Below are 142260 nucleotides of genomic sequence, written 5' to 3' on the forward strand. Positions count from 1 at the left end.
TGCCCACTGCCAAGCCAGTCCTGGCTAGTGCACAGCGAAACCCAGACACGCAATACTAACTCAGCTCAGTAGTCTGTTCTTTCGCCAGCCTTCAATGCTTTAAAAACCATCACTTTTCATCACTGTGTATGTACACACGTGTGAAATATGTGTCAACCCCACATCTTCCTACACACTTCACTTATAGCAAATGACCCAGCAGTGTGATTATGCTTATCATTAAACTCTCATAATGTTAAAAAAAAAACCTATGTGGTCTTTAAACTAGACTCAGTTCTTAACTTTTTAATTGCAAGCAAACAAACGACAGAGCCAAACACACACGCATAGACAGAAGAATGCAACACACTAGAATAAACTAAAAAAGATTCCCCCCACAACTGATGATTGGTCTTCTAAGTTTCAATAGGTGAAGGACAGTGTAATATAATAATACAGTTAGAAAACCAAGATGGGACATATCTGTGATATTAAAATATTGCCAAGCAATTCTTATTCTTACAACCATTAATTGCCTTAAACTACCCATAAATAGGCATGCCTGCATGCAGGTATCTCAGCGAAGCTGATCCAAGAGTTGTCCTGGGCTAGAGGGCACTCGCACTCCCTCCAAAACACTTGCTCCCCGTGCGCAGGCGCCACCCCCGCCCAGGCCCCGCCCCTCAAACCCCGCCCTCGGGCCTCCCGTCACGTGCCGCGGTAGTGGCGGCAGCGCCTGGGCCGGAGGTATGGAGGGCGAGAGCACACTGGGGGTGCTGTCTGGTTTCGTGTTTGGCGCGCTCACCTTCCAGCATCTCAACACCAACTCGGACACGGTGAGCTGGGCGCGAGGCTGTCGTCCCCGCCGTCCCTGCCCGCAGCTCCCGCTGGCCGTGGGGGCTTGCGGACCGGGGCGCCCTCCCTGGCTCTCATCCGGGCCCTTCCGACCTGGTCAAGTTTGGGGGTGCAGTTCCCGGCGGCCTCCTGCTGGGCGCGGGAGATCTTGCCGCTTTCCGCCCTCACTACCCACTACTTCGCGAGGGATCCCCGCGCCGTGCCCTGCCGGCGGTCTGCGGCTAGGACCGGGAGGTCGGCCACGGCTGCCAGCCGCAGGGGGTTGGCCGGTCCGGGTTCTGGGGCTCAGGGTGGCTGCCCAAACCCGTCCTGAGAGGGGACGGCCCTACTACTTTCCGTGCCGCTTTCCGTTACAAATGCAGATTGGTCCTGGGTCACGTGTGTAAATGCATCGTTAAACTTTTGCTTACTTTCGAAGCCACCGAGTCAAAGTGGAAAAAAAAAAATTAGAAGCCTATTTTTAAAATTTAGAAGATCTAAAAATCTCACTGTAAACTGGGCGGTGGTGGCGTGTGCCTTTATTTCCAGCACTCGGGAAGCAGAAGCAGGTGGATCTCTGTTCAAGGCCAGCCTGGTCTACAGAGCAAGTTCCAGGACAGCCAGGGCTACAGAGAAACCCTGACTCAAATACAAAACAAAAACACTCACTTTAAAACTTTGAGGTAGGGAAGTAGCATCTTGTAATAAATTCTTAGTAACATAGTGAAAGAAAGTAAAAAAAATATCTAAAGGAGCTTTGGGGACTGCACTAAAACAGGCCAGAGAGTGTACTGAACAGTGTCGAGTAAAGTGTATCAAGTGTTGTGTCTTCGTTCCAAAGTGTCAGGGCTCCAGTGTCTAAAGCCGCTTTCCGCACAGTGCTAGTAGTAAGGGTTGTACAGTGAAGGCGACAAACCGCTCTGCTGGGCCCTTAGACAGACTCTCCGTTCTTCTGCTTTGGGCTGCTAAGTGTTTCTAGCTCTGCCTTCCCAAATTATGACCCATCTGTTTAAAGTTAGGGCTTTCTTCTCCGCATAGCCTTTCCCAGTTACCCACACGTGTATACACTAAAATACTGAGAAAAGATGACTCGGAAACAGCAGTAATCCTCTCCAGTCTGTTTCTTATACTGCTTCTTATTTTTATTCTTATAGGAAGGTTTTCTTCTCGGTGAAGTGAAAGGTGAAGCCCAGAATAGCATTACTGATTCACAAATGGATAACGTTAAAGTTGTTTATACAATTGGTGAGTCACTTAGTTCTGTATGGTTTGGGTAGTTCATATGCTGAATGTAAATAGCATAAATGGCACTGCTCTTTTTTGTAACATTTTAATTGTTATGGGGGATACATGTGTCATGTGTAACTGCAGGGATGGGGGTGGGGAGGTGTCGTTTCTCTCCTTCCATCATGTGGGTTCCAGGAATTGAACTGAGTTGGTCAAGCTTTTCAGCAAGTGCCTTTCCCTGCTGAGCCATCTTGCCTGTGTGCTGTGTGTGTTGTTGTTTTTTTTTTTAAGATTTATTTATTTATTATGTGTACGTATTCTCAGTATTCTATCTGCATGTATGCCTGCAGGCCAGAAGAGGGCACCAGATCTCATTACAGATGGTTGTGAGCCACCATGTGGTTGCTGGGAATTAAATTCAGGATCGTTGGAGGAGCAGGCAATGCTCTTAACCACTGAGCCATCTCTCCAGCTCGTATGTGTGTGTGTGTTTAAACTGTTAAAATATATACCCTAAATATTTTTTTAAAGCACTGCAAAAAAAAATATGAGTGGGTTATAGTGGTACACACTTGTAACCCCACACTTAGAAGGTGGAGGCAGAAGGATCAACACTTGGGTTCTACATGTTTGTCTTTGACTAGTGAATATAGCATGTAGTTCCAGGTAGGATTTTTAGCCCTGTGTCTCTGGGGAGTCCCATGATTCCTCTTGGCCCCATGGCCATCGACAGAGTAAGAGTCTTAGGGTATGTCTGAAGAGCAAATGAAGTACTGTGTGCTTAATGAAGCTCGCGGCGTAAGGTGAACACGCCTCAGCGGGGCGGGCAAACGATTACTGCACTCATAACCTAAATCCTTTCTTTCTAGACATTCAGAAATACATTCCATGCTACCGGCTTTTTAGGTGAGTAACAGCATCAGTCAAAACAAGCGAGTCACCCGTTATGGAAATTATTCTTTGCACATTAAATAATTTGAACAACAGTGTCTCAGTCACACATGGAAGGAGGTTTGTCGTCTGTTTAAGGTGCAGTAGTGTACCCGTCTATAATTCAGTAATTGTATTACCTTCAGCTGCTTTCCCTGCCGCTGAAAAGCCAGTTTAGTTTGAGGATTCTATTTTCTTCTCACACCCTTTGGGGATTCAATGACCTTTTCACAGGGGTCACCTAAAACCTTTGGAAAACACAGGTATTTCATTACGATTCATAATAGTAATAAAATTCAGTTATGAAATAGCAACAAAATAATTTTTTGGTTGGGGGTCACCATAACATGAGAACTGTATTAAAGGGTTGCATTAGGAAAATTGGGAACCACTGACTTAACAGGACAAAACTAGAAGACATGGCATTTCCTTTTAATGGTTTGTGTGTGTGGTGTTGGGGGTGCGACTTGGCCTTACGCATGCTGAGCAAGTTTCTGCTAAGCCCCAGCCGTAGGCTCTAGGCTTTCTAACAACTGTCATGTTGGTGCTTTCCCCTTATAAGTCATATTGGTGAATATATTTAGAACAAAGTCTTCTGATGACATCTTTTGAAGACCAAGTTAGATAAGCATTAATAGTCAGCTTTATAATTTACTACAAAGGTTATCAAAATATAACGCTGTGAGTTGTTTTTATACAGCCCCTCTTTTTAAATGTTTATTTCTAGGGGTTGTAGGGACACTGAGGAAGAGTGTGTAACAGAAATAGACATGGGGGAAAGACTTGGGATGTCTTGACTGCCGTGTACGGATGAACTGTACTAGCCTGCACTAACTGTATCGCCTGACTTTTCAGCTGAATACACTGATTATGTGCTCCTCTGAGAAGTCTAGAAGGTCCTTAAATAGGTCAATAATACCTAAAATTTAGTAACTTAAAAATTTGGCACTTAAGTATGAATTCTTTACTGTTTATCGTTTTGGGGAGTTGGGATGCAACACAGGGTCTTAGCCCACGCTAGCCTAAAACCCCAGATTGTCTGTCTCCGCCTTTCAAGTGTTGATTATAGGCACGTGCCGCCACACCTGACTTATTATGTTTCCATATAATACTCTTTCTAAGAACTTGACATAAAATCAGTGTTCTCACGTGTCCACACTGTTAGCCTATCCTTATTTACCCTGAGGTCTTACGGCCTTAGGCTCCAGGCGTTCTCACATGTCCACACTGTTAGCCTATCCTTATTTACCCTGAGGTCTTACGGCCTTAGGCACCAGGTTCAGATGCTTAGAAGTGGACCATGTTAGACAGCATTAAAAATCTTTTTCTTCCTTTTTTTTTCTCCTCTCTCCTCCTCTTCCCTGTCCACCTCTCTGGGGATTGAACCCAGAAACTGGGCACCGGTTTCTGGACCTGCCATGATTTCAGTCTTTATCCAAGTCACTCATGTCATAGCAGATGTCCTTCAGTGAACCCAGCCACCCCTCAGCCTATTAAAACATTTTTAATGGAGGTTAGTTTTTGTTGTTGTTTCTTTGTGGTACTGGAGATAGGACCAAGGGCTTTACTCCTGCTGAGTTAACTTGTAATCACAGTTGTGTGTTTATTTCTTTCTTTGAGACATTGTCTTACTAAGTTGCTGGCCTTAGCGCTCTTGTTGCTTAGGCAGAAGTGGTGATCCTCTTGCCCTAACCTACTTAGTGGTTGGATTTATAGGCCTGTACCACCAACCTAAGCTTAAAAATGTTGCCAAGTAGAATACAGTTGGTCAGTTTTATGTAAATAAATATTTCCAATGTATACTTGAGGATTTCCAGGGTTTTTTTTTTTAAAGAAACCTATAAAATCGTATAGGATTTTGTTTAGTATTTTAGCATTATAAAAAGAAATATTGTTCATCTTAATGATAAAAGGAAGGGCTAGGATTGAGGAGATGGCTCCATTGCTAAACTAGCTGCCACGCAATAATGAAGACCTGGCTTTGGATCCCCAGCAACTGTGTAAACGCTCCAGGCATATAACCCTAGTGTCAGGGAGTGGGGCAGGGAGCACTGACAGGAAGATCCCTAGAGGTCACTGGCCACCAACTAGCCGAATCTATGAGCTCCAGGTTCAGTGAGAGAGACCTTGTCAAGTAATCAGGGGAAGAGTGACCAAGGACAACAGCATCAACCTCTGGCTTTTATGTGCTCATGCACCTGCTTACCTGTGTGCACACACATAAACTGCACCTACAGGGAAGGCACTATGACTTGGAGTCTCCCTTACATGAGAGAAAGCAAAGATAGAAGTAAATGTTTAGATTGTTTAGAATTATTTTTTCTTTATCTTGGAAGTCCAACTACAAAAACCACTGGACAACCCATAACCCAGATTTATCCTCCCCTCCTCAGTCTCCCAGACACCCTAAACACACAGCTTTTGGAATTAGCGATGAATAAGTTGTCCTTTTCTTACTATCCTTTGTTACTCATTATATAGTCTATTAGGGCTTACTAGTTATTAATAAGTGAACTGTAAATTGGCAATATGAACTTTTTGACACTTGTATTTAATGAATAGTTTACTGTTCTGTTTAGTTAAAAGTATGATAGACAAACTCATACCTAGAAGTTTTTCTATTTTATGTTGTTTTTGCTTTTGGATCTAATGTTTCTACAATTTAATTTTTAATTTTCTCTACTATTTCTTTTAGGGACGTAGATGTGCATTTTGGTTATATAGTGTGGGTTGGGGTGACTAAAATTTAAAGTGTTAGTAAAGCTGATCAGAGTTCTAGCTTATTGAAATCTCTTTTTGATTTTTATAGCTTTTATAATTCTTCAGGTGAAGTAAACGAACACGCACTGAAGAAAATTCTTTCAAATGTCAAAAAGGTATCACCTTTTCTTTATCGGCACTGTTTGCACTGTTTTACACTCCTAAAAACATAGACTTTTACAGAAGCCGTAGTGGTGTTCAGTAGAGCATGTAGGAGACTTACTCTTCCCAGGAAGTTCGGCAGAGGACTTGGGTTCAGTTCCCAGCACCCACATGGAGTCTTAACCAGATGTAAATCTAGTCCCAGGAGATCTGATCTCTTCTGATGCCCTGTGTGAACACATGCATGCACATGGTACACAGACATACAAGCTGGCAGAACACTCATGCATATCTGAAATGGAAAAAAGTACCCATCTTACTATGTCCTTGACTATTTGGATTTACACCGACTTCTGTGGAACATTGTTTAACTACAGCTTTTTCCAGTCTGATTATAATATCTATATCTATATCTATCTATCTACCTATATTATATTCTAAAACATAATAGAAATATGTTTTTTTATTTTCACATAGCTGCACTCTTTGTTTTGTCTTCTGGTCTCAAAGTGCTGTAGTAAGGGACTGGGACTTCAGGTATATGTCATAGAGCCTGGCTTTGCAGTTATTATTTTATATAAATGCAAATATGTCATACAGCCTGGCTTTGCAGTTTTTTTTTTTTAAATATTTATTTATTTATTATGTATACAATATTCTGTCTGTGTGTATGCCTGCAGGCCAGAAGAGGGCACCAGACCCCATTACAGATGGTTGTGAGCCACCATGTGATTGCTGGGAATTGAACTCAGGACCTTTGGAAGAGCAGGCAATGCTCTTAACCTCTGAGCCATCTCTCCAGCCCCTGCAGTTACTATTTTATATAAATGCAGAGACAGTTACCTATACTGAATTACATTTAAAACCTCTGGGTACTTGATATTCAGATAAAAGTTATTGAACAGTCAGAATGTCCAACTTTTTCCAAGATATGCATTTTGTCTTTAAAATTTTATGTTTGTGAGTATAAAATTAGATTTCTTGAAAAGTTTTGGTTACTGGGGATGTTGGCACACGTCTCTGATTTTAGAATGAAAGTAGATTTAATAATAGAAGTTTCTTTTAGATACTGGGTGTGTACATGTTATGCTAAGTGTATGAAAGCCAAGATGGGAGGATTTCAAGTTTGAGACCCACCTAGGAACCAGTGAGATCCTGACACAGGCTGTGGATGTAGCTCTGGTGATTGCCTGCCTCAATCTTGGATTCAATCCCCTGGCTCTAAAGCACAAGGCCTGGCAATCTGAGATCAGTCTGTGGAAACCATAGATGGTGGGGGGAAGGAGAGAACAATGTGCTGTCCTCTGGTCTCCCCATGGGTAGAACACTTACGTACATACATGTGCGCATGCACACACAAATACATAGTGTAAAAATGTTTTAAAAGGAAATGGTTGGACTTTAAAAAATTATATTTGTTGCTAGCAATAAAAGGCACCTGCTTTTAATCTGGTTGAGTGAGTTCAATCCCTTTGACTCATATGATAGAAAGAGGGAGAGAACTGAGCCTCACAAGCTGTCCTCTGACCACCACACACCATGTCTACTTGTGCGCACACACAGCACAGTCTATACATTTCTTAATTGGATTATTTAGGGAGCATACCTATAGGAACATTTTCCTTTAAAAAGAATGTGTTTTATTTTTGAGACATAGTCTCACTGTGTAGCCCACTATGTCTTTGAACTTGCTATCCTCCTCAGACTCTCAAATGCTGAATTACAGGAGCCATTTCTAATGTCTTAATCTTAATGTACAAATGAATATATACTGGTTATTTTTTTATTATAATTACTATAAGGTAATGAGAATTATTTTCTAGTTTAAAACAGTTATTACTGTTAATCATGAATTTTTGTGCATGCTGCAGATTACAAGATCCTTTCAAATGATCTTAAAATAATTTTATTTATTTATTTATTTATTTTTATTTTCTGAACATAGTTTTTCGTTTGCCTGTATGTTTGTGCGAGGGTGTCGGGTCTCATGGAACTGGAGTTGCAGACAATTGTGGCTGCCATGTGGGTGCTGGGAATTGAAACTGGGTCCATTTTGAAGAACACTCAGCACTCTTAACCTCAGAGCCATCTCTCCAGCCGCTATTTATTTATTTTTAAAACTTATTTTATGTTTAATGTTGTAAAGGTGTCAGATCGCCTAGGGACTGGATTTACATACATTTCTGAGCTGCCATGTGGGTACTGGGAATTGAACCCAGGTTCTCTGGAAGAGCAGTCAGTGTTCTGAACCACTCAGTCATCTCTCCAGCCCTGTTAAGATAATTTGAAACAGCTTAACCTTTATAAACCAAGTGTGTGCATAGGACATGAGTGTGACTACAGGCCTCGATTCCTGTTATGTGAGACAATGACATGGGTGTTTCCTTCACATAAATTCTTTTTCTAAGAATGATTTATTTTTATTCTATGTACATTGGTGTTTTGCCTGCATTATGTCTGTGTGAGGGTATAGGATCTCCTTGAGGTAGAATTATAGGCAGTTGTAAGATGCCATGTGGGTGCTGGGAATTGGACGCCAGTCCTCTGGAAGAAGAGCCAGTGCTCTTAACCACTGAGCCATCATTCTAACAGAAGATAGTGTGTAACACCCGATTCTGCGTTACCCCCTTGGTACAGTTCGCGTCTCTGTACCTTACACGAGTCCGGGCAAAGGCCTGGAGATTGAAAGAAACACACAAGAGACCTGGGCCATTCGAAAGGAGATCAGCCGAATGCCACTTTATTCAATTTAGGGAAAAACCTATATACCTGGTTGCTGCATAAGGATATCCTCCCAGGCAGGTGGGATTTGGCTGCTGCATAAGGATTTCCTCCCAGGCAGGTGGGAAATTACCATACCAAAGATGAAACAATGCCCTTCAGCTAATCACCGGCTAGGGCAGAGGAAGCACAGGAGCAAGCAGGATGTTAGCTAGCTGACCAGGAATTGTCCTCAAGATGCACCCCAAGGAGCAAGGGTAGACCGGGCCCTACAATAGTGAATATAAGATAGCAAATGTTTTACTTTGTTGTTTATGCAGAGTATGAACTGGGGATGTAGCTCCATTAGTACAGTACTTATGTAAACTTACTTAAAAGTACTTATGTAAACTTATTTTAAAAATGTTGAGCACATAGCACATACATATAATCCCAGTACTAGAGAAGGAAGCAGGAGAACCAGAGTTCAGGGTCATCCCTGTCTACATATGGAGCTTGGGGCCAGCCTGGGGTACATAAGACCCAGTCTACAAAAAAACCAGTCGAGTCAAGAAGTTTTTTGGGGGGCGGGGTGGTCTTGGTGGGGTTTTTTTGTTTTGTTTTTCGTTGTTGTTGTTCTTTTGGTTTTCAAGACAGGGTTTCTTCTCTGTGTAGCCGTGGCTGTACTGGGATCAAAGGTGTGTGCCACCACTCCCTGGCAAGGAGGTTCTTGTTTTGTCTTTCCTGCATTAAATGTGTTGGGTCTTTTTTTTTTCCTTTATGCTAAATATAAAGTAACTATGTCAGTTTGTTTACTTTACAAAATTAAAGTTTATAACTAAGTATATTCTTGACTTATTTTATGTATAACCCAAACTTTACCAACAGTTGGAAAAGCCATTTTAAGTCCTGTAGGTTTTGCCAGGCTTAGTGGTGATATCTTTAATCCCAGTTTAGGCAGGCCTGGTTTACAGAGCGAGTTCTAGGACAGCCAGGGCTACACAGAGAAACACTGCTTCCATAAAACAAAAAGGCTGTGGCAGGGTTTTTGTTTAGTTTTGTTTGTTGTGTGCCCAGGCTAACCGCAGTCCCGTGTGTGCTGGAGCCACTGGGTACAACTGCAGCTACTGCTTAAGACCATGGTTTCATTGCTAAGCTGCAGGAAGACATGTAGTTATTGTAACCAACATACATTAATTTCCTGTATTCTCCCCAGACAGTGGTTGGCTGGTACAAATTCCGTCGTCACTCGGATCAGACAATGACGTTTAGAGAGCAGTTGTTGCACAGAAACTTACAGATGCATCTTTCAAGCCCAGAGCTTGTTTTTCTGCTGTTGACACCAAGTATAACAACAGAAAGCTGCTCCACTCACTGCCTGGAACACGCCTTATATAAACCTCAAAAGGGGTAAGCATTGGTTGGTCCTGACTATTTTAAGCTAAATTTTTAAATTTTTTTGTAGTGTTTTGTGGCTCTAAGTGTTTTCATATAGTGTTGCATAAGGTGTCACAGTAACAACAAAGTAAGTCTTACTATTAGTAATATGTGAGAAAACAAAGGCTAGGCAAGGAAGTGGAAGCCAGGGTGCAGTGATGGTTTGGACGTCTGTGCTGGGACTGGAGCTGTCGCTGTCGTATGGACGTAGTGTGGACTGGTACAGCTTCTTGAGAGACAGCACTTCTTGCTGGCTTGCCACAGTGAGCTCAAACAGTCTGCTTGGGTATTATAAACTACATTCTCTGGGAATATAAGAATTAAGTTAAGCTGGGCGGTGGTGGCACACACCTTTAATCCCAACACTCAGGAGGCAGAGGCAGGTGGATCTCTGTGAATTTGAGGCCAGTCTGGTCTATAAAGAGAGCCCCAGGACAGGCTCCAAAGCCACAGAGAAACCCTGTCTTGAAAAACCAAAAAAAAAAAAAAAAAAAAAAAAAAAGAAAAAGAAAAGAAATGGGTAGATGAGCCCGTCTAGCTTTGAACCTACAGTCTTAGCATTTCCAGACAATTTCTGTGTGACAGTGTTTAGAAGCATTCACATTTTACTGTCTGTGGTGATGCAACCTTATAGTCCAAGTAAGTGAAGCAGGAGGACTGAGAGTTTGAGTCAGTTTAGGTTACATAATAAGATCCTATCTCACATTTCAAACTTTGGACTAGGGATGTTAACCTGCTCTGCCTTTTTGGTGAGCTGAGGAGACACAGAGGCACAGTGCGAGATTGACACCAGGCAGGCAGGCAGGCAGGCATGATGGTGAATCTCCATAATCCCTGTGCTCCAGTGAGATTAAGATTATGAGTTCAAGGTTATGTTCAGCTACATAGAGCTTGAAAGGAAGTTGAACTACTTAAAACAGTGAATAAAAAAAAGAAAAAAGACCAGCAAAATGACCCAGCTGGTCCCACAAGCCTGAAGACCTGGGTTCTATCCCAGAACCTTCATTAGAGGAAAAGAACCAACTTCTGACACTGTTCTCTGAACACACGGACATTATAAACATACATACAATCATACATCGTCACCTGTGTTGCCTCCCATGGCCTTTCAGCTCACCGTTCTCCTCAGCTTCAATTCCTTATTTTCATGCTCACGAACAGGTGAGATGGCCATTAAACTAAGTCCATGCAGCTTTTTTTTTTTTTTTAAAGATTTATTATGTGTACAGCATTCTTTCCATGTGTGCCCACATGCCAGAAGGGGGCGCCAGGTGGCTGTGAGCCACCATGTGCTGGAAATTGAACTCAGGACGTCTAGAAGAACAGTCAGTGCTCTTAACCACTGAGCCATCTCTCCAGCCCCCATGCAGCTTATGTATGTATGTACGTATGTATGTTGTATGTATGTATGTATGTATGTTATATGTATGCTGTGTACATCTTGACTTTTTGTTTTGTTTTTTGAGAAAGGGTTTCTCTGTGCAGCCCTGATTGTCCTGGAGCTCCCTCTGTAGACCTCATCAGCCTTTAACGCTACTTCTGAGTGACCGTTTTTAGAAGCTAGGTGCTTCAGGAGCTGGAGAGGGCTCAGCAGTTAAGAACACTGCTCTCCAGAGGACTCCAGTTCCCACATGGCCGCTCATAACCAACCACCTGTAGCTCCAGTTCAGGCAGATGGACACTTTTCTGGCCTCCGAGGACACTAGTGGCACGTGGATATACATGTGGGCAAAACATCCATACACCTAATATTAAAAAACAAAAATCTAGTTGCTTCAACTTAGCTCATCTGGGAAAATTCTATCTTGCTAACTAATGATGGGGCTGTTTTTACTGACACTGTTGGGACAACAGCCTGCTCTGATGGCAGGTGTTGTCTTTCTGTTTTAAATCCTGTTTTAAACTTTCCCCTCAGGCTTTTTCATAGGGTGCCTTTGGTGGTTGCCAATCTGGGAATGTCCGATCAACTGGGTTATAAAACAGAATCTGCTTCCTGTACATCCCCTGGCTTTAGCAGAGCCGTGAGAACACACAGGTGAGTTTCATCCAGGCAGTAGATACTAAGGGAACCCTGTGGAACTGGAGGATTCCCCTTTCCTTCCATAGTTCTATACTCTTACTCAAGGAAATCATCTTTGCTTTCACAGTTCTCAGTTTTTTAATGAAGATGGATCGCTAAAGGAGGTGCATAAGATAAATGAAATGTACGCTGCGATACAAGAGGAATTAAAGGTAACTACTTCTGGACCACTCCAGAGTTCGTTCACGTCAGTAGACTGCATGAATTGTTTCCTAGAAAAGCTAACATTTTTTGAGTATATGTTGTATTCCTTTGACTTCCATAATAGAGACTCTGGGGATGGGATGCAAGCTTAAGTTTGCTCTCATTATACATGGTTATAGCTATTTCTTTTCTTCTTTTTCTTTCAAAAATGATCTCACTATAGAGCCCTGGCTGTTCTGGGACTTACTATGTAGTAGGCCAAGCAGTCCTTGAATTTACAGAGATTCTCCTGTCTCTGTCCTCCAAATGCTGGGATTAAAGGCATGTGCCATGAGGCCCAGCCCCCGTAGTCTTCTTGAAGATGAAGAAGGATGCAGATTTAGAAGCACAACCATCACTACAGCATTATAGTCTTACGGCATCAGTGTAGGTCACTGTAGAGTCATAAGATGGATCCCAAGTGCAAGAGAGTCATTGGAGCAGTGTAAAATCAGAGGGGATTGAGGACTGTAGCAGAATCTGACCCCAGAGAGATGAAGAGAATGGCTGGTCAGAAGGAGCCTCAGGTTGTACCGTTCTATGAGAGTTTACCTGAGCATAGCCCTGACCCGGGATCCTGCTCTACCTTAGCATGATGATTACAGGAAGGCATCACTGTGCCTGCCTTTCTTAAAGGAAGAAAAAAGTTAAATCCTTAATTGAACAAAGTGACCCAGAATTATTACCTATTGTTCCAAAGGCATGCACTAACGTCCTCACCATGCTCCGTCACTGCTGGGACAGTCCTTAGTGAGTACTGCTTAAAGCAAGCACTGCAGGGCGAAGGATGTAGCTCAGCTGGCAGAACACTTGCCTAGAAGTCAGAGCTCCGAGTTTGATCCCCAGCACTACAATGGTGTACATCTGTAATTGCAGAACTGGGGAGGTAAAGGCAGGAAGATCTTCAGGGTCATCCTTGGCTGCATACTAAGTCTGAGGCCAGCCTGGAACACACACGAGGCTTTCTCTAATAAATCACAAAATCACGAGTCCAAAATTGGAACATCGGTCAGTTGTTTTTCTCAATTGGATATCTAAAATCTATTTTTATGGTAGCCATACTTGTTAGTAGAACATAGTAAGGGGAAAAAAGGTTAACACACTTCGTACACTACTGACATATATATGTTTTTTGAGACAAGGTTTCTCTGTGTAACAGCCCTGGCTGTTCTGGAACTAGCTCTGTAGACCAGGCTGCCTCAAACTCAGAGATCCCCGTCTCTGTTTCCCGACCGCTGGGATTAAAAGCGTGCGCCACCACTACCTGGCTATACTAATTTTTAAAGATTTACTTATTTTGATGTGATTCATTTTTTTTCCTTCATGTCTTTGTGTACAGTGTGTGTCCAGTGCCCTTGGAGACCTGCAGAGAGCATTTGTTCCCCTATATCTAGAGTTACAAAGAGTTATGAGCTGCCATGTGGGTGTTAGAAACCTAACTCAGGCACTCTTAATTGCTGAGTTATCTCTCTGATCCCCTACATACTAGTTTATTTAGTGAATAAATAACACAGAAACTTTGAAAATAGCTCTGAGAATGTCACCATTTCCCCTTTATTAAAAATAAAAATTTCTCTCATATCCTGATTATAGTTTCCCCTCATCTTACTCATCCCAGTACCTCCTTATCTCCCCTTCCATCCAAATCTACTCCCTTTTTGTCTCATTAGAAAACAAACAGGCAAGCCTTGGTGTCACGCATCCTCAATGTCAGCATTTGGGAGGCAGATGCAGGCAGTTATCAGAATTCAAGGCCATCCTTGAAGTTCTAGGTCAATTGGCAGGCTTCTAAAGGATAATAAAATATAATAAAACAATAACACATCAGAGTTGGACAAAAAAAACAGAAGGAAATGGGCCCAAGAGAAGAAACAAGAAAGAGAAACCCCACTCATTCTCACACTGAGGAATCCCATAAACACACCAAAGTGGAAGCAGTAATATTTATGCAGAGGAGCTAGCACACCCGGGCGGGCCCAGGCCCTCTGTATGCTGCCTCTGAGTTCACACGAGCTTTGATCCCGCTGATTCAGAGGACTTGTGTTCTTGGTGTCCTCCATCCCTCTGACTCTGACATTCTTTACTGCCTCCTCCACAGGCTCCCTGGGGAGGGATTTGATAGACTTCTCATTAGCGGCTGGGTGCTCCAAGGTTTCTCACTATGCATAATGTCTGACTGAGTCTCCTATTCCCTTCTGCTGCAGGAAGAAGCCAAGTGGCTTTGTGTTTGTCTGTTGACAGGGTCTCACTGTGTAGCCATGGCTAGCCTGGAACTAAGTGGATCAGGCTGGACTAGAAGTCCCCTCCTTTGCATCCTAGGTGCTTGGGTTAAAGGCATTTGCTATCATGCCCAGCCAAGAATGTCACCATTTTCAAGTGATTATTTATTTTTATTTTGCCATTTTTCAAGTTTTTCCCCAACACACAAATACTTGGACATACTTGACAGTGACGACAACAGAATTTGTATTGATTTTTTTTTTCTTCAAAATGTATCATTAAACATTTTCACTTTGCCACACAATCTTTTATTTTTATTTTAATGGAGTATGTTTTTAAATTCTAAATCGACAGGTAAAACTGTCACGTAAAGCCACGTGTAATGCACACCTGCCACTCTAGCACTGTGGAGGTGGAAGCCAGAGGATCAGGAGTTCAATGTCATCCTCAGCAACACAGTAAGTTTGAGGCTGGCCTGGGCTACATGAGACCCTGTCTGTAAGAAAGGGGAAACGTGTGTGTGTGTGTGTGTGTGTGTGATAGAAGGTTATATCTAGGAAAGTAACAACTGCCTTGTGCCTTGTGTCAGCATTTTTGTGGTGGGAACACTTAGCATCCGCTCTACATTTTCCAAGTAGATCATTCTTAGCTTTTCTCTCTACTATATGTCTTCACCCAGTTGTATTTCAGCGGACATATAATGATTCTATGTCTTGATTATTTGAATAGTTCTGGACAAATACCATGAAAAGTACCCACTACAACTGGCTATACTTAAATTCTGACCTATATTTTGAAATTAACAATATTTAACAGTAAGAAACATTATCCAAACATTATCCTATATAAACTTTTATTAGTCTAGTTCCAAAACAAAATTACTAATTCTTTTAAAACTGAGACATATAATGTCAGTTTGCTCTTCAAATGTAGTTTGTCTTACAGGAATTATAATCTTCCATAATTTCCTTAAAACATAGCCACTTTTTATTTTATCGTTTGTTTTTTTGGTATTATGACACAAGTTCTTGTGTTGCCCAGGTTGGCCTTGAGCTCCCTATAGATAAGGATAACCTTTAACTGCTAATCCTACTTCCACGTCATAAACGTGAGAATCAGTTAATGTATTTCAGCTTTTGGGGTGGGGCACATGTTGGGACTTGAACCCCAGGCTACACACATTCTAGGTAATGAGCTCTATCCTCAGCCCAATACTTTTTTTTTATATTTCAAAATGAATTTTATCAAGGAAATAGCTGGTCCATAAATAAATGGAAAGCTAATACATCCACAGTGTATGCTGTTATCATCAAATGCTTGTTATGGAGGTGGCTTACACGAAAGGTTAATGGTATTCTACAGTCTGAGAATGTTATATTGTAAAGCCTCATTAGTATAAAACCTGGAATGTTTTCATCTGTGCACTGTTTTATTGTGTAGAGCATATGCCACAAAGTTGAACAAAGTGAACGAGAAGTAGAGAAATTAATGATGGATGTAAACCGATTAAAAGAAGTTAGAAAAGAGCAGCAAGCCCGGATTAAAGCAGCAGGTAAGCAGATGACACTAGCTTCACATTCGCATGAGCCATGGTCCTGACCAATGACCCGAGGTATTGGGATTACAAGTAGTGATGACACTGTGCTCGTAATCTTCCCAAACGGTGACCACGGTACTGTGGTGGGTGTGTTGTATCAGATAAAAAGTACAAGACTGCTTTTCTCTTAGAATAGAGTGGCACATGGACAGGAATCTGTGTTATGTCATTCTTATTCTGAATAATCTGTCTTTTAGAATAGTTTTTACTTTACAGCTAATCATAAAAGTTTGTAAAACTAACATTAAGCTCTTTCTTATTTTTTTTAGGAGAGAAGACTGTCCAAAACAACCCCCAGGAGAACATTCTTCTTTGTCAAGCTTTACGAACCTTTTTTCCAGAGTCTGAGGTTCTTCATTCTTGTGTTATTTCTTTGAAAAATAGACATATTTCTCAAAGTGGATGTAACATGAAGCATCATCTTGATGTGGCTAAGCTGACTTTAATGGTGGAGTATATTCACAGCCCTGACGCTAGTCCTCTGCCCGAAGCCCAGCTAACTAAGCGTAAAGATGTAGACATGCAAGACCAGTGGCCTGGGAAGAAACCACGGCTGCAGGAGACAGAAAGCAGACCTGTGACAGATTCCCAAAGCAGTCACCAAAACAGGACATCCTCAAGCAGCCCAGATATAGACACAGAGATGGGAAGCACGGAAGAGGACAGTGAATACCCTCGCTCTCCCACATTTTGATTCTTGCTAGATGATATTTTTACTTAACTGAGGTCCAGACGCTATTTTACTGTCTGCTACTGGGGTAACACATGAGAAGTTCATGTCTCACTTCCCTGTAGGGGAATACGGTATTTTTTACTACTCAACCGTTTACAATATGAAAATGTTTTATAAAGTATTCTAGAAATTCCCATTTATATTTCATACATTGCAAATGCTCTGTGAATGTGTACATGTCCCACTCAGCTGCAACCTCCCTCGCTTCCCAGCCTCTTCTCACTGTGCCTTCCCTGCAGGAATTCTCCCTTCCCCTTTATATCCCATGTTCTGTTGCCTTCCTTGACCCTGCAGATTCTTTTTCTCCCGTCTCCTGACCCTTTTCTAGTGGCCTGGCCTCTGTCCATCCACATCTAAAGTACCTTTTAGAAACCTTTGTGGTGCAGGAATCGATGCAGGGCCATATGAATGGTAGGCATCTTCTTTACCACTGAGCTATAGTCCAGATGGGTTTTTGGTTTGTTTGTTGAGACAAGGTCTTTATGTAGTTCTGGCTATCCTCAAACTAACAAATATCTGCCTGCCTCTGCCTCCCAAGTGTTGGGATTAAGAACATGCCACCACACCCAGCTAAGATGCTTTTATTTCAGAGCCACGACCTTTCAGCTTCCCCGAGTTATCAAGGGAGACTTAAAGATGCATTTTTTTAAACTACAACATTCTTCAAATTGGAAAAGAGAAAGTAGCCTTGTTTCACAACACAGAAAAGAGCACAGAAGTTTGCAAAATCAGGACTGGGAGCTGGCTCAGCTGGCACAGACATCTGCAGTGAAGACCGACAACCTGAATTGGATTCTTGAGACTCCCTCAATGGAAGAAACGAGTCGTCTTCCACAAGTTCTTCTGACTTCCACACATACCATCACTGTGGCATAATCATGAAACCCCCACAAATAAATTTAATAAAATTCTAAAGTTTTTAAATCTTGTTTTTTATCTACTTCATTAAGATTCTTACTGAAGAGAGCCCAGCAATTAAGAGTGCTTGAAGCACTTCAGAGGACTGGAATTTGGTTCTCAGCACCTACATTAGGTAGCTCACAACCACCTGTAACTCCAGCTCCAGGGGATCCGATGCCCTTCCAGTTTCCAAGAATGTGTTCTCTGTCTCTCTCTCTCTCTCTCTCACACACACACACACATACAGCATACACACAGAAATAAACATAAATTAACATAAATCTGCCCTGCTGGGTGGTGGTGACAGCATACACTGCCAGAGGCAGGCTGACCTCTTTGAGTTCAAGGCCAGCCTGGTCTAAAGTGTGAGTTTCAGGACAACCGGGGTACACAGAGAAACAGAAAAATCGAAATAAACCTCTGCATCTTCATGCAGTTCCCCCCTCAGGCCAGATGACTGCGTGAGCCCAGGAACTGGTAACTCTGCCTTCATCTCAGAAGGGGCAAACAAAACTGTCCTTGCAGATGTGTTCCGTCTTTTCCACCTATTCGGTGAAGTGCACACACGTTACCTTCATGTTCTACTCAATGCACGTTAACACTGAACACACTTTACCCTTGTTCTCCACTTGTTGCTGCCTGGAGAAACTACTTAAGACATGATTTTATGTAGCAGCAGCACTTTGACTTGGGTGTTGATATGCATTAATTACACGGGGTTGTTCTGAAGCTACCCATTACCCAGAGGATGATTTGTACAACTGCTGGAGTGTTTTTCTGGTGATGTAGTAAGCTGTACTGTACAGCACAGGAAAGGAGCCGTAGTTGTCAACAGATCCTTCTCTCATCACAGCCTACTGAAAGCAGACTACGCGTCATCCGTCCGTGTACGGAACAGCAGTCCAGGAACAGTTTGTCTCGCAGGGACTAGCCTACTATCATTCCCTGTGTGCACCTCTGCAATGAGAACTCTGACAGTCAGGTGCAATCAACACCGACTAGTTAGCAAACGACTCTAGGAGACAGGTCAGCAAAGGTGCCAATAAGCAGGAGGACTTGTGTTTGGAACCCCAACAATTCCATTAAAATAAAGGGCATGTGCATGTGTGTGGTCAAAGGAGACGAGTGACTGAAGAGCCAAGAGCACGGTTTTGGTTAAGCCTGGCACAGTGGTGTGCACGTGGAGTCCCAGCACTGAGAATTTGGAGGGAAGAGGCTCCCTGGGGCTTGGGAGTCAGCTGGTCAGCCTAAGTGAACTCCAGTGAGACCTGGTCTCAGACCATGAGGTAAATGGGCCAACACAGTGGCTTGGTGGGTTAAAAATACTTGTGCTAAGCCCGGAGACCTGGGTTCTGTCACCAGAACTCCTGGCTGGAAGGACAGAACTAATGCCTGTACAATGACCTTTGGCCTCCACATGTCATTATCAGTGAATAATTGTTTTACGAAAAAAAAAGTGGCGTTACATTGAGAAAAAAACATGATATCAACTTCTAGCCTCCATACACTCCCATGCACATGTGCACACAAAAGCACAGAATGGCTCCAAAGCAAGTTGAATTCCACAGCCAGTTAAGTGGGATTCATAAACACTACCTCTCTATAACCAATCCCCTAAAACCATCCCATTTGTAAGTACGGAATCTGGGCTCGGTAATAGAAGCCCGCCCCTTCCATAATCAAAGGTACTATATAAAGAAGGTGCGACACCATGAGGTACCACTTTATCAAAGTGTACAAGGTAACATCAAAAATCTCAAGCAGTGTGTCTGGAGCACACTCATGGTGTGGAAGGGTTCATCCCTCCTAATCCCCTGAAAGACACTTTTACTCAAAGCAGCTCCGTCAGTGCTGACATGTTCACTTCCAGCTTTATTGGCAGTAACTTCACAGTTTATTCCCGGTACCTGATGTTACACACTTTAGGGTCTTTGAGATATGCCGGATCCTTGTATGTAACTGGCATAAACCCTGTAAAGAGATATTAAAGTTCTTCACAAAGTCAATGAGTAAAGTCTTAACTAGTTCTGTTCATTTGTGCAGGTGGACTTACCCATTTTCTGAGCTCTCTTAATGGCTTTTGTTATTTCTTTCTGTTTCTTCCCACAAAGACCTGTGAAATAGAACAGGCACTTCCTTACACATCAGAAAATGCTCGTACTACATTTACAACAGTTTTCTAAGATGAATACTGGTAAGTTTTTTTCTGTTAAGAAAGTAAAAAAATCTTTTGTGAATCATTTGTTCTGTCATACACTTGGTTCTGCTACTGTAACTCAATGACAACCATGTGGCCCTATGTAAACAAACAAAGAGCAAGTGACGGTCTGGATAGCACCATCAGCTGCTGACACTGCTTTAGTCTAGGAATGGTAATTTTAAGAGAGATTTAGTTTTACTATCTTTTTTTTTTCTTTTTGATTTTTCGAGACAGGGTTTCTCTGTAGCTTTGGAGCCTGTCCTGGAACTAGCTCTTGTAGACCAGGCTGACCTCGAACTCACAGAGATCCCCCTGCCTCTGCGTCCTGAGTGCTGGGATTAAAGGCGTGCGCCACCACCGCCCAGCTAGTTTTACTATCTTTAATGGTGGTGGGATATGTGCACAGGAGTTCTGGTGCCTACAGAAGCAAGACATGCTGCATTCCCTGGAGCTGAGTCACAGATGTTATGAGACACCTGATGTGGGTGCTGGGAATTTAACTCCAGTCCTCTGCAAGAACTGTATGCATTCTTAACTGCTGGGCCGCCTGTCTAGACAAAGATACAGTTCTCGCCTAAGCCCAAATTTCTGTATGTTGTCATCCTGAAGTTAACTGGGAGTAAAGGAGGCAATAGTCACTTGCACTTGAAGGTAAATCCTTCCCTAAGGATTCCACCCCAGTCCCTGTGGAGCTGGCCTAACACTGACTCAGCATGACTGGAAACTTGCCAGTCTCCTAAAGTAACAGAAGCGATCAGTGTGATTCCTATCTACATTTACATTTCTAAGATTAAGAACGTACCTGTTATGTACCTTCCGTAAATGCATCCGGTAAACGGAGAGATAAACTGGGACAAAAGCTGCTCGGGTATATTTGAAAGGGAAAAATGTTAGTGTATTTGTTATTCAGCCCTGAATATGTAAATTTAAAAAGGTTTTAGGAACGACCTTCAAGTTATGTAAACATTTAATTGTTTCAGACAAAGTTAATAACATGAACTAAAATACCTTGTAGCAACAAGGCATCTTTTGAAGGCACAGGAGTCAGCCTTTCTGTTAGGTACCATGGTGACCGACTCCCACAGGCACGTAACACTGCTGCTCACAGCCAGGACTGGATACTTCGCCTTTCATGACAGGCAATCAAGTGAACTCTTCGGGACACACAGACTAGGGTACTTCTTCTTCTTGAACAGTTTAATAACACTTTCTAGATGCAAGGCACTGGCCTTGACTCTCCCCTCAACCATCTGCTGCATTGTAGTTTTTATAATTTCTTGCATTTTCTCCTCCTAAGGCAACTATCATTTTACACTACTGTGAAAATACTTAACTCTCATTTCATTCACGTCCCCCCAATTTATTACTTCTAATTTGCTGAAAGCGTAGGGAGAAACAATATTTAAAGCAATATAATATGATAGTGAACTGCAAAGGTCAGTTTCACAGGTCAGCTCTCCCCAAAGCCCTCTATCAAAGTGCAGTGAGCCACTGTGCACAACGGAGCAAAGGAGACTTAGCCAAATCACACGACTGAGGGGAGCAAGGGGCTCTGAGCTGAACAGAGATAACACAGATAACCAGATGGGATATCATGAGCTGGCTCAATCCGGTCTACAGATGCCTGATGACAGTGATGAGATCCTCTGACCAAATGAACCAAATAGAATCCTAGCCAAGTACCACAGAGGCAACCAACACTCACCTGTACATTCTTATAATCCACACGTTTCTCACACAGGATACACCTCTTGAGGGGTTCCTTATAGGGGTTTTCCATCGGGATTGGCTAGGATAAAGAACAGTCTCATGATGAAAATGTGTTAAGACAGACAGAAAAGATAAAGCTACAGCTACACTCGGAATTTTTTTACACAGATACTTTATTTTGGGTCAACCTGGCTAAAGAGGGATTACCACAAGGAAGAATCATTCTGCAGAAGAGGACGTCAAAGACCAGCACGCTGATAAAAGGATTCTGTACACAAATTCTGTTTGGAGTGCAGATGACCAAAATATTGTAGCTTATTTAAAGTTAATTCAATTAAAAATTTTTATTACAAGATAATTCTTTGTTATACATATAATTTCATCATTTTCTTTCAGATTTATTTATTTATTTATTTACTATATATACAATATTCTGTCTGCATGTATCCCTGTGGGCTAGAAGAGAGCACCAGATCCCATTACAGATAGTTATGAGCCACCATGTAGTTGCTGGGAATTGAACTCAGGACCTTTAGATGAGCAGGCAGTGCTCTTAACCACTGAGCCACCTCTCCAGCCCCCATTTAAAACTTTATAAAAAATGTTTGGTTAGCATATAAAAAACCAGAATTCATCATGTGATATTTCTGCATATATGCATGTGTGCTTGTGATCACATTTCTGTATATATGCGTGTGTACTTATGATCACATTTCTGTATATATGCGTGTGCATGTATGATTTATACTTTGTCCTTATTTACCTTCTACAGCTCTCACTCAAGCTGCCTCTCCCGCTTGCTGGTCGCTTCTTTGTTCCCAACAATCTTTTCCTGCTCCTAAAATAGGACTAATACAACATGTGTGTCCCGCGACCCTCTTTTTGTCTCTGTCCTTCCACACCCTTCCTTCCTTGTCACAGTGCCTTTTCTGCTCCTGTTCCATGGTTTTTTGCTGCTGTGGTTCTGTAGCCTCAGCTGTCCTACAACCTGCTGTGCAGCACATGGTGGCCTCGCGCTCCCCACCTTCCGTATCAGCCTTCCAAGTGCTAAAATTACAGTTTGCATGACAACATCCGGCACGGAGTCTTAATTTTGAAATGGCTCTGAAATCTATAACCTTCCTTAACTGTGACAAATGAGTGTAACTGTTTGTGTTTTCTGTGGAAAAGATACATACTTTGCATTAGTCACAGTGGAATTTATGACCTAAAGACAAGAGTAAATTTCCTTTATTATTTTTAAAGCATGATGTATGAATTAGATGACTAAGGCAGACACACATTTGCTTTGACACATTCCTTGGTGTTTACTGTTCCTTAACATTTTTTTTTTGTTTTCTTGCTGTTTTTCTTTTTTAACATTTGATCTTAGCCAAAAGGCCAAAAAGGTTTTATTGTTGTTGATGTAACCCAGGGTAACCTTGAACTCAAAAGATCCTTCTACTTCAGCATTCTAAGTGCTAGTACAATATGTGTGCACCATGTCTAGTTTGCCTTGAGTTTTCTTAATCCAATTTATAATCAGTTGAGATATAAGCTATATTCCTCCTCAACTCTAGCTAAGTACTTGGATGGTATGATTGGGCGCCCACATCCATGTTCATACTTTAAACCCATAAAAATACACCTACAGTTTAGAAGCAGCTGATTAAATGTCCTAAACTAATCTGGGGTGAGGCAGAGGTAGGTGGGTCTCTATGAGTTCAAGACCAGCCTGGTCTACAAAGTTAGTTCCAAGACAGCCAGGGCTACACAAAGAAAACCAGTCTCGAAGAAAACAAAACAAAACAGCTTTAATTGTATCTTTTATCAAGGTAGCCTGTCAAAACTGATAAATTAGACAAAAATAGTGCTGTCCCATAATTTTATTATCTACAATCATTCTATCTACCCAAGCTATCTTTAGAAATTCTCAATCATATCCTTTAATAGCTACAAAGAAAAATACAGTATAACAGAAGTCCCTCAGAATCTAGGATTCCCTTAAAACCCAAGTGATCGTAGTCAGTAAGTTAGACTTCCCAAACTCAAAGTAAACATTATTTTGTTTTGTCCTATAATTGAATTCCAAATAGCTAAAATATAAAAAACTAGGCCAAATTTGGAAATGGCTTAGTAATATAAGGGGGAAGAAATCTGGGGCTGGGGGGGTGTCTGTGGTTAAACACACTTGCTGTTCTGAGGACAGGGCTTAGGATCCCAGCACCCACATCCAGGGGCTCACAACCACCTCTAATTCTAGCTCCAGGGGATCTAATGCCCTCTCTGGCTTCCACAGCCCCCACTCCCCAATGTAATAAAAACAATAAAATAAATGTTCTCTTTAAAAAATTAAAAAGAAATCTTACCAGGTCCTCATTGCTGGCTACCTGTTTATACTGTGCACAACCTCTTCTCCACAGCACTGTAATTAAACAGAAATGCAATGACCCAATTATTTTCATTCACTTAACAGCTAACAAAGACTTACGTTTTTAAATGGGCTACAGAATCAAAATGCACGATAAAGTGCTGGGCATGGTTGTCACACCTTTAATCTCAGCAGTTGGTAGACAGAGGCAGGTGAATCTCTGTGAGTTCAAGGCAGCCTGGTCTACATACTGTGAGTTCCAGGACAGCCAAAGCTACATAACAGTGAGGAGATACTGTCTCAAACAAACAAATAAGCAAACAAACAAAACACCCGTATAATATAAAATAAAGGTTTCATATTCTTTTTACTCAGTGATTGGTTAACATCCTGTTAGATTTGGGGCACAAGAGGGCTTAAAATGATTCCCAAGGCTTTGAACTAAAGGGCATACATATTTCCTCTCCTATAAAACCTTCCCCCTTTCTACAGTTACCAGCTTGCAATGCAAGTATGCCCAGGAGCAACAGAAAGGCACTGCCTTCCCAAAGGGAATACAAGAAAACAGTTCAAGTCACTGATAGAGAAGAACAGAAGCAAAAATCAAAAGTAACTTAGTTGACTACACCTCAAAGGACTGCTCAGCTCTAAGAAACCAGGCGACTCGAGCTTCCCACCCATCTTAAAGTTGGTCGTGTAGGAAAGTCATGTCGCTAAGAGCAAAGACACCATCGACAACCAGAAGCAGACTGCGGCTGCAAGGCTCCGCTGCAGACTTTACCCGCGTGAGCTCCGCGGTCCGCGAGGCCGACTGCAGCCGTGGTCAAGCTTTTCCTCCCTACACCACTGCACACCGCAACCAGAGCCGTCATGATTCTTCGCCTTTCCTCTTCCTTTCCTTTTCCTAATCGGCCCGACAGGTCCTTCCCGGTAGTCTTCCCCCAGGGGCCCCGGGGCTTCTTTGCAAAGGTTCCGGGTGCGGGCGCGCCCGGGATTTCAGCGCGACTACAGGGCACCTTTCTGTTCCCGCCCTCCGCGGGCCGGATGTCACGTGATATCAGACCGCGCCTGAGATGGAGCGCGTCCGAGCGGTGGCATCAGCTTGAGTCTGCACCCCGGGCGGCCCGGCTTTCCGCTCTAGCCATGGAGAACGGCGGTCCCCGCATCCGCCGGCGGGTGTCTGTTCGCAAAAGAAACCGCGGCAGCATAGAGAGCCTCTGCGTCGCCCCCGCCCCGGCCGATCTCCAGCCTCCCGAGGACCTGGAGGACGAAGGGGCAGCCGGGAGCCGGCGGCGCAAAACCGGGAGCCCGGGGCCCGCCCAGGTACAGCCCCGCTGATTCCCCTTAGAGCCCGGTCCCGTCATCACCGAGGGCTGCAGGACCGACCCCTACACCGGGCACAGCTGCGGGGAAGCGGGGGATCGAAACTTCCCAGGTGCACACGGTTGACCGGTTAGATGAGCAGCCTTCCTGTGCGCTTCTCATCGTCATCCTTATTTACACTTGGGAAGACACTGCCTTAAACCTTTAAGTGGATGTGAGACATACACTCTCTCACACACACCCCATCCCTGTCATACAAACACATGCACACCCCATCCTTGTCATACACACATACACACACACAGACCCCATCCCTGTCACACACACTCACACACCCCCCATCCCTGTCATACACACACATACAAATACACTATCCCTGTCATAAAAAATATTCACGGGGCAGTTAACTGCCCTGACAGACCAGGCTAGCCTTCAAAATGACTCATTTCTACTTTACCAGTAAAACTTTTTATTGGTGACCTCTGACATGCTGGTTACTTTATTAAACCAGCCATATTAACTAGAATTTATAACAGTAACCGGGCCCCGGGATGTTGAGAAGCCAAAGTTCTAGCTCTAATAAATAATTATTACCTCCCAGGATTACCTCCCAGTTGATATCTTTTCTGACCAACAAGCCACCCCACATGAGAGTGCACTCTCTTGTCACAATTCCAAGTTCAGAAAAGAATTTGCTTGTAGTCTCTAGTGGTACAACCATGACTTTGTAACAGGCCAACCTCTCCTTTAGTGTCTGGGTGGGGATTTCCAAAGCATCTATTGAACTCACAACCTTATAGATGTCTACCATTCTTTCATTCCTCAATGCTTTAGCACGGGTTTAGGAATTAAAATCCCTGGGACTGGAGAGATGGCTCAGTGTTTAAGAGCACTGGCTGCTCTTCCAGAGTACCTGGGTTCAATTCCGAGCACCCACATGACAGTTCACAACTGTCTATAACTCCAATTCCTGGGAACCCAACACTTATACAGACATACATGGAGGCAAAGCGTATAAAATAAAATAAAAATTTTTAAATTCCAAGACTGGGAGTTTGGGCTCAGCAGTGGAGCAAGGGGCAGGCCCTGGGCTCACACGTCAGTACCTAAATAATTTAAAATTATAGTATCACCCCTTGGGCTGAGCTGGGGGCATAGCTGAGTTGGTAGAATGCTTACCTAGCGTGCACAAAGCCCTGGGTTTGAGTCCCAGCACCGCATAAATCCAGGTATGGCGATATACTCAGGAGGCAGAGGCGGGAGTTTCAAGACTTTGTACCTCTGTTATGTGAGATCCTGTCCTGGCATCCTGATATCCCGTAATAATCCAGCAATACTCTTAGGCAAGTCAGTTCAAGTCTCTGGGCTAGTTTGTTTCTTTTATCTGGTGATAATGTATTCAGAGGATAATTTGCATATAGTGATATATTTGATAATCATTTACTGGAACACTTTTTATTCTTTATGAAGATGGAACTCTTTATGTATTTTTGTTTCCCTTTCAGGAGAACGACAGTGACGAGGACATGTTTAATGACTATGATAGCTTTACAGAAAATTCCTTTTTAGCTCAAGTTGAGGACCTGGAACAGAAATATACACAACTGCCTGAACATAGGGAGCTTGTCACAGACTCGGCCACCAAAGGTCTTTGTTCAGAGAGCATGGAAAACAAACTCCCTGTCTTCACTGTGAGCAGCTCTACCGACCCTGAAACTAACCAACACATAAAGAACCAGAGTGCTGCAGATGGCCCTGCTGGGCCTGAACCTGACAGTGATCTTTTGTTTGATGTGCCTTCTTCTCAGGTTTTATACTTTGAACGTATACAGAACTCATCAAATGATTTGGCTGAGCAATCTGCTAAGGAAAGAGATGGGAACTCACATAAATCACCGAATGATGAGCCAATCTGTAGCCATCAAGAGCTACCGCAGCCAAATGATGACATCTCCGAAGCCAAAGCTTCTTCAGAGACGAGCAGGAGGAAGAGTATTGCAGACCACCTGAAAAGTGCCCTGGCTGGGAATGCCACCGCCCGAACACCGGTGTTTTCCAGGAGTAAACACCTCAAAGAGACTCGCCTATCTGAGGAGATCAGTGTTGCTAGGAAAGCAATGGAGTCTCCGTCGGATGATCTTGGTCCTTTTTATTCTCTACCCAGCAAAGTGAGAGACCTTTATGCTCAGTTGAAAGGAATCAAAAAACTATATGGTAATGCTTTTTATAAAATGAAAGCCAAATTTATAATTCAAATTATATTATAACATTAATTCAAACCAGTGAAAGCAGGTGATTCCTTGGTTCTGTTTCTCATCTGGAATGACCAGAATGACAGTTGTGTTGAGCCTGCTGTGGCGGACTACCTTCCTTCCTTCCTTCCTCAAGCCAGGCGTCCTTCTATGCCTCTTGCCTAGGTAGTTTTTGGCACATCTGTGCCTTCACTTAAGTTGCAGAGACAAGGAATCCAAGCCCAGACATGATTCCAGAGCAGCCTCATGTTCTGCTGTGACCACACCACTGAGTTTTTATCCTTCCCGCTCTGCTTCTTGCTTTTTTCTTCTCCGATTCATTCTTTTATTGTTTCGTCGGTATTGGCTGCACCTGAATTCTCTAGCAGAATTTAGTGGTTTAGATTCCTTTGACTACTCAGAATCTTAAATGTTTTAATGTCTTATTTTGAGGTGAGGCCTCACTGTGTAGCCCTGGCTGTCTTGGAAGTCTATTTTGACGAGGCTGGCCTGGAATTCACTGCAATTTGCCTGCTCTTGCCTCCCAAATACAGGGATTAAATGCACACGACCACTCTCAGCTTCTCTCATTCTGTTTGTTTGTTTGTTTGTTTGTTTGTTTGTTTGTTTGAGACAAGGTTTCTCTGTAACAGCCCTGGCTGTCCTGGAACTCGCTTTGTAGACAAGGCTCAAACTCACAAAGATCCGCTTGCCTCTGCCTCCCCAGTGCTGTGATTAAAGGCATGCGACACCACCGCCGGGCCATATTTCTTAAAACAGTATATTCAAGCCCTTTAAATTAAATTTGGGATGAGTTTTCTTAAATTGTATATTAACTGTGCAAATAATTTTAACTTTTTTCCATTTGTTTGTTCTATATGCTTGGATGTGTATGTATGTAGATATGTGTGCCCTGGCATGCATCTGGAGGTCAGAGGGCAACTTGTGGGATTTGATTCTCTCCTTTGGCTGTGGGGTCCTTGGTATCAAACTCAGGCTGTCAGGCTTGGCAACAAATGACTTTCTCACTGGCCCTAGATTTCCATTTTCAAGCTGTGAATTACATATGTGCAAAACTCACTTAACTTACCCTACCCTACCCAACAGTACCTGTTAGCCAGGGATGCGGTAGCTCTCCTGCGTGTACAGTTTGCACCCTCCTTTGTCCGATGGAGAATCACGGACAAAATGCTGCTGACGGCAACGTGTAGTTTTCTGGTCCATACTGCCACATGGCCTTTCCCACAGACTGCCCCGCAGCGACTTCTCTCCGTAGTCTCTGTGTTTTATGACTGTGGGATTTTTTTGTCCTTTCTGTTGGTTTTGCCGATCCTGTAGATTACAGTTGAGCTTCTTTCTATGTGTCTATTACTTTGTTTGCCTGTAGTGATAAAAAGATGGTTCAGTAGTAAAGAATGCTCACTGACTGCTCTTCCAGGGGTCCCAGCACCAGGGTATATATAAGTGGTACACACACACTTGCGCATGCGTGTGTGTGTGTGTGAGTAGGCTAAACATAGACTCACAAACAGTACTCGTATACATTTTGAAGATTGTTGATGCACGTTGTCAAATTACTTATTTCCATTATTATTATGGTTTTGATCCAGTGCTTCCTGGAACGCAGGCTAGCTCTGTAGTTGAGGATAAACTTGTACTTATGATCTTCCTATCTCCACGGCTCAGGTGCTAGGATCGCAGGCATGAGCCACCAGACCCCTTTCATGGGGTGCTGGGGATCAAACCCAGGCCTCCATACATGCTCGGTGCTTGGTGGTGAGCACTCTGCCAACTGAACTGCATCCTCAACCTCTAGGCTAGAAAGTAATGTAATGTCTCACACATTGCCCGCCTTTCATCAGTTATTTCCTGCTCAGTTGAGGGTGGAGCGACCCTGGGTGCACCAGTCAGTAACTAAAGCCTTTTATGATTCAAGCAGTCCTATTTAAAATGACCACTCAAAGATCAAGTCCAGAAGTGCTAATTGCAGGCTTTTCTGGTTTGGGCAAGATCTTGTGGATTTTCTTTTCTTTCCCCTGTATTTCTGCCTAAGAAACTCTTGAGTAAGTGAGGGAGGGAAGCCTGCATGCTCTTGTAGAACACAGGTTCTTAGGCTGCCCTTCTCTATCCATGTTGGTCCCTGGTCCCCAAGCAGCTGTCTGCTCTGCTGGAATTTGATACCTGTATCTGTAGGGTGGCAAGGACTGAACTCAGACCTGCTGGGTTCATTCAGGATTGGCCTTTTGCCCTCTATGAGAATTGTATTTATCCTCATGAAGACTGCCATAATGATTTTGTCTCAGAAAAATTCTTGAGAATATTGAAAGGGACAATAATCTCTGCTATTTTTCTTTGAATTCTACAGACTGGCAGCATACTTGTCTCACATTAAGTTCTGTGCAAAAAAGAAAAAATTTAATATATTCCTTGCCAACAAGTGGTGGAAAAACCCTTGTGGCTGAGATTTTAATGCTTCAAGAACTGCTCTGCCGACAGAAAGATGTTTTAATGATTCTTCCATATGTGGCAATTGTCCAAGAAAAGGTGTGTGTGTTTAAACAATTGTTATTTTCTAATATGACATTTTAAGATCTAAAAAACTAGCATAAATATATTAACTATTACTAATTATTTTTTTAGGATGTACAGGAGTAACACAGTGCTTAATTACTTTAAACTATTAATTGTATGTAGTTTTTTTTTTTTTTGCCAAGTTGGTGGTTTGAACTGTACCTTAAATGCCCCACCAATTTTTAGCCTGCTTTTCCAAGCAGAAACTAACTCATTACCTTATCAGAATAAATGAGTCAGTCTGATGGGTTTTTTTGAATATAAAAGGAGACAAGTGAAATTATTTTTGCATTATATACTTTAAAAGTTGTAAATACTAAGGCTAGAAAGATGGTTAAAAGCCCTGACTACTCTTCCCGAGGTCCAGGGTTTGATTCTGGGCACCCACATGGTGACTCAGAACCATCTGTAACTCTGGTACCAGGGAATCCATCACCCTCTTTGGCCTCTGGCACAGATTTACATGTAGACCAAACGCCCATACACATAGACTAAATAAAAAGTTGTTATGTGTTTATTTTGTAAAGATCACTGCCTCATTCTGCAACAGTTTCTAGACAGCCATTTCTAGACCGGGCCCACCAAGGGGGACGACTTTACATCAAGGGAGTTCCCCTGAGTACTTTCAACTCCATCTCTGATTTGTGTTTTCGTTTATTTAATTACGATTCTAGATTTCTAGTTTATCAAGTTTTGGTGTAGAACTTGGTTTCTTTGTTGAAGAGTATGCTGGAAGCAAAGGAAAATTTCCTCCGACTAAAAGGAGGGAAAAGAAATCGCTGTACATCGCCACTATCGAGAAAGGGCATAGCCTGGTGAACGCCTTGATTGAAACCGGACGGATCAGCTCCCTGGGTCTGGTTGTCGTCGATGAGGTTGGTTGACATATTTATTATACCGACATCCTGCACCCTTTATCCCAGTTGCGGTTTGCATCTTCTCAGTAATTAATATACTGAGAACACAAGAGGAGATGTGCCCTGCTGGACAGTCTTAAATCTGGTCTCAGGCAAATGTATCTTGAACTGTGAGGGTGGGTCTGCAGAGACATTTTATAGTGGTACTTATCAAATCTCAAACGTGTCAGGATGCCAGTCCACATTTGAATAACCTAAAGCACTAAATGTGTATTAGTTGTAATATCCAATACCTATTCATTCTGCACAAAATAGCCATGCTTTTTATGAACAGTATGTGAACATTGACTGCTTTCCTCCCCACCTCTTTAAATGTCAGTTGCACATGATCGGTGAAGGGAGCCGTGGCGCCATACTGGAGATGACCCTAGCGAAAGTGCTCTACACTAGCAGTAAGTATTGCCTTAGATGAGTTCTGTGTGTAAGTGACTTAATTCTATCACTCGATTCTATAACCCAGAGCAAGGCACTTGAGGCTTATGCCTTAGCGTGTCAGCTTATGCATTTCTGTTGTGAGAATAGCTGGGCGAGGCTTGCGAAGGTGTTGGAAGCAGACCTGTTTTCCAAACTGCCTGCTCTGCATTCAGCCACAGCAGCAACCTCCACGCTTCTGTCTGTAAAATGGAGATTGAGATGGCGCCTGCCTGGTGGGTGGTTGTGAGGGTTCCTTGCAAACGTGTGGAACCTTCACTGTGGCGTCACATAGCCCTGGATAGGATTTGCTGCCGCCATTGCCCTCAGCACCATTGTTGGCAGCTTCCCACCTTGTCTATTTGTTGGTAAGACAGGGTCTCACTGTGTAGCTCTAGCTGGCCTGGAACCTGCTGTGTAGACCAGGTGGCCTCCCAGTCACAGAGAGCCTGCCTTGGCCTTCTGAGTGCTGATACTAGGGTGTGCACCACCACACCTGGAAAAATATAGTTGAGAAGATTTTAAGGAACCATTTTGCAACATCCAGTGGTCTTTAAATGCCTCTCTGTTTATTGATGTGGTGTTGCAGTGTTTACCTTGTATGTGGAAAGTTGTAAGTGTCATCTCATAAGGTTTTGTTGGCCAGTGCCAGGGCTTGAGCCCAGTGTGTCTCTGCTGATCACATACTCAAATACCGAGAAACCCCTCTGGCCCCCATGCAGAGGTTTTTAGATTGTGAAAGTGATTGCAGTCTTCCTTAAGTTATCCAACAGCTGCCGCTTTCCTGTCACTTTTCCCAATGCCTGAGGTCCCGGGGTGAGCAGATACAGTTCCGGCCGCCATCAGACTTCAGCGAAAGTGACAGGACCGAACTCGGGCAGTTAGAAAGGCCAGAGGTTTGGCATAGCCAGCAGTCCTGGCCAGCGTGTAGTCCTGCCTGTCACTGGCTTACCGTTGTCTCGGCTTCAGTCTTTCCTAAGGGCACCCTGACAAGCTGTCAGAAATGTGGAATCTCTTTCTAGGAGACAGGCTTCTGTCCAGGGTACCAGGGCCCTGGCCTTTTCTTTACGTCGGCATGAGAACCCTAGGGAAGTTACCTTTCCTCAAGTCCGTCACATCCGTAGTGTGACAAGAAAGAGGAGCGTGGGAGTCCCCTTAGAATATCTCCATCCTGCCGGGAGGGGTACGCTGCTGCCTGGCATCCTTCCTCCAGGGTTCGAGGACTTGCCATGTGCTCGGAACTCGGTCTGTATTTCCAGGTTATATTTCCTGTCCAAGTAGAATCTGCTACGTGAATGTTTATGAGCAGCTGAGCTCACCTGAAGTTTATTTTCTTAAACCCTTCCTTTAGTTTGACTTGCCATCACTGTTCCCTGGCAGATAGCTAAACCCGCGTCTTACCGGCTGTGTTGCCTGGAGTGTCCTAAAACTTCCAGGGTCAAGTGGTCCTGCTGTCCCAGTGCCCCAAGCCCTGGGACACTAACCTTCACTATAAACGTCTGTCAGCACCCGGTGCCTCTCTGTGTACCCTGAGGACCTGTTTGGAGCTCTCTCCTTGCTCCCTTTCACTGACTCTTTAGTGGAATACTCACCCTTTCTGCCAAATTGCCACAGAAAGCACTAAGTTCTATCTGACTCTGCGTGTATCTTGATTTTCCATCTCTTCCCCCTCTCAGCCTGACTTAACTACTGTAGACAAAAAGATCTTGCAAATACAAACCCAATTACAGTTTGCTTATACCCCATTATTTCTAGCACAGCCTTTCTTTCTTTCCTTTTTCCTTCTTTTCTCTTTTCTTTCTTTCTTTCTTTCTTTCTTCCTTCCTTCCTTCCTTCTTTTCTTTGTTAGTTTTTTTTTTTTTGAGACAGGGTTTTTCTGTGTAGCCTTGGCTGTCCTGAAAGTCACTATGTAGACCAGGATGACCTTGAACTCACAGTGCCTGGCTCTTCCTACCAAGTGCTGGGATTAAAGGTACATTCCACACCGTCCAGCATAGCACAGCCTTTCTTGGTCATTCCCCTGCTTGCTTATTCAGCTTCTAGCCTATCTTGTCCTCTTTGGACAGTACCTGGATGATCATTTCATGGTATAAGGTAGAATCAATGAAGAGGCATGCTAAGAAGGCTTAGCTTTAGTTTTTAGCTCAATAGCCAAGTCCAGAAAGTCATTTAACTTTATGAGCTTCCTGTCACTCTAATTTATTTCCTTGTGGTTTTATTTTTCAGACATGGTCTCCTGTAGCTCAGGCTGGCCCTGACCACTTGGTCCTCCTATTTCTATTCTCAGGGGCTGGGATTATGGTCAGCACCACCAGGCCTGGTTTTTAGAATTTTTTTTTTATGTTGACAACATAAGAGACTTTTCATATGACACAAAAGTTTGAGACTAGCTGAGCACAGTAGTTTACACTGGAAGTCCTAGCACTTGGGAGACTGAGGCAGGAGGATTCTCATGAGTTTGAAGCCAGCTTGGTTTACAGAGTGAGTTCCAGACCAGCCAGCAGTATTTGATCAAACTCTGGTGTCGTTTTAAAAGGCGTTTGGCACTCATTGAGCCCTGTGTCCTCTACAGCTGTCAGATGTGCATCACAGAGTGCTGTACCCACTGTCTGGTTTACAAGTCTTACACAGTGTCCGTTCATGCTGCCTGAAAGGTCTCTTTCCTTGAGCATCAGATTATTTACTGTGACAATATACCGTTTGGCAGTCTGAAGATCAGAAACCCAGAATGGTCTAAAACTTTTTGACTGCTGTTATAACACCACAAGTGGAAATTTTATTGCCCTCATTTGATGGGGCAGAGTCAAAATGCAGGTGCACGGGAAGTAACATGAAAAGTCACCTTGGTGTGAGGTGTACATGAAGCAAGTAAGCCATGTGGTTGGACCTAGGTCACGCCAAGATTCTTCCTTATGCATACCAAATGTTCCAGAATCTGACAAAAGTCCCAAATCTGAAACATTTCTGGTCCAAATGTTTTGGTTAGAGGACACTCAAGTTGTACCCTTGGTGTGGGAAGTCCTTCTGTATATGTGTTGCTTTTATTGGTTAATGAATAAAGAAGCTGCTCTCGGCCAGTGGCTTAACAGAACATAGCCAGGCTGAAAGAGATATTTAGAGAGAGAGAGTAAGCAGAGTCAGGAGCCACCATGGAGCCTCCAGAGGGGAAAGACACAGAGCTGCTAGCTGGAACCTTGCTGGTAGGTCACAAGCCTCATGGTAAAATATAAAATAATGGAAATGTGTTAATTCTAGATGTAAGAGCTAGCTAGCAATACGCTTAAGTGATTGGCCAAGCAGTTAATTAATTAATATAGATTTCTGTGTGATTATTTCGGGTCTGAGCTGCCAGGAATGAACAAGTGGCCTCCAATAACATCCCCTCATTTCCCTGATCCCCGTTTCCAGACACTCAGGCAGAATGGCAGTGAAGTGGGCTAAAATTATTTTAGGACATAAATGACACTTTACTCTTAATATTTTGTTTTTTTAGAAACAACTCAGATTATTGGAATGAGTGCAACGTTAAACAATGTCCAAGACCTGCAGAAGTTCCTTAAAGCTGAGTATTACAGCAGTCAGTTCAGACCAGTATGTACCCAAGGTTTGCACGGTATTGGTTAATCTGTATTCCCCTTGGAAATTAGGGTGGCAGGCTGGGGTGGGGGTGGGGTGGTGACGCACACCTTTAATGCCAGGACTCAGGAGACAGAAGCAGTCAGATCTCTGTGAATTAGGTCTTCACAGAGAAACCCTGTTGATGGAGGGAGGGCCTGCTTTTCATCCCGGCTGCCTGACTAGCTTAACCCCCGAAATAATCACACAGAAATTGTATTAATTAAATCACTGCCTAGCCCATTATCTCTACCTCTTATTGGCTAACTCTCACATATTAGTTTAACCCATCTCCATTAATGTGTATCGCCACTTGACTGGCTTACCAACATGAGTCTAACCAGCGTCCATCTCGGTCAGGAGAACTATGGCATCTGCCTGTCTGCCCTTCTTCCCAGCATCCAGTTCTGTCTTCCCCACCTACCTAAATTCCTGCCATATCAAAAGGCCAAGGCAGTTTCTTTATTCAACCAATGAAAGCAACACATAGAAAAACCTCCTACACCAAAACCCTGTCTCAAACAAACAAACAAACCAAAAAAAAAAAAAAAAAAAAAAAGAAGAAGACGACGAAGAAAAGAAAAGATAAAGGAATAAAGTGAACATAGTGTGCTTTAAGGTACATAATCCAACTCGCCAGATTTATGTATAGAGAATGTTTACTTATGGAGAATGTCGGCTGTGCTGCTAGGGATCTTGGCTTGCATCACTAATGCAGCTAGAGCACCTGGAATAGTGACTGGACAGCGGCCCTCGATGAACATTTATTGAATGAGTTTTCCCAGAACTCATTTTATGTTTCACATCTTGGTATCTGAAGTCATCTTTTTAACTGGATAAGATTTCATGAGATATGTTTGTTCCTACTGTCAACATTAAGAAATTTACCTTAGTTCCCCCTTCAGCAACACATGTATTAAGATCAGAACAGTACAGGTGATTACCATGGCCCCCATGCAAGGATGACACGAAAATTGGGTAAATGTTCTATAATTTTAGTCTCACAAGGCCCCACCCCTAGATGAAGAACCTCTGCCAGTAATGGCTGTTGAAAGGGAAAATCGGGGCTGGAGAGATGACCTAACAGTTAAGAGTACTGGATACTCTTCCAGGGACCTGGGTTCAATTTTCAGCACCCACTTGACGCTCATGAAGTCCAGTTCCATGGAACCCACTGCCACCTCTGGCCTCCAAAGACACTGCACACGTGTGGCGCACAGAGAACATGCGGACAAAACACCCACACAGGGCCAGTCTTCTCAGGGTGAGCACCCTGACGGGGTCCAGTCCCGAGCGCTGAGCCCTAAATACGTGTGCATGTCAGTAACACTGAGTGAGCTCAGTAGTGTGTGTGTGAACAACAATAATTGAAAAAGAAAAGAGGTCATGAATTTGAGAAAAACAAGGAGAGAAGGGTGGCAGTGATGTAAATAGAGTACCTTTGTATGGATTCTAAAATAATTCTTTTTAATTTAAAGAAAGGAATTACCTTAGTCAGATTTGATGGTACAGACATGTAATCCCAGCACTCAGGAGGCTGAGGTAGGAGCACCTTGAGTTTTAGAGGAACCAGAGCTACATGCTGAGCTCAGAGCTGACCTGGCCAAGACCCTGGAAAGGAAAAAAGCTCTAAAACTATTTTCAAGTGCCTAACCTTTAGGCACTTTTAAAAGTAAGTTAAGAATTGAAATAATTTAATTAAAAACATTTTTTTTAATTTCTTGGTTTTGAAACAAGATGTAACCTAGACTGACCTTGAACTAGTTATCTAGCAAAGGATGACCTTGAACTCTTATCCTCCTGCCTCCACCCCCCAAGTACTATATCACAGGCAATGCTGCCATCCGTGGCTTCCTGGATTTAGATAGCGTGTAACATCCACACGTCCACACGCTGTGCCTGCAGTACTAGTGTGATGCCCTGTGTCGAGGTTTTTAGAAAGAAACTTTTGAGGGTCACTGAATATTATTTTTAAATTTGTTGTTTTTACATTTGTATCAAATATAGAAATTTCCGGGGAGTATTTTCCGACCTTAGATGTCAAATTAAGAACCCCCTTTTTAAAAAACAGTTAAGAATGCTCTTTTAAGAACCGGTAAACCGAGGCTGGGGAGATAGCTAGGTGATAAAGTGTTTGCCTTGCCAGGATGGGGACCCCAGGACCAGGAGTGTCACTGAGGTTCCATGGCCGGCCTGGCCTAGTTGGTAAGCTTCAGGGCAGGGGGAGACCCTGTCTTAAATAAGGTGGGCAGTGCCTGAGGAGCAGCCCCTGAGGTCTGTCCTCTCCTCTCATGCGTACGCCCACATGTGTGAGCACTTAACTTGTACACACGTATGCACGTGCACCTGTGTGTGGGCGCACTCACGCATGCGCATGCACACGTGTGTATGCACTCACAACACATCTTCCCAGTGTTTGCAAACTGTTTCTGTCCTCACGTCCTTCAGCGACATTCCACATTGGAACTGCTGGCTAACACGGAAAGTCGTAGATCTTAAGAAACAACACAAAGAGAAAATGCCAGCACTATGACTTATTCCTACTTTTGTTCTTAAATAGTTGCTTAATTTTTACTTATGTGTATATTCTGAGTAACTGTCTCCCATGTGTTTGTGGAGACCGGAAAGGGGCATCAGACCCTGGAGCGGGAGTTACAGTCAGCTCTGCTCTGTGTGGGTGCTGAGAACTGAACTCACCCCTGAGACGTCCCTCCAGCCCCTCATTCCTACTTCTTGCAGCAAATACAGAAGGATCTGGTTTCCTTCAGATGGTTACTTTTTATCTGTACATTATTAGGTAGTATACACTATTTAATTCAAAAGTAATTTTTCAGGGATCTTAATTCCTTTTTTTTTTTTTTTTTTTTTTGGTTTTTCGAGACAGGGTTTCTCTGTAGCTTTAGAGCCTGTTCTGAAACTAGGTCTTATAGACCAGGCTGGTCTCGAACCCACAGAGATCCTCCTGCCTCTGCCTCCTGAGTGCTGGGATTAAAGGTGTGCGCCACCACCACCCGGTTTTTAATTCCTGTTTTTATGTAAAGGAAAACAGGCAAAGGGAAAGGACAAAGTCAGAACTTCTAAGTTGAAGCATGTCTTCGCTCTCCTAGGAAAGCTGCGGCCTTTGTATAGTGTCCTTTGTTAAAATATTTTATTAAATTCCAAACTACAAATTTTATATTAATTGTGTATTTCTTTTTAATTCAAGGTTGAGCTGAAAGAATACCTGAAAGTGAGTGACACAATCTATGAGGTGGACAGCGGAGCCGAGCATGGCATGACCTTCTCTCGCCTCCTTAACTACAAGGTGTGCTGGTTCCCTCAGAACCCTTCAGTCCAGGCGCCCCTCCTTTGTGCCTCGGTTCATGGGGGTCTAGCTGGTTTGTGTTTGCGGAGGTGTCTGGTACTTGATTTGTCATGGATAACAGCTCCTGATTGAATGCAGCTAGTTTCCTCTTCGTTTGTTTGCAGTGCTGGGGATCAAGCCAGGGCCTCTCCTGTACATGCAAGGCACACACTCCCACTGAGCTCCACCTAGTCCGATTTTAGCATTAGATCATACTGGGCTTCTTCCTTTGGCATATGTTTGTGAAGTTGGGTATTTTATAGTTGTTGTATGTGATACTGTGTGAAAACTCATAGAACAGGACTGTGTGCAATCCTACACCAGTTTGAAAGACAATACATTGTGCACACATCCTGTTAGTGAGCTCTTGTGTTAGTTAAGAACTGGAATACTTTTTATTCAAATGACTGCTGAATTTTTGAGGAAGTACTTATTAGATTGTTTGCACCTGACTAATGAACTGGTAAGATGTTTCTTGGCTCCTGAACCATGAAAATTTGGAGGCATATCTAGTAGATAGGTCATCCATGCAGCAACAACAGAAGGATAATTTATAGTCTAACTATCACAGTGGTGTATAGAAGCGTTCATGTTTGCATGCTAAGGGCTCACAACTGGTATGAGGAATATTTCAAAGGGTCATGTTTTATCACAGCTTTAGAATTTTGTGAGATACATTCTAAACCCTTGGTCTTCAGTAAAGTCAAAGGGACTAAGGAGATTTTAAATGACCAACCTTTTATTTCTTGTCCTTTTTGTTCCACATGATGTTACAAATTATCATAATTCACTGCAATATTTTCACTTCTGAAAGTGCTGTGGGATCCAATTCATAATAGAAGGCACTTGTGCAGCTTGTGACAGTCGGCAGCGTCAACCTTCATTTCCCTCGGGTGTTTGTTCTGCTCGGGTGGAGGTGGGCACACAACAGAGTTATTAGTAACATGAACTGTTTTCACTTCCTTCATTCTTAATTGTTTAACCCTCTTTTTAGACTAAATGTGCACCCCCAAACCAAGTCCCTAACTAATTATCTAAGAAGAAAATAGAACACTTGATGCTTTATAGAGCTTTTATTTCTTGTTTTAATAATGAGACATCGAGAAGTTTAAAAGTCACACAGGAAAACAGATATTCTTTTGTGACTGTGATCTGAGTGGTTCCCTGTTTTGCAGTATTCTGATGCCCTGAAAAAGATGGATCCCGATCACTTGGTGGCGTTGGTGACAGAAGTTATCCCCAACTACTCCTGCCTGGTTTTCTGCCCGAGCAAGAAGAACTGTGAGAACGTAGCAGAAATGCTATGCAAATTTCTAAGCAAGTACGTTAATTTACACAAAAATCTCTGCTCTGTTTGCCATAGGTCACAGACTAAAGGACGCACTGTTTGTTGCTGATCATGATTCTCTTCAGAGAGCATGTATGTTTTATTAGATTCTGAAGGAATTGACCTTAAAGAAAGTTCAACTGAAATTCATATTAAAGTAAAATGTTCTACAGTTACAGGAGAGTGACCCCCCCCCCCCGCGCCCCCAGAGGCTTAGATTTGAAGCTTTGACTGAGCAGTGACCTAGGGTTCAGCCACATCTTAGACCACTCTGCACGTCTGGGAATGGACCCAGGCGGCTGCATGCAGCACAGGCAGGATAACCACCGCCATTGCTCCGAGGCCGGGTCATGTCTACATCTGAAGCTTCTCTTTAATAACTACTGTCCTTGTTTCCTTAACTTGTGTGGGCACTAGAAATAATTTCCTATGAATTTTAGAAATGTATTAGTTTGGGAATTTGAGCTGTTTTCATATGAGCTCTGCTGTATCCACAGAGAAAGTGTAAGGCAGCTGTAGGTGCTGATAGTTCTGTTTCCCGCACACGTTTGTTGTGTAGTTTCTACACCTGTTTGGGCCTGGCCTGAGGCTATGGCATAGACCACTGACATGAATTTTTCATCCGCTCGTTTTCTACCGTCTCTCTCAATCTGACCAGCACGGGCTGTCTGCATTAGGGTTAACTTTACTGGGTAGTACAATGCTGAAATGCTTAGGGTACAGTCAAGAAGTTGAATCTCAGTGATTGATAGTCTGCCTCTACAGTGATGGTTTTCAATATTTAAAGGGAAAAAGGTCAGGCATGATAGCTCATGCCTTTAATCCCAGCACTCAGAAGGCAGAGGCAGGAGGACCTGTGTGAGTCTGAGTCCATTTTAGTCTACATAGTGAGTTCCAGGACAGCCAGGGCTGTGTAGTGACAGACAACAAACAGAAGAGCGCAGGGCACCGGGCTGCAGAGATGATGTCTCGTTGGTTAAGAGCACCTCCTGTTCTCCCGGAGGACCCAAGTTCCATTCCAACACCCATCTCCAGGGCTCATAGCTGCCTGTAACTCCAGCTCCTAGAGGATTCAGCACCTGTGTTCCCCATGCCCACCTGCACTCATGTGGAGGCATGCACACGCAAGCACATACACGCTAAAAAAATTTTGTTGTTGAAGTTTCTGAAGTATTAGTGTTTAGATATTATCTTGTCATATGGTATGTTTCCATTTTCAGAGCAAAAATTTATGCTTTAAGATAAGCCATCTCCCATAAAGACATATATTGTAGAGGAAATAGTTCTAGTGTCTAGAGCAGGGGCCTAACACCAGCATCCATTCCATGGATTCATAAGAAGTGTAGGACCAAAATCCAGGAAGTCCACGGAGCTTCTTACTTGTCTCTAAGGTGTTGTGTTTGCATAGATAGTTGACTTTCCCTTAGTTTTAATCGGTTTCTGTTGGGTTCTGTGATCCGAAGAAAGACTTGGAGAGGTTCCTAATGGTTGACAAAGTAAGAATTAAAGGAACCTTTTATGCGGCTGGGGAGATGGCTCAGAAAACCCAAGTTTGGATTTCTAGCACCCTTGTGAATGCCAGGCATGGTGGCACACACCTGCAGCCCAGTATGGGGAGACATAGGGGGCTCCCTGGAGCACACACAGGAGGCTCACTCCCTGGAGCACACTTAGGAGGCTCACTCCCTGGAGCACACACAGGAGGCTCCCTGGAGCACACGCAGGAGGCTCACTCCCTGGAGCACCCACAGGAGACTCCCTGGAGCACACACAGGAGGCTCACTCCCTGGAGCACACACAGGAGACTCCCTGGAGCACACACAGGAGGCTCACTCCCTGGAGCACACACAGGAGACTCCCTGGAGCACCCACAGGAGACTCCCTGGAGCACACACAGGAGGCTCACTCCCTGGAGCACACACAGGAGGCTCACTCCCCGGAGCACACGTAGGAGGCTCACTCCCCGGAGCACACACAGGAGGCTCACTCCCTGGAGCACACGCAGGAGGCTCCCTGGAGCACACGCAGGAGGCTCCCTGGAGCACACACAGGTTCTCTGGAGCTCACGCAGGAGACTTCCTCAAGCCCACTGGCTAATCTTGCTGGATGGACTCCAGGTTCAGTGAGAGATTCTGTCTAAAAACCAAGGTGAAAATGGTGAGAAGAAGACAGACATCAACTCCGGCCTCCTTGTGGAGACAGTGTCTCCACCCTGTCCACAGGAAAGACAGTTTCTGTCCTATACTGATAAAAGGAGTTGATAGCTAGAAGGGACATTAGCGTGGTGTATTAGAAGAAAGTGGTAAGCACTTCCTAACTGTAATTCAAGGACTCATAGTTCTCCGTTTTAAAGATTTATTTATTTTATGATTATGGGTGCTTTGCATATCCACATGTGTACTCGTCACATACCTGATGCCTTCAGAGGTCACAAAAAGGTGTCAGATCCCATGGAACCAGAGTTGCAGGTGGTTGTGAGCTGCTTTGTAGGTGCTGGGAACTGAACCTGGGTCCTCTGGAAAAGCAGTCAATGTTCTTAACTGCTGAGCCCTCTCTCCAGTTCCAGGCTCTTATGTCTAACGGATTCTTTTTCTAGGGACTTTCTAAGCCACAGAGAGAAGGAAAAGTCTGAAGTGATTAAAAACTTGAGGGATGTGGGCAGCGGTAAAATGTGCCCTGTCCTGAAGCGCACCATCCCTTTCGGAGTGGCCTATCACCACAGTGGTCTAACGAGTGACGAACGGAAGCTTCTGGAAGAGGCCTACTCCACAGGCGTGCTCTGCCTTCTCACCTGCACATCCACGCTGGCAGCGGGGGTCAATCTACCAGCTCGCAGGTAGGGTGTCACTGACGGTGGGGAATTCACCAAACACGTTCCTCCGCTTGGTTTGTTTCCTTCAACATTTCAATGAAAAAATGGATGTCCTGGTATTAGATCCCTCCCTCTTGTGCCCGCTCTCTTTCAGGAGTTTTTCTGTTTGTGTCTTGATCTTGTGAGGTAGGGTCTCTGTAGCCTAGGCCTCTAACTGAAGGGAATCCTTCCACCCTCATCTTCTTCCTAGTGCTGGAATTAGAGGCATGACTTGGTTTGGGAAGCCAGTTTAGTGGTTAGAACCCTGCCTGACTGAATGAGGCCCTGCGTCCAGTCCGCAGGGGAGGGGCTGAATTCGACAGCTTTGTTGTTTTGTTTTGTTTTTTTTTTTTTGAGACAGGGTTTCTCTGTCCTGGAGATTCTCCTCTGTCTCCTGAGTTCTGGGATTAAAGTCATATGCCACCACTGCCCAGCCTAAATGCAATAGTTTTTTTACAGCCTTGACGAGTCAGGAGTCAGTTCTCTCTTTCCGCCATGTGGGTCCGGACCTGGGGATAGGACTCTGGTTGTCAGACCAGACAAGGACCTTTGTCCAGGAGCTAGCCCCTCCAACAGCTCCTAGGCTTTCCCTGTAGCCTAATCCTCATGGTGTGTAATTCCCCTAATCATAGTCACAACATCATTTCCTCCTAGTCCCACATCACTACCCCCTTCTTCCCCACACCGAACTGCTAAACATGCATTTATTTATTCAATCCTCACAATTTATGACTGACATTTTATGGAATTAAAATCTATAAAATAATTAACTAGTTTATTGTCCCATCAGATAAATGAGTTTCAAAGCCAAGGTTGGAACCCAAGCAGCCTGACTGTGTGATCCCAACAATGCTGGCTTACCTGTCTCTTAGTGAGGGCGTGGCACCTGCTGAGCGGCTCCATCTTGAGTGTTGTGATCCTCTCCATCTTAGAGCTGTTGGTAGTCGCGTCTGCATTTCACCCTTCCATTTTTATTGTCTTCTCCTATGACTCTGACTTGTTGGGGCAAAGCTGGTTCCTCGAGCTATTGGCTCTCATCTGCATACTTCTATTCCTGTTCTACCTTCTGTGTAAAATCCAGGTTTCCTGATCGACTGGTGGGCAGGTCAGTGGCAGAGTGCTTGCCTAACACCAAGAAAACCCTGCGTTCAAACCCCAGTACCACCCAAAATCCAGATTTTTCAAGACACAGGAGTAGGAGGTTAGCCCACCTGGGAGGGGATAGGAGGCTGTGGAAATGGATGATGGACGATGGCGATACATTGTGTACATGTATGGAATTGTCAGAAGATACAAAGTTAGTTTCTACTGTTCTTTTAATTATCTCTTTAGATATCGTTCGTTATCTCTTTAGATTTTAAGTGAGTTTCCAAGTATTCTCTTGTGTTGTACTTCTTGTAGCAGTTTGCTCTAATCAGTGGCTGTGATTCCCTCTGGGGTTTTCTGTGGACATTTAGTCACTGATTCTGTGTTCTCCTTACTTCTTGTATGTTTGTTTTCTTTAAGCGTTCATCAATCCTAACAGCCTGTTGAGACTTTAAAGAGGTTGATGATTTATAAGCAACGATAGATTCTTCAGTTCCCTTTGAAGAAGAAAGCTGACTACAGACCTAAGCGAGACTGAAATTGCTGCTTTTGTAGACTAAATCCAGTTGAAATCTGTAACGCCATACAGTTAAAGACAATGTCAATTCATAAAATGGTAGCGTGTGGCACCGGTCTGTGCCAGATCTTTCAGTTCTGGGTGTAAAATCCAGAAACTACGGAGAGCACTGCTATCAACTGCTCACAGACCTCACAGCTCCAGAGACTTGAGTGCAAGTGATGGCTGTGGTTTGTACTAACCTGTGGCGTAAGATTAGCCACTCACTGAACTTCAACTGATTCTTTCATTAGAAAAGAAAATAAGGATGTTGTTAAATATTTTGTAAGGATTGCAGAAGATATACTCGAGACCCTAGGACATCAAAGATCTACTTAAATGCAGCTTTGTTTAAAGCTGACATGTCATTACATTTAATTACAGATAGATAAAAAGGAATTGTGTTTAAAAAGCGGTGTGATTGACATAGAGGATTCCTTTAATTTTGTGCCATCCATAGAGTCATCTTAAGAGCCCCCTACGTGGCGAGAGAATTCTTAAGGAGGAATCAGTATAAGCAGATGATTGGCAGGGCTGGCCGTGCTGGGATCGACACAGTTGGTGAGAGTATTCTTCTATTGCAAGAAAAAGACAAGCAGCAGGTAGCGTCCCGCCCGACCAACTTCCGCTGCTGCCCTGGCTTTCTTCCTTTTCTTTCTTGGTCATTGGCTTAGCCCTTGCATGAAACCATCTCTTAAAAACTAATTACAGTGTTCCTAAATGATATATCCTCCTGTATGATTAAGACTTAGAGTGGTCCAAATATTTTTATACTTCAGACAATGAAACATTTTTCTATTTATTCTTATTTTGTTTCTTGTATATGGTTTTGTTTTGGCTTTGGAGCGGTCTGGGGCTTCCTGGAACCTGTGTGAAGCATGCGGCCTGATGTGGACCATTGCTCAGCGTTAGTAACAGACAGACATGCGCCTGCTTTACCTTTGTAGGTCCTGGAGCTGATAAACGGACCCCTGGAAAACTGCTACAGCCATCTTGTTGAGGAGCTCACCAGGGGAATCCAGAGTTTGTTTCTGTCTTTAATTAGTTTGAAGGTATTTTTTTTCAAGAAATATTTTCTCTCCATTTTTCTTTTTTCTTTAAGATTTATTTTTATGTATATTGATATTTTGCCTGTATATATACCTATGTGAAGGCACCATATCCCCTGGAACTGGAGTAACAGACAGTTGTGAGCTGCCTTGTGAGTGCTGGGAGTTGAACCCAGGTCCTTGAGAAGAACAGCCAGTGCTCTTAACCACTGAGCCATGCTCCCAGCCCCTTGAAGGTATTTTTAAAGGTCTTAAATATGAAAGCTATTACCTGAGATAACAGAAGTTTTTAAAAGTTCAGGCAAATTATAAAATATTTTTAAAAAATATTAACTTCTAATATATTGTGAAAAGGAGCAATCTGTGACATAAAAAAATCTGGATCTGGGACTGGAGAGATGGCTCAGTGAGTAAGAGCAGGCTGTTCTCCCGGAGGACCTGGCTTCAATTCCCAGAACCCACATGTTGACTCACAACTATCTATAATTCCATTTCTAGGGTATCCAACACCCTCACACAGAAATATATGCAAGCAAACACCAGTGCAATTAAAATAAAAATAAATGAATCATTTTTTTTAAAAAACACTCTATAGACGGTTAGGGTTCGTAATAGTAGGGATAGGATACAGCAGGTGGCAGACATGTCCGTGGAGCTGGAAGCTGCGAGCTCATATCTTAAATAACAAGCAGCAGACAGAGGGCTCCGAATGGGAATGGGTGTGGCTCTTAAACCATCCTAGCACATGCTCAGTGATATACTTCCTCCAGCGAGGCCCCACCCAAGCCGCACTACCAGCTGGAGACCACGTATCCAAACACCTGAGGCAATGGGGAGCATCTTATTCAAAACACCAGAGCTTAAGCACTTTGGTGGTCACAAACTGGACACAGTTCTAGGATAGATATCCAAGTGCACTAGAGCTTGATCGGACATTACCAGGGATGACTAATAAAAGGAAGGAGAGAAGCAATACAAAAATGAATGCCCATAACATTTTTATTATCCTTTATATTGGTTTAATATAAGATGACTACTTAAATATTCTCATTGAGATAGCATCAGATTTGTAAGAGAGAGCTATTGATTGATCATATCTTACTATAATATGCTGATTTGCGTGATTTTGTTGAAAATGGCTAATTAAAGTATATCCTAGTTCAGAGTGAGTTTCATGTCCTAATACCAAGTGCAGGGTGTTAGGGTCACTGCTGTAAGTTGTGAATGACAAACAGGAGTGGAGAGGACAAGGCGCCCAAGGGCAGGGCAGGGCAGTGTTGAGAGCTGAAGGATGCTTCCTTGAGTAGGCAGAAGTGGCTGAAGAGAGGCTTCCAGAACGGGTCTGAGTGGAATGGGGGAACTGGCTGGGGAGGGCAAACAGAGCACATTTCAGAGGTAATATAAAAACAGCAGCATTTGGGGGCTGGAGGACGGTGCCGAGGTTACGAGCCAATACTGTTCATACAGAGGACCCAAGTCCAGTTCCCAGCACATTGGGCAATTTGTAAGCACCAGTAACTCCAGCTCCAGGGGATCCAGCACCTCTGCTTCCACAGGCACCTGTACCCATGCACACGGACCTCACCACACATAGGCAGCAACTGAAAATACTGAAATAGGAGCCAGGTGTGGTAGTGCATACCTTGTGCACTCAGGACACAGAGGCAGGCAGATCTCTTGAGTTCAAGACCAACCTGTCTACATAGTGAGTTCCAGGACAGCCAAGGCTACACAGAGAAACCCTGTCTCAGAACAAAGCAAAACATATAAAGTAATAGTAATAGTAATAAAAACCCTGTCTCAAAACAAAGCAAAACATATAGTAGTAGTAGTAGTAATAATAGTAAAAAAATAATAACAACAATTCTTTTTAGAAAAAGCATTAGTTGAGAAATGTGTGTACAAAGTGTGAACATGATGACGTATTTTTCCTTTGTTGTTTTCCTTGTTAATTTTGAATGGTGTAGATTTTGTATAGATTTTGTGCTAATTTTTTCTTCCAGTAGCTTTAAGAATAGTGAATAATCTCGTTCCTTGAACTAAGGAAAATTTCCAATGATGTCCTGAACTCTTTCAGATTGCAACAAGTCTTGGTGACTTATATCAGTTTATGAATGGTACATTTTTCGGTGTTCAGCAAAAGATTTTATTGAAAGAAAAGAGTCTCTGGGAAATAACCGTTGACTCACTTAGCTACCTGACAGAGAAAGGCCTTCTCCAAAGAGACAGCTGCGGGACCTCGGAGGAAGCACAGTGCTGCTTCCACATCACAAAACTGGGCCACGCTGCTTTTAAGGGTAAGTTTACCTAATCTAGGAATCTACTGGAAACAACAGAAATTATGTTATTTTCTTTCTTTAAGTTGAATTTGTGATTTCATATTAGAAACATTAATCTTTCAAACTACTTCAGCTTTCAGAAGATGAGGAAATATTTTGACTTGTAAGTAATTGCAAGTGTATAGAGAAGGAGATGGCCATGTCTCCTCCCTCAGCAGCACACCGCTTGAACCCTGCCACAAATAATGCCTTTCTGTGTGTTTTACTTCAGTTTTCAGTATATGCTACACACAGGTTTAAGATTTTGCTTTTAAATAAATAATGTTTGTTGTTCTGGAACTTGCTCTTTGCATGATATATAGATTATATCTGAATAAAGAATTTATTTCTTAATGAGTATATTGTAATTTACTTATTGAAAAATAACACATGTCTTCTGTTTTAAAAAATATCTGAGGTTAGTAAGATGACTCAGTCGGTAGCATCTTTGCTGTGCAAGCATTAAACCTGACCTGAGTTCAAATTCCCACATAAACAGCCAGGCATGGTGGCGTGGGGCTGCAATCTCAGCGATAGGGAGGCAGAGGCAGGCAGGTCCTTAGAACTTCCAAGGAAACTGGCCCAGCCAATCAGTGAGCTCTTGACTCAGTGAGAGAGTCTGTCTTATACAGTAAGGTGGGGCATGACTGAAGAACCTTCCTTCATCCTCTGGAACACATGTATACACACACACACACACACACACACACACACACACACACACACACACACATGTACACACACATGGAAACCATCCTAAGAAGTCAGGATTATATTATCAGAAGTCCCATACTCCCGTCCCATTTCCACTCCTCAGGAACTCCCACTGTTCCCAATTCAACATTTACTCTTCCAAACACATTCACCCACCACATAACACATCAGCCTACACTGGCCACATACATCACAGTGGTCCAAAAAGATCACAACACTTAATGGTGGTGTTATCCATCTCTTGGATATTTACGCAAGACAAGGGCAGTGTGTCCCTGGCAGGTGGCACCTGGCTGTATTTTTCTACATAAATATGTGTATATATGTACATCGTTCACTTTTTAATGGAATTGTGCTTATAAAATACAGTGAAGCCAAGGCAGCACACTTATTAGACAGGGATCACACATGTTAGACAGTGTTGTAAGAGGCCGCTTGTTGGGTCCTGACTGCTCAGCCCCGAAATAACCACACAGAAACTGTATTAATTAAATCACTGCTTGGTCTGTTAGCTCTAGCTTCTTACTGGCTAGCTCTTTAATTTAACCCATTTCTATTAATCTGTGTATCACCATGTGGGTGTGGCATACCGGCAAGGTTCCAGCTTGTCTGTTCCCGGCAGCAGCTACATGGCATCTCCTTGACTCTGCCCACTCTCTCTATATATATCTCTTCCAACCTGGCTATATTCTGCTAAGCCATTGGCTGAAAGCAGCTTCTTTATTCATTAACCAATAAAACAACACATAGACAGAAGGACCTCCCACACCATCTCCCCTTTTCTGTTTAAATAAAAAGAAGGGTTTTTAATTTAACATGGTAAAATTACATATAACATAACAGGTATCAAGCAAGAATTACAGTTACAGTATTTATATATACTTTATTTTTTTATTGTAACTATAACTATATATTCTTCAACTTCATCAAAGACTCCAGAAGAATATAATATAACCTAAGAAAACAGGAAGTTCGTTGTAAGCAACTTCCAAAACTCTAGAATTGACAGAGACACCTTGCTGCCTGGACAGTTACCCAAAGTTCTGTATCATTGGGGCATCCATCTTCAGCCTATAGGCCCTTAGTGTCTGGCAGACTTTTCCATGAAGCAGGAAATTTGAAGATCTGTTCTTCCTTGTAATGGCAGTCTATCAGTTGCTTTTCTTCTGTGTCCTGCAGAATGTCTGGCAGACTCTTTCATGAAGCAGAAATCCCAAAGGACCATCTCACTTTTAGGCAAGTTCAGCAGTTATTTCTCTGTGGGTCCTGCATGTCCAGTTCATACAGCATAACATCAGGCAGTCCAGCTAAGAACAGTTTCTTGCCCAAGTGGCTAGCAAACTCCATAAGGAGCCTCTTCAGGGCCCATCTTCCTCTTGAAGTAATTGGTGCTGCCAGGAATAGATAGATGTGTCTCATTGTCATGAAAGTCTAAGTTATTAAACATTTTAAATGCCATATTCTGAAGGTCTCTAAAAGATTTGAAGAATACTGAACTAACTGAACTTTATCTCTATATATCTAGAAAACCTAACTAACATAACTATAAGCTTGACTATTATAGATGACTATTGATTAATTTGTATTCTTTAATTATACATTACATTTTCAAATGAGCTGCACAAACACAATACCTTAATCAAGAGCAGAAATATACATAACAAAATTAATCTTAAATTTGTATCAATAGACCAAGATCCATACCAATGCAAAGTATCCATCTCTGTAGTGTATTCCCCTTTAAATGTAAACAAACACAATATACAGAATCCAAACTCTCTGTGAATTTTCCATTTTTACGTGGCTTATTTTTACTCTATCTCTTTACTTTATTCTGTCTCTTTAAAGACTTTACCCTTTTTTTAAAGGCATTAACTTTATTCTCTATATTCTTTTTCTTCAGCCAACAAGAATAATAAGTCTTTGTATTTGTTATTTTTAGTCTTTCAAAGTGTTTGTTTTTATTTCATTACATACTACAGGCACAAACAGACCAATATCATAGATATCTGTATATGTTTCATATCCATTCATGTTATTTATGTAGGAATTATTCCAATTTATAAAGCTTCAATGTATTCTTGTTTATGACTCAGTTATCTTTTGTTGTTTGTAAAAGTTGAGCAAACTAAAACTCTTGAGACATTGACTATATTTTTTCAAATTCAAACTAATCTAAACTGACTTTTGGTACTGCGTCTCACACGAGGCAGTCTGGAGTCAGACTGCTGGGTAGCTATGGTTGGTCTGCCCCTGGCCGCACCATCCAAGTCTGCCATTTGAGTGCTGGGACAAACAGGCACAACACACGTGGCTAAGAGTAGATTCAGTCATTCCTGAATGTGTTTGTATTTCTTTAGGGGCCATTGATTTGGCCTACTGTGACATTCTGTATAGAGACCTGAAGAAAGGTCTTGAAGGACTTGTACTGGAAAGTCTTCTCCATCTGGTCTACCTAACAACCCCGTACGACCTTGCTGCTCAGTCTGAACCTGACTGGATGGTGTACTTCAGGCAGGTAAGAAACGGGACTTTTCAGCTGAGGCCACTTTGGACTTTTGTCGAATGCTTAGCTACTGCCTCTTCTCGATTGAAGTGTTGGGATTGGACCTTTCATCTTTCAAGGCTTCTTCCTCTCTTCATTTGGACTATCGCATATCAATTATGCAAAACTGGCTCTTACAACATTCGTGCATACACACATATGTCTTTGGGGTTCTTTTAAATATTTATTTGTGTGTACGTGTGTGTTCAGGAGGTGTGGATGTTTGTGCATTCTTCAGAAGCCATCCACCTTGTTTTTATGCACAGATCCCTCACTAGGACCTGGGGTTCCCCACTTAGTCTAGGCTGACTGTCAGATGAGCTCAGGAGCCACCACACCTGTCTTTTTACATGGGCTTTGGAGGTTGAACCTGGGCCCTCATGCTTGTGTGGCAAAAACTGTACTAACTGAACCCTCTCCCAGCTTCACAAAAAGTATTTATTTTATAACCAGTAACACAGGAGAACTGGCTCTATGTGTAATAAAATCAATTGGTAAGGTAAGGTGTTTGTTATGATTTTTTTCTGTGGACAGACTGGCTGAATGAACACACAGGATTACAGTAGGCAAAGATGGTGGCTGACTCCCCTCTACCCTCATTTAAAGACTGAACCCAAAGCCTTGTGTATAATAAGTGTGTGTCTTCCATGAAACTACAGCCCCAAGCCCCACCCTCAGCGTTTTAATCTTAGGAAGTTAACTTCTATAGTATCGTCTTTAGTCATTACATGCATTTTGAAGTAGTACTGTATGACATTACATGAGTTTTGAAGCGGTACTGTATGACATTACATGAGTTTTGAAGCGGTACTGTATGATGCAGGTTTTTCAAAGCCTCTGTGCCTGTTCTTCCTCTTGAACTCACTCTAATATTAAACATAATCACAGTCCCTCAAAAGTGCTGTGACCATGTCTTCATGCCCAGTCATTTGCTACCGAGTTGCCGGGAACCAGCCTCAGCAGAGACACAGGTCTCGAACTAACAGGCTGACAGCTGCAGAGCAAGTTCCTTCTTCCTCTTCCTCCTGCTCCTGCTCCTCCTCCTGCTCCTCCTCCTCCTCCTCTTCTTCTTTTTCTTCCTCCTGCTCCTCCTCCTCTTCTTCTTCTTCTTTCTCCTCTTCCTCCTCCTCCTCTTCTTCCTCTTCCTCCTCCTCCTCTTCCTCTTCTTCCTCTTCCTCCTGTTCCTGCTCCTCCTCCTGCTCCTCCTCCTCTTCTTCTTCTTCCTCTTCCTCCTCCTCCCCTTCCTCTTCTTCTTCCTCTTCCTTCTCCTCCTCCTCCTTCTTCTTTCTTCTCCTCTTCCTCCCACCCCGAGCTTCAATCCTCAGTCTTTTATTGTGAATTTTACACAAGGAAAATGTTTTTTCTTTCCACAGGTTAATCATTACCTGGGCAAAGCAGTTCATAAGAAGTACAAAGATTCTTTGAAATCAGAACATCATTCATTATGACATTTTCCCAGTTCCCAAGCCCCATGCCAGCCACTATATTCTTAATTCTTAGCTGAGTTAATTATCCAACAACTTGTGAGGCTTTCACCTCAGAGGCAGACTACCTGCAGTTAACAGAATCATGGTTCAGTGGGTTTTACTCCATTGTTGTATCCTTCCCATTGTTGGTCCTCATGATTCCAGTTTTGATTTATAAGGCCATAGTCAGTCAGCCCTAAAGCCCTAGGTTCCTCAGAAACTTTATTCATCATAGCCAAGTTCTTTTCTGTTTCAGTATAATTCTTTTGCCAAGTTTTATAATCAGGAAAAAACAATTTCTGCATTTTCTCAAATTTCCCCAATTCTTTCATCAGTCAGGTTTCCCTCTATAATCTGCTATACAGCTTCAATGCCAGCCCGCTCTATCAGATCAGGAAGACTCAGATTATCATACAACACATCCATATTGTCAGAAGCCCCTGGTGTGGAAGGAGGAAAGAACATGAAGAACAAGTGCACTGGTAGAATTGCTATAACCAGAATCATCTGTAACATTGCCAAATGCATATGCAGACGCCATAGAAGCAGTCCTTGGGGCACGTAGCTGTTTTCTCCTTGGCCCTCAAGTAACATGCTCATTTAGCTGCCACTGAGTGGCCTGGAGGGAATTGCTTCCTGCATCTCAGGAACTGCACATGGAAGGGGGCTATGCTTTGCCATCTCCAGCACCGAGTGATGGAGATGTGTTCTGAGGAATGCAGAAAGACAGGGTCATTAGAGCATGCTTACACACCAAAATAGCTGTGACATCTTTAGGCTGTGCAATTCTATGGAACCACCATCATGTATAGTCTGGTGTTGATGAAATAGTGTTCTGCTTATGATGATAATTCTATAAAGTATGTTGTCTTCTGATCCTATATTTTTAAAGCTTGTAATATTTGTAAATAAGCATCTTTTTTTCTTGTCTATTACAATTATGAAAACGTGACTTCAGAATTATTACTGGATTTGGCTCAGATGACAGACTTGTAAAGCTACATTTTTTTTTTCCGTGTGTTTATTCCTTTTCTGTGTAGTTTAGTCAGCTCAGTCCAGCAGAGCAAAATGTAGCTGCTCTCCTCGGAGTCTCAGAAAGCTTCATTGGGAAGAAGGCATCGGGACAAGCCATCAGAAAGGTGCGGTGTCTCTTGTCTCCTAATAATGGGCTAAATCCCATAACAAAATTAATGCATCACCCCCTTTACTAACCTGATCCTTTTGTTCCCCATCATGCGGGAGGTAGAGGTAGGTAGATCTCTGTGAATTCGAGGCCAGCCTGGTCTTCACAATGCATTCCAGGCAAGCTAGATCTACACAGTGAGACCCCCGTGTTTAAATAAAAACAAAAATTATTAGTCTGTTAGGCTTATATTATAAAATGCTTTCACAATATCATATAACTGTACATGTAAGTTCAGTTTGAAATGAATGTTTTGTAATATATTGTAGTAGGAGAGGGCCAGTTGTTGGTTCCCGGCCGCCTGGCTAGCTTAGACTCGAAATAATCACACAGAAACTGTATTAATTAAATTACTGCTTGGCCCATTAGCTCTAGCTTCTTATTGGCTAACTCTTATATTAATTTAACCCATTTCTATTAATCTGTATATCGTCACGTGGCTGTGGCTTACCAGGTAAAGTTCCCAGCACCTATCTCAGGCAGCTCCATGGCTTCTCTCTACTCTGCCCTTCTTTCTCCCAGCATTCAGTTTAGTCTTCCCCTGCCTACCTAAGTTCTACCCTATCAGGCCAAGCCAGTTTCTTTATTCATTAATCAATAAAAGCAACACATAGACAGAAGGACCTCCCACACCATTTCCCCCTTTCTGTTGAAACAAAAAGGAAGGCTCTAACTTTAACATAGTAAAATTACATATAGAAAAACAGTTATCAAGCAAGAATTACAGTTACAACATTTACATCTATTTTATCTTTTGTCGTAACTAAGGAAAATTATGCAAAACTATAGCTCTTAGGATATTTGTGCATGCACACACACATATATTTTTGGGTTCTTTTAAATGTTCATTTATGTGTATGTGTATGTTCACATCAATGCACATAAAATAAAGTTAAATAAATTAAAAAAAAGAATAATCCTACATTTAAAAAGGCCTTTTATATTAACCTCTAAAATGTAAAGTAAAATCAAAATCATACTAATTTGAGACTAACTACTAAATAATACCACATACAAAATCTTCTTAGAATAAGGCATCTTTGAAAATTTGAATCTAGAATTTAATTTTGTTACATTTTCATATATAGTCAATGTTTGTTGTGTGATAATTAAATATTTAATAATTTATTTACTTGCTTAATAGTTTAGACATATAACTATTTCAAATTCTAAAGAAAATGGTATTTATGGGTGAGGGGTGGCACATGTCTTTAATCCCAGCAGTAGGGAACAGAGGCAGATGGATCTCTGTGAGTGAGTTCGAAGCCAACCTTGTTTACAGAGCAAGTTCCAGGACAGCCAAAGGCTATAGAGAAACCTAGTCTCAAAAGCCAAGAAAAAACTATTTACTTAAAACCTAATTTATTTCTCCATATTGAAGAAGAAAGTAGAGCAGGCAAAACAGCTCAGTGGGAAATGGAAAATATTCTTGCTACACTGGCCTCAAGGCCTGAGTTCTATCCTCAGGATCCCCTAAAAAGCCTTAACCTAGACTACACAGCGTGCCAGAAACAAGAGCCGCAGAGCTTCCACTAGGTGGGAGAAGAGAACCACTCCCAAAAGCTGTCCTCTGGCTTCCTCGTGTGCACCAAGGCACACATGCACCCAGTCACATACACAAATAAATACAATTTGAAAAAAAGAAAAAACCAAAGTTCCATACCTCACCAACTCCTTTAAAACTTTATTGTCTCTTAGCGTGTGTGCGCATGTGTGTGTGTGTGTGTGTGTGTGTGTGTGTGTGTGTGTGTGGAGTTGGTTCCCTTTCCCCTTTCTGTGGCCCCCAGCACTTGGGCTCATGAAGTCAGGCTTGTACGACAAGTGCTTTGTGCACCGATCTATCTCAGCGACCCCTACCCCTTATCGTTGACATTTCTTGCAAACACTTGGAACTGTCATTAGAGCATCTGTCCAGCCATTTAATAATTCTGTCGTTTTTCCTGGCTTTGGAATTACATTCTAAGCAAAGTCTCCATTTACTCAATTTATAGTTAATGGTAAAAGTACATTAAAAACGACAAATTTAAAGGCTATCTTTGCCTACCTAGTATTGTATATACTTTTTCAGCTTAATGCTTTTAAAAGGATGGCCCATTATATACATGCTGAATCTGTAACTCAAAATCCACTGATCAGTAGCATTTATCTCAAAATTCGCTTCTGTATCTTATTTGTTTTTCTTTTTGGACAGGGACTTGCTATGTAACTCAGGTCTTGACCCCTCCTACCTTGGGCTCCAAGTGCTAGGATTATAGGCATACCATCATTCCCAACTAGCGTATTTTATTTTACTTTTTTTTTTTTTTTTTTTTTTTTTTTTTTTTTTTGAGACAAGGTTTCTCTGCAGCTTTGGTGCCTGTCCTGGAACTCACTCTATAGACCAGGCTGACCTCAGACTCGTAGAGATCCACCTGTCTCTGCCTCCCAAGTGCTGGGATTAAAGGTGTGCGTCACTACTGCCCAGCAAGTTAACTTGATACCAGTGATGAAATTGTTTGCACAAACAATCAGATCTCTAACACCAATGGCAAAAGTAGAATCTCAGACAGAAGTCGTTTTCTGTCTCTGGTTCTGCTTTGGGACACTGACTGTCACGGCCACGTGGAAGCCATGGTCTATCTCCTTGCAGTCCATAGTATAGACAAGCTCACTGTTTAGCCAGCGTCTTTGTCTACTCCCATCCACACGCAAACAGCGCGGTCAGTGTGGAGGTCACCCCACTTTCCAGCAGAAGGGAGTTTGGCTCCACATGCAGCCAGTACTGGTTCAAACTTTGAGAGTCTGACCCCGAGTGGTTTATTTGGGTCATATTTAATTAAGTACAGTTCAATTTGGTGAAAATGTTTCTCGTGATACATAACTCAATCCTGCATGCACAACATGACAACATTAAGCTCCTTGTAAAGTACATGTGACATCTCCCATAAAGATGGGTTCCGTCGACTGATAAGCATGACAAAGGTCAGCAGGCTATTAGGCACATCTGCTCCCAGCCTTCTGTGTGTCAAATGGGTTATACACAGAGCAGGTTGTCTGGAACATTCCTGGTTCCCCTAGTGCTTTTCTGTGAGCACAGGGATCCCCCCCCCCCCGTGCCTCCCACACTCCTGCCTCCCTTCTCGTGTTCATTTTCTAAGGCCACTGGGCGACTTAAACAACAGAAAGCGGCTGGCTTCAGCGATAGAGCCCCGCCTTTGCATATGTGAGGCCTGTGGCTCGGTTCCTCGCAGTTCAGGACCCCAGATCTGAAATCAAGGTACGGGCAATGCTGACTTCCTGGGTAGGCTGCAAGAATCCTCACCTGCTCTCTCCCAGCCGCAAGGCTTGGGCAAGGCAGCTGCTAGGCTTACGGGCACATTTCTGACCCTAGCCTCGCTCTTCATTGGCCTCTGTGTCTCTGTTCTTTCCTCATTTTATAAGGATTCCAGTCCGTGAGTTCAGGGCCCGTGGTAAATCCTGGATGGCGTCCCATCCCGTACCGTCCCGAGCTAACAATGTCTGCAAAGGTCCTCTTCCCGACTGCCACAGTCATGGCTCCAGGGGCTACGGCATGCGCATTTCAGTCCACTCCCCTCCCTGCCAAGTGGACCTTACACTGGAAACAGCTTACCTTATTGCCTTAGGACTAGAAAAATCGAAGAGCTGAGGTAGAGGGCAGGCTGCTTTTGTGAGCTCATGCTGTCCCTGCTGACCTGAATAGTTTCATTCACTTTGCCTTTTGCCCAGCTACCAACTGAGTTTATTTGATTGTGTTTTTCTAGAAGGTGGACAAGAACATTGTCAACAGGCTCTATCTGTCTTTTGTCCTTTATTCCTTGCTGAAAGAGACCAACGTTTGGAGTGTGTCTGAGAAATTTAATATGCCCCGAGGACACGTACAAAACCTGCTCACGGGAGCCGCCTCATTCTCGTCCTGTGTGTTACATTTCTGTGAGGTAATTCACTTCAATGTGTGACATGTCCTTCTGGTCTTTTCATTTCCGCTGTTATAAAGCAGGTGTCCGTCTTTTCTCTCTGCTGAGTTACTATGTTATTTCAAAGCATGCGGATTATTGAAAGCATTTCTTTGTTTCTGCCTGTTTACAAGATTACTACCTGTGAGCTTATGGGATAAATGCAGAAATTACCCAGTCTACTAGAACACTTAAGTCGGTAGAAGGTGCAGAGCTGGCCCGTTCCCAGGACCACTGCTAATAGTTCCAAGGTGTCTGTCACAACCCACGGCTTCCATGTGGTGACTCATGAGTGATGAGCGGGTTGAGTGAGCCATGACCATTAGCTGCCGTGGGATTACTCGGTGCCGGGTTTTCTGGACAGCCACAGTGATATGCCAGTCCTAGTGCCTGGCAGGCAGGCTAGGAATCCACATCAAGTATAGGGGCTTTACATATACATATACTTAGTATATGTATATAAATAAGCTTTATTTATATATGCATTTGAAGTAGATGAGTTTAAAACTGGAAAACTGTAGAATTTCCTTAAATAACACAGCAAGTCTTACCAGACTTAGCTACCTAAATAATCTTTAATTGACATATCATACAAGCTGTTTTTGTCAGGTTTTAATTTCAGCTTCCTTGCTTTCCTAGCTTCAACTTCTAGTCTATGCCTGTGTAGAATAATGAAGGGTGATTAGTGTCCTTTAATATGTGACTCTGTTCCCTTGAGGAAGCCGTCAGCGGCGTGAGGTAGCACGGCGGCTGTTTTAGTGAAGGCAGCTTTTAACCACAGATAATCATGAAAACTTAGTGACGGTTCTCTGGTGTAGCGGGAAGGCCCTCTGGTGTAGCGGTGTAGCAGGAAAGCCCTCTGGTGTAGTGGTGTAGCAGGAAGGCCCTCTGGTGTAGCGGTGTAACAGGAAAGCCCTCTGGTGTAGCAGTGTAGCTGTGTAGCGGGAAGGCCTTCCGGTGTAGCGGTGTAGCGGGAAGGCCCTCCGGTGTAGTGGTGTAGCAGGAAGACCCTCTGGTGTAGCGGTGTAGCTGTGTAGCGGGAAGGCCCTCTGGTGTAGCGGTGTAGCGGTGTAGCAGGAAGACCCTCCGGTGTAGCGGTGTAGCGGGAAATCCCTCTGGTGTAGCAGTGTAGCGGGAAGGCCCTCTGGTGTAGTGGTGTAGCAGGAAGACCCTCCGGTGTAGCGGTGTAGCGGTGTAGCGGGAAGGCCCACCCCAGGCAGCTCGGCACTGGTTGTCTGGCAGTTCCGCCGGCATCCTTTAACTCTGCTGTTAGTGCAGCAGCTGCTTGCTCGGTGACGTCAGGGTGACATTACATGTTCTTATGGTGATACCCACAGCCTAGAAAGGGGCCTTTTAAAATTACCATTTCAAACATATTTAGTGTATGAGTTTGCAGTATACTAAACTGAACGTGTTGGGGGGTGCACACTATGTGTGAGCATGTGCATGCGTGCCTGTTTGGGTGCACATGTATGCACTTGCCACAGTTGCATGTGGAGGTCAGAGGTCAACATCAGAGGTGTCCTTCTCAATTGCTTCTTCTTCCTTCTTGTCCTTGTTCCCCAGCTCAGGTTACTTCTACTAGCAGAAAAATTACACAGAATGGGTAATAGAAAAATACAAAAAAATGGGTCTCTCACTGAGCCTGGAGCTCCCCATTTTGGCTACACACCCACACAGACATCTGGTGCTGGGGTCACAGGCCTCCGCCACTGCACATGAGTTTCACGTGGGTGCTAAGAGCGATCACACTTGTGCAGCAGGCCCCTCACTCAGAGTCGCTCCCCGCCCTCGAGTGTGCAGCAGGCACCTCCCTCAGAGCCAGCCCCCAGCCCTTGAGTGTACATCTGGAGAAGACCAATTGATATGAATGCCTCTAAGCCATGTTTAATGCTCACGATTCGTATTTCTTATTTTTATTAGCTTAGACAATGTTCTGTTGACTATTATGCTGCATTCGGATCTTTCCTAATTTAATACTCTGTCTCTGGAATAATTCCCAGAGGTAAAAACTGTAGTCACTTGACAGACAAAGTCGTACACCCATTTCCTGTGATTTTGATTAGAAATAACTTGTTTTTTTATTTTCAATCTTTTTCCTCCCCCAAAAGCTAGTTCATCAAGCTGCCAGGGTGCCCACCATGCCTCCTTGTCATTGTGCTTGGGATCGGCCTCCCCCTCGCTACACCCAAACTTCAGAAAAAACTTAGAGGTAACTTGCTTAGTTTAACATTGGATGTATCTTTCTTTTCTTAGGAGCTGGAGGAGTTTTGGGTTTACAGAGCCCTGTTAGTAGAACTTACCAAGAAACTGACGTACTGCGTGAAGGCGGAGCTAATCCCGCTCATGGAAGTGACCGGGGTCTTAGAGGTCAGCCTTGCTCTGGTTCCCCAGCTCAGGTTGTTTTTACTGACGGGAAGATTAGGTCTTACCATTTTATTAAGTGCTGCTGCAGAATGGGGAATAGAAAGAGCCTTGTCGCTCTGGGGTCTATAGAGAAACAGAACTGAAAGACTCAATATATATCAACAAAGGGGACTTGTTACATCGGCTGACATCGCTGGGTAGTCCTGCGGCAGGGGTCTCCACAGTGGAGAGGTCGCTCGGTCCCTGAGACTGAATGCGCAGCGGTCCCAGTCTGGTATGGAAGCCTGGGGATTCCTGGAGCACTGCTGGGCTTCATGGGGGAAGGTTGAAGAAGCTGGACTTCTTATCAGTGAGGAATGGTGGTGGCAGCTTAGATGCACTCAGCCTCGGAGAGTAGACTTTTAGCACGCCTGCTGACTTGCACGGTGTGGAAAATTCGCAAGTCAAATCAGACTCCCAGACACATCCTTAAAACTCTGCAGTACTCTGCCATGTCGTCTCTTCATATGTACACTAGTATCTGCGTCAGTTGTCTGCTGCATGTGTATTTTTTATTGTCACAAATACTCATAGTATTAATTTTTTTCTTTAATACCTTAGGGTCGAGCAAAACAGTTATACAGTGCAGGTTACAAGAGTATAATGCACTTAGCCAATGCCAATCCAGACGTGCTAGTGAGGACAATTGAGCATCTGTCCAGACGCCAGGCCAAGCAGATTGTTTCCTCAGCAAAGGTGAGCAAGCTTTGAGAGTGTGTCACAGCATACTGTCCTGACGCTTCCAATGTCAGAGCAAAGCACTGCATGTCATAGAGTAGTTCATAGTTCCAAAACCGTACTGGGGGCTGGAGAGATGGCTCAGTGGTTAAGAGCACTTGCTGCTCTTCCAGAGGACTGCAGGCTCGACTCCCAGAACCCACAGGGTAACTTACACTTGGTAACTCTAGTTCTAGGGGATCCGATGCCTTCTGATCTCTAGGAGCACTGCACACATGCGGTGCACAGACAAACATCCAGACACATCAAATCTAAATTAAAAAAAAAAAATTCACGTACTCAGAATTGGTAGGTACAGATACCGTACCTGTTGCTGACACCGGAGTGCTGAGTAGAGCAGAGAAACAACCTAAGAATTCACACCGTTTCAAGGGTTCCCTGAAACCAGGGATCTGGTAGCCACACAGCCTCCTCACAGAAGTGTCCTCCTCGGGTGCCCAGCATCCAGTCTCTCAGCTTGTAGACTCCTTCGCTGGCAAGAATCGGTTCTCGTTGGTTTTGGTGCTTTTAGCGTTACCAAAGTCACGATATGTTGGGGTTGATTTGTCTCTTTACGTTTCTCTCATTGTGTCTGGCGGTCTGCCCCTCAGAGCCAGGCCAGCCCTTCCTTTGAAGCAAGACTTTCTCTTTCTCTTTCCCATATTAAGTTCTTTAACCCATTCACGGTCTTCAGTTCCCTTTTCAAGACTGCCATTGTACTTCTGTTTGTGTGGGTGAAGCCATCACACAGCAATTTGGGATTATGTCCTTCTTGGTCACAAATATATAAATTGCTTGGCTTTTTAAAACTTCATTGTTGCATTATTGTGCTGAGTGGTCTTATGTCAGCTTGACACACATACTAGAGTTATCTGAAAGGAGGGAACCTCAATTGAGAAAATGCCTCCATAAGATCCAGCTGTAACACATTTTCTTAACTAGTGATTTGTGGTGGGGAGAGCCCAGCCTATTGTGGATGGTCTTATCCCTGGGCTGTTGGTCCCGGATTCTATAGAAAAACAGGCTGAGCAAGCCAGGGGGAGCAAGCCAGCAATCAGCACCCTGACTCCTGCTTTCAGATTCCTGCCCTGTTTGAGTTCCTGTCCTAACTTCCTTCAGTGATGAGCAGTGATGTGACGTGTAAGCTGAATAAGCTCTGGCTTAGTTAGTGTTCCTGCCGCCGAGACACCGTGACCGCAGCAACTCTTACACGGAACATTTAGCCGGGGCTAGCTTACAGTTCAGAGGTTTAGTCTGTTATTGGCCTGGCAGCACGCAGGCATGCATGGTTCTGGAAAAGGAACTGAGAGTTCTACATCTTGGTCTGAAGGCAGCAGAAGCAGCTGTGTGTTGCACTGAGCATAGCTTGGACCAAGGAGACCTCAAAGCCCACCTGTACAGTGACGCACTTCCTCCAACAAGGCCACACCTTCTATGGTGCCACTCCCTTTAGAGGACATTTTCTTTCAAACTATCACAAGCCCTTTCCTCCACAACTTGCTTTTTGGTCATGGTGTTTGGTCAGCAATAGAAGCCCTAACTAAGACAGTTACTATCATTATATGAAAGAGAACTGTTTTAAAAATACATCTCTTTCTCAAGTTTTTGAATGGTGCTCACATGTGAGCATTGCCTCAAGTAATATTTGCAGCGGTGTGAGAGCCATGGTTTCGGTGTTTACAGATGCAGCCTCCCGGACGGACTGTATCAGTAACTAGGTGTCCCTGAATGGGCAGGGGCAGCCTGCAGTCATCTCCTTCATGTTGCCCAGCACACAGTCAGATAGTACCTGTGCACCAAGTGTTTGCAGGAAGAAATAAACACGACCCAAAGAGATGCAGTGGTTTATTTAGCCAGAACTGTGGGGCCGACCGTTTCCCAGGAAGCCAGTGGTGTCTGCAGGGGCTGTACTCTTGCCTTCAGCACCCTGAGTTCTCAGGACACGGCCCCATCTCACCCCAGTACTCAGTCTGACTCTCCCACCTTCCAGCCAGCTTATTCTACTTCCTGACACAGGGTGAGGCTGGCAATATTCTGTATCTCGTGATACTGTGGATTTTGTATCATTGTTGCTGATCTATGTAGGGTTTTGTTTTGTTCGTTGTTGTTTTTAAGACAGGGTCTCACTGTGTAGCCCTGGCTGGCCAGGAACTCTATATTGACCAGGCAGGCTGGCCTCCAACTGATGGAGATCCTCTGAGTGCTAGGATTAAAGGCGTGCACCACCGCTCCCAGTTTATGGTCTGTGTAGTTTTCCCTCCCTTCCTTCCTTTCACTCTCTCTCTCTCTCTCTCTCTCTCTTTCTTTCTTTCTTTCTTTCTTTTTTTGTTGTATTTTGTTTTGTTTTGTTGTGTTGTGTTTTGTTTTCTGAGATGGGAGTCTCTGTGTAGTCCTAGCTGTCCTGGAACTTGCTTTGTGAGCCAGGTTGGCCTTGAACTCACAGAGACCTGCCTGCCTGTCTCCAGAGTGCTGGGATTAAAGGTGTGTGCCACCACCACTACCGATGTTCTGTGTAGTTTTTAGAGGATATGATAGGACGTTTATATGGTTACCATTACCTCAGATACTGGAAAGCCTGGCTTATATTTTGATTTCCCTTGTGCAATGCTATGCCTTATCTAATTAGAGAGCATTGTTCTTTTTTTCATTTCCACTTTGTTTCTTAGGATTTTCCCTTTGTGAAGATTTTGCTAAGCTTTTTATTATAAGCAGTGTTACAGATCAGTTTCTCTGCTCTCTAGACAACCCACCCGCAGCTACCAGCATTTTATTTCTCATGTTTAGAAAATAGAAAAAAAGTCACTGTTCATCAAATTTTTATTGAAATATTCTAAATGCCATTTTGTTTTGCTGTTTGACTCAGTGACTTTGGCTGGATTTGAAACTGAGCGATCCCCCTGCCTCTGCCTCCTGTATGTGGAAACTAAAGGAGCGATCCCCCTGCCTCTGCCTCCTGTGTGTGGGAACTAAGGCAAACCAGCACATATCCTCTTCGCTGTGCTTGGGATACTCTCTTCCCTGCACACTGTTTTTAAATTATCTATTTCCAGACATGGCAGCATGCACGTTCTGAGCCCTGAAGCAGGAAGATCACAAATATGAGGCCAACCTAGACTACATTGTGAAATCCTAGCTCGAAAGTATAAAGTGATGGTGGTGGGGTATAGAAGTGGCACAGTGGTTCAGAGCACTGACTGCTCCTGCAGGGGACCTGGGTTCATGTTTCTAGTGCCCACGTGGCCACCACAGCCATCTGTGATTGCAGTCCCAGGGATCCACCCCACTCTTCTGGGCTCCAGGGACACATGGTGTATGCACATGCAATAGCTAAGTAATTAATCAAAAAATACATGAGGGAAAAATGACAGGAGGGAGGAAAGAGATGAAGGGAAGATAGATCAGACTTTGTGTACTTGAGAAGCTTTAGGAAAAATTCTGTTCTTTAATACTGATGGGCTTCTAAAAGCACACTAAATTATGAGAGTAAAATATATATGTAAGATAACAGTTTCCAGAGCTAATTGAACATATATGAAAGGATGGCAGTTTCAAGAGGTAATTAAATTTTTGCAAAATTCTCTGAAATTTTATAGATTATAAATTAAGTTTTAAGTGCCCAGGTCTTATGTGAAGCAAATCTCTGAGTGTAGGAAAGCTCCATTCTTTTCGGTACACTGAACACTGATCAGCTAAAATGGTTTTTCACAGAATTCCTCAGCTTCATTTACTGAAATTGCTTGTTCTTAAGTGGCTGTTTTTCAGTCCCACTGTTTCAGCTCTGACATTAGATACTGATGTGCCAAGCTCAGGGTTTAGCAGACATAAAATGTTGGCAGCTCTCTAGCCAAGGACATTTGGCCTCACGACCGGGTTTTTACTGCAGATGCTGCTGCACGAGAAGGTGGAGACTTTGCAAGAAGAAGCTGAAGAACTGCTGAGATTGCCCGCTGACCTCCCTGGGCTGGAGGGTTCTGACACCGAGGAGGTGTGACGCCATGCTGGGGATACCGCTCTGTGGTAGGGCGATTGCCTCACATGGCCAAGGTCCTGGGTTAAACCCTCAGAACCGTAAAGAAAGAAGAAAAAGCCAAAGACACAGTGGTGAACACATGTAATTCCTGCTCTTGGGAGATAGAGCAGGAGACTGAACATTAAAAGTCACCTTCAACTACATGTAGAGCTGGAGGCCAGCCTGAGCTCAGAAAAACAAAACAAAACAAAAAAACCATGAAGCTGTCTGACATATGTTTTCAAATTTGAGTTATTTATTATATATATGTCTTATTATTGAAGATTCTCTCTATAAATGAAATATATAAATTTATACATTAAAGACTGGATGAACTCTAAGAGTGGGCTCTGGATGACTGATTCAACCAGTAACTGCTGGAACAGCCCACTAATAACCCAGTTTCTCCATTTCTGTGCACTGTGTCCTCTACACACCCAGCCTAGCTTTCTGTGCACTGTGTCCTCTACACACCCAGCCTAGCTTTCTGTGCACTGTGTCCTCTACACACCCAGCCTAGCTTTCTGTGCACTGTGTCCTCTACACACCCAGCCTAGCTTTCTGTGCACCGTGTCTCCTCTACACACCCAGCCTAGCTTTCTGTGCACTGTGTCTTCTCTACACACCCAGCCTAGCTTTCTGTGCACTGTGTCTTCTCTACACACCCAGCCTAGCTTTCTGTGCACTGTGTCCTCTACACACCCAGCCTAGCATTCTGGTCATATCTTTCACTGTTTTTCTACCTTTAACCCAGTGTTTTGTGCCAGCTAACCACACGCTCTTGGTGTGGGACAATGATCTGTATTCTGTCAATTATATTTTAAATAAACACTGATTGGCCAGTAGCTAGGCAGGAAGTATAGACGGGACAACCAGACAGGAAGTAGAGGTGGGTCAATAAGAACAGGAGAATTCTGGTAAGAATTCTAGTCTGCAGTCGTCACCCAGCCACAGAAGAAGTAAGATGTGACTGCCTTGCTGAATACCAAGCCACGTAGCTAACATAGACAAGAATAATGGGCTAATATAAGTTATAAGAGTTAATAAGAAGCCTGAACTAATGAGTCAATCAGTTTATAGTTAATGTAGACCTCTGTGTGATTTCTTTGGGACAGAAAACTCAGTCAACACGCTCTGATGGGAGTTGTGTGCCCAGCCGTCTCTCTCATCTCGTCACATTGGACCACAGTCACCAGAGCTTGCCTTGTCACCCCCCACCCCGTGTGTCCTAGCTGGCGTGTGTTATTTCCACTATATGAAAATAGTAGTATGCTTCTAGTGCCAGCTGGAAGCTTTCAAATCCGATCTCTATGAAAGTACTCCATACTCATCCACAGGATGCCCTCTGCTCTAAGTATTACAGGCTTTTGTTTTTTCTTCTTTGCTACCGCTTTAAGAGCATATGACCCTCTTACTGATCATGTGTGTGCACCACACAGCATCCACCACAGCTCACAGAATAAGAATGTCTGTGGGAAAGAACTGCATTAACAATTCGAAGGACCTGTTTTCTAATTTTATAAACTTTATTATTTAAAAAAACCTGCAAATAACTTTTTAAAAAAGCCACACACCAAGATTAACCAGAAATGATTTTTTTTCCAAGAATAACTTTAAATACAACTTTCCTTTATCAGAATTGTAGTGAAAAATAACTAACCTGGGGTTGCAGAGGGACTCGGTGCCTAAGAGCACTGGCTGTCCCTGCAGAGGACTGGGCTTGGGTTCCTAGCACCCACATGGCAGCTCACAACCATCCATAACTCTGACCCCAGGGGATCTGATGCCCCTTCTGGTCTCCATGGGCACTGCATATGCATGGCATATCTGCAGGCAAAACACCCACACACATAAAATAAAAATAAAGATTAGAAATGGTTTTAGCAGCTAAGCTCAGGGTAAGGGAAATGCAGCCAGCATTGCAAACACTGGATGGTTTGGGTCAGCTCTGATCACCTGGGTGACTTGCATTGGAACGCTTTTCAGAGGGGTTCACAGCCATGTTCTGTGTCCTAGCACAGTAGAGAGCAGCATTGTACTTACAGAGCACTTACTGTGTGCCAGTAACGGCTGCTCATGTAAAGTAACCAGCAACATCCCAGAACGGTAACACAGGTACGGCTGTTGTCCCCGTGGCAGGGTGAGCAAGGGTTAAAGCCCCTTCCAAGGCCCTTGACTGCTAATTGCTAAACAGAGATCCAGATCCGTGTAGTACAATGGTGCCCGCGCACTTATTATAGAACACTGTTCAAAGGACCGGCACAAGACTCCCGAGACCAAGTTCTCAGCACAGAGATTTATTTGCCCCAAAAGGACCGAGGGCAAGGAGTCAGAGACAAAGACAGGAGGTAGAGGAGGGAGAAGGAGAAGGGAACGAGGGAGATGGGGAAGGGATATTCGTCCCACGGGGACACAGGGCTGGCTAGAGAGGAGACCGACGTGGCACAGAGGCAAAGGGCAGTTTATAAAGGTGCAAAGGAAAACCCCATGTTAGGATGAAGTGTTTCATTCTGATTGGACAGGTGAATTAGGTGAGCCGAAAGCGGGTTTTTGATTGTGGTAGTCAGCCTCAGGAGGAGAAGGTGGCTAAAGAAGGGAATAGGTCTTAGTGGAGAGCTTTAAAAATGTAATCCAACAGCTTTAGCAAGGCAGAGGGGATGGGCAAGAAGGGCAAGGAAAGCCTGTCAGAGCCACACTTGCCCGGCTCAAGCTGGCCAGAGTCCTTCACTGACCAGATCCTGGGACTGTTGGCAGCCACAGACATGCCTCAGGGCAGCTGTAAGCAGGGCTGCTTCTCATCAGTGCTGGCCGCCTCCCCTGTGTCAGACTGCGCTTAGACTGGCGTCATTTGTAGCTTCAGGATCAAAGCATGGCGGTCCCCACTGCCTACTCAAGTAAAACAATCCCTCGGAGTGTTCTTAGCAGTCCAGCGTGTAGCCCTGTCCTACCCCACCCTACCCCCTTGCCAGGGTTTGAGTTTGAGTTTTCAGAAGACAGGGATGTGGGTGGTAGGTAGGGCAAATGATTAAACGGGTGACCCCTCATGGTGGGGGAAAATGTTAGAGCAATCAATAGCTCTGTCAATAGCCTGTAATGTTTAGGAGGTTTGACAGGATCCTTCTCGCAAATGACTCAACAAGATGTGACCCACTCCTGGCACTGGAGATTTTACTTGGTGTCTTATGATATTTAGTTGGGGGCATTTTCTCCCTATAAATGGTGACTCCATTTATATTCCTTTCACAAATAACATATTTTAGGAAGCTTCTACAGTAGTAGGTTTCCACTGGCTTTTCAAACACCCTCCCATATTCCTCCTTTCCCTTTCTCTTCTGCCCCTCCCTATTTAATCTATTGTAGTTTCCCCCTTTGTCTCTCCATAATGAAGAATTCTATTTCCCCTTCCTTGGGAGATTCTCTCCTTCACCCTCTTCCCTTATTAGGTACCTAACCTCTGTGGTTATTCAGATTATGGTATACATATCAAAACCTTAAAATTCAACATCTATGCATAAGAGAAAACATACAATATTTGTCTATTGGATCTGGGTTACCTCAAGCGGAATGATTTTTTTCTAGTTCCATCCATTTACCTATGAATTTATAATTTCATTTTTGAAGATATATTTTTGTCATTACTTATGTGCATGTGTGTACTTGCATGTGCATGCAGGTGCTCACGGAGATCAGTGCATTTTATGTCCCTAGAATTAGAGTTCCAGGTAGTTGTGAGCTGCCTAATGTGGGTGCTGGGAAATGAACTCAGTTCCTCCCTCATAATTTCATTTTTCTATACCTGAATAGTATGCTGTTGTATGAATTATCACATTGTCACAATGAAATGTATCACACTTCATTATCCATTCATCAGTTAATGGGAATCTAGGCAGCTTCCAATCCCTGGCAATTATGAATAGAGCAGTATTGAACATGGCTGAGTAAGCACCTCTGTGGTAAGGTTCAGGGGCCTTTGGGTGTATGTCCAAGAGTGGCACAGCGGAATCTTGAGGTAGATCTATCCCTAGGTTGATATGAGATTCCCCTTTGTATGCTGTGAATATGTTTTATTGCCATTGGTTAATGAAGAAGCTGCTTTGGCCTATGGTAGGGCAGAATATAGCTAGAATGAATGCAGGGAGAAAGAAGGCAGAGTTAGACAGATGCCATGCAACCACCCAAGAAGCAAGTTGTGAGGTAACAAACCATAAGCCTCATGGTAAAATAAAAAATAATAGAAATGGGTTAATTTAAGATATAGGAGCTAGCAAGAAATATGCCTGAGCCTTTGGCCAAACAGTGTTGTAATTAATATAGTTTTGTGTGATTATTTGAGTCTGGACAGCCGGGAAATGAAAGCACAGTTTCCTTTTACACTAGATTCCTAAGGAACTGCCACACTGACGTCCATAGTGGTTATATAGTTACAGTAACGCCGACAATGGAGGAGTGTTTCTTTAAGTGTTTCTCAGCCATTGCGTTTCATCATTGGAGAAATTCCTGCTTAGTCCCCACCTTTAATTGGGTTGTTTTCTTTATGTTCAGTCTTTTTAGTTATTTATGTATTGCTTTCTATATACACAGCTTCTCTCCTGAGCTAGCTCCACTCCCTATATGTAGCTCTCCTTGGCTATATATAGCTCTTCTTGGCTATATGTACCTCTCCTTGGCTATATGCAGCTCTCCTTGGCTATATATAGCTCTCCTTGGCTATATGTACCTCTCCTTGGCTATATATAACTCTCCTTGGCTATATGTACCTCTCTTTGGCTATATGTAGCTCTCCTTGGCTATATGCAGTTCTCCTTGGCTATATATAGCTCTCCTTGGCTATATGTACCTCTCCTTGGCTATATGCAGCTCTCCTTGGCTATATGTAGCTCTCCTTGGCTATATAAAACTCTCCTTGGCTATATGCAGCTCTCTCATAGCTCTGCTATCTCTAGTGTCTTGGGATCCTTACCCCAACCCCGCTTCACACATGGCCTCTCACAACCTTGCAGGAATTTCATCCCTGTTACATGTTGCCTGGCCTCAGAAGCTTTCTGAAACCATGAAGGACAGATCTACAACCCCTTCACCCTTGAATCTTTCATGCCTCCAAAGCTGATACCCATGGATGACACTGCCAATCTGACTACCAGCTTGGCACACCTCACCCCACCACATTCTCAGCAGCTTTTGTTATGGCGCTGCTCTCCTGAAGCAGGGAATTCTTCAGGTCTCTTGAGTGGCTGGTTTCCTTGGGGTTTTAGGAGCCATCTGGTACAGGACATCTCCTCAAAGATATTTTCCCTTCTTTAAAATGGGCAGAAAGTACATTATTATTAAAAAGGTATTCATAAAGTTATGAAAAGTAATCTAACAGAAGCTTACATGTAAAGAACCCAATGTTGTCCTAAAAGATGACTCAGTGGTTAAGAGCACTGGCTGCTTTTCCCGAGAACTGGGGTTCAAACCCCAGCATCCACATGGCAGCTCACACCCGTTAGTAACTCCAGTTTCAGCAGATCCAATGCCCTCTATGTCCTACATGGGCTCCAGGCATACATGGGCTACACAGACATACATGCAGGCAGAATACCCACACACATAAAATTTAAAAATAAAAATAATGCCAGGTGTGGTGCTATTAATACTATAACTCAGGTGACAGAGGCAGGAGGATTTCTGTGGTTTGAGGCCAGCTTGGTCTACATTAGCAAGTTCCAGGTCAGCTAAGGCAACATTGTGAGACCCTTGAGAAAAGGAACGAGCTGGATCGTAGTGGAGCTTGCCTTTAATCTCAGTACTTGGGAGGTAGAGACAGGAAGATCTCTGTGAGTTTGAGACCAGTCTGGTCTACAGAGTGAGCTCCAGTTCAGGCTACAAAGCTACAGAGAAACCCTGTCACAAACAAAAACAAAAAAAAGAAGAAGGAAGAGGAGGAAGGAGGAAAGAGGAAGGAAAAAGGAAGGAAGAAAAGAAGGAAGGAAAGAAGGAAGGAAGGAAGGAAGGAAGGAAGGAAGGAAGGAAGGAAGGAAGGAAGGAAGGAAGGAGAGGCCGAAATGAACTTTATTAACTGGAGGTTTTGTGGTTAAATGTGTTACTCTTATGATTACATAAACGGGGGGAAATTCACAGGCAATAGACATCCCTATAAAAAGTACAATCACATACTAATTTGAGTGTTTAAACTGGTAAGAATTTTGAAGATTATAATAAACGTCTAGAGTCTGCCCTTGAATTGATGAAGGAATTCGACATAATTTTGCTGAAATTTGTCAAGGTCACTTGGAACTCAATGAAAACATTTAAGTGCATCTTACTGAATATGATAGTCACAGTACAGTTAGCCTGATACTAGCCACAGCATCAAACAAAAGAGGGGGGCTATCTTGTCCTCATTTCCTTGGGATGTCGTAAAACACAAGTCCATGAACGGCAAGCTGTGGTGTGAACAAAGTAAGCCAGGGCGTGGAAGACAAATTCTTTGTGAGGCAGACTGCGTGCAGAGAAGGGCAGAGTGTCTGGAAAGGGACTGTGGAAGAGCTGGATCACGACAGAGATGCTGAAAAAGCAGGAGAACGTCGAGCATTTGTGACGAATCACGAGAAAGGTGTCTGCAGAGAGAGCCTAGGTGCTCTCCCAGCTGAGGTACATAAAAGGGGCAATGATGCACCATCTGTGCACTGGATTCTTAAACAGTCACGAGAAACCCGAAAGGAACGTGGTTTGTGCCGAGCCACCTCTGTCCTTTCCTCTGCTGTCCCAGTGATCGATGAAAGTCATCTGCGAAACAGCTGAGAGGCGGCACTTATGAGCACAATACAGGCAGGACCATATGGAGATTAAGTTCATAACCTCGGCCTTCTTAAAGTCATGGTCTCTCTAGATGAACCCATCTGTCGGGGAAAGCTGGGCACTAGTGAAAGCACTGTATGTGAACCAAACAGTGGGCTCTGTGCTAACCCCATTGCAAAGGATAAAAAACAGCAGGGGACTCAACTCAGCCCCTCTGTGTGCGGGGACCTGAGGGAGTCAGGTAAGGCACAAGTGGAGGCTTGGGCCCAGCTAACAGTGTGTTAACTGGTACTTCCCTGGGGGAAAAGCAGCCCCGTCAGGCCCTGTGGACAGGAGGTGACTGGGGAAGCTGGAACCACACACTGGAAGCTGAGAGCAGGAGCTGGTTCCCTGCATGCTGGCACTTCTAAAGTCGCCAAGGTCCTAAAAACAACATCGCGAGCCTGTGTGTTTGCATGTACATGTGCGAGAGAGTCCATACACGAGTGTGTGTGTGTGTGCGTGTGTGCGTGTGTGTGTCTGTGTGTGTGTGTGTGAAGATCATCCTCTCAGAGTGGAAGAAAGGGATGTACAACTGCAAGTTTTTCTAAAGGAGCCATTCATTCTAAGGCTCATCTCCTACCGGGTTTAGCTGGAATAGAATTACAGAAGTCTTTGTCATACAGACATTTTAAGAGGAGCTGGGAGCTGGAGAAGTGGCTCAGCAGTTAAGAGCACTGGCTGCTCTTCCAGAGGTCCTGAGTTCGATTCCTGGCAACCACATGGTGGCTCACAACCATCTGTTATGAGATCTGGTGCCCTCTTCTGGCGCACTCGTATATAAAACACAAATAAATAAAGAAAACTTAACCAAAGAAGGAAATAAGTTTAAAAAAAAAAAAAGAGGAGGAGCTTAGAAACTGTGTTAAGTAAGTGTTTCCGTGAGTGGGAATGCGGGTGTGTAAAATCATGTGTCACTTTTAGACCCAAGTTGAGACAGACTGGGAAAGGGTCTGTCCAAAGTTTGTCAGGAGAGTCTTTGCCATCTTCCAATAGAGCGCCAGATGTTCTGCTTAGACCACTGTCATAGCCCGGATAGCTAACTTAGGGTTTGCTCTTCTCTCTGTACAACCTCAGGGAAGCTGTATTTGGAAATTATTCCAGGGGCTAGCATAGCTCTTTGGTTCCACTTTCAAGAATTCCGCAGAAGCATTCAGAAACTGGGGTGACCCTGAAAACCTTCCTCTGCCCATCGCTTGGGCCAGAGCGGGTGCAGTTTAGAATAACCTCAAGAGCGGTTGAGCCTTTATAGGCAACAGGCTGTGTTTTGCTGGCCCAGCCTGTGCAGGCTTACTAAATCAAAATTAAATGTTAATGCTGGCAATGTCTGTGCCCCTCTGCTGGGGAAACTAAAATGCAGAGAAACAAGGCTCTAACAGCTGTCAGTAATTAGGCCACTGCCTCCCCCTGAGCCTGGGCTCTCAGGATTTACACCAACACCTAATAATGGTCATGTTGTGTGAACTACTCACCTTCGTCGAGAGGTCGGACTGGAGGAGTGTGTTCCTGCAGAGACTGAAGGTCCTTAAGAGAAACACAGGGGAGGGTATTGATACACAGAAATCAGACATTAAAAAGCAGAATGGTCCTATGCTCCCCCAAAATAATGTCATTCCCAGGCAGCTGCTGAAGCTGCCCTGCAGCTGCTGTGACCAGCCTTTGCTTCAGGGATGGCCGGCTTCCCCACAGGCCTATCATGGACACGTTTGTTGTCCTTTCCTATAGAACGAAATATCCCAACACTCTGCAACGTTCTTGCCCATTGAGTGCCGAGGCACTCTTGCCCATCATTTATTCCGAATGCATCGCCGCAGGCTATGGGATCCTTCAGGAATCATGGTTTCATTCATAATGGCCGGCTGGATTCTCGTGTCTGATATAGGCCACAGAGAAAGCTGAGACCACCGACACCATTCCAGGTTTCCACTCCTCCAGAACGGTGTCTGTTGTGTGAGGAGCATTGGTCCCCCAGCCTTGGAACAAACCCTGGATCTTCTGTGTGGTTGTTTCCTTGGTAAGTCAAGTGGCCTTGGAGGAATGAGCCCTAACGCACAGCTCTTAAATCAACATGAGAATTTCCCATGTGTGGTTACTGGGGGCAGCGGAGATCTCGCAGATTTAAAAAGAAGAAAGAGGAGAGGGAGGAGGAGGAGAGAAGAGGAAGTAGCAGCAGCTGTTCTTGCTTTTCAGGCAATGATAACCACTCAAGTTGAGTAGAGTCAGGAGTGAACGGTGGGCTTTGCTGTTTGTGGTAGGCACTGAGTCCTTCTGAGTGAGGCTCTTACAAGTGGCACGTGGAAAAACAGTCACAAGGGACTCGTGAAAAAGAGATGGACTGGGGTCATGGTGGCCTTTGAGTTTGAGGCTAGCCTATCTACATAGTAAGTTCCAGGTCAGCCAGGGCTACATTATGAGACCCTGTCTAAAGCAATGAAAACTTAACTCTTTTTTGACTGGAAAGATGATTCAATCGTTAAGAGGACTTGATGCTCCTGTGGAGGACCCAGGCTCAGTTCCTGAGGACCCAGGCTCAGTTCCTACCCACTTCCATCCAGAGTCTCACAACTGCCTAGAACACATAATTTCAGCTCCAGGGTATCCAATGTCCTCCTGTGCCTCTCACAGCACCCGTACGCCTGTACATCCCACACACAGACACACACACCGTAAATACATATTTATAAGAAGACTAAATGGGCTGTTAGTTCTCATACCCACCCCAGCTTCGAGCTTCTCCAAAGTGCATGGCCTGGTGTCTGAACATTTGCGGTCTCCAGGATCTCTTCTCCAAATGGCGTTCAAGGTTGGCTGATGTAGACCCCCCTCCTTGAATCTCAGAGTTGATAAAAAAAAAGATATTTTAATTGGAAGACACATGAAATCCAGCAGATGCTGGAAGAAGTCTTCTAGGAGTTTCTCTTATCTAGTCGTAAGGAGAGACTTAAGAAATGAAGTACTTCAGACCTCCCTGAGCCAGGAGAAACCTCTGTAGATTTCCTTTCTGGGACATCATCACAGGCAGGCAGTAGACAGGTGACACACACCGCACACTGTGTCCCAGACTCCTGTTTTCCCTTATTCTTGCCCAGTGGGATTAACACTTCCTCGCAAATGTCTTGGCCTTTGTGTACCCGCACATACAAAGTACACACAACACACACACACACACACACACACACACGAATAGAATGTAATTTAAATGACTTTTACAACCCCTAGACATAGGAAATCTGATGGCTTTTTTTCTCTCTTGGAAATCCCTCCTCCCTTAGGTGTTTTCCTCACTTTTCCTGCAATCTCTCACTATCTTATAACAATTCTTAATATCGCCTGTTCCCACTTTGCAGACTCCTGTGAGTCTATGTCATTAACTTTCATTGTCCTGAGATAATAAACTCAGAACCACCATCCCGGATGGATCTGTGATGACCACGAGTGTCCAGCACCTTAAGTCCTTGGGTCATGCATGATTGAGCTGTGAAGGACTCAGTTACTCTCAAAAACCCTGACCTGGGTCTGCAGAGATGACTTGGCAATTGAGAGCACCAGCTTCTCTTTTTAGGACCCAGGTTCAATTCCCAATACCCACATAGCAGCTCACAACTGCGACCCTTGCCGTTTGACAATGGTACAGCATTTCAGCATTGCAGACCACACTTCTCCAGCCCCCATTTTGCTTTCATTTTTAACGATTCTCATTATTAATGCCTTTCCGTTGGGGAAATTTTGTGTGGGATTGTTTATACCCTTGTAAAGGATGAAAATGCATACAATGGTATCCTCTCTAAACAATGTAATTCTTTAGAAAAAACATTACCACCCCGGTGGAACCAGGAATTCCATTGTGCCCTCCTAATTACACCAAGAACAGGAAAGTTAGAGATTTTCTAGACACCCCTGACTCCAAGGATGAAAACCTACAATCCAGATCCAGAACCGGAGGCCATGAAAGGCAAGAGGTCAATTGTTAAATACAGAGAAATCAGAATGGTACAGTGTAATGGGAAAACAAAACTATAGTGTAGTGCCTGGTCCCCAGAGTTCTTTCCCAAGGTCAGGCATCTGATTGAGGGTCTCCATTCCCTGGGGGCTTAAGGAAAATCCCTGCTTCATCCTGTTCATTAAGCAGTTGAGGACTCAAATTTTGTTACCAAGAGACTTAACTTTTCTTTGTTTTCTGGTCTTTGATTTATTTATTTATTTGTTTGTTTGTTTATTTATTTAAGATAGGATTTTGCTAAATAGCCCTGGCTGCTCTGCCACTCACCATGTAGCCCAGGTTCACCTGTCTCTGCCTCCTGAGTGCAGGGATTGAAGGTGAGCACCACCACTACCCGGTGATGACACTTTTTTTTTTTAAGGTCTTTATTGTTTTGATTTAGGCGAAAGTTTTTGTTTGTTTGTTTGTTTGTTTGTTTGGGGCGTGTTTTGTTTTATTTGTTTTCCAAGACAGGGTTTATCCGTGCAGCCCTGGAATTCACTCTGTAGACCAGGCTGGTCTTGAACTCAGAACTCAGAGTCTGCCTGTCTTTGCTTCCCGAGTGTTGGGAAGTAAAGGCCTGTGTCACTTTCACCCGGCTGGTTTTGTTTTTTGCACTATGTCTGGTTTCAAACACAGAGCCTTGTCTCTGCTCGGCAAGTCGATTAAGATACAACCCCAGCCTAACTCCTTTTATTTTTTTTTAAGACTTATTTTTAATTTTAGCTATATGTTGTATGTGGGGTCGGGGCATGTGCATGCAGGTGCAGGTACCATGCCTGTGGGATCGGAGCTCTTTGACCTCAAGTCTGCTTTCTTTGGGATTGCTTTTCTGATGGTGAAGTGGCATCATAAGAACTTACATATCTCCTCAGAAGAACTGTAGGAGAGGAGGCCCCCTTTTGTCTGTGACAGTAACTGTGCCCAAAATATCTGCCACGCTTTTCTCTTTTCTATCTGCTTTTTGTCATTGGAGTGCCAGCTGCGAACGTTGTGACAGCTGAGGGGAAGATACTTCTGCTGCTCCTAACTGCAGAGTTAGGATCCTAAATGTTCCCCAATGGCCCATGTGTTAAAGTTAGAAGGTAACGGAGCCATTGGGAAGTAGTACCTAGTGGGGGGTGTTTGGGTCACTGGAGGTCTGTCCTCAAAGGAAGCCATAGAACTCTGATCCTTTCCTCATTCTCTTTGACTTTGTAGCCTTGAGAGGAGAGATTTTACTGTACCAGGTGTAGCCATGACAGGAGAGTGTGCTACAGGACCCAAAGGAATGGGGCAATCATCAGTCATTCAGGGCCCAAACTCTCCAAAACCATGACTCAAAACAAACTCTGGCCAGACACAGCAGCTCCTCAGGAGAAGTCAGCCTAGACTACAACACAAGGCCGTCTATCTCAATGAATAGGAAAGGAAGGAACAAGCTCTCAAAGGGATGACATCGGCGAAACAGTATGTTCCTAGCGTGTGGGAGACACGCGGCTAAGTAGCTGGCACTGATGCGCGCCTGTCCGGTTACTTTTGTAAGTTGATTGTCCCAAGTATTTGCTACAGGAATGGAAAGCTAACTAACACAATCAATTTTCCTAAAAAAGAAAAAAAATAGTCTTTTATCTTTCATTAGCAGCAGCTTTGCTTAATAAAATAATTCCCATAGCTATATGAAGTAGTGATTAACTCTTCATCTGCCAAACAAGTCAAGAAAAATGAGTTCCAGGTGAGGAGGCAAGCGTTGACCCCTTGCAGAGACCCAGAATCCCCAAGGGAAGACTACCTTTCCTTTTGCTTACACTCGACCAGAGAACAGGAATGCTGAGTGTCCAGTCGCGCTTGCAAAGTGGTGGCAAACACAGACCAAAGGTATCAGAAAAAGACAATGGATACAGCGAATGGGGGTGACCCAGACTGTGTTAGATACTGCCTATCTTATTCCTTTAATGACTTTTGTCATTTACTTAATATTATTATGGAAGAAAAGCGTTACTATGATGAGAAAAAGGCTCACCCATTAAAAATTTAGAACATAGAGAACATTAAAAATTTCGCCATCCAGAAATAATTCATGCTGACACCAGCGTGCGGTCTTTCTGTGTTTGCTTCACACACATGCATTTTTACAATGCACTCGACTGTGCTCATATTATGGGGCCTGCATGAGGGAGCAAGGTCAGTGTGGCATCTGTGGTTTAGAGTGCGGCAGTCGCCAGAAGCTCGTGAGAGCAGCAGTTTCACACCTTTCTGTGTGTGGCAGAGCGGCTACGCTTTCATGTTTTCACTGTCGGCTTGACGAGAGCTGAAAAGAGGGAGCGGCTGCCTTGGTGAGAAACCAAAGGCGGGCCGATCCTGAGGTTGGACAGGCGAGGTTGGTCTCTGACCTTCACAGGCACTGCGAGCGCGCGCGCAGGCGCGCGCGCGCGCACGCATACTCTTGAAACACAAGGAGGCATGTTGAATGGGCCAGGCTGGTCAGATATGTTCTAGACAGGTCTCTCAGCTGCCCGTTCTTTGTCTGAGTTAACCAATCCAAAATGAGAGGAGAGAGACCTGTCCCGGGGGTGGCGCTTGAATGAGCATAGCCTCTCTTCAGTGGCTCACAGATTTGAATACTTGGTCACCAGGAAGTGGCACTATTTGAAAAGATTAGGAGGTGTGGCCTATCTAATGGCCATTCAGTTCTTATTAAACTGATCACAGTGTAACATCTTCACACCATACAAAGGAATGCTCCGCAACAGATGTACCCACTGATGGATTTCTAAACTGCCTTGATTTACAGCTTTGTTCAAGCTACTGAAAAACTTCATGAAACTGCTTCCATGGTAGAACGTGGAACCTGGGGTAACCTAGCTCCCTGTTTCCTGGTCACTTAAATTAGGCTTCAGAGTAAACTATCTCTTTGTAAGAAACATTAACTATTAATGAGTCTTTTCTATCAAATATTATAAAACCTGTGTTTACGACAAGGAATTCAAGTATTTTTATCTTCCTTACCCGTGGTCCTCCCCCCTCGCTCAGTAAAGCCTTTGTTTACACAAAGGTCCTGCTCCATTCTCCATTAAAGTGGTTTGCCCCTCCCTGTTTCATTTCCTTTGCACTCAATCCCAGCCAACGGGGGGAAAAGACACACTCACCACCTGTGTTAGAGTACAAACCAGAGACTTCCTGTTCCCCCTTCCGAGGTCTCCCTCTTGATCAAGAGCGAAGTTTGGCGGTGCTGAGACACCCCCATCGAGCGGTGACCTCCTTTCTGCAGCCCCGAAGTTATTTCTTACTCCTTTGAGAGCTGCAACGGTCTTTACGAGGCGGGGACAGTGAGCTCGTTCTCAAATATGAAGGAGACCGACAGAAATCCACCGAGCTCTTGTATAGGATGGTTGGCTTATTTTTTTAAAGAAAATATTTCTTATTGTGCCAAAAATCAATGACGCTTAAACATCAAAATTAATGTTAAAATTTTAATTTCTGCCCACAAAATAAAAGCAGGCAACAAGCTAGTTTCAGCCTCCTCTTCCTCCTCCTCTTCTTCCTCCTTTTCTTTATTACTGGGGGCTTCTGAGATAGGAACCGACCTCAAACTTGTGTAGGTGAGATCGGTCTTGAACTCCTGTCTTCTGCCCTCACCCTACTGGTGCTGAGGTTACAGGTGTGTGTCACCATTCTGGGCTTAGACTTGCCTTATCCAGACAGAAATTTACGCCAGCTACAATCCAGACCTGGTGAACTGCTGTGATAGGGGCCTGTAGTGAGTTTATCTTAGGGCAACAGATGGCAAGCAGATTAGACACTTTGATCCTTGACTGTTGCTGTGGCAACCCTGGCTCCGCAGTTGCTGCTAATTGATCAATAGTGTGGACAGCCACACAGTTGCTGCCATGATCCCTGTCTAGTGTGCTCGTGAGTCACAAAGTCAGGAAAATCCAAATCCCATACTTTAAGGTTGAGTGTGCTGGTGCATGTCTTTAATTCCAGTATTTACTTCGGAAACAGAGGCAGGAGGATCTCTGTGAGTTCTTCCAAGCCAGCTTGGTCTACAAATTTCAGGCCAACCAGGAAGACACAACACGACTGTGTCTGAGCCTGGTGGTAGTGACACACGCTTTCAATCCCAGCACTTGGGAGGCAGAGGCAGGTGGATCTCTGTGAGTTCGAGGCCAGCCTGGTCTACAAGAGATAGTTCCAGAACAGGCTCCAAAGCTACAGAGTGACCCTGTCTCGAGCACGCCCCCCCCCCACAAAGACTATGTCTGAGAAGAACAATAACAACAAATCCCTACATTGTTAATAGTAAGGTAGCAGACACCATGGGGATGTGTGTCATCTCTTCTTCTGCTCCTCCCCATGTGACTTTCTGACTGCTCTCCTACCTCCGTTTCCTTGTCTGTACAATGAGGTTAATAACTGAACGAAGAAATGAAATAAACGGAGGAGGACATGACTACGCCTAAAGTATGCAGAGATTTTTAGTGTTGATAGCAGGCAGAGGGAAGAATCCAGAATGAACATGGGCCATAAGGGGCGAGGGGGCGGGGAGAGCAAGAGAGAAGCCGCCAACCAAGAAGTGCGGCCAGCCAAGAGATCAGTGTAGCCCCAAAATGGCTGAGTTATATAGAGATCAGGTTGGGGGGCCTTGGGGACAGGAAGAAAAAACCCAGCCCTTGGAAGGGAGAGGTTTAGAGTCATGGGTGGGGTGAGAGGTGGTGGGAGTAACCAGAGGTATGGAGGGCTGCTGGGAGAGCTGGAAGGAGTCACAGGTACCGAGGGATGCTGGGAGAGCTGGGAGTAGCCACAGGTACCCAGGGATGCTGGGAGAGCTGGCCAATGTCTGCTTTGGTACATTCATAGGCACCTCAGCCTTTTGTCCTGGGTTTCTGAGACCTCACAATAACAGCGTCTGCCTTGGTTATTCACAAACCAAATCATCTGTACAATTGCTTTGCTGGGTGAGTGATCTCTGTAAGCCTTAGCTTTGTTAGAGCCATTCTCAATGTCACTGTGTTTCACAGCGGCAGTGAGGAAGAGGCCGCCTTCCCGGATGATTCCCTAGAGGCCCAAGTCTGCCATGTTCCTCAGAACCATCCCAGAGGTCTAATTTTGAGCCTCTTTTCTAGCTCCCTGAGCAATTTTGAAAGTACCTAGTTAGCACTATAAGAAGTTTCTTTCAGGGGTTGGAAAGATGACTCAGTGGGTAAGAGAACTTGTTGTGCAAACATGAGGATCTGAGTTCAAATCCCAAGGACCCATTCAAAAACCCAACCATGACTGAACCCACTTGTTATTTCTGTGGGGCTTGTTAGTGTCTGCCTAAAGAATATAGGGGAGAGTGATGGGATAGGACACTGATGTCCTCTTCTGACCTCCATGAGCACAGGCAGCCCCCCTCCTTAAGACACATGGGTGGGGCTCATCTACTGCAAATAAATCCTCAGCACTCTACCCAGTGAATTCGTGTCTTAGTTACTGTCCTATTGCTGTGAAGAGACATCATGGCCAAGGCATTGCTTACAGCTTCTGAGGGCGAGTCCATGACCATCATGGCAGGGGACTTTGTTTTTCACGAGAGGAGAGCCCTCCTAGGGTATATTTTGTAAGAACACTAATCTCATTTCTGAGGACTCTGCCTCCGTGGCCTACCCACCTTCTGAAGCCTCTGCCTCTAGATGACTTTGAGTGCTTGGGTTCCTTGTGTGAATTTTGGATACAAGCATTTAGTAGATGGCAGTGGTGTTCTCTATTTGATGGCATGCTCTTGAGATGCCAGAGACTGATCTGTACCTCCAGGTAGCACAGTCTGCCATAGACTTATCAAATGCCTAGGCTGTAAAACTCAATGTATGACGGGATTTATAAATCTCCACTGAAAAACAAAAGTTCCTGAGATAATCAAGGAGAAATTACAATGCACTGATCTCTAGCATGTTTCGTGTAGTATTTCCATTATTTGCTTTATTTTATTTTATTCATTTGCTTTATTTTATTTTATTCACTTTTGTGTTGTATGGAATGTCTTCCATATTCATTTCATGTTACGATACCCAGAGGCAAATGGCAGTCTATAAAGGTAAAGGGGAAAACCATGTTAGGGTGAGTTGGTTACATTTGATTGGACAGCTAAATTAGGGTAGCCAAAAGGAGGCTTTGGATTGCTACGCTCCAATACTTCCATTGCTGGACCTTGGTAGTCAATCTCAGGAGGAAGAAGTGCTCAAATAAGTGAATGGACCTTGGTGGCCAGCTTTAGGGATGTAATCTAATGGTTTAGCAAGGCAGAAGGAATGGGGAGGAGGGTAAAAACAACATCCGTCGTTGGCATGGTCGCTATGCTCCCGCTGCCAGAGCCCTTCATTGACCTAGATTAGCTGTGCATTTGATCAAGTGGCAACTCAGTTGTTTTTCCTTTCGGTTTTTGCCTGTGTATATGTATTTCCCTGCATGGATATGTGTGTACCACATGAGTGCTTGGTACCCACAGAGGCCAGAAGAAGTTGTAGGATGCCCTGGAAATGGAGCTTTGGATGGTTGTGAACTGTCTAATATGGGTGCTGAGAACTGAAGTCAGGTCTTCTGCAAAAGCAGCAAGTGCTCTTAACTATGGCTCCATTTCGCCAGCTCCCCACTGAAAGACCTTTACTTCCCAGTCAAAGGTGTTTGGTTTGTAATAAGTGAGAGCTAAGCAGCGTAACTGGGACAAAGCATGGGCCTTGCTGTGAACGCAAGCTATCCACGCAGATATCCACGCAGGCTCACAGGGGTTGGACCAAGCAGCCAGAAAGCTGTCAAAAATGAGCCATTGTCTCTCTGCCACAACCCAAACTTAATCTGTCTTTGCTTCGTTGAGCATGTCTGTTTCTGTTTCTGCAGAGGGGCTCCTCAGACTCAACAGATGTGATGCTGTGGGTGGGGGTCCTCTCAGCAGCGACCCCCAAATCCTCATTACGACCCTGGTGTACACATCCAACCGGGGCTCAAAGAACAAACTTACCAGAATCCGTTCTGTAAGGGGGGGGGGGCACGCAGTTTTTGGAGGCCTGAGAGAAGGTAGACACTGTGTCGAGGAGGTAACAATGCTTCAGGGAACAAAGACTTTGTAAGTGTAAAGACCTCCCTTTTCATGCAAGGATACATTGTACATATTCTCCTATCCCTACCTTCCCTTTTCTCACAAGACTTTGTGACTCTAATAGGAAGACAATGTGACGGCTGTGCCTGCACAGAACATCATGACCTTCCCATTTAAAGCAGGTACTCTCCGCATATGATACGTATCCCCATACAGGCCCCTGGAATAGCTCACAGCCGAGGCTCGGTGGCTTATCCAAATATACCATCTGGTTACTCTGAGAAGTTATCAAAGTAACTACCAAGATAATAATGAGATAAATAAAAATAGAACTCTGGAAGTTGTCCAATGGCCAAGTCGTGCTCTGGATGCAATTAGGCAGTTGAAAGGGGGCATCCATTTTCTCGAGCCACCAGGGCACCATTGAAGGGAGTCTTACTCCAGTAAGTGAGGCTAAATAGGACCCCAGTGACTGGAAAACTTGAGGCTGTTTTCAAAAGTTCTGATTTGCACCCGGGGATTATGGAGAGAAATCTGGATGGAATAAATAGCCAGATAAATAATGCAAAAGCAGCGCCTGGGCCAAGATTGGAGCCGGAGTGGAGAGAGCGGGTGCTGACGGGCATTTCAAATGTATGTTACAGGAAGGTGACCATGGCATATTGGTCAGCTCTGACGCCAGGGTGTCAGCAGGGCAAGTGTGCAAATGAATTCATGTCTATATCCCTAGCTCAGGTCAGGGCTGAGCTGAGGATGGAGACCCCGACAGTGACAAGCCTGACGCTCAGAAGGAAGTGTGTGAAGGTGTGTAAAACACGCCCCTCCTGGCGTCCCTACCTTACACGCCTGCTCCCCTCGCCGTTGACCCAGCACAGAACTGTTTTTCTGTGTCTTCTTGGGTAGTCTTTGTTCACAGAGGGAATGTTATTTTCTCTTTAGAAGGTAGTGTTGGGGACAATGAGATGCCTCAGTGGGTAAAAACCCTTGTCCCATGGCCTGACGACCTCAGTTGGAGGAAACACAGTCCCCCAGTTGTCCTCTGACCTCCACTCACATGGCACGGCCCACACTCAGACACAGACCATACACACTACCATAATAAATAAAATAGTGTTCAAATTGTTCAAATCCTAATTATTTCTTATGCTCTTAAAAAGCCATGTTACATACTTGTAAGTACTTTAGAAGTCCAGACAATGTCAACATTTTAAAAATTTTAATTGACTACGTATATCCCCTTGGCTATTTCCGGGTAGACTAATACATTCATTATATTTGATTTTCTTCACCATTACTATGTAAACAAACAAAACCTTCCTATGTTCATGGATATCTTAAAATCTAACAAACTGGTAATGTTTCAACATAAAAATATGAGCTTTTGCCAGGTGATGGTAGCACATACCTTTAATCCCAGAACTTGGGAGGCAGAGGCAGGCAGATCTCTGTGAGTTCGAGGCCAGCCTGGTCTACAAGAGCTAGTTCTAGGACAGCTCCAAAGCTACAGAGAAACCCTGTCTCGAAAAACCAAAAAAAAAAAAGTAATGTATAATTAAGAAATATAAGTTGATAGATAATCATCTGTAATAGTCAAGCTTGTAGTCATCTTAGTTAGGTTTTCTAGATGTATAAAGATATATTTCAGTTAGATAGGCATTCTTCAAATCTTTCAGAGACCTTCAGAAAAAAAGTATGAGCTGTTGCCAGGTGGTGGTGGCGCATGCCTTTAATCCCAGGACTCGGGAGGCAAAGGTAGGTGGATTTCTGTGAGTTCTAGGCCAGCCTGGTCTACATGGTGAGTTCCAAAACAGCCAGGGCTACACAGAGAAACTGTCTCAAAAAGCCAAAAGGGGAAAATCCTGAGCATGACAGGGCCTGAGACGGAATCTAGAAATTCGTGCATGAAAGGCAAACACTCCACAGTAGCCCTCAGCTGGTGTCGCATCACTTGCATTGTGATGCAGCAGTAAACTATGACCTCAGTGCTTTTCCCATGGGAGGGGCTGCCTGGGGGCAGGAAAGTCAACTGTGTCACCGGTCTCCCTAGTCCACATTCCGAGCCTAATTTGGTCTTTCTTTTATTTCCCCTCCTCCTGTTCATCTTCTTCCTCACTTTTTTCTTCTATAGTGTTGGGGTGGAACTTGGGGATTTAGACTACGTAAGCCCTCTCTCACTGAGCTACAAACCCAGTCCAGTTCGTTGTGACCCGGACTCATTATGTAGCTCGATCCTTTAGCTTTAGCCCCTGGAGTGTTAGGGTTATTAGCAGGGACGGTGACCCCTCGCTGGGACCTAATTTTTAAGTCAGCTCACAGTACTCTGACACCTACCTAGAATGAGTCACCAAGCCAATATATTTTGCATTTCTTTGTCTCTTTTTTCTCATCTGAATTCATAGAATTTAGTATTTTTTTCAATCTTGAAGGATGTATAATTCTTTCACACATTAAAATGCTGTTCAATGAACAACAACAACAAAAAATTGAATAGTCAAACATGCTCTGAAGGCGCCCATTCAAATGGTAAGCAAGCACCCAGAGCCATCATTAGTCACCAGAGAGATGGAAGCTAAAACCACAGTGCTGCAGGATTGTGCACCTCTCAGAATAGCTGAAATGTTTCCAACTAACAAAACACAAAACTGTAATGCTTTAAGAGCTGTTTTGGGGCTAGGTGTGGTGGCGCAGGCCTTTAATCCCAGCGCTAAGGGAATCTCTGTGATTTCATCCTGGTCTACAGAGTGAGTTCCAGGACAGGCAGGGCTAAGCAGGGAGACCCTGTCTCAAGCCAACAACAGCAAAAGTTTTTGACGGTTCCTTAGCAATTCTTCACCCAGCAATAACTCCTATTCACCACAGAGAAAACGTGAGGGTGGCTCAGCCTTGCTGGAGAAAGAGGTGGACTTTGAAGGGCAACAGCTTCGACCCCTTTCCCACCTGCCCTCTCTGTTTCCTGTGTACAGCTGAGTTGTGCTCCCTCAGTTTCCTGTTCGCAGGCCTCCCGCAGCAGCGTCTTCCCCACCACGATGGCCCTCTAGCCTCTAGAGCTGCAAACTAAAATGCACTCTTTTAGAAACTGCTTTCGGTCATGGCGTTTATCACAGCAGCCACTACTTCTGTGTGTGTGTGCCTGCTCATGTGTGTGTACACGAAGATTCTGTGTGTGTGTGCCTGCTCATGTGTGTGCACACGAAGATTCTTTGTGTGTGTGCCTGCTCATGTGTGTGCACAGGAAGATTCTGTGTGTGTGCGCCTGCTCATGTGTGTGCACATGAAGATTCTGTGTGTGTGCGCCTGTTCATGTGTGTGCACAGGAAGATTCTGTGTGTGTGTGCGCCTGTTCATGTGTGTGCACAGGAAGATAACCTCTGGTGTGGCTCCTCAAGCAACTTGTCTTTTGTTCAATTGTTCTGAGGCCAGGTTTGCCAAGCACTCCAAACTGCTGGCTAACAAGCCATCTTCCCATCTTGCCATGCCTTTTCATCTGTTTTTCGAGACATGGTTTCTCTGTACACCTCTGACTGTCCTGGAACTTTCTCTATAAATCAGCTGGCCTCAAACTCAGAGATTCCCCCTGCCTCTGCCTCCTAGTGCTGGAGCTTGCACTTTGGATATTTTATGTGAGTTCTGGGGTCAAACCCAGATTTTCACACTTGAGCAGTGGAACCATCTCCCCATTCCTCCACAGCCACCTCTTAAAGACCCTGCCTCGTCGTAAGTGGTGATTAAACCCCACCAGGCCTGGAAGGTGACTTAGTGGGTAAAGCTCTCACCACTTAAGAAGCAGAATAGAGGTCAGACCTCCAGAACTCATAGAACTCCAGGCACAGGTACAGCGTGTCTATAATGTCAGCGTGCCTACACGGTGAGAGGCAGAGTGGGAAGGTACTGGTGCATGCCTTTAATCCCAGCATTCAGAGATAGGTGGATCTCTGTGATTTTGAGGCCAGCCTAGTCTATATAGTGACTTCTAGGACAGTCAGAGCTACACAGAGAAACCTTATCTCATCTCACTCATAAATAAATAAAATCAACATGTTAAAAAATTAACACATTCAAGGCCTATTCAATCGCTTACCTGACTAGTGACCTCTCCAACATTCCCTCCATCCAAAATTGCAGTGCAAACATCAGTCAGTACAAGACCTCCTCAGCGGACTGAGTTCCAGCCAAGCACTGTTCACCGCACAGCCTCAAGTAACTCCTCAGGTAACTCAGAATCTGAAACCAACAAATCACAAAATCTTTTTGCCAACCTTCAGAGTATTATTCTTCCTTCCCTTATCCTTTTCTTCCTTCTTGCTTTCTTTTGTCATGAGTGTGGTGTGTGTGCATGTGAGTGGTATGTGTGTGTATGGGTGTGTGTATGTTTGTGTGCATGTATGTGTATATGTGTGTGAGGGTGTGTGTATATGTGTGTGAGTGTGTGCATGTGAGAAGTTTGTGTGAGTGTGTGCATGTGTTGTGTGAGGGTGTGTATATGTGTGAGTGTGGTGTGTGAGTGTGAGTGTGTGCATGTGAAAGGTATGTGTGAGTGTGTGCATGTGTGTGGGAGGGTGTGTGTATGGTGTGTGAGTGTGCACGTGTGTGAGTGTGTGTGTGTGTGTGTGTGTGTGTGTGTGTGTGTGTCTACACTTCAGCTATCAGGATTCAGAACCAGGACCTTACACATTCAGTTTATGGCTCACGCCTACCCAAAACAACCTGACCTTGGTCCAAAAAGTCCAAAATACCCAAACATAGTAGAGAGCCCAGATTAAGTATGCCATCTGTGAGTCTGCTTTCTCCCACCTGATGCATTTTCTGGGCTCTTTCTGCCCCACTTTTATTTCTTTCACACTGTTTACAGAGCCTTTGTGTTGCCATAAATAATGTACCACCCAGTAAACCAAATCATACTTTTTTTTTTTGACGTGAGTATAATTAGTAGGATCTCCCAGAGCCTTTATCATTCCAGAGACAGGTGTCCAAATTTAACCACTCAGCTTATTTCATGGGACTTTTGAATGGTTTCCTAGATTACAATATAAAAATCTACTTGTTTATTGTATGTGGCTGATTTCTTCTTAATAATGTATTCACTCCACAGGTTTTGCTCATTTTCTGGTTCTAGCACCCATTTTCCTTACAGACACACAGAGAGAATCTTTAAATAGTCTAAAATATACATTATAGCAATGTGTACATGTAGAAGCTTAACAAAAGCACTCAAAGAGGCTGGAGATGTGGCTTAGTTGGTAGAATGCTTGCTAGGTTTGATCCCAGCACCACAGAAGCCAGACTTGGTGGCAGACCGCCGTAATCCCATCACTTGGGAGGTGGATATAGGAGGGTCAGACGTTTAAGGTTGCTGGGCAGGTACACATTTTCAATTCTGTTACTGGGGAGGCAGAGTCAGGTGCATGAATCTGAGACCACCCTATATGGCAAGTTCCAGGCCAGCTATACTCAGACAGTGAGACCCTGTTTCAAAACAAAATCCAAAAGTTCAAGGTCATCTTCAGCTACAAAGAGTGTTCAAGACCAGTTTGAACCATCGAAAAAGACAAGCAACAGCGAGTGATCCAGAGATTCTGGCTATGTTTACAGAGAAGTACAGATCTATGAAATCTTTGTTTGTTTGTTTGTTTTTAAGACAGGGTTTCTCTGTGTAACCCTGGGTGTCCTTGAGCTCTCTCTGTAGACCAGGCTGGCCTCAAACTCACAGAGATCCACCAGCATGCCTCCTGAGTGCTGGGACTAAAGGCATGTGCCACTACTGCCTAGCCAAGATCTGTGAAATCAAGTCACCAAATCTAGGTGGGATGGTAGGAAAACTTAGAATTAGGAATTGGAACCTGGATCTTAACTGGTTTATAAAGCCACTGTGAAGATTACCTGGGGGTAGATTGGACACAGAGACGTGGGCAAAGAGGCACACATCTGTAATCTCAGTTCTCCAGAGCAGAGGTAGGAAAATCAGTACAAGTTCAAGGCTAGCCTTAGCTGTAGGGCAAATCCTGTCTCTCAAAATTCAAATCAGTAAGGAAACAGTGTTTAATTCTTTCATCTGAAGACACATTTTAGGCTGTGAGGGAAGCTAGGTGTGTCATTAATTCAGTTAATTAAAAAGAGAAATGAACTTTGAATGCCTGATACCTCCATCTCACAGATGAACTTGAAGCTCTTCAAAGCTAAAAAAACAAAAAACAAACAACAACAACAAAAAACCCCACAAAAAACAAACTTGTCTAAGACAAAGCCTAACCAGGCAGCGCACACCTTTAATCCCAGCACTCAGGAGACAGAGGCAGAGGCAGACAAGTGTGTGAGTCCCAGGCCAGCCTTGTCATGTAGTAAGCTTCAGGCCTATGACAACAAGACAACTCTGTCTCAAAATCAAAAATAATTGTCAGGCAGTGGTGGCACATGCCTAGCCTGGTCTACAGAGCTAGTTCCAGAGCTATACAGAGAAACCCTGTCTCGAAAACCCAACCAATCAGCCAAACAAACAACCCCAAATAATTGACAAATGGTCCAAGATTCCACACCCTACTGAGGACTAGAACGCTAGTAGGAACTTTATCAAAACCCAGGTGATGTGGACCTTGTTACACTTAGGGGAAGAGTCCTGTTACAAAGTGTCTCTGAAGTGACAATTTCTCCGGACATGACCATATCTTCCTCTGCTACAACAGGACAAATCAACTTAGAGCCTGGAGCCGGAACTGAACTCGGCCAAGAGCTCACCACATGCCAGTAGTCCTCCATTTCCTGTTTGTTTCCCAGTTCCCTATTAGCAATATGTCTGTAGATCCTACTTGCCGGCATCTCAGGATGTCACAGTGCAGGACATGGAAAGCTTGCAATGACCTCCTTTCCAAAACACCCAACCACTCCAAAGGAATTGGTGTGACTTCAGCCCATGACACTACAAGGGATGTGAGATGTGGTATCTGTGTCATGACAGAGGTGGAAAAGGGCCCCATCTTCTGCTTCCCACTTAAATGGGGTTACACACTCCAGACAGCTTGCTGCTAACAGGAATTTTTTTTTCCTTTTGTATCCCATAGCTATAGCATACCAACACAATACAGGTCACAGCATTAACTGTGATGTAATTTTTAAATGGCCTAGGGATGGACAGATGGACAGATAAACATTCCATACCAACCCATTTTTATTTATTGCTTTTTTTGGTGGTGCAATCTGACAGAAAATTCTAAGGTCTCTGATATCATTTGCTTCCTGAATAAGTACGAACTGATTGCCCACTAAAGGCCTGGCACCTTACCCTTCGTGAACACTTCGTAGGTATACCACAACCTCCATCTCTGCTTTCCAGAGCCTTATAGACCCACAAGTGAGGTGAGTACTGGCTGACATCACAGTGCTGACAAAAGCAGTCAAGTCTAGCATGTTAGGGTGCTCTGAGGGTGTTTTCCAGGGGCCTCAGTTGCCTAAAAGCGCAGGAAAGCTTCTTCCCGGAGACTGCATGGCTGTGGAGTCAGACAGCCGTCAACTGGGCTTGTGCGCCTGCAGTCATGGAGTTCTGACTCTTGGACAGGGTGCCCTGTCTATACCTGTGCCTTCCTGTAAAAAGAAAAATTTGCAATTGATCACATGCTGGGGAAAAGAGAGGTAGCGCGGTGAAAGCTTCTCTCACGGTATCAGACACACACACATACACACAGGCACACGCACATGCACACCAAGCTTAAGCACTTGGCGTTTGCCATCGTTATAAAGTTGAGGCAACAGCAAGAGGAATTTGCTCCGAATTCCAAGGTGTTTTAACCGTCGACTGCCTAGAAGCATCTTAGACTGCCTAGAAGACTCTTAGACTCTCCCAAGTACTCTTTTCAAGAGCTGTTTGGGGTGGGGGAGAGGAAGAAGAATTTTGAGGGTTGATTTTTAGCTGCGTTTTAGCGGATGCTTGGATTAGATTTCGAAGAGACAGTGAGATACCTGAGAAGCAGATCCTAGGCAGAAGACACTCTCCAGGTTAGTCAGACTTTGGAAGGCTCAAGTGACAAGCGTTTGAAGGCAGATGGGAGTCAGAGTAAGGGCTAAATGAGTCCTCAACTAGTGTTTTTAATTCGGGGGCGAGTCCTGGCGCTAAGTGGAAAGGACCTAGAAGAGAAGATAGTGTGCACAGGACACCAGGAAGCTGGGTCCCACCCCCTTGAGGTTCCGGGCGTTCCCTCCCCAGGCCTCCCAGGATCTTGGATTTTGGCCACCTCCGCACCCTTGGAATGGGTGTGGATGATTTCAAAAGAGGACGTGACCGCTGCCGCTGAGGAAGAAGCCAGCGCGGAAATTGGAGAGCGCTCGGATGGGAGGGCGGGGAGAGAAGGGCGTCAGGGGAGGGACGCAGGGGAGGAGTGGGAGGATGGAGCACCACGGGAGGGTACCGAGCCCTGGCGCCAGAGGCAAAGCAGGTCCGGGTGCCGGGGGCGGGAGCTCCCACAGCTGTTGGCGGTCCAGCCAGGTGAGATGCGGCTGCTGCTACTGCTGCTGGGGCTCTGGGGGCTCTGGGGACCGCTCGGTGCCCTGGCCCAGGGCGCCCCAGCCAGGACCGCTCTGGCCGAGGACGTGGTGGACTTGGAGTTTTCCACCGAGCAGCCACTCCATCTCGTGAGTCCCTCGTTCCTGTCTGTCACCATTGACGCCAACCTGGCCACCGACCCGCGGTTCCTCACCTTCCTGGGGTAAGTGCAGCCCCTACTTCCACCGCGCCTGTCCCCTGGTCGCCTCTCACACTCACGAGGGCCAGCCACTCTCTTGGCTGAAACAACTTTGCGTTCGGTCTACCGAGCCTGCCTCCCATGTACAGCCAAGCCCCAAAAGCTTTTTCCTGTTTGATTTACTCAGCGCTTGTTGCCTGGGCACCAGCCAAGCCCAGGTTGAGAGGAGGTTTGGAGGATAAAACCCCAAGCTGTCACACGTCCCAGCACTTCAGCTGGAGCCTTTGAATTTGCCTCAGTAGAGGACAGTAAGCTGGTGTTCTTTAAACTCTCTTAGGACATTTAGATTTAAAAAAAAAAAAAGCCACGAAAGAAAAGTAAGATAGAAAAACTCCTATGGAGAACATCCATCGCTCATCTTGCTGCTTTTTAAATCATTTAGCTATAAGGGCGCTGGGTGTACCTCAGTTTGATGGAGTGTGTGAGTAACGTGCAAGTTTGAGGCCAGAATGAACCAAACGGGTGGGGGAGGGGGAGTGGGAGAGAAGAGAGACAAGAGTATACCACCATGCCTCGGACTGTATGGTGCTTGTAAGCCCAGCACTTGGGACGTAGGAGGACCAGGAGTTGCAGGCCACCTTTGGCAACACAGCAAGTGTGAGGCCAGGCTGGACTAAATTGGAGGAGGAGGGGGAGATAGGGAAGAGAGAGAAGCCTGAGACTAATTGAGAAAATTGGGGATCAGTGGGATGGGACAAGAGAGGGCAATGGGGGCAAATATAATCAAAACACATTTTATACACTTTCTAATGAGTCATGATGAAAGCCATTATTATCTATAATTAATATGTGCTAATAAACTTTTTAAAAAGCTTATGTTTCTCCAAGATTAGGGTGCAGACTGGATGTTGCTTCATCAGCGCAGGGTTTTCCCTTCTCCTGAGGAAACACATCTACTGCTCCTCCTCCATGAGTGCAGCCTGTCCCCAAGGTGAAAGACACCAGGCATTCTCGAGGCCATCTAAGCCATGGAAGGCTCCAGAGATAACCACATCTTTTGTGGTTTTGAGACATTGCGTAACCATTAGCTCAGACTAGCCGTGGACTCGTGATCTTCCTGCCTCGGCCTCTTGAATGCCACCACACTTACTACATCCTCACCAGTCCTTTATGTCACTATTGTCCAAGGTGACACTGATGGCACACCCTGCACCCACGCTCTCAGGTGTCCCCGCTGACTTCACATGGAGTCTCACGGTTGAGTCCGACAGTCCAGCCACTCTGGTTTTCACAACTGTGACTCATGGGATTTGTAGGATGATTTGACGAGATAATAAGTACTCACTACAGGGTCTGAAGGTTAAGCTCACTGTTTCTTCTTGCCTAGTGCACACCAAGTCCTGGGTTCAATCCTCAACACTAAGTACAACTAGGCGTGGCAGCTCACGACTCTTCTCCTAGCACTCAGGAGCTAAAGGGAGGAGGATCAGAAGTTCAAGGTCATCCTCAGCTACTTGGCAAGGCTAGCCTGGGCTACATTAGACTTTTTCTTGAAAGAAAAAAAGGGAGGAAGGAAGGAAGGAAGGAAGGAAGGAAGGAAGGAAGGAAGGAAGGAAGGAAGGAAGGAAAGAAAGAAATAAATTAATTTAAGGGCTAAGTGTGATGGTGAAGACCTATAATCCCAGCAACAATGTTGTTGGGAGGCAACAATGAAGAAGTTGAGGTTATGGGAGATTAAATAACTCACCCATGGTCAATCAGCTAGCAAATAAAGGCAGTATTTGGAGTCAGACTCCTATCACAGAAATAAAGGCACACAGAAGAAAACAAGCAAGCGATTATTTTCTAAAGGAAACACAGCAGAGTATGTTAGGAAAAGATTGTCTAGAAACAAATTGATAGAGTGATTTAAAGAAAAAACTGCCATTAACATACAGATAGATAGGAGACTTGGTGCCCAAACCTCAGCGGTGCCTCCAAGGAGGGATGAACAAATGAACTCGGCTGGCGTGATTCTGTTACAGGTACTAGAAGAACGGAAACAGGTCTCTCACATTTGTAACCAGAGAACAGACAGTACGAAAAATTTAAACGTTAATCTTAGAAGACTCTAGAATTGAAGAGGAACATCTGTTAAATTTCTTTTCCCTGGGGAAATTAGTCAGAATATATCCTCAGCCTGGATTAGTGTGGAATACCAAAGAGACCCAGGTCCCAGAAACAACATGAATTATAATGTCAGCCCCATATGCAAGGCACAAATGGAATTTTTAAACATTTTACAAAAAGCAAAAAAAAGCTAAACATGATTGTTAGCTATATTTCTAGCACTTAGGAAGCAGAGATAAAAAGATTACATGTTCAAGGCTAGCCTGGGATACATAGTGAGGCCCTGTCTCAAGTAGCAAAACAACAAAAAGTGAATATAGACATTAGGAAGAAGCGTGTGGCCGCTAACATTTGCCAGTGCTGGTGACAGAATCCAGGGTCTTGCACACTACACAGCCCTTTCTGCCACTGAGCTGCACCCCCAGACCAATATAAAAACAGTAATGAGGTAGTTCACATTCTCTTTCTAACTCATGCCTCTAAAATCTTGGGATTTATGTTCATGTCATCTCTCAGTTCAGCCCCCCAGCAGTTCACGGCTACTGTATTAGAGGGCACAGGTCTATTTGTAACAAGGCATATGCATACATGGCTGTAATTTCCTCATGGAGATGAGATGATATAGTGCTGAGGATGGGTAGAAGTCATGAGTTCTACAGAGTTTCTGTTGCTGTAACACAACAATGAGACCAAAAATCAAGTTGGGTAGCATGGTAGTTTAAATGTAATTGGCCCCCATAATCTCATAGGTGTGGCACTATTAGGAGGTGTGACATGTTGGAATGCTTGTGGCCTGTTGGAGGAAGTGTGTCACTGGGGGCAGGCTTTGAGCTTTCTTATGCTCAGGATACTGCCCATTGTCTCAGTCAACTTCCTGTTGCCTGTAAGATATAGGACTCTCAGCTACTCCAGCACCATGTCTGTCTGTGTGCTGCCGTGCTCCCTGTCATGATGATAATGGACTGAGCCTCTGAAACTGTAAAGCCAGTCCCCAATTAAATGTTTTCATTTATAAGAGCTGCCGTGGTCATGGTGTCTCTTCCCAGCAATAAAAGCCCTAATGAAGACAGGGAGGGAAAGGGGTTATTTGGCTTATACTTCCAGATGGTAGTCCATCATTGGAGGGAGTCAGAACAGGCATGGCAGGATCCTAGAGACAGGAGCTGATGCAGAGACCATGGAGGAGTGCTACTTACTGGCTTGCTCCCTGTGTCTTGCTCAGCCTGCTTTCTTATAGCACCCAGGACCAGCCTAGCGATGGCACCATCCACAGTATGCTGGGTCCCCCCCCCCCCGCCATCACTAATTGAAAAAACGCCTTACAGCTGGATCTCATGGAGGCATTTCCTCAGTTGAGGCTCCTTCCTCTCTGATGACTCTAGCTTGTATCAAGTTGACACAAAACCAGTCTGTACACCCACAAAGCAAAAATGTAGGTTTTGCTTGCTTTGTATAGTAATTTGCTTTTTTCTTCAGTAAACATTATTTTTTGCCATTTTAACAATGTTGGTGGTGGTTTGAAAGAAAACAGCCCCCAAAGGGAATGGCACTATTAGAAAGTGTGTTCTTGTTGGAGTAGGTAAGGTCTTGTCAGAGGTTTTCTATGCTCAAGCTACTCCAAGTAAGACAGTCCACTTCCTGTTGTCTTCTGGTCAAGATGTAGCCAGCACCATGTCTGCCTGCATGCCGCCATGTTCCCCACCATGAAGATAATGGATTAAACCTCTGAACTGTAAGCTGCCACCTCAATTAAATGTTTTCCTTTATAAGAGTTGCCGTGGTCATGATGTCTCATCAAAGCAATAGAAACCCTAACTCAGACATCAGTCAAACGCAGAGGAAGGAAGCTTTGTTTGGGCTTGGCAGGGAGGAATGGCAGCCAGTGGCCAGAACCCGAGTAACACAAAGTAAAAGAACTAGGCAAATGCTCTACCACTGAGTTAAATCCTCAACCCTCCTTTTAAAAATAATCCCTCTTTCTTTTTAAGACTTATTTATTTATTTATTTATTTATTATGTATGCAGTGTTCTGCCTGCAGGCCAGAAGAGGGCACCAGATTGCATTATAGATGGTGTGAGTCACCATCTGGGTGCTGGGAATTGAACTCAGGACCTCTGGAAGAGCAGCCAGTGCTCTTAACCTCTGAGCCACCTCTCCAGCCCCATTTTTTTTAAAAAGAATTATTTATTTTTTGCTTTATGCACATTGGTGTTTTTCCTGCATGTGTGTCTGTGTGAGGGTGTCAGATCCCCTGGAACCGGAGCTACCAGTGCTGGGAATTGAACCCTGGGTCCTTTAGAAGAGCATCCTTTGCTCTTAACCATTGAACCATCTCCCTTAGGCCTTATCTAAAAACTCTTCAAAGAACACCATTGCCTGGGGACCATGTGTTCAAATAAGTGCACCTATGTGGGACGTTTCTCATTCAAATCACCAGACCCGCATCGCACAGGGCCACAGGGCCCTTGTCTATTACTGAGAGAAGTGGTTTTGATTGAAGAGAGACAACAAACTGAGAGGAACCACAAGCCTGATCCCTGTTCTGTTCCCTGTTGGTGCCTCCTTCCCTCCCAAGCCATTCCACCACGCTCCCTGTAGCCTGCTGTCATTTTCATAGAGCATTCCTTTACCCGATGCCCTAGCTAACTGAATACTTCCTGAAACTTCTTTGCCCCTGTAGACCTGTTTAGTATGAGTTGTACATTTTTTTCATACTCCGTTCGTGTGCCTGCAACTCCTTCTAGACAATGGTTCATGAGTCCTCATGTAGACTGTAATTGAGATCACTCTTGGCTTGTTACCACTGGTGAGTTAGCCTAGCTCCTTTTTCTTTAGGCTCCATATTTATAAAGTCAGAATGATAACGATGCCCACGTCACTGTGATGTCCAAGCTGCCTAAAGCGCTGGATGAAACCGCTGTGTGTTAGAGATGGTTGTTGTGACCCCAGTGTGGGGTTTCCCTCCAGCTCTCATTCAGTCCTTGTAATCCCCCTGATTCCCTAGTCTCCATATTGATTAAAATCTGTCACTGTTCTCAGTCCTGAGTCCCACTATCTTCTTAGGTGACACTAAGGTGAAAACACGAGTCTCTCGATTTCTCCATCCTCGTCCTCTCAGAAAACAGCTCCTCAGCGTCAGGCCAGTTTGCATCACATCATAAAATGTGACATTTCTTCTCAACCCCTAGAAACTGGCGAGCACCGAGAACCAGGGTGCTTTTTTGCTGACGGTTGGCTGTTAGTTCATGCTGCTTGACTCCATTTCAGCATGCAAACACCGCGAGCTTGTCTTGATTCTCTTCAGCTTCAGTAACATCACTTCTATATGTGAAACGTAAAATTCCAACGTGGTGCTCTTGGATCCCAACTCCGTGCCTTCTCAGCTCCTTTACATTGTAGCAAAAGTAAATTCTCAATCTCCTGCTTTTCAAAAAAGCACCTCCCTGAGCAGCTGCCTCCTCTCTCTGTCTCGTCCATAGTTGAACTTCTTGATTCGCCGTCCGCACCGTCCTGTGCTGATAACCTCTGCCTCACTGCTCTCGCTGAAACACCAGCTGTCACTCAGTCCATCCTGGATCCTTCTTTTAGAATCTCTGGGGTGGCCCTTAAATCTGGAAATGGAAATATAATAACGTTTAGTGCATGTTAATAAGGCACCTTTTCTCTGTGTCAAAGATAAGCAATATATTTTTACCCTAAAGGTAAAATAAAAACACCTGCAGGCTGTTTTGTGTTTTGTTTTTGTTTTTTTCCTTGACAGCCTCCACTGGAAAGGGAACAGCTGCAGCTGCCTTACACATTCTTTGATTTCCATGGCACCATGTGATGGGTATTTCCCCCCTTTTTTTCCTGCATATGACTGAAATACTGTGCCTTTGATCAATTTTGTTTTTATGGCAAGTTTTGCAGCTGTGTTAAATCTGTTTTTTTCCAGAAGGCATCAATATTGTATTCTAAAACCACAAAAGATACTTTGCTGCAGAGGAGACGAACCAAAGGTCCTTACTAGCAAAACCCCGAGACAAATGACTTGCTTTATGTGGCAATGGCCGTAGCAATGAGTTTTAATGTCTTCTTGTTCAAAAACTAGTCATTGGCTGGCCTCCCCTTGCCCTTTCTCAGGCTAGCTTTCTTTGTTGTTTCACTTAACAAATATTGGCCAAGCACTGCTGAGTGCCAGCAGTGCATCCAGGCCCTGGGAAGAATCCTATAGACCAGACAAGGTCCCTGCTCTCAGGGAACCAGTACCAGGGGCAGCAGCTGGGAGAGGCAGAGCAGTGAGACACACGAGGAAGCCGGTTTCAAAGAGTGGGAAATCCTCCACAGGACACGAGGCCGATTGGGTTGATGGAGGGTGACCCATGATGCTGCAGTCCATCTCTGGGGATCAGGATTGGTCCATGTGTGTCTGACGCAGGCCATCATTTGGTGCTACAACTCCTTTCCCCTCCATTCTCAAAGGACACCACACTTGCCCAGCCTCAATTGCTCACAGATAGTAGCTACATAAATCTAAATGGGTTTCCTCGTCATCAAACAAAATAAAATGCCAAGGACCAGAGCCAATGCCCGGCTAAAGTCAGTGGGGTGGTTTAAGGCCCGAGTGACTCTGAGCAAGTCCTTCGCGTGAACTTTTTGGGCTTTGTATTGGCATTCATGGGCTATGTGGCTATTATGTTTTGTTTTCGTTGAAACATTTATTCATATCTTCAAGATCCTTAAACATATTCATAATTGCTATACTGAAATGCTTGTCTTGCATGTCAGCTAAATTGCTTTATTCAGCACATATAACAGTAGGGTGCTGGTTTCTGGAGGAAGCATGTTGTCTTGGTGGTTTATGTTTGTGTTTCTGAACTGGGCTCTAGGCATCTGGATATGACATTTGTGTGTTTCTTTACCTAGATGTCTGGTCTTCTTTGCTGCTTGGGTGTCTGGTGCTTTGGTTGCTGTCACTCAACTCTGACAGGTTGTGAACCAGCAGAACGACACTTGGCTTTCAGCTGGAAGTCACTCTGGGTTTCTGTGTCCAGACTCTATCTGGCCCCAGATCTGAAGTTCTGGTTGGGACTCTGAGTTTACACCCCAAGCAGTCCCAGACCGGTGAGGAGGGTGGGATGGGTGGTAGGGTATCAGTGGGACCTAGATCCCCTCAGTGGGGTCTGAGGTCTGACTCCACCAGAGGGAGCAGAACCAGAGCTAGGGATATCTTGGGTCAGCCAGGATGGATGGGAGTCCCAAAGGGATACAGATGGACTGGGAATGGGGGTGATGTGGGTAACAGTGGTGGTACTAGGGGTACTCTAGCAACATCAGGATAGAGAGAGGAGGGGAAGGAGAGCACATGTCGTTAGTGGCTGCAGAGTTCCTAGAGGGCATCAGGTCTGCAGGTGAAATGTGACTGATCATTGACTGCACCGAGCAGTCTCCAGGACACACCGCCAAGCCCGGATGTGTTTCTTAAGTTCCATTCACATGTGGCCTGTGGATCTGGGGGCTCAGTGTCCATTTATGTATTAGTTTTGTCAACTGCTGGGGCAAGATGCCTGACAGCGCCATTTAGGGATGGAAAGATTTGTTTCAGTGTGTTCTTCACCACCTCACGGAGGTCACGCTGGCAGGAGCCCAAGGCAGCCGGTCACACGGCGGCGTCTGCACAAAGAGAAGAGAAACAAATGTTCACTTTCTCCCTTTTATTCAATCTGGGACCCCAGCCCACGGGATGGTGTCACCAACATTGAGGGTAACTCTTCCCTCTGTTTAACTTTTCTGGAAATGCACTCACAGACATACCTAGAGATACATACAGGCAAGTTGGCACTGAAGTATTAGCCACCACAGTTGGCATCTCAGTTTCTACAGATTCTTCTGCCCCTTGCTTTTCCCCCATTCCATTTTATGACCTCATCCCAGCAGATGACAGCGCCGTCTTCCAAGGCACGTCCCCAAACTCACCCTTGACTCTTCTGACCCACTTGATCACTAAATCTTTGGTTCTGCGGATAAATATGGCTTGAACTGTTCACCTCTCTTGACCACCCTGGGGCGGAGAGCGGCTAGAAGTTAAGGAGTAGGCCCACCAAGAGAGAAGGAAGTGAAAATATTTAACTGGAATTTCTCAGAAAATAATAATTACAAGTCAGAATGGTGGCGCATGCCTATAATCCCAGCACTCTGGTGCAAAGGCAGAGGGATCCCAAGTTTGAGGCAACTTGTAGAGGGCTACATAGTAAGATGTCTCAAAAAAAACTGAAATAATAATAATTATTATTATACTCTCCTGCTTGTCTTCATAACAGCTCTCCAAGGCTCCGCACGTTAGCCAGAGGTTTATCTCCTGCGTTCTTGAGATTTGGTGGTACCAAGACTGACTTCCTGATTTTCGATCCCAAGAAGGAACCAACTTTTGAAGAAAGAAGTTACTGGCACTCTCAAGCCAATCACGGTGAAACTTAGAAAAGATTATATATTTTAGTTAACCTGTGCCGGTCGTGAGATTGCTTAGGGAAAAGATTGTGCTCAGACCTAGCTATTAGACAAGCAGAGGACCCCAGGGGAATGAGGAAGCCGTGGGCGGCTTTCCTCCCCGGATGCCTACATGATGGGGCGTGCTGGGCATGACCGGGGGTTAAAAACAGGCAAACAGTGACTGTACGTGAAAATAGCTGGTTCGAGGGAACACATGAGTGGAAACAGGGTCAGACTGGAGAGTGTTTAGAGGTAACGGCATAGCAGTACACAGAAGCTCGTTATTATGTACGGAGAGTGGAAGGGAGGTCAACAAAGAAACCCAGGAGAAAACTTTTGCCTAAGCATGATTTGATTTACTGGATGCTGGGTCTCGAATTCACTGACTGCCCTGACTGCCCTTGCTGAGTCTGAGCGGTGGGGTCTTGGGACCCCAACCTTAGCCTCTGTCTTTAGCAGGCTTTTCAAACAGTTGTAACACGTAAGTCACCTGCCCTTGGGGACCTGAAGATTTGTCTGTGACCATCAGAACTCCTGTGAGGCCCCGGATGTCTGTCAAATCATTATCTGAACAATTGTGAGATACATTGTATGTCTTCCACCTTAAGAGTGTGTGTTTTGTCTGTTAATGAGTAGCATTAGTTAGTTCCTATATTACATAGTCCTTTCTACTCACTCTCTCCAGTGAGAAAGTGTTCAGAGCGGTCAGTCCCAAACCGGAAGAGTGGTGATTAGGAAGGAGCAGAAAGCAGCCTCCAGGGCCTGCTTTAATGATAAGTTCCAAGAGTTTACTCAGTCTGGCTCTTGTCCACCAGTCCTAGATGCCCTGGTCCTCTTTTTTGGCCTTTTGACTTTTCTGCATTTCCAATCTAAGTTTAGATGAGACCCCAATTCCCAATCTTCACACCTCACTTTTCCTCATCCTGGGGCAGGTGACGAGCTCCCCGAGAGCCCCAAAGTGCCTCTGAAACACCCTTTGTGAGCAATGGGATAGAAAAGGGACTGTGTCAGCCGGTCCCAGGGCAGCTTCCCAGAAAGGAAGTCACCAGCCAGTCTCAACTGGTTCTGCCAGCAAGCGCTGGCACCTCTGGTGTCTTGTGATTAAACAGTGCCAGCTTCCTGGGAGGAGAATGGGGCTCCCGTGCACACCCCGTGGTTCCGGAAGCTCTGCTGGTACCAGCTTTCCACGGAGAACAGTTGGTAACTTACCAGTTTGGGTCCTTTAGCTCCAATTCATTAGAGAAGAAACCACTACAAAACAAATACCGTCCAGGTACAGCAGCTTTCTATGTGTTTTGATTGTTTTTTCTTTTTTATGTGTATGGGCATTTTGCCTACATATATGCAGGTTCACCACATGCGTGCCTGGTGCCTGAGGTCAGAGATGGGACTGGATTCTCTGGAAATGGAGTTACAGGCAATTGTGAGCCACTAAGTTCAAATCCACCTGAACTTAAACCCAGGTCTTCCACAAGAGCACCAAGTGCTCTTAACTGCTAAGACATATCTCCAACAGTTTTTGTTTTGTTTCTAAGGCAGAGTCTTGCTATTTAGTCAAAGCTGGCCTCAAATTCATGCGGTCCTCCTACCATGTGCCGAGATGACAGGTGTGTCACCACAGCCAGCTGTATTTTGAAAATGAGCTTTCACTTTCGAGCTGAATTCCGACCTCCCCACCCAGCTATCTGACACGTCCAAGCTGCTGAGGGGATTTCTGAGTTAGTAAACCATCTGAAATCACGTCTGGTGTTCCCCGTCAGTGCTCGCCCAACGTTTCCTAGGGAAACTGCCCGCGGGTTGTTTTCTTGGCCGTCGTCAGTCAACAGATGTGGCACATGTAATAATGTAACTTTCCCTGATTTTGTACTTAATAACCAGAAACCTAATCACCTTTCTTAACTATGGAATTGTTGACTAAACATCCAGGTTGGGTTTCAGCCTCGTCACTGTGAAGATGGTGGCTCTTAGCTCTTCTCTCTTCCACCTGCAGATATTTGCCGATCTGAGCCTGTCTCTGCCAACGTGGTGAGGAAACTCCAGGCAGAATGGCCCTTCTTCGAGCTGTTTCTGCTGAGAGAACAGCACCACAGGCAGTTCAAGAACAGCACCTACTCGAGTAAGAAGCACAAGCACCTGCGGGTGTTCCAGCCACAGGCGTGTTTGGAGGGGCTGCCTTTGGTCTGTAATACCCTACAGCAATATATAGAAAGTTGGGCAGTACTTCAATGCCATCAAGAGCTAATGAGGAGTTGGGGGAGGTGGCTCAGTGGTAAGATGCCTGCCACACAAGCACGAGGATCCCCGGCATTCACAGAAAAACTGGTTGTTTTTTTTTTTTTTTTTTTTTTTTTTTTTTTTTTTTTTTTTATGTGTAACGCCAGTACGGAGGCAAGTGGATTCTCTGAACTAACTGGCCAGCTACCGTAGTCAGTTAGTGACGTTCAGGTTCAGCGAGAGACCCTGGTGTGGTTGAGAGCAGGAAGGTGGCTCAGTGCTTCAGGGCACGGACTACTCTTCCAGAGAACTGGGGTCTGGTTGCCAGCACCCACATGAGTGACTGACTCACTACTGCTTGTTACTCCAGTTCCAGGGGCTCTGACATCCTCTTCTACTTTCTGTGTGCACCAGGCACCCATGTGGGACACAGACATGCATTTAAACAAGACACCTATACGCATTAAGTCATTTGTTAAAAGTTATTTGTGATGGGTGGTTGTAATTTATAACAACAGATGAAAAACAGAAAGACACTCAGTGTTGACCTCTGCCCTTCATAAGCATGTGCATACACATACACAACACACATGAACACACATGCATGTGCACACACACAGAGTTAATGAGAGAGGCTGGCATACAGCTCAGTGCTGCAGCACACTGAGCATGCGTAAGGCTCTGACTTCAGTAACCAGCATCTAGAAAAGAAGAAACAATTCGTGGAAGACCTGGAACCCAAAGTTTGTCTGGCTTTTTCCTTGACTGCTGACTTTGTCTGTTGGCCACAGAGTGGGATTCAGAAGCCAGCCATGGGAGTCGAGTTAGAAAGATAGTCTTCCTGCAGAAGGAAAATGTGGAAGTGTAGCACTGAAAGCTTACGCACACTTCCTTGTTCTTCCTTTTCTCCTCTCAGAAGGATGGAAAACCCCTATGGGTTGAAAATCCTGAATGTGAAAATCCAAAATTTGAAATCCTCCACAGTCCATTGTTCTGAGTCTCAGTTGAATAAGAGACACGCAGTTGGTAAAGGTTAGACCACTCCAAATCCATGCACACATGCATTGTGAAATGCTTCAGATCCAAGCATGGGAGCTAAATATTTGACCTACCATATGACTTGTTTGTTTTTTGTTTTATGAGACAGGGTTTCTCTGTGTAGCGTCGGTTGTCCTGGAACTCACTCTGTAGACCAGGCTGGCCTCGAACTCACAGAGATCTGCCTGCTTCTGCCTCCCGAGTGCAGGGATTAAAGTCATGCACCATCACACCCTAATCTTAGGACTTTTTAAAATACCCTTATTGCTCATTACCCTTCATGTAACCCTCTGCTACCTTGTCCCCATCTCCCACCCCAGTTTAACCCTTTCTGTTCCATTATTCCTCTTTACCTCTTTATACATACCACGGTGTCCAAACACCCCCGCCGGCCCTAGGAAGACCTTCCCTTTGGCCTCTTTCTCAATGGGTATTCTCAATGAAGAAGGAGTCAAAACTGAAGTCCAGAAATGAGGAAATATGTGATATTTGTCTTTCTGTGTCTGGGTCACTTCACTCATAATGATTGCTTTCAGACCCATCCGTTTAGCTACAAATTTCATTTTTCACAACTGAATAATATTCCATTATGTCAGCGTAGCTCATTTTCATTATATTCATTGTTGACGGACATCTGGGCTATTTCTAGTTCCTGGCTGTTGTAAGTAGAACAGCAATGAATGTGGATGAAGAGGATATCTACAGGAGGACATAGAGTTCGATGGATGTGGATGAGGAGGGACAGAGTTCCACAGATGTGGATGAGGAGGGTATCTGTAGGAGGACATAGAGTTCTCTGACTATAAGCCTGAGAGCCGTCGAGTTGGATCATGTGGTATCTCTAGGTTTTTTTTTTTTAAGTGCCTGCACACTGCTTTCCATAGTTCCTGCACCTGTTTACACTGTCACCAGCAGTGGACAAAAACTAAGTGTCCCTTTTTCTCCCACATCCATACCAGCCTTTGCTGTCTCTCTCTCTCTTTTTTTTTTCCTCTCTAGCCATTCAGTGTAGGATGGCACTGTCTTACAAGACTTTAAATGAAGCAGGCAAGCATTCATCACTGGCTATGGAATGTTTTCATCTAATAATGATGTCTGATGCTCTTGCTTGGGGCACTCTGAGATGACGAGTGTGAGCTGTCATAACCAGATGCTTCTTGTTTGTCTGTTTCGAATCAGTGTCTCTCTATGTAGCCCTGTCTGTCCTGGCGCTCACTATGTTGACTAGGCTGACCTCAAACTCAGGAAGACCATCTGACTCTGCCTCACGAGTGTTGAGATTAAAGGCATGTGCCACCACACCCAGCAATCTTTAATGTTATTATTGGCACTGTTTTGAGGTGCATCCAAAGAAGACAATGAACTTAATTGATAAATGTGTGTATGTTGGCTGGTTCACCCACTCACCGTTTCCTGGCCCTTCTCTCTTTCCCTCCTCTTTCCTAAGACACAGGCATATTGGGGTGTGAGTTATAGCTCACAGTGGCCTCTGATTACTCAAACGGAAAAAACGGGAGTCACACATTGCTCACTCTTGGTCAAAATCTAGGTTAAACAGTGAGGACGGCTTATCGAACACTGAGGCAGACTGAACCCTGGGCCTCTGGCACCAAATAATTAGCCATTCCCTGAATGCAAAAGAAAGGTTCTTTAAGAAAATTGGAAGTTCTACTCCAGTGATCATGTGGAAGATAGAAAAGCCAGACAGCTTTATCGGGGAGGTGTTAGTGGTCGGGATGGAAGATCAAAGACCACAGCATTCCCTTCGCCCAAAGTCTAAGGTAGAGCAAGCCCTAGTGCTCCTCAGTTCTGTGAAGGGAAAAAAGAAAGAATGCTACACAAGAGGTTAAGGGAGCTGAGGGGTACCTCAGGGCAACAATGTATGCTATAAACTGCAGCAAATTATCCAGAAGGTCTAATAAGGTGATTGGTGAAGAATTATCAGAATTTCAGTGTAGGCAAAGCAGTCTTATTCTGGAAGATACCATCTAGGACTTCCGTAGCTGAAGAGGAGACAACAACACTAGCTTCAAACCTTCAGTGGGTGCCTGGCTTTCTTAACGTTAGGGACCAATACAGCTGGTGATCTTAAGTGGAAGCCCTAGCTCACTAACTAGTTTAAAAGCTCTTCTTCAATCTTTGTGCTGATCTATAGGCTCTGTAAATGTAACAAAATCCAGTCACAGCTTATCTGTGTATAATGTGCTCGATTGATATTCAGGACCGCCATTGAGAACTATTGATCAGGAGGGTGAGGGAGATTCCTTTCAAAAACTCACTGCACACCAGGGCACCCAGAGCTCTCCTGGCGATGTGCAAGCAGGCTAAAGCAGTCTTCATGTCTGCTATCACAGCACCACTGTGGATACCGTTAGTGGCGTTCATGATGGATGGTAGGAGTTTGGAAGGAGGTCCTTCCGACCCTCAGGGAAGGCTTGGGAGGAAGTAACTGCAGATGGCGTTAAACTAGTGAGAGAAGTGACTCGGTTTCATTTGCTCTGACAACAAAACTTGTCGCAGCTGAGGAGCTGTGCCTTAGGATGAGCGAAGATGAGATTCTCTGAGATGGGATCAGCTCCTGGGGAAGAGGCAGTGGAAATGGCAGGGTCAAACTTGGTTACTACACAAACAGCTGACCAAACAGTGACAGGGTCTGAACTTGGGACTCACTTTGCAGAAGCCTCCTCTCCAGGTGAGAGGCCATCAAACCGCATCGCACGGTACAGAGAGGTCATCACTTGATGAGACAAACTTCTTTGTCCTCTTAAGAAATGGCCGTAAACATCTCAACTTCAGCACTCACAAACCCCATCAGCTAACAGCCACCCCAAATCAAGACAAGACCCTCTGCCACCAGCCAAAATGTTGCTGCCTGGAGGCCAGATAATTATCATTTTAAAGCAGTATGTTCTTTTCTTTTAAAAAGATATATTTACTTTTATGTGCATTGGTGTTTTGCCTGCACATAGGTAAGTGAGATGGTGTCAGATCCCCTGGAGCTGGAGTTACAGACAGTTATGAGCTGTCATGTGGGTGCCGGGAATCAAACCCGGGTCCTCTGGAAGAACAGCCAGTGCTCTTAACTGTTGAGCCATCTCTCTAGCCCCCAAAACGTTTAAATTAAGGTATGTGCATGTCAGACATAGTCTACTGTATACTAAATAGACTGTGGTATAGTATAAATATGACTTCTAGTAGTACTCAGAAATCAAATTGTATGATGAACTTCCTTATGATTTTGTGCTTTATTGCATCTGAAACCAAACTCACAGTATCTCCTAGTCATGTTTATTTAGTACAGAAACTAATTTACTTATCTTTGTAAGGTTTGCTGTATACCACCTGGATTTCAGTATATCAGATCAATGTTTAGTTTTATATATTTTTATATATAAATTAAAGGAAAGTGTGATATATAAGAAGCCAAAAATGAGCTGGGTATGGTGGTACATACTTTTACTCCCAGAACTCATGAAATAAAGGCAGGTGGATCACTGAGTTTGAGGTCAGCCTGTTCTGCAGGGTGAATTCCAGTACAATCAAGGCTACACAGAGAAATCCTAACTCATAAAACAAAAAACCCTACAAAAAACAAAATGAAAAAAAAAACAAACACAAAGCAAAAATGAATTATGTGCTAGCAAGTAATATAGTTCCCTAAACTCTGGCATTCTTTATTTATTTATGCTTGATTGCATGTGTGTCTGTGTACCACGTGTATGCAGTGCCTGCAGAGGCCAGAAGAGGCATCTGACTCCTGGAATTGTAGTTACAGACAGGTGAGAGTTGCCTTGTGGCTGCTAAGAATAGATAGAGCCTGGGTCCTTTGGAAGAGCAGTCAGTACTCTTAACTGCTGAGCCACCTTTCCAGCCCCAACTCTGGCCTTCTTAAATGGAGCGGAAACTACTCAGACATGTCAGTAAGCTTGATTTATTGTTGAGTTAAATTCGGCCATCTCAATTCCACTACAGGAAAGGCAGAAAGAACTAGAAAGCCGCAGTGGTATGGGCTTATTTGTAAGAAATCATGGTATGGGTATGTGAGGAGACCACATGGTGTCGGGTAATGAGTGAACTTCCATTTTGAGGGGTCATATTAAGCATCTTTAGTTTCTGAAACAGATTATCTAGGACGTATCATATGTTACCAAGGTTAAAGGTTTGCAGTATCTTTGCCGCCTCTGCAAAGATGTCCTCCTCTTCCCATCATGTAACTGGCATAACACTGTCGGTCACTATGTTGGCGGTGCTAAAATGCACGCACACACACGCATACACACACACGGGGTGTTCTAGAAAATACAGGTAGCTTTCTCGACCCAGGTCTTCTTGAATCTGCTTAAGTCAGTGATTCACAACCTTCCTAGTGCTCTGACCCCTTAATACAGTTACCCCTTAATACATGTTGTGGTGACCCCCATCCATAAAATTATTTTCGTTGCTATTTCATAACTGTAATTTTGCTACTGTTATGAATTGTGATGTAAATATCTGTGTTTTCTGATGGTCTTGCATGACCCCTGTGAAAAGATTGTTAGACTCCAAGTGGGTCATGACCCACAGGTTGAGAATTACTGTCTTAAGTAAAAGAGAACAGCATTTGAATTGTAAACCTGTTTAGGCAAAAGTTGCAGATCCAGTTCAGGACAAACTACAGGGGACAGTCACTCTTTTATACTGATTCGATTTAAAGAGCCAGCATTCCACTTCCTTTCCTTTCTTCCCATCCCCCTCAACATGCAGCCCCATGCTGAATGCCTTTATGTCCACTTATATTGTAAACTAAAGGGAAAGATCCCGTTTTGTTTCTTTAATGTGTCTTCTGCCTTATGATCATCCCAAAGATCTCTCTACTTTGAGAGAGAGAGAGAGAGAGAGAATTCTCATTGTGGCAGTCAGGGGACAGCTTACAGAGGTTGGTTCTCTCCTTCTGCCTTGTGGATCCTGGGGAATCAAACTCAGGTCGTCAGCTTGGTAGCAAGTTCCTTTACCTGCTGTGCCTGTATCTCTGCCCCCCTTATATTGATTTTTAAGCCTGTATTTGAACTCAGAAGTATATTACCTTTGTGCTAGGCGCTATTACTGTTTACTGTGTTATCAGGGGATGCATCGCATCCATAAGCTCCCAGTCCATTTGGAAGAATACAGAAGCAGAGGCAGAGAGAGACATGAGTGGAATAAACTCTGCTCAGCAATCATGCGAGACCTCTTGGGAATGACGAGGGAAAGACAGGGCAGTGCTTCCACCTGTAAAAGGTGGGTGGGTGGGTGGTTTCAAAAGTTTTCATGTTTGTTCTGTTGTTGGTCTTTGAGATAGTGTTTCACTTTGTAGCCCAGGCTAGCCTCAAACTCTTGATTCTTCTGCCTTAGACCTCCAGGTACTGGGATCACAGGCTCGTGCCACTAAGCATGACTCTCAGCCTTGGTCTTTGTTGTAAATGTGTCTGGTCCTTGTTTGAGGACTGTAGATCTACACCCTGGAGGGTAGACATGTTGCTCCTATGTAGGTGGAGTCTCTCTGTGTCTTGGCGAGGTGCTCCCAAATAACCGCTCAGTGACTTATTAATTATAAGTAATAATTATATAACTATTATAAATATAATTATATATAAGCCTGATAGCTCAGGCTTATTACTAACCAGCTCTTACAATTTATATTAACCCATTTCTATTAATCTTTGTGCTGCCCCAAGACTCATGGCTTTTACCTCTCTTACATGTCCTGCTTCCTTTCTGTCTGTCTGTCTCCGCCCTTCTTCTCCCCAGAATTCTCTCTGTCCTGGAAATCCTGCCTAGTCATTGGTCAATTAGTTTTTTTGTTAAACAATGAGAGCAATATATGTTGCCTGTTCCACAGCACTCCCATTCTTGTCTGTGAGTGAGAGAGGTGAGCCTATCTGATTCACTTGGCAGATTTCTGATCTGGAGAACTTTCTACGTCACACTTTTGCAACAGGCAGGCAGTCATGGGTGTAACTGCAGCAACCAAGCTACAGTTTGCAGCAGGCTCTAGAGTCGGCTCTACACTTTTGCTAAGTGCTTAGGGCTGCATTGGCTCTTTGGTCTATGTGCATTACTAAGAACTGTGGGGGAACAGCCACCACAAACCCAGTGTGCGGTTAGGCAACACTGGTGCCGTTTGGACCTCATAGGAAAGCGAGTGTGGAGGTTTGTGTGTGCTCTGTGATCCCAAGCTGAGGCTCTAAGACTGAGTGGAGTGCTAGTGGCTGCACTCCAGAGTGTCTCAAATCCCAGTGTGTCACTCCTTGCTGATTGGCCGTGGAAGTGACACCGCAAATGCCACACCTAATGCTCACTGGAGTTGTGCCCCTCAGCAGCCTTCATCAGCAGCGTTGGATGTGAGGCTTCGCCATGGTGATTATGAAGGTCATTCGAGCCAAAGACATCGCAGCCAAACAGAGCAAAGCTGCTTTTAAGGAGGAAGTTTTGACACTTACCGGATAGAGAGGTGTTTGTTTCCAAACTAGAAGAGTCCCTAAGGGGATTTCTGCTGAATAACGATTGGAGAATTCATATGAAAAACACCTATAATACCCAATTCAGAGACCACACTTAAACTGTATTGTTGAGACTGGAGAGATAGATGGCTCAGTGGTTAACAGCACTGACTGCTTTTCCGGAAGACCTGGGTCCAATTCCCAGCACCCACATGGCAGCTCACAAACACCTGTAACTCCAGTCCCAGGAAATCAACATCCTTTTCTGGCCTCTGAAGACTCTGCATGTGTGTGGTGGTACACAGACATACATGCAGGCATGTGTGCGTGGTTGCTTATACACATAAAATAAAAAGTTTAAAATCTTAAAATTGTATTGCTGACATTCTCAGAGCACAAGTTAAAAGCTGCAATCCCAACACTTAAGAGATGGAGGCCAAAGGACTGAAGTTCAAGGTCATCCTATGCTGTGTGGTGAGTCTGAGGCCTGAACAGAACCCAGGTCTCCTCCGTGGTAGTCAGCTGCTCTACCAGCTGGGCTAGATCCCTAGCACAGGCTTTTCTTTCTTGATCTGCGCGTCCACTTGTGTCCTTGCTCAGGCACGATGGCAGCCATTTACTAGGAATGAGAACTCATGAAGAGCAAGTCTGGGGTCGTCTTCATCACGGTGCCAACACAGCTAAACACCACCATTTGTCTCCCAGGGAGCACAGTGGACATGCTGTACAGTTTTGCTAAGTGTTCGGGGTTAGACCTGATCTTTGGTCTCAACGCTTTACTAAGAACTCCAGACCTGCGATGGAACAGCTCCAACGCTCAGCTGCTCCTGGGCTACTGCGCTTCCAAGGGCTACAACATCTCCTGGGAACTGGGCAATGGTATGTACCCGGGACCATTTCATTCATGAAGGAATTTCCTCGCTGTTATTTGTCCTGTTCTGATATTCTTTCCCGTGTTAGTAAACAAACTTCTCCCTAGACACATTCATGCAAGTGCTCAGCAATGGAAGGAACCACACCAGCAGAAAGAGCCTCTGAATCCTGGAACCTATGCATAATTCCAGTTTGTGCGTGTGTTGAGTGTGTGTGTGTGTGTGTGTGTGTGTGTGTGCGCGCGCGCGCGTATATGCAAGTGTGCGCGTATGTGTGCATGTGTGTATGCAAATGCATGTGTATGCATGTGTATGCAAGTGTGTGCGTTTGTATGCAAGTGTATGTGTGTATGTGTGTTTGTGTGCATGTGTATGCAAGTGCATGTGCGTGCATGCATGTGCACACAAGTGCATGTGTGTGTGTGTACATGTGTATACAAGTTCGTGTGTTATGCGCACAGCCAGCACCGTGCTTCCAGTGCCCTCACCCTGCCTTTATGTTGGTCATTAAGTTTTCTTTTTCTTTTTTTAAAAAATGTGTCATGAGCCAGGCAGTGATGGCTCACACCTTTTATCCCAGCACTGAGGAGGCAGAGGCAGGTAGATCTCTGTGAGATCAAGGCCAGCCAGGGCTACGCAGAGAAACCCTATCCTCAACACTGCCTCTTCACATTTTTATATTGTTATTAAGTGTGTGACAGGGAAGGTCATGGGCCACAGCACACACCTGTATAGCTCAGAGGACAATTCTATGGAGTTGGTTCTCTCCTTTCACCTCTACAAGGGTCGTGTGGTACATGCTTGACCAGCTGAGCCATTCTGCAAGCTCACCCTTATGTCATTTCTGAGGTAAGAAAAACAGTTGGGGCCACTGGACTCCCCAGCTCCCCGATCCCCTGGGCTTTGCAGTCTTTTGAGCTTACTGTGCTTAGCAAACGGAACTCAGCGAAACTGAGGGTGTTGGTTGGGTTCTTTCCTTCTCTTCCTTTGTTTCTTAGTCTGTCAGGTAATCTCCGTGTGGTGGTTTGAATGAGAAATGCCCCCACTGGCTGTGATGTGTGTGCAACTTCATCCCCTGTTGGAAGAACTGCTTGTGGAGGGATTGCAGTCTTGCTAGGGAAGCACCCCACATTCAGTCTCTCTCTCGTGTGTGACTAAGATGTGACTTCTTGGCTGCCTGTGCTGGCCACCTACTGCCGTGCCTCACCTCTGGAACCATAACAACAAAAGAAATTATTTCTTCCATGAGTTGCTTTCAGTTATTGCAATAAAAATAACTCATTCACTCCAAACCCCACTCCTGCCTCCACTGTCTGGTCAAGCTGTCTAGAAGCTGCCACGATAGATTATAGGCAGTTGTGAGCGACCAGGCGGGTCCAGGTCATGTGGAAGAGTAGCCAGTGCTCTTAACTGCTGAGCCATCTCTCCAGTCTCAAGGAAACTATCTGACTAATATGCTAATGATTAGTCAGATTTGTTCAAAATATGTAAGAATTTTGTGTACATCAAGCAATAAAGCTAAATATGACATACAGAAATAAGATGCAGGCATTTAATGAGCACAGCTGTGTAGGACAGGCCCTGCTCTGCACGGGAAATTCTTCTTCTTGCCCACTCTTTTCCTTTCATGTTTAATTTTTTTCCTCAAGTATATATGTGTGTGTGTGTATATGCTTGTGTGCAGATGTTCATATGCATGTACATGCAAAGGACAGAGAATACCCTAACGTGTCCTTTCTTGGGTGCCTTCTACCTATTTGTGTGTGAAAAAGACATGGTCTCTCATTGGCCTGGAACTCACCTTGTAGACAAGGCCAGTTGGAGAGCAAGCCACAGAGATCATCCCATCTCTGCTTCTCCAGTGCTGGGTTTACAAGTGGGCCACCATGTCTGACAAGCGGGCCACCAGGTCTGACAAGCAGGTTACCATGTCTGGCTTTTTTACATGGATTCTAGGGAATCATTCTCGGTCCTCCTGCTTGTGAGGCGGGTGGCGGGTATTTTACTACTTGAGCTGTCTCTCTAGCCCTTTGTTTTCTTTTGTTCTTTGTAGGTAAATAATAAATCAGGCTACTAAATAATGTCTATAAACTGCTTCCCACAGCCCATTGGTTTAACACCTATTAGTAATTTCAATGAGTTTGCTCCCTCCTTGTGCCATAATTAAAATGTTTGTTTCTAAACTCTCTTTTTTATTAATGGGGTGGCAGGGGAGGTTCTACCTTTCTTGACTCTTTTTTTTTTTTAGTGTGCTTTGGTGTTCTGTCTGCATGTATGTATGGGTATCAGATGAGCTACCCTGTGGGTGTTGGGAATTGAATGCAGGTCCTCTGGAAGAACAATCAGCGCTCTTAACTGCTGAGCTGTCTCTCCAGACCTTTCTTGACTTTTGATTCTGGGCTTGTAGTTTGAAAACTGTTTGTGGCTGTGTGCTTGCGTACGCTCTATTTAATAAAGAATGTCTAGGTGTGCGTGAGCATTGCTGTCTTCCAGAGCCCAACAGTTTCTGGAAGAAAGCTCACGTGTTCATCGATGGGCTGCAACTGGGAGAAGATTTTGTTGAGTTGCGTAAGCTTCTGCGAAAGTCAGCTTTCAAAAATGCAAAGCTCTATGGTCCTGACATTGGCCAGCCTCGAGGGAAGACGGTTAAGCTGCTGAGAAGGTAGGAATTGGGGGGGGGGGGGTGTACAATTTTCTCCTCCTCCCTGGGTTGTTTTTTGTTTTGTTTTGTTTTTGGGTTTTTTTTTTTTGGTATGTGTGTGTGTGTGTGTGTGTGTGTGTATGTGTGTGTGTGTGTGTGTAATCCTGGCTGTCTCAGAACTCTGTAGATCAGGCTGACTTAGAACTCAGAGATCCACCTATCCACCTGCCTCTGCCTCCTGAGTGCTGGGATTAAAAGTGTACGCTACCACACTCCAGTGCCTTCTACTGTTTCTGTTTTTGTTTTTTGAGACGGGATTTCTTTCTGTAGCTTTGGAGCCTGTCCTGGAACTCTCTCCGTACACCAGGCTGACCTTGAACTCACAGAGATTGGCCTGCCTTTGCCTCCCGAGTGCTGGGATTAGAAGTGTGAGCCACCACTGCCTGGCGTCTTATTTTTCTAATGGTGAAAAAAAAAATGTGACCTTAAAAATTAGCCCTCTGAACTCAGTTTAGATGATCCCAATTTTGTCGACAGCACTCAAAGCGTTTTGGAGGGGGCAGTTAAGCATCGTGCCTTCTATCAGGCCTGGCCGGGGTAACGGTGTTCGAGAGATTCCTTTCAGCTGGTTTGGTTTCACTCTTGTTGGTCTTGAGGCAAACAATGACCTGGAATTTGTCGATGACTTCAGTTTTTCCCACGAAGTGGTCAGGGAGAGCTGGATGCTAGCCTAAGGGGTCAGGCTCCTTTCTCCTGGGGATGCTCTTGTAGAGGTATTTGAGCTGCCGCTGCAGCTGCAGGATCGTGGGCCGTGGACGGTGGGTGGTGTGCAGCTCTTTTTGTGGCTGTGGACGCCTTTCAGCGCTAGCTTCTTGGCTTTCAGTGGACTTGACCTTGACTTCAGCTCTGGGAGGGACAGGGGCTTCTTTGCTTTTGGTGCCCTCTTGGCAAGAAAGCAGAACCACTTTTCTTAGAGATAAACTGTCCTTCCTGGTGGAAAATCCCCTGTAGCCCACATTAGTAAACAGTTTGCAGTTAACATTGTTTACCGAAAGAGGAAACATTGGCTGAAAATTCCAAGGCTATGACTAGGGCGTCTGTGTTGCCTGAGACTCACATCACACTCAGTCATTTCCAGGGACACTTCTGGAAACTGGCGTCTGCTTGTTTGAGGTAAGTGACCCAACTGTGGCTCTTCCTTTCCAGTTTCCTGAAGGCTGGCGGGGGAGCGATCGACTCAATGACGTGGCATCAGTAAGTACCCACACTGCGCAGTGTCCCCATTACTGACTGCTGTTAAACCCTGCATGACTCTGGGATATCGTGGGGTGACAGACAGCAGCTAAGGGGCTGGAGGGTGTCTCAGCAGCATTTGCTGGTCTTGCAGAGGACCTGGATTCACAACAGCCTGAAACTCCATTTCCAGGGGATCTAATACCTTCTTCTGGCTTCCAAGGGCCCTACATACATATGGTACATATAAACTCATGCAAGCATACATTTACACAGAAAAACTAAAAATCAGTTGGGTGTGGTGATGCACATCTTTAGTCTAGGCCTTCAGGAGACAAAGGCCAGTGGGCCTCTGTGAGTGTGTGGCCAGCCTTGTCTACATCATGAGTTCCAGGATAGCCTGGGCTACAGAGTGAGACTCTTTTTCTAAATAAATAAACAAATAATACTTCAAAAATTCTAGAGGTTTGGGAGTGGCACTCACGAGGCAGAGACAGGTGTATCTCTGAGTTGGAAGTCAGCCTGATCTACACAGTGAGTTCCAGAACAGCCAGAGCTACACAGAGAAACCCTGTCTTTTTGATGTTTGTTTGGTTTTGTTTTGCTTTTTTTGAGCCAAAAGTCTATGTATCCCTGACTGTCCTGGACCTCTCCTTCTAGACCAGACTGGCCTTGCAATCTCAGAGACCCACGAGTCTCCGCCTCCCGAGTGCTGGAGTTGAAGGCGGGCAGCAGCAGTGCCCATTCTAGTCACACTTACTGCCAGGCAGCAGCAGTGCCCATTCTAGTCACACTTACTGCCAGTTTTCAAGAAGTTATTTTTGCCTGGCTGCTGATTGACTTTCAAAAGCTCAAGTAATAAATGGGCTGCATCTTGAACATCATTGCACAGGGTTTTAAATGTTAACAGAACAAAGGAGTAATGTTTTAAATACTGTCGCGGTTACTACAAACATCAAGACACATGGCCAACTAAGCCATGAGCCACAAAAGCAGGTAAAACCATGCTGGCCACAGAATAAGTAACACTGGGCACCTGTAGTTTTGTCAGTCTCTGCTCAAGGCGGGACGGCTGCCTTCTAGTTACTTGGATAGAATGGTCCCTCCCCACGTTAGCTCCTCTCTGGGAGGACTTCTGCCTTTGTAAAAACAACAGCAGTGAGAAAGGGTAGGAAGAAGAACAAGGGTCGGACCTGGTGGCTTAACAGCAGAAAGTAAACTGCACATTTTTTTTTCCTAAATAATTTAGCTACTACTTGAATGGACGCATTGCCACCAAAGAAGATTTTCTGAGCTCTGATGTGCTGGACACGTTTATTTTATCTGTGCAAAAAATTCTAAAGGTAATAGTCTCACTAAATTTTTCACCCATACCAGTCTCTGGGTTGTAATCTAATGATGCCTGTGGACATATATTTTTATTTTAATTTCAAAGGGTAAGCACTGCATCTTATTCCCTGGTTTCCTCTTTAGTGGTGGATCATTTTTAGTTGCGGTAATTACAAATTAAAATGCTTTTAATGGCCTTTCAGTAGAATGAACTGCTACAGACCATATTTATTTATATTCCTTCTATAGCCTACTAGGCTCATAAAAGATACTGGCGAAGACCTGAGCAGTTCTAAATGCACCTGTAACTAACAGTCTGGAGAAGCACAGCTTGTGTGCTGTGCACATTCAGCACCGAGGGGGTTGGCTTGTTCGCAGTGACTGTGGAACTCTCCTTGTTCCCTAGGTGACTAAGGAAATGCGACCCGGCAAAAAGGTCTGGTTGGGAGAAACGAGCTCTGCCTACGGCGGCGGAGCGCCCGCGCTGTCCGACACCTTTGCTGCTGGCTTTCTGTGAGTGAATGCTGCCCGGCTTTGGGCTAGGATTCCGGCTCTTTCCCATCCTCTAAGGTCAACCGAAATCCGCGTCAAACACAACTTCTGGGACAGAGCCCTAAAATTTTGTGCTAGGTCTTACAAAAAAGGGATTTTTCCAGGTTCGAGGGATGGTTCAGTGGTTAAAAAAATTGGTTACACCAATTCTGAGGCCAGTCTGGGATACATAAGACCTTGTCTCAAAGAGAGAGAGAAACTATGCCCAGTGTGGTAGTGTATGCCTTTAACCCCAGTACTCAGAAGAAGGCATCTCTAGGATTCATGCCAGTCTGGACTCCTTAGTGAGCTCCAGGGCTAGTCAGAACTACATGGTGAGAGCCTGTCTCAAAAAACAAACAACACCTGAGTAATTATAATATACAAGTATTTTTCCCATTCACATACTGATTGAAAATATACTTGAATATTCTTTTACAAAATCCCAAAACATCTCAAATTATCCCAACTATACAAAAAGAAAACAGATTAAAAATAGTGTTAGGGGATTTCATTACTTGTAACCACAAAATTAACTGTGGACATCAGCATTAAAATATCCTTACCTTTTGGCTTTTATTCATATGATAATCTACACTTCTTATAATTTCCTCTCATGATTCTGACACTCAAGGAAAATCTCAATCTTCCTTATCAGCCTCCCACCCCTTTGCTACCACCTGGCCTGTATAATCTGACCCCTACACCCGAGTGCGGAGATTACTAGTGTGAGTCACCACATCTGGTTTATGTCATACTAGGCATCTACCTAGAACCTTGTGCATGCTAGGCTAGCACTGGACCAACTGAGCCACATCCTCAATCTTGTAATCTCCTTCTTTAAAAATGCACGTTACAGATGATAGCATATTTTTGTTGTGTGTCTGTGATGTTCAGTATTTCACAAAACCTAACTAATATAATTAGTAGGCTGCTTTGTGAAAACTTTCCTTTTGTTTTTCCCCTTTTTCCCATTGCTTGCTAATAATAAATGAGCCGTTTTCAAAAAAAAAAAAAAAACATTGGTTACACTCCACGGAACTGGGGTGCGAGTCCCAGCACCCACACTCACAACCATCTCTAACTCCAGTCCCAGGAGATCCAACGCCCTCTTACAGCCTCCACAGACTCCAGGCATGCTCCCAGTGTACTGACATAGAAGCAGGCAAAAACGCTCATCTGCTTTTGTCTGAAATGGTTTGCTAAACCTTGTTGGACATCTTTAATTGTGTCGCTATCAACTGTTGCCCACGTGGATGGTTTCAGGAAGTTTGGGTGGGCATGACAGCACACATTTGTAATTCTGGGAAGCTGGGGCAGGGGAAATGCAAGTTCAAGATCTGACTGGATGGGCTACAGAGTGCGTTCAAGGCCAGACTGGACAACTGAGATCTTGTGTTAAAACACAAAAAGTAAACGAGGCCTAAGGCTATAGCTCAGGGATGAAGCACTTGCCTAGAATGCTCAGAGCCCAAGGTTTCACCCACAGTCAGACAACGACAACAGTAACCAGGAGGACGAAGGGAGGAAAGTTATACTCTAAAAACAGGTCAAAGAACCCTTGTTAGTTAGCTTTCTGTGGCTATGAAAACCCCCGAGATACACGATTTAAGAGGAGAAAATGCCGACTGTGACTTGTTTCACAGGTTTCAGCCTTTGGCCCCCGGATCCCCTTGCCTTTTGTCTGTGGCAGAGGCACAGGGTGCAGAGAACTGCTCACCTCATGGGTGAGAAGTCAACGAGAAAAGAGGAGGAGCCAGGAAGGCCTGATACCCTTGGAGGGTCTGCCTCTTCCGACTAGGCCGTGGTACCTAAAACAAGCACCACAGCTGAGGCCCGGCTCCAACACGGCAGCCTTTGGAGGTCATTTAAGGTCCCTCTAGGAAAGCTTGCCCCTTTCCAGGGGTGGAGGCTTTGCCTGTAATCCTGGCCCGTAGACACTACAGCAGGAGGATCGGGGATTCAGATGAAACCCTGTGGGGAAGAGACAGGGCAGGCAAGGAGAGGAAAGAAAGGTTGAGGATGGGGGAAGATGTCACCCAGAGTTTCGGCTCTCTCAAGACATTTAACCCTAAAGCACTTACGTCACACTTGAGGGTGACCTGTGAACGTCAGGATTGGCTGTGCCTCCTCGTTGCCCACTGCACGAGTGTGGTTGCTTTAGACCAGGGGTTGCTTGCTTATTCAGCGCCTCGCTGTCCCCATGCTCTTTGTCCTGTAGCCTCCTGGGGTCTTTTTCCTCTTCCATTCTTACTCTTTCATTCCCACCATCTTCCTTGTTACAAGTTAGAATAAAACACAAACCCTTCAGTGTTCATGAGGGTGCAAGGGATGAGAAAAGAGTGAAGAGCTGACGTTCCTTGAAGGTGTCAGGGAGACGATCATAGCCGTTTGGTTGTGGTTCTGTGTGGCTCATATTTTGACCTCTATTGACAGCTGCCTTTGCTTATGTGTGTGTGTGTGTGTGTCCGCATGCATTGTGGGGCAGAGGGGCAAGGACACGGGAACTAGGAAAGGAATTGTCTACAGGGGTGGGAGCTTCGTTCTGCTCTGTAGAAGTTGTCTCGCCCTGGAGGCAACTCGCCTGGATTATTAATGTCTCTCTCGATAGAGCATATTGTCATATGGGAGGGTGTGCGTGTGCTTCCTTGTTCACCATCTCATTTGAACGACTTATTTGTAATTAATGCTATTCTTGCAGTTTCCTGTTGATTCCTCCCACACACATGAACAGATCTGTGTGTAATTAGAGTGGAATGACGTTGCTTTCCAGTCTAAAGAAACTGTGTGTCACTCTGTCCCAGGTGGCTGGATAAGCTGGGCGTCTCGGCCCAGATGGGCATAGAAGTGGTGATGAGGCAGGTGTTCTTCGGAGCAGGCAACTACCACTTGGTGGACGAGAACTTCGAGCCCTTGCCTGTAAGTGACCCCACCTCCCTGTGCCTGTGAACAGATGGGAGTCTGCTCTAGGCCCTGTGCTAACCTCCCGGGAATAGTCAGTCCCCACAGTAAAGAGCCACATGTGAGCCGGGCAGTGGTGGCGCACGCCTTTAATCCCAGCATTTGGGAGACAGAGGCATGTGGATCTCTATGAGTTCGAGGCCAGCCTGGTCTACAAGAGCTAGTTCCAGGACAGGCTCCAAAGCTACAGAGAAACCCTGTCTCGAAAAATTAAAAAAAAAAAAAAAAAGAGCCACATGTGGCACAATTAGCTGAGAGGGCCCTTACAGATCATCCTGGGGGGTGTGCATGCTTATGTGTGTGCGTGTGCATATGTACTATGTGTGCATATGCATGTGAGTGCATGGGCATGTGTACACATGTGTGCATATGTGTATGTATAAGTGCATGGGCATGTGTGCGTGTGTGTGCACATGACTCAAAAGAAAAAATTAAGAATCAGGAATCACTTTTAAAATATTGTCCACTTGCCAGGTGATGGTGATGCACTCGCCTTTAATCCCAGCTGGTCTCTGAGAGTTTGAGGCCGGCCTGGGCTACATAGTTAGTTCCGGGACATCCAAAGCTGTTGTACAGAGAAACCCCGCCTCAAAAAAAAAAAAGCAAAAAAATTGATAATGATAATAAAATAAATAAAAATAAAATATAGTCTACTAAGAGTATGCTATACATTTTATTAAACATTTGGATGGGTGTTTTGCAAAGCAAGTTAAAGCTAAAATTGAGTTTGAAGCTAGCTTGAGTTACATGAACCTGTCTTTTATAAATGGAAAATATGTAAACATATAAGATAACATTTGAAGATCGGTTTTTCTAATTATATTTTAATGGTACATTTATGTTTTTAAATTTTTATTTTATATGCATGGGTGTTTTGCTGCATTTATGCATGGGCACCACCTTCACACCTAGTGGTTTCAGATTGCCTCTCTGGGAACTGGAGTTGCGAGCAGTTGTGAGCTACCATGTGGGTTCAGGAATCCGAACTCAAGTCCTGTGGAAGGGCACCCAGTGCACGTAACTGCTGAGCCATTTCTCCAGCCCTTCTAAGAATAATTCTTTTTGTTTTGTTTGTTTGGGTTTTTCAAGACAGGATTTCTTTGTGTAGCTTTGGAGCCTGTCCTGGAACTCACTCTGTAGACCAGGCTGGCCTCAAACTCAGAGATCAGCCTGCCTCTGCCTCCCAAGTACTGGGATTAAAGGCGTGTGCCACCACCACCTGACTCTAAGAATAATTTTTCAGGGAATGATTTAAATATATTTAGTCAATATTTCAATTTTGTTATTGAAAATATTATGAGAGTTGATTTATTCAGATCAGAACTTATCCCATTCATTGTGCTATCTCTGGGACAATTGTCATACTTTTGTAGGGTAGCTATTTACTCAACACTGGCTTGTTGAAGTAGGAATAAGAAAATAACCAGAGATCTGTTTTCCCTCCCTCCCCCGGAATGACAGGATTACTGGCTATCTCTTCTGTTCAAGAAACTGGTAGGTCCGCGGGTGCTAACGGTGCAAGTGAAGGGCCCAGCCAGAAGCAAACTTCGAGTGTATCTCCATTGCACAAACACCCACCAGTAAGTACAAAACACAGCCTTCCCCAAGCAAGTCTAGATTAGTAAGCAGGGAAACTTCCTGTCCAACACCCCAGATGCCCTCTAGCAGTGTAATGGATCTCACCTCTCCTTATCCTTTCTTTTTTGTCTTCGTGATACCAGAATCTAAATTCCAAAGACTTCAAGCAGGGCTAGGTAGATGTGGCTCAGCCAGGGAAGTGCTTGTGTGGAAGAGGAAGCATGAGAACCCGAGTTCGATATCCAGCATCCATATAGAAAAAACTGGATGTGGTAATGTATGCCTGTAGTCATGACACTGGGAAGAGACACAGGGCAGAGACAAAAGGGCCCCAGGGTGGGCTGATTGGCCAGTCTATCTGAATTCATGAGCTCCAAGCCAACAAGAGACCCTCTCTCAGAAAAGAAAAATAGGAAGAAAAGATGCAGAGCAACTGAGGAAAGCATCTAATGTCGTCTCTAGCCACCATACACATGAGCTCCTTTGCATATATGTGCTCATGCACAGGAGCACACATACACCAGAACACACACACACAGTTGCTTAAATAGGGGCTGGAGAGATGGCTCAGCAGTTATGCGCACTGGCTGAGGACCCAGGTTCAATTCCCAGCACCCACACAGTGACTCACAATTGTCTGTAACTCTAGTTTTAGGGCATTCAACACATAGTATATATAAATGTATATATATATATATATATATATATATATAACATAAACATAAATAAAGGATTTTTAAATAAAAAAAATCAAGCCAGGTCGTGGTGCACACACCTTTAATCTCAGCACTTGGGAGGCAGAGGCAGGCGGATCCTTGAGATGGAGACCAGCCTGGGCTACAGGGCAAGTTCCAGGCAGCCAAGGTAAAGAGAAACCCCGATTTGAAAAACAAAAATAAATTAAAGATTAAAGAAACAAAACAATTGTTTCAGTATAGGCATTTGCAACCAAGCAAAGATTTACATAAGGATGTTAGTTGTTAGAGTCTATAGTGAAAACATATTATCCTGAATTTCATTAGGGGTGGCGACCAAGTTAAATCACCACACTTAGAGGAACAGCGGACCCCTTAGGGAGTATGAGTACCTGTGATCCGGAATCAGTATGAATATACAATTCTGTGGCTGTGTTGATCTCCTTATTTACCACGGTAGGAAAAAGGATCAACAATAACAACAGTCTCAAACTGTTGGGAAAGGGCTGGGGAGACGACTCAGTGGCAAAAGCCCCGCCGTCAGGACTGACAGCCCCATCTCCACCCCTGGGACCCACGTGGTGGAAGGAAAGAACCGGCCCTGGAAACTGTTCTCTGCCCTCCCTGTGTGCACATGCACACAAGTAAATAAACCTAACATCTTTAACTTAGAGATTCCTTTTTAAGCTGTAACCGGGCCAGCAGACAGCTCAGCAGGTCGAGGGCCTGCAGGGACTGAGCTGGACACCACATGAGTTGTCCTCTGACCTCCACTCATGTGACATGCATATGTCCTTCCCAGAAGTAAACCAAACCAAAAAAAAAAAAAAAAACATATTTTTGAGTTGCGACCACAGTTTCTAGAGCCAGAAGCCATGCAGATGTCCCTAGTCCTGTACTCTGACTCTAGGTAAAGTTTCTCAAACCCAAGGGCTTTCCTTATCTGAGTTTCAATCTATCATGGCAGCCAGGTAATACTAGCCCAAAAGGCCACCTAGCGTCCTCCATTCCTGGTGACTGGGGACTCTCTGAATAGTGAAGGTCATGGTATGTAGTAGGGAATGGCTTAAGTAGGTAAATTCTGAAAAACTCCACAGATTCAGTTTTTGTTCATTTGTTTTGTTTGAAATAGGATCTTACTAGGTAGTCTTGACTGGCCTGGAATTTGCTACGTAGACCAGGCTGGCCCTAGAATTCAGATCTGAGTAAGGGGGTACACCACCACACTTGGCCTTTGTTTAAGTGTCTTCATTTTGTGTGATTATCACATGTTCACATGCAGGGTATACTGGGTATTCATGTGTGTGCATGTACATACATGTGTATGCATGAAGAAGTCAACAACCTCAGGGTCCTTCCTCAGGTGCTGTCGACCTTTTGTTAGAGACAGGGTCTCTCATTGGCCTGGAGCTTTGCAGGCTTGCTAGGCTAGCTGGCCAGCACAATGCAGAGAGTCACATGTCTCTCCTTCCCATGACGTTGTCACGAGAAGGACCAGCACGAGCCACTTTACCCAGCTTCTTACCGGGTTTCTGGAGATTGAGAGAGCATGTTAGCAGCTTACGCATCTCCCCAGCCCTGTTTCAGCCTCTTTTTTTAAAAAATTATTTTTATTTAATATGTACAGGTGTTTTCCTGTGTATGTTTGTGTACCCTGTTTGTACCTGGTGCCCCGGAGGTCAGCAGAGGGCATCGGATCTCCTGATACTGGAGTTCCAACAGTTGTGAAAGGCCTTGTGGGTTATGGGAATGAATCCTCCAGAAGAGCAGCCCGGGCTTAGCTTAGTCTTTTTATAAGACCAGGAATAGCTCTTGTTGAAACAGTTTATAACTGGAATTCACTATAGGTCTTATTATCATTAAACCTTTCTATATATAAAAGTGTGTGGTCTGGCTATGGCCGTCTGGAGCTCAGTGTGGCAAAGAAGCAAAGCTCTTAGTATTTTGGCTCAGGAGGTGGGGCTGTGAAGAACAGTCCTTCTCTTGTTTTCAAAACAGGACCACATGATCGGTCTAACACCCTCCTCACCCTCCTAGAAAAGGATGCTAACAGGTCCCACCACCGTTATGAAAACGGTCACTCAGGATCTCCGATTGCGTCAATGTTCAAGTTCTCCATTGTATAAGTCGGGCAAATAATTAACTAGATTAACCTGTTTGCTTTTAGCCCAAGATATCAGGATGGAGATTTAACTCTGTATGCCTTGAACCTCCATAATGTCACCAAGCACGTGAAGCTGCCATACCAGCTGTTTAACAAGCCAGTGGACAAGTACCTCCTAAAGCCTTCTGGACCCGAGGGGTTACTTTCCAAGTGAGTTACTTTCTTGTTGATTGCAAACTTTGTGTACATTTACTTACTTTTATCAGGATAGAGAGGGTTTGGATTTTTTGTTTTGTTTTGCTTTTTTCCCTGAAACAGGGTTTCTCTGTTGCTTTGGAGCCTGTCCTGGAAGTAGCTCTCGTTGACCAGGCTGGCCTCGAACTCACAGATATCCTCCTGTCTCTGCCTCCTGAATGTGGGGATTAAAAGTGTGCACCACAACTGCCAGTGGGAGGGTTTTTTTTAATGGAGAGAAAAAGGGGCAACTTTTACATTCTAACACTATTTTATATATTCTATATATGGATATTCATTTGTACAAGTGTAATTCGTGGAAGAGGTCAACATAGAAAGAAATGGACACAAACTAGTAGTTACCTTAGAAGAAAATCTGAAGTCCCAAATATCTTCACATATCAAGATCCATTCAGTGTATTTAGGTGGTCTTAAAAATATTTTTTATTATTTAAAACAATTTTTAAATTTGTGATCCTATTCTCCCCCCATCCAAGTCCTTCCAGATTGTCTCCCCACCTACTCAACTGTAGGTTCTTTCTCAAAAAAACAAAACCCAGTATAACAACAAACCCCCAAGACAAACAAAATAAAGCCATCCCCCAAAAAGAAAACAAACAAAGCCCAGCACACTGTAACCAAATAAAAGGACACAGAACAGCCGTAGAGTTCACTATGTTGTCAGTTCCTCCTGGACATGAGGCCTGCCCCGGAGAGCTTGCTGTGTCTCCTATGGCAGAAAACTCATTTCCTCCCTCCCAGCAGGTGACAGTTCAGTTGTTAACCTTTACCCTGGTGGCTGGGCTTTCATTCATTCATTCATTCATTCATTCATTCATCTTAAAAAATACATAACTAAATAAACTATAAGATAAACCAAAAACTATCACATCAAAGTTGGACAGACAAACCAACAGAAGAAAAAGCTGAAAAGAAGGCCCAAGAGTCAGAGAGCCAATTGTTCACACACTCAGGAGATACAAGCACCCAACTGGAAGCCATAGTATATGCACAGAGGACCTGGTACAGACCTGTGCAGGCCCTGTGTGCCGTTTCAGGCTCTGGGAGGCTCCTGAGCTTTGCTGTGTTGACAGAAAACCTTGTCCTTGGTGTCTCCACCCCCTCTGGCTCTCACCCTCTTTGCCCTTGCTCTTCTGTGGGGTTCCCTGAGCCCTGAAGGGAGGGATTTGATGGAGACATCCCCTTTGGGACTGAGTGTTCCAAGGTCGCTCCCTCTCTGTATGCTTTCTGGCTACGGGTCTCTATGTGTTCCCACGTCGGAGGAAGCTTCTCTGATGACGTCTGAAGAAGGCGCTGATCAATGAGTGTATCAGGATATCACAAGGAGTCATTTTATCTCTACACTCTTTTCTTTGTTTAGATCAGTAATATTTGGTTTTGCCCTAGGTCCCCTAGGAACCTAGTCACCCAAGCAGTCTCGATGTGGGTTCCATGTGGAGTGGGTCAGATCGGTTAGTGGTTGGTTCCTCCCACAAGCTTGGTGCCATCATTGCCCTAGCAATCTTGTGGCCAATGCACCATTATAGATAAGGGGTTTGTGGCTGGCGTTTATCAGGTGCAGAGTACTTCTGCATTTAGAGTATTTGTTCTGAAAAGATACTTGGACAGTCAATGGCACGGAACCACTCGTCTGAAGGGCCTGTGTGTGTTGGGGGGGACAAAATGTCACACAGAGCTGAATGGGTTCTCCTGCAGCATTGAAGCAATTTGGGGGTAGAGGGTGGGGGAGTGGAATAGAGTAAGAAAAATGGCTGGAAATGAGCTTTTAGGTAAATTATTTCAATTGTTTCTAAATACATTGTGTGTGTGTGTGTGTGTGTGTGTGTGTGTGTGTGTGTGTGTGTGTTCCTGAGCGCAGAGACCAAAGGACAGCAGGCAGGGGTCAGTTCTGTCTCCTACTACGTGGGTTCTGGGAATCAGATTCAGGCTGTCAGGCTTGGCAGCAAGTGCTTTAACTGCTGAGCCAACGCACCAGCCTTGAAGAAAGTATTTGTTTGTTTGTCTTTTGGAGACAGGGTTTCTCTGTAGCTTTGGAGCCTGTCCTGGAACTAGCTCTTGTAGACCAGGCTGGCCTCAAACTCAGAGATCCACCCACCTCTGCCTCCCTAGTGCTGGGATTAAAGGCCTGTGCCACCACCGCCCGGCTTTGGTAGGCATTCTCAAATGGCCCTTCCTTTCATCTGAATACTCTTACTACCACCATTCGGAGATATTTTTCAAGACCTATTTTTGCTCGGGGTTTCCTGAAGATGGTCATGGTTCCTGCCCTTCCTCATATAAAATGGACGCGATAGACAGGCATAAAAACAAAACCAAAGCCTGTGGACTGAATCCACCATAGAATAGACGTTGTGGTAGCCACTGGCACACTTGAGGCATGACGTTAGGATGTCTTGAGTCGTGGGACTGGGTGCTGAGCATCTAATGAAGGTTATGTGGAACCAGTTTCTACCCTCTGACCCTAGTAAGGATGGGAGGTGGGGCAGAAAGTGGTGGAGCACACTTTTAATCCCAGCACTCTGGAGGCAGAGGCAGGTGGAGCTGTTAGTTCAAAGGCAGCCCGGTCTACAAAACGAGTGTCAGACCAGTCAGAGCTACATAGTGAGATTCAGCCTTCAGAAGAGGCGAGAAGCTTTAAAACATGAACCAGGATACAAAAAGTACAAGCCAGGCCTGGTGATGCATATCTGTAATCCCGGCACTTGGGAGGCAGAAACAAGAGGATAGCCCACAGGAGAGGGGCCAGCCTAATCTATATAGTGAGTTTCAGACAAGCCAGAGCAACAAAGAAATAACCTCTCAAAAAAGAAAGAAAAACATGATAATGCCACATGGAAACAAGGTATTTAAAAGTAGAGGATTAAGTAATTGTACTAATGAATTCATATCATAGAATCCTATGTGTTCATTAAGATAGTTGATGGGTACCATCTGATGTGAATGAACATTGGAATGTATTAAATGAAAAGGAAGTTTTAAGAAAATATATACAAGACTGGAGAGAGGACTCATTGGTTAAGAGCACTCTTCCATAGGTCTTGAGTTCAATTCCCAGCAAGCACATGATGGCTCACACCAATGGATATAATGGGATCTGATGCCCTCTTCTGGTGTGTAGATACAACACTCCTACACATGAAATAAATAAATCTAAAAAAAGAAAATATGTACAGTACACCCATTTTAGTTAAAGTAAAATGTGTTTATATGCATAGAAAGATGGAATGAGTGTCGAGATATTAAAAGTAAGATGATATAATAGATTACTTTTGCTAGGTTTTGTTGTTTTTGGAGTTTTTGAGATAGGGTCTCCTGTAACCTTGAATAAGCTGTGTAGTCAAAGCTGGTTCTGAACTCCTGCCTCCACCTCCTGGGTGCTAGGACCACAGGCCTGGCTTGTTACGTTTATTTGTATGAAAAATGGTGATATCTAACATCTTCATAGTGCTTATTGTATACAAGCAGACTGATGACTGTTATACATACGTCACATGCATTCCAAGAATGGCATTAAAATAACTGTTATCAATCCTGTCGATTATTATATATAACAACAACATTTAAGGAAAAGATGAAGAACCCAGGTGTAGTGGAGGCAGGACAGTCAAGCGGGAGTTGTATAGTAAGTTCCAGCCTGAGCTATAGGATGTGACACTGTCTTGGAAAAGCATAGAAAATAGGTGCACCATTTGTGCATGTTTCTCTAAAGGGCCGGATGGCAATACTGCAGGCTTAGTGGGCCGGATGCTCTCTGGTTCAGTTACTTTCCCACCAAAGTTTGAAGTTTGTCAAACACCTGGTCTCACCTACTGCTGAGATACAAATAACAGCGCCAGCTGCCGCGGAAGTCCTCCTTGGTTTAAAACTATTTTGCAACTTTTGTCAGGACGCAGTGCATGAACATCCTGCCCACCTCAAGTGTGTCTCTCCTTCCTGCAGATCTGTCCAACTGAACGGTGAGACCCTGAAGATGGTGGATGACCAGACCCTGCCAGCTCTAACAGAGAAACCTCTCCGCCCGGGAAGCTCACTAGGAATGCCTGCCTTTTCGTATGGGTTTTTTGTCATAAGAAATGCTAAAATTGCTGCTTGTTTATGAAAATAAAAGGCATACAGTAGCCCTGAGATGAGAGAGGCCAGGGGTGTTATTCACAAGGGTGTGCCCAGCGAAATTCGAGCTGGGTGTAGGAAAGCCGACTTGTTGCCTACCTCGGGAGCCTCAGGACGACTGGGGCACGGCCAGTGCTGGGTGGAGGGTGGTGATTTCATCTAAGTCGAACCCTGGAGCTGATGACAGTTAACAGTACCATGTGCCAAATGATGCTTAGCATTTTGCATGCACTATTTGGGGGGTTATTAAAAATGTATAGGAATGCCTCTGATATGACCAAGAGGTAAATAAGCGAAGGTTATGTCATGACTTTTTAAAGCTTGTTTTTATTAGTAGCATTTTGGTTAGAAGACTGTCACATCTCTCCATCAGGAGCCTTGGTGTGGCTCCGGCAGGGAAAGGTTCATTGCCACAACTTCACACTGGCTGTAAAAGACCAACACCTGCTCATACCTGAGAGGAGCTAAAATGAGGAGAGCTGGCCCCGTGCCTCTTCGCTTTGTTTTGCAGAAACCATCTGTGAGAGGACAGATGGCTGGGTGGGGCAGTATGAGAAACAGAATACCAGTGCCGACCCCTGAGAGGGAAGGGACAGCATAAGCCTGGAAATGACTGTGAAGGAGACGGGTGGTTGATTGCGAGAAGTTTCTGGAAACACCCGACACGTCATAATCATCCTATTGTTTACTTTTTCTACACCATTAGTTCTTGCTTCTCTTGGGAAGCTTTGGCCTGTGAGCAACAGAAACCTCTAGGTGAGGACATTTATAATCCCACTAAGAACTTGTTCCCGTGGGCACATCACCAGGAAGCAGCGTCTTTCGCCAGTCTGTAGCACTACTCTGGTCTTGGTCTACTCACATGATGGCTGTGACTGGTCCTCAGATTCAGAGATCTGGCAGCAATCAGAAGATGAGCAATTTCTTACAGGCCTGAAGGCATCTTTCCTGGGGTTCTCCCAGCAGGGCTTTCTTCAAGGCTCAAGTCCTACTGGCCAGGAATCGGTCCCTGGTCATTTCCCCAGTCACTACCTAGGACCATTCGAAGCCTGTAACTGTCATCAAGCAGTTTTACTCTGGAGCAGAGAGGTTTGGTGAGGTTCACGGCACTGGACATTACTGTCCTCTGCTTTGATCAAGTAACAGATATAATTATTTCCTCAAGGATTATAAACCTCTTAAGGATTACAATTCTATATGTGTGTGTCTGCTATGAATATTATCTCAACTGAGTTTGAGTACATTGATCAAGCTAGACCTTAAAGTTTGGATGTGTCAATACTCTCAAATTTTTATGCAAGCAGATTTTATATTTTCACATTTGAAATAAAATAATTTTATAGCCTTAATTTGCATGTTTATTCTTCTAAGAAAGCTAAAGGTTACAGGGTTTTACATTTGAATGTCTGGTTTGGATGGATGGAAGCTGTGGCTCACTGGGAAAATGTTAGCCTAGAACAGACAAAGGGCCCTGAGTTTGATCTCGTCACTGCTCTGGATGGATGGATGGATGGATGGATGGATGGATGGATGGATGGATGGGTGGATGGGTGGATGGAAGGAAGCCTTTTCCTTCACTCTCTTCTGTGTACCTCCTACCTATATTAGCCCATCCTCCCAACATTGAGGTTCTTGACTCTGAAGAAAAGGAACCATCAGGCATGGACATAATTTCCTACTTCAGTCATAACGTCTGGACTTGCCTGTTTATTTTCCTTGTTCCTCTTCCACTGAATAAACGCAATGCCTAATTTTTCACTTGTATGATTATAGCTGTGAGACCCTCACCCTTTATTCTCAAGGGACGAGAAGGAATTTTCTAGCAAAATGTTTTAAAAATAAAAACCCAGACTAGCTTGTTCCCAGGAAGATAGTGGCCTTCCCCCCTCCCACCAGAGAAATTACGCCCAGCCACCTGGTATAGGCTGACAAAGATGGCCTGACTCAGGAACAGTATGGCCTTGCTCTAAGAACAAAGAACTAGCTGACATAGAAGGATGGGAAAGAGCAAAAGACCTTGCAATCGTGCCAAAGCAACTTCAAAAGGCCTTCTTGTGATTCTTGCCTTTAAAAGCTAAGCCCACAGAGGAGCTCTGACTCCTCTCTACCTCACTGCAACAGGGGTTGGAGATGAGTTCCGAACTAGTTTGCATTATGCTAAATAAACCTTATTACAATTTGGCCTCTCTGGTGGTCTCTCTGGGGGGTTGTAATCTGGGAACAGCGATAGCAACATTTAAGTCATTCATTCTCCCTGACTTTGCCTCAAACTCTTTTAGATATTTTTTGTTATTTTTTAATTATGTGGGAGGAGGGGAGGGTATGCACATGTGAGCAGGTGCCCTCAGAGGACAGGAGCGTCACATCTCCCTGGAGCTGGAGTTACAGGTTGTGAGCAGGCGAATCTCTGTGAAGTCGAGGCCAGCCTGGTCTACAGAGCTAGTTCCGGGACAGGCTCCAATGCTACAGAGAAACCCTGTCTCGAAAAACAAAACAAAACAAAAAACAAAAAAGACCAAGAAACCAAAAGCTTAAACCTTGAACTAGCTGGTCCTAAGCAAAAAGTGAAACAATGTTGCATAGAAATTAAACAGTTCATGGGGACAATCAAAGAACTCCAAAAGAAAAATGAAGAAAACGTTTCAGAAACCCAGTATAATGCAAAAAATGGAAAACGAAACAAAATGGAAAATAGCACAGCTCCAAGCGGAGTTAGACGAGGTGTATGGAAACCAGATTATGTAGGTTAAACAAGAATTGATAAAGGAACACATACAGAAGGACTTCCTACATCATGACACATACACATAACACACACACACGATGCACATACACGCAGACAACCTGACACACTTCCACATACATACAACCTAATACACACACTGCTACACACATGAAGACATCCTGATACATATATACAACACATATACACACAATGCACATATATGGAGGCAACCTAAAACACACACACACACACTCTGCTACATACATGCAGACAACCTGACACACATGCACTTCTACATACATACAGGCAACCTAACAGACACGCACACAGACACACAGACACACAGACACACAGACACACACACACACACACACACACACACACACACACACACACACACACACACACACACACACCAGCTACACCTTAAAGCCAGTTGAGTTCCCCACTCAGCCAGCTAACGGCCGTTCGCCACCACTGCGCATGCTCGCCCTCCCGAGGCGGGTCGCCCAGGATGACGTCAGCAAGCGGCGTCGAGCCTCGGCGCCATGCTGTGCTTGCGGGGCGCAGGGCTGGCTTGGGGCCTGAGCGCGGTGTCGCCGGCGTGGCGGCGATGTCCGTGGGGTCTCTCGCTGACCCTGGCTCGCACGGCAGGGGCTTGGGGCGCGCGGGACTGGCGGGCACCGGCCCCGGGGGCGCCGCGCGGGCGCGCACTCAGCCTGTCGGCTGCGGCCGTGGTGAACTCGGCGCCGCGCCCCCTGCAGCCCTACCTGCGCCTCATGCGCCTGGACAAACCCATCGGTGAGTGAGGCGGGCTGGCGGGGCGGCGCTGCAGCAGCCGAGCGACCGGTCACTTCCGGACGTGGTCAGGACTTCAGCCAGGGACCCCCGATTGTTCTGAGCCCCGGGAGCGGACAGTGATAACAGTAAACATGAATTCCACGGAGGCCCTTCGGAGATGATCTAGCGCACCTTGGCTTTCTCGAAACCCACGCTTGGCGATTTGCAGACTTGGAGCTTTTCTGCATTCCTTAGTTTTCGATTCTGCCGCCAACCCTATAAGGCCCAAAGGCATATTAGTAAAACTATTGAAGAAACCAAGGCTCCTCGTTATAGGAGGACCTAGTGTTGGCGCCAGGCTTTTTTCCTGCATCACCGGTTACCGAGATTTAATGCATTTGATGCAGACAGTGTCGCGCGCTTCCGGGTTGCCTGTAAACGTCAGACTGAGACAATCATCTCTTTTTACTACAACCTCCTTCTTTTTTTCTCCTGCTCATCATAGTGCTTATCGGTTACTAATGTATGCGCTGTTGACAGCTGTTGATACAACATCAGCTCCGTATGCACGGAGTTCCTAAATCGCAGCCCAGTAGTACTGAAGGAATTTACTCGGCCCTAGTGATAGAAAGCTAGGGAAACTATCAACTTTCCAAGAATTTGTTTCTGGTTGGAAAAGAGTTGATGGCCTAGGAAAGTATAGAAACAAATCTCTGGTATAGGTCATGCACAAGAAAAAGAACTTACTAAGGGTCTCCAGTACTGGAAAAACTCTGAAGAAATAGCACTCCAAAGGAAACACTCTACTGCAGAGGAGTAAAGAGATCTTAGAGAAATATTTTCAAAATCCAGATGTGGTGACTCACACCTGTAATCCAGCATTCTAGAGGCTGAAGTAGGACGACTGATTCAAGTCGCAGGCAGTGTGAGCTATATACTCTGAAAAAAGAAAAACGTGTCATGTATTAAGAGTATTAACCTGCTGGATGGTGGTGGCGTGCACATTTAATCCCAACACTCGGGAGGCAGAGGCAGTTGGATCTCTGTGAGTTTAGCCTGGTCCAAAGAGCCAGTGCCAGACTGACGCTGTATCTACCGAGAAACCCTGTCTTGAAAATAGAAATAGCCTGCCTGCAGGCTGGAGAGAAGAAAGTGGTAACAGGAAGAGGTGAAGGCTGAATTCTAGTGGTTATATACAGTTTCAGTGTCTGAAAGTACATCCAAATGTGTAAATTGCTTATTCCACCTTTTCCTATCCAGACCCCCCAAAGTGGCCTTGTGTGGGTTTTGGTGTTTTGTTTTCAAACGGATCCCATTATGTATCTGAGGCCAGCCTTGAATTCTGTCCTGCCTCCATTTCCCAATTGCTTGTATTGTGGGCGTGCACCACCATACTGGGTTTTATTTCATTTTGTTTAAGACAAGGGCGTGTTGGCTTTGTACTCCAGAGCTTGCCTCAGTCTTTGGAGTGGCACCGCACCCAGCAAGGCCTTGCTTTTGATAGTCTTTACATGTGTTCATTCCTGTTTGGGATTCAGGCACCGAATTTTAACAATCAGAGATTAAAGTACAAAAGCCTCTAAATGGAAGGTAGGCCTGCAATTGTTAGCGTGTTATGTAACTCAGGGTTTACACAAGCACTTTATAATTCTGTTCTTAGATTCTGTATGACAAAGCTACAGGATAGACTTACAGGCATGCAGGACAGATCAACAGCTGCCATTGTTCCTGCTTCCACAATTAAACATTATTCTAGCGCTGTATATGTAACAGGACTCTATAAAATGGTCATGAGCCAAGTTTAGACCCAGACATCTTTGGCCCTTCTCCATTCAGTGGAGGGAGTGTGGTTAGATTACTTCATGTCTCTACACTTTCATTTCTTTATCTATAAAAAGGAAGTGCTGATGTTGACTTTTTAAAATTATTCTTAACATCTGTCTACACCACGATAGATCCTTTGAATTATGGCCGCGTATAAGGGCACTACTCGTGCCTTTATTAGCATTAGCCACTATTACTTCAGAATAATAGTGGGGATTAGAGAAAATTGGTTTTATAGTTTTATGTGTTAAGTATCTTATAATAGTGGCTTGCATGTTTTCGTGCTAAATAGGATGAATACAGGATAGAATTCACTCAACAAATGGTTTTGGGCCCCTACCATGTGTCAGGAGCAATAATTGGCAGTAGAATTTCTGGCTTAATATTTATAATTCTCTTCTTGTAAGACAGTGAGACAGTTATTATTTTACTGTAGTGGGATTATATTTTATTACTTTCATAGACCACTATCAGGCTTCATTGTTTTTTTGAGAAGGCAGTAAAAGTTTTGTTGTTTTCCAGTACAGGGATGGAACTCAAGGCCTTCCGTATGCTAGGCCAGCACAATGCTGCTGAGCTCCACAAAGTCTGCCTTACTGCAGCAAGTTTCACCAGGTGGCGCTCTTTCCACCAAACTGGCAGTGTCATTTGTCCTTCTCCATAGGTGATTTTGTCGTCTTAAGGAAATATATATAATTAGAGAATCATAGGCCCAGTCTACATGGGCATTTTGTTCTGCCCATCCCTGTCAGAATTTGACCATTTTATTTCATTTCCCAGAGAGTTTTTCCCTTTCATAATAAACATTTCTGTCTGCAGCCTGTTTGGCTTCTCACTACCCGGTACCTGTCTTCACAGAATAGCCATAGGAACGAAGGTGTCAGAGAGGAGACAGACAAAAGTGTTCCAGTAGTCAGTAGAGCTGAAGCAGTAGAATGTCCGTGTGCGCTGAGATTTAGGTATTGGAACTGAGAGTTTTTGATCTAAGCTGCAGCCAGACTGCTGGGTTAGAGCTCCATGTTAACCAACATGACTTTGGGTAAATCCTGCCCTCTGTCTTCCAGTCCCTGGATTAGTTACCTTTCTATGCTGTGGTAAAACACCATGATCAGACGACTTATGGAAGAAAGGGTTTATTTGGGCTGTGGTTCCAGAGGGCACACTGAGAAGGGCCACGTCTTTAAGCAAAGTGACACGCTTTATCCTCTACGGTTGCAGCTCCTACACTTCCCACACAGCACTGTCCACTAAAGCCGCTTGTTAAATGTCAGTGCCTGTAGGGGATGTTCTCCCTCAGACCCAAAAGTGCTTCGTGACAGCTCTTGCTACCTGTACCTGGAGTTCCTAAACATTCTCTGTGCTGTGATCAGTGCCTTCGCATGACAGGGGCTCAAGGAATATTAATATTATTACTTCAGGAGTTAAAAATAAGAGAAAACTGACTATACTTATGTATGTTACATCTCTTTTAGTTTTATTTTGTTTTTTGAGACAGGGTTTCTCTGTGTAACATTCCTAATTGCCCTGGTACTCTGTTTGTAGATCAGTCTGGCCTTGAACTCACTGAGATCCGCCTGCCTCTGCCTCCCAAATGCTGGGATTAAAGGTGTGCGCCACCACTGCCCGGGTTTGTATGTATCTTAATATAAATTGGTTAATCCATTCTGCCTGTAGACTGGTAGAATACTTGTAGTTTACCTTAGCCCCAAGTTCTGATTTCATAGCTGTCGGCCTTAATATTGTTATCTCATTTAAAACTCAGTGAGGTATATGCTCTTTTTTCTTGTTTTTGGATGAAATTGAGACTTGAGCCTTCAGATACTTTAGTGTCTGTATCTGTCGCCTTAAAATGGTAGTCTCCTGACTTTTTGGTCTGCAAGAGCTGCCTTGTCTTTAGAGACCACTACAGGCTCTCAGTAAGTGAGCTCGTAATCGCAATATGGGTCTGTGGCTACACTGTGCTCTGGGTATTCTGCAGCTTAGGAACCATTATTTTGAATTCTTGGTCCTCCTGCCTGAGCCTCTGCAGTGCTATAATTCCAGGCATTGGCCTGTCTTATGTTTTACTTTGATTATACTTTTTTTTGGGGGGATGTGGTGATTGTGCTGTGTACTTGGTTTATTTGTGTGTGTGTCGGGGGGGGGGTATTTTGTCAACTTGGCACAAGCTAGAGTCATCTGGGAAGAGGCAACCTCAACTGAGAAAATGTGCCCATCTGATTGCCCAAGACATTTTCTTGATTAATGATGTGGAAGGCCTAACCCACTGGGGACAGTGCCACTCTGGTCAGATGGTCCTGGGTGGTAGAAGAAAATGGGTTGAATAAGCCAATGAGCATCAGTCCTGCCTCCAGGACTCCTTTAGTTGCTGCCCTGACTCCTTTAGTGATGGACGGTGATGGGGATAGCCGTACCAAATAAACCCTTTCCCTGGTTGCGACTGGTCATGGTATTTGTCACAGCAGCAGAAGCCAAAACAGTGATTAAGAAAATGAAGCAATTTTCTGATTTAAATGTGTCCGTTTCTGTTTTACGTGTGGTTCTGGTTTTGTTTAGGAACCTGGCTGCTGTACTTGCCATGCACCTGGAGCATTGGTTTGGCCGCTGAACCAGGCTGTTTTCCTGACTGGTACATGCTGTCACTTTTTGGCACTGGAGCTATTCTGATGCGTGGAGCGGGCTGTACTATTAATGACATGTGGGACCGTGACTTCGACAAAAAGGTAGCTTCACCCTGGGAAGGAACGGAGGCTTCTCTCATTTCTGCAGAACACAATGATGACATCACACGATACTGCTGAAGTCTACCATAACTCACCACTGTTGCAAAGGGCAGTTCACTTTCCTCCCAGCAGAAGAGTGGAGCAGGGCAGATGTGTACTGGAGTTTTACAGGCAATTTAGAATGGAGGAGCCAAAGGTAAAGAAGCTAGAGGTAGGAGAGACAGCTAGAAATCGACCCACGTCTAAAGATACGTCATCCCTTCCTCTGAGGTCTTAGTTTAAATGACTAAGGCAGGCTTTAGCATTGGCTCCCAAAGCCCCTGCCCTCAGTTTGCTCTTAAGTTCCAGTTACCCACGGTCGGCCATGGACCAAAACTAAGAAGTGGAAAATACCAGACCCCGAGTGTGTGAATTTTAAATTATACACCAAGTGTTATCACAAGAGCTCACCTACTAAAATACACTTCTCACAAGTGGCCTGTTTTACTCTAGTTTCTTACTGTGAGACAGAAGTGCACTGTATGGACAGTTGTCTCTATCTCCCCCCGTGTGTGCGTGTGTGTGTTTCCGGAAAACAGGATGGGATGGAAGTGCACAGAAACCATGTGATGGGCACCATACAGACAGCTGTGGCTATTTGATTGGCCAGCAAATGCAAACCTGATTTTAATGTTGATATTTCCTGGATCATTTTCGTTCTGCATATTGTTATATAATGAGACTTCAGATTTGTGCTTAAAGTAGTTAAGCATTCCTTTCTTATTTTTATTTTAAATATTTATTTATTTATTTATTTATTATGTATACTATGTTCTGTCTGTGTGTATGCCTGCAGGCCAGAAGAGGGCACCAGACCCCACTACAGATGGTTGTGAGCCACCGTGTGATTGCTGGGAATTGAACTCAGGACCTTTGGAAGAGCAGGCAATGCTCTTAACCTCTGAGCCATCTCTCCAACCCCCCAGCATTCCTTTTTTAAAGCTCAGTGTAAGGCTTATAGAAGATGAAAACCAGTGCTAGAAATTAGCACATGTGTGAGGAACCATGTGTTGTTTATAAAAGTGAACATTTGAGATTAAATATTCAGAAAGGATTTTGTTTTTAGTTACCCTCAGAACTAGTCTAAGGCTGTTGAGCTTGGGAAGTACATATTGAAGACATGAGAAGGTACAGTATGTGACTGAGCAGTTATAGCTGCCTTAGAAAGCATGCGGCAGCCCCATCCTGTAACCACTCACATAGTCTGACTTGTGCTCCAGGAGGGGACCGCATGTGCTGTCCTTTATCCTTCCCACTAAGTACGCCCGAAATTCCAGCTGTCACATAGAAAACAACAAAACCAACTGGAGAGGAAAAGGTGGCAGAGCCCCGGGACCCCAGAGGAGCATGGTAATTAGTTTTCTGTATGATTTTTGTCTCACATATCTCAATCTTGGAACTGAAGAGGCCAGCAAGCTGGGTACATAAATGGGCACAGACCAAACCAAGCACCCACAAAAGCCTATTTCTCAGGAGCAAGTATGCGCTTCTAATTCCATCTGGAAATAATTAGGCAGCATCCACAGCCCCTTCCTCTGACCAAAGTGGTGTCAATAACCCCACTAAAACAAGTTTAAAATGAGGTTAGAAGGGCTGGAGAGATGGCTCAGTGGTTAAGAGCACTGGATGTTCTTCCAGAGGACCTGGGTTCTGTCCAGCTCCATCACAACTCACAACCATTTGTGACTCCAGTTTCAGAGGATCTGAAGCCCTTTCCAGGACTCTTGGTAAACACTAGGCACTCACGTGATCCATAGACATACATACAAGCAAAACATCATACACATAAAATAATGAAATAAAAATAAAAGATTGGGGACACATAAAATGCTTGGGTTTCAAGTAAGAAATACTGAAAAATACCTGAAGAAATAACAGCTGAATGTCTCAAATTTGGCAAAGGGTGTAAATGTACATTGTGTGAGTACATTTTCAGGAAGGTGAGTGCTGTCAACATGGTAAACAAATCCACAGTAAGATGTATCACAGTCAGTCTGCACCTCTTGAGTACAGTGGAAGAGAAATGCCGAAAATACAGCTCATAAAAAGGAATCTTGCTGTATTGGATTTCACCAGAGTCAATTTAGATATGTTGGAGGCCCTTTAAGAGGATTAAATTATGCACTGGTGAATATTTTGAAACCACATACCTACCTGGATACCAATATACAAAATTCTCAGAGCCAAGCACTAAATAAAAATCTGATCAATCCGTGAATAGAGCCATCCCAATAGAAAGATGCCAAGATTGCAAGTATCACATACACGTTTTTGTTTTAACATCATTAGCTTTGATTTAAATACAAATTTCAACTACAGTAAAGTATCACTACAAACCTATCAGGATGGCTGAAATGGAAAACAGTGGCAGTGCCAAATGCTGCCTAGACCAGCTCACATATTGTCTATTGCCAGTGGGGAGGGAACCTGGCTTGTTTTCCTGTAGGCACACAGCTGTCATTCAGGGGTGCCTGTGCATTCCTCCACCGAAACAAAGCTTATGTTTGCATGACATTTTGCATATGAATATAGTGGCTTTACCTATAGCTTCAAACTGAAACGAGCCAGTTGTCCTTTCCTGTGTGAGTAGACCATGCATGATGCATTTATGCTCTGGAAAACTGCAGCAACAGCAAACTGATCCATGCAACAGTGTGGGTGGATTTCCTGGGATTATGTCACGAGAAAGGAAAAACCTGAACAGATCACACTCTGTGCGGTTGTAGGAATCAAGGAGTGACAGGGAAGAGCGAGTGACGTCCAGGGAAAATGGAGGTCCTTGGAGCAGGAGTCTTAGTGGGTTTTGTCTGTCTTGACATCAAAATTCTGGTTCCATCTAGTTACCCAGGATGTCATTAATGGAATGGATGATACAGGTATATGGGAGTTCCATAATCTTTTTTTAACTATTTTTATTTCATGTGCATTCATGTTTTGTCTGCATATATGTCTGTGTGAAGGTGTCAGATCCTCTGGAACTGGAGTTCCAGGCAGTTGTGAGCTGCTGTGTGGGTGCTGGGAACTGAACCTGGCAGAGCAGCCAGTGCTCTTAACTGCTGAGCTGTCTCTCCAGCTCCATTTCTTAACCATTTCTTGAATGCAGTCATCTCAGAGAAAAAGCTTCATTAAGAGATAATCAAGCCAGCCAACCTTTTCCGTTTCCTCTAAGGGTCTGGTTGTGTAATGGCGTTCTCAAAGCACAGGTGTTGAACAGGTGTTTCCCATCGATTGAGATGGTGTTTGCTACCTGGGGATTTAATACGTCATCTGTCTCTTAAAGGCCTAGTTACTGTCTTTACCCCAGTTTCCTAAAGTGTTATCCATCCCTAAGGACATGTTTATGGCTCGGGATTTGCTTAATGCACTAATGCACTGAGTAGTTGGTAACTTGCTGATGAACTAAATGATGAGCGGATTGCTGTTGGGGAATACCACTTCTGTGTGCTCGTTGATACTGGGGTGATAATTTACCATCCAAGTGATTGTATGGCGAACAATAGGTTAAAAACATAGTCTCAAATGTGAGACTTTCTAATGCCATATCTAAAGTTCTTAGTTTCTAATCTTTATGTGTGTTTGAATTTGACATAGTCACATTTCAGGGGGGAGAATCAGCAGCAGTCATGATCCCCGTGTTTAACAGCGCTATCCACATTCCTCCAGCAGACTTACCTTTATCATTTCAGCGTAGTCAGTCCGATAGCACAGACCCATTCAGGAGTGTGACAAAACCAACCACGCCCACGTGCAAGCTCAGCTCATCTTTCTTCATATCTCATGTAGTGCTTAGCATCCTAGAACAGGGCGCTGGCCTTATCCACGACCTGCTGAGGTTCCCTCTCTCCTGAGAGCTCCGGTCATTTTACCACCATCCTATGGAAGCAGGACCTGTGTATTTGCTGAGCTCAGTGGCTAAGCATTGAGATCAGGAAGACACTTTGTGTTTCAGGATGGGATGTGGTGGGGATGGTGGGACAAACACTGCCCTTTAAAAGCCACATTAAACATTTAAACACGTGATTTTAGTTCTCGATAGTACTTCAAATCTTGACTTCACTCTGTTCATATTTGTGCTTTAGTGCCTGCCTCAGGTCTATCACTACGAATGTATGTATGTATGCGTGTATGTATGCATATATGTATGTATGTGTGTGTATAAATAATGACTTTGTGTGTGTTTCAAAGGTTTATTTGCTTAGGTATTTTATGTATGAGTGCTTTGTGTGTACTCTTGTACACCAGAAGAGGGCGTTGGATCCTATTATAGATGGTTGTGAGCCACCATGTGATTGCTGGAAATTGAACTCAGGATTTCTAGAAGGGCAACCAGTGTTATTAACTGCTGAGCTGTCTCTCCAGCTCTGACTTTAGTTTTAAAATAGCATGTACTTCTCTGGGTTAAGTAAGCACTGCATGAGAGCAGTCAGAGAAAAGTGAAGGAGGTCTCTCTCCTTCCGTCATGTCGATCCTGAGGCTCTGTCTCCAGTCAGGAGGCGTGGTGGTGGGTGCCCAGCCCCTGAACCTTCTCGCCAGCTCATGGGCCCCTCTATTAATCAATGCTTAAACAGACAATTGAATTGGTGTATGAGGTTAAGGTGTCTGCTTTCCTTTGTTGAGGTTATGAGAACAGCAAATCGCCCAATCGCTGCTGGAGACATTTCAATCTTCCAGTCCTTCGTCTTCCTTGGGGGACAACTGACCTTGGCACTGGGAGTTCTCCTGTGTCTGAACTACTACAGGTACAGTAGATGTGGTTGCACAGTTATGTGTAAACCATGTCCTCTGGATCAGAAAATGTGGAATGTAGAATTCTCTCTATTACACATCTGTTTGTTGATTCTTGTGAAGCATCCATCCATGGGTTAAGAAGAGTAAAGGAACTCACTGTGCCATGAGATTCAGGGATGCTTCAGCGAAGGAATGAGGAGACCAGCTTGGTTCTAAAGCACCTTAAGTGTTTGCTTTAGATGCTCCTGATGGGACACAAGGCCTATCCCCGAGTTCTGTGTGTAGACAGCAAATAGGTATGCGTATAGTTTTACTTTTGCGACCTCTAACCGCTGAGTACCGGAAGCAAAAGTGGTTAGGCTCAGTTAACATAAAGAGGAACTGTGTCTTTCCCAGAGTCTGTAACTAATATAAGTAGCAGAAGAGAAAAGTGTGAGGGCCCTTTCTTGGGTCAGTCTAAATAGGCGCAGCATCAGATTGCTGTTCTCAGAGTGCTCCTGAGTAAGGAGAGGGCGACAGAGAGCGTGCCCGCTACAGTATTGCTCTCTGTGGAGATAGGTCCTCTCTCTCTCTCTCTCTCTCTCTCTCCTTCCTTCCATCCTTTCTTTTTCATTTGTTTGTTTTGAGACAGGGTTTCACGGAATGATCCTGGCTGCTGGAACTCACTCTGCAAACCAAACTGGTCTGGAACTCACAGAGATCCTCCTGCCTCTGCCTCCCAAGTGCTGGAATTAAAGGCTTGCACCACCACCACCTGGCCTATTTTCTTTCTTAAGAAGTAACATATGCTATGTATGAAAGGGACTCTCCTTGGTCAGATGAACTCTCTGTTGGACACATGGAGAGCTAGGGAGATGGCTCACATGGTGGGGTCTTGCCGTATAAGTGCATCCCCAGCACTATGGAGGCAGAAACACACAGATCTCTGGGGCTTGCTGGCCAGCTAGGCTGTCCTGACTGACGAGTGCTGGGGTTCCAATAAGACACCTTGTGTCAAAAAACAAGGTATGGCTCTTCAGGATCACATCTTAAGTTGGCCTCTTTCTTCATCCCTCGTGTGTGCACACATGGGCACACAGCACACATGTGCGCACACACACACCACACATACACACACACGTGCACACATAGTTTACTGCACATCTTATGGTTTTCAAACAGGCTATAATACATGGTTGTTTAAATTGGCAGAATGCTGAAGCCAGATTGCTTTAAGGTTTGAATCTTGGTCTCCCACAGATAAGCTGACCAACAATCTGTTCCTTAATTTCTTTGTGCTTCAGCTTCCTCTGCAAAAGGAACCTCTTGTTGCCTAGTGAAGCTCACAATGAACAGAACTGAAGCACTTACAATAGTACCTAATGCATGAAAGTACCGTGTGTGTTAGCTGTTGTTTTGTTTGGTTCTTTTGTGACGTTTAAAATGCTTTTTGAATCATTGTCTCTACTAGGCAAAGGCAAACTCTAGGAAAGAATTTCATAAAATTTTTACTTAGACAAAAATATCTTGCAATTAGGGATACTAATGACTTGAAAATGGTTACTGATTTCTAACGATGCCCTTAATCCTGTTGCTTCTGTTTCCAGCATAGCCTTGGGTGCGGCGTCCTTACTTCTTGTCGTCACCTACCCACTGATGAAGAGAATCACGTTTTGGCCTCAGTTAGCCTTGGGTAAGACTGAGACAGCGAAAGATTTCCCTTCACACTGCCTGCCATGTTTTTATATCCTGCATGGGTGTGTGTGTGTCAGTGATTATCGGGCCAGTCGTCAAGTTTTCTGAAGAATAAATTT

The 142260-nt window shown here is 44.5% G+C and overlaps 5 protein-coding genes and 1 non-coding gene across 11 annotated transcripts in view; 5 read left to right on the forward strand and 1 right to left on the reverse strand.

Moving 5' to 3' along the window:
* The first annotated feature begins 682 nt into the window (after positions 1-682).
* Positions 683-17706, forward strand: Abraxas1 (abraxas 1, BRCA1 A complex subunit). Of its 2 annotated transcripts, none has more exons than XM_048426963.3 (9): positions 683-815; positions 1968-2058; positions 2910-2946; positions 5780-5846; positions 9749-9942; positions 11885-12004; positions 12117-12201; positions 15893-16004; positions 16319-17706. In XM_048426963.3, exons 1-9 carry the CDS (start codon positions 729-731, stop codon positions 16741-16743), a joined length of 1218 nt encoding a protein of 405 aa, XP_048282920.1. In that variant the 5' UTR covers positions 683-728; the 3' UTR covers positions 16744-17706. The 2 variants fall into 2 exon arrangements, with proteins under 2 accessions (XP_048282920.1, XP_085547709.1); XM_085691583.2 differs by having other exon boundaries at positions 689-726.
* A 1828-nt stretch (positions 17707-19534) lies between these two features.
* On the reverse strand, positions 19535-24948 carry Mrps18c (mitochondrial ribosomal protein S18C). 2 transcript variants are annotated; one of them, XM_087908834.1, is made up of 6 exons: positions 24724-24948; positions 23941-23996; positions 21588-21671; positions 20685-20742; positions 19736-19795; positions 19535-19674 (listed from the first exon to the last, which is right to left on the reverse strand). In XM_087908834.1, exons 1-6 carry the CDS (start codon positions 24812-24814, stop codon positions 19667-19669), a joined length of 357 nt encoding a protein of 118 aa, XP_087764960.1. In that variant the 5' UTR covers positions 24815-24948; the 3' UTR covers positions 19535-19666. The 2 variants fall into 2 exon arrangements, with proteins under 2 accessions (XP_087764960.1, XP_048282971.2); XM_048427014.3 differs by having other exon boundaries at positions 19535-19653; positions 24724-24945.
* A 42-nt stretch (positions 24949-24990) lies between these two features.
* On the forward strand, positions 24991-64874 carry Helq (helicase, POLQ like). 4 transcript variants are annotated; one of them, XM_085691580.2, is made up of 18 exons: positions 24993-25265; positions 26771-27479; positions 29862-30040; positions 30742-30942; positions 31304-31376; positions 34889-34986; positions 38216-38314; positions 39529-39674; positions 42277-42516; positions 44634-44775; positions 45121-45225; positions 47300-47519; positions 50615-50772; positions 53306-53404; positions 57210-57383; positions 59658-59771; positions 60369-60503; positions 63388-64401. In XM_085691580.2, exons 1-18 carry the CDS (start codon positions 25086-25088, stop codon positions 63388-63390), a joined length of 3075 nt encoding a protein of 1024 aa, XP_085547706.2. In that variant the 5' UTR covers positions 24993-25085; the 3' UTR covers positions 63391-64401. The 4 variants fall into 4 exon arrangements, with proteins under 4 accessions (XP_048282887.3, XP_048282893.3, XP_085547706.2 ...); XM_048426924.3 differs by lacking the exon at positions 63388-64401 and adding an exon at positions 64408-64874 and having other exon boundaries at positions 24994-25265; XM_048426930.3 differs by lacking the exons at positions 59658-59771; positions 63388-64401 and adding an exon at positions 59513-59613 and having other exon boundaries at positions 24991-25265; positions 60369-60506.
* On the forward strand, positions 35903-36007 carry LOC148121088 (U6 spliceosomal RNA). The gene has a single exon (XR_015738666.1). It is a non-coding gene; the product is annotated as a U6 spliceosomal RNA (small nuclear RNA).
* A 25882-nt stretch (positions 64875-90756) lies between the features above and the next one.
* Positions 90757-128997, forward strand: Hpse (heparanase). Its single transcript, XM_048426914.3, has 12 exons — positions 90757-91075; positions 99461-99606; positions 101620-101745; positions 110045-110218; positions 112705-112873; positions 114059-114106; positions 115335-115428; positions 115821-115927; positions 118750-118864; positions 120368-120486; positions 123347-123493; positions 127478-128997. The coding sequence occupies exons 1-12, from the start codon at positions 90861-90863 to the stop codon at positions 127635-127637; spliced, it is 1620 nt and encodes a 539-aa protein (XP_048282871.3). The 5' UTR covers positions 90757-90860; the 3' UTR covers positions 127638-128997.
* A 1913-nt stretch (positions 128998-130910) lies between these two features.
* Coq2 (coenzyme Q2, polyprenyltransferase) overlaps positions 130911-142260 on the forward strand; it is an 18476-nt gene continuing 7126 nt past the window's right edge. Inside the window, exons 1-4 of the mRNA XM_048426909.3 lie at positions 130911-131174; positions 135534-135700; positions 140357-140478; positions 142054-142139. Coding sequence (XP_048282866.2) covers positions 130922-131174; positions 135534-135700; positions 140357-140478; positions 142054-142139 — 628 coding nt within the window. The 5' untranslated portion in view covers positions 130911-130921. The remainder of the gene's footprint in view (positions 131175-135533; positions 135701-140356; positions 140479-142053; positions 142140-142260) is intronic.

Source organism: Myodes glareolus, chromosome 8 (assembly GCF_982192425.1).
Source record: "Myodes glareolus chromosome 8, mMyoGla1.1, whole genome shotgun sequence".
NCBI lineage: Eukaryota > Metazoa > Chordata > Mammalia > Rodentia > Cricetidae > Myodes > Myodes glareolus.

What these genes read in the sequence shown, in the direction of transcription:
- Mrps18c (XM_048427014.3), bottom strand. Translation starts at nt 24,814, where the DNA reads ATGACGGCTCTGGTTGCGGTGTGCAGTGGTGTAGGGAGGAAAAGCTTG. An exon ending in GGACCGCGGAGCTCACGCGG is followed by an intron (nt 23,997 to 24,723) that starts GTAAAGTCTGCA and finishes GTTTAATTACAG; the next exon opens with TGCTGTGGAGAAGAGGTTGT. An exon ending in TGGATTATAAGAATGTACAG is followed by an intron (nt 20,743 to 21,587) that starts GTGAGTGTTGGT and finishes ATACCCGAGCAG; the next exon opens with CTTTTGTCCCAGTTTATCTC.
- Helq (XM_048426924.3), top strand. Translation starts at nt 25,086, where the DNA reads ATGGAGAACGGCGGTCCCCGCATCCGCCGGCGGGTGTCTGTTCGCAAA. An exon ending in GGGCCACGCTGCTTTTAAGG is followed by an intron (nt 47,520 to 50,614) that starts GTAAGTTTACCT and finishes GTATTTCTTTAG; the next exon opens with GGGCCATTGATTTGGCCTAC. An exon ending in AAGTGACCGGGGTCTTAGAG is followed by an intron (nt 59,772 to 60,368) that starts GTCAGCCTTGCT and finishes TTAATACCTTAG; the next exon opens with GGTCGAGCAAAACAGTTATA.
- Hpse (XM_048426914.3), top strand. Translation starts at nt 90,861, where the DNA reads ATGCGGCTGCTGCTACTGCTGCTGGGGCTCTGGGGGCTCTGGGGACCG. An exon ending in ACCTTTGCTGCTGGCTTTCT is followed by an intron (nt 115,928 to 118,749) that starts GTGAGTGAATGC and finishes ACTCTGTCCCAG; the next exon opens with GTGGCTGGATAAGCTGGGCG. An exon ending in CATTGCACAAACACCCACCA is followed by an intron (nt 120,487 to 123,346) that starts GTAAGTACAAAA and finishes GTTTGCTTTTAG; the next exon opens with CCCAAGATATCAGGATGGAG.
- Abraxas1 (XM_048426963.3), top strand. Translation starts at nt 729, where the DNA reads ATGGAGGGCGAGAGCACACTGGGGGTGCTGTCTGGTTTCGTGTTTGGC. An exon ending in CCATGCTACCGGCTTTTTAG is followed by an intron (nt 2,947 to 5,779) that starts GTGAGTAACAGC and finishes TGATTTTTATAG; the next exon opens with CTTTTATAATTCTTCAGGTG. An exon ending in TTCTTTCAAATGTCAAAAAG is followed by an intron (nt 5,847 to 9,748) that starts GTATCACCTTTT and finishes TATTCTCCCCAG; the next exon opens with ACAGTGGTTGGCTGGTACAA.